Raw genomic sequence first — 121,896 nt, 5'->3', positions numbered from 1 at the left:
AGCAGAGAGAAATAAAACAGGGGGGAAAGGAGAGAACCGCTTCCTCAGTCCACACGGGAGAAACTCCCCGGGATCCGCACTTCGGCAGCTTCTCAGGGCCAAGGACTGAACCGGCCATCCCCCAGCGCAGCGCCGGGAGAGCAGAAGGGACAGGCCGGCCCAGCGGCTCCTCCTCACCCCCAGCTCAGACACGCTCGTGGCGAACGGCGCTCTACGCACGGCCGCTATTTCCTCCCCCTCGCAGCAGGGGAGGAGGAGGAGAAGGCGCAGAGCGGTGACGGGCGGCGGGGACACCTGTGAGGGCCCGGCGGGGCGGCCGAAGGGCGCGGCGGGCGGACTCGGTTTCCCGGCATGCTCCTGGCGGCCTCGGGGCGGGGCGGGCGCCGCTGTGGCAGACACCATGGGCGCCTGAAGCCGGAGCGAAGGTGGGGGTGGGCTGCCGGCTGGGCGGGGGTGTTGCGGGCTGCGCTCGGCCTGTGGAGCGAGGCCGGTCCGAGGTGCCGGGTGGGCTGTGCTGGAGGGCAGGGCTGGGGGATCGAGGCGGCGGCCGCCGGGCGCGGCGGGGGCTGGGCACGGCGGGGCACCCCGCCCTGCTGCCGCCGAGGGTGGCTGCGGCTGGCCCGGCGCGCCTCAGCCCCTCTCCCGTGCAGTCGGCTGCAGGCGCCGCGACGAGGGAGGCTGAATTGAACCCGCCCCGCCGGACGCGGCCCGGTGGCCGAGCAGGAGGCGGCGGGCGGTGAGGGGACGGGACAGGGACATGGCGGAGACCGGCTCCGTGCACGCCACCAGGTTCGAGGCGGCCGTGAAGGTGATCCAGAGCCTGCCCAAAAATGGTGAGTGCGGCCTGGGGCTCGGCGAGGGGCAGGCCGGGGGCATCGGCCGGGGCCTGGCTGTCCGGCTGGCACCTGCGGGGCGGGCAGGGCCCGGGGGCAGGGAAGGCGAGGCCCCTCTCCTGCCGCTGCCTCCGGGGCGAGCGGGCACGGGCGGCGGCGCAGCGGGCTGGGGCAGCAGGGCCGCCCCGGGCTGGGTGCCCGTCAGCAGGCGAAGGCTGGAGAACCGCTTGGAAACCGCGGTCTTGGTGCTGCCGCAGCCTCGCCTGGAGAAACGGCGGTTCGGGGGCTTCAGGGCCACGACGGAAGTTCCTGGCTCAGGCGGCTGAAGGAGGGGCCGGTCAGCAGCAGCGGCCGCGCTGTGGGGAGCGCCGGGGAAGGGCCTCGGCCTCCCCGAAGCCCTGGAAGCGCTAGACGGCTTCGGAGCTGCTGTCGTGAGTTCCCGCTGCTGAGAGAGTTAACAGAAGGAAAAAAAAAAAAAAAATCAGACGTGTCTTTTTTATAAGAGTAAGAAAAAAAAGTTGGTTATTGCATACATAATTCATTCCAGTGTAGTAAAACTGGGTTTGTTGAGATACTAAGATAAAGGTCACAGTAAACTTTTCCTAACGACTAGAACTGAACCTCAAATTGTTTGATTTAATGGATTGGCTATGAACCTTCCCTGCCAGCTGTTACAGTTTTGTATTTACATTTCTTACCTCTACAAAACCGTGTTCCACAAGATAGAAGAGAAAAACAGGAGGAAAAGTGAAACGGTTATTGAAAGTGCTGTCAAATACCCAAAGTAAACAAAATCAGTGTGGAAAGCAGTGTTTTGGGTGAAGTGACTTGCAAGATACTTTGTTTACTGGCAACTGAAACTATCCCTTTAAACGGAGTGAAAAGATGCTTGCTTTCACAAAATCACAGAATGTTAGGGATTGGAAAGGACCTTTATGTTACTTTTTTAAATTAGAATTGTGGAGTCTGACCTTTGAAGTACTAAAGCTAAAGGTTATAGTCCCTTACACTCAATCTGAAACTTGCTGTTTGTAAAGTAAATGTTGTCAGTGATGCTGGTTCATAGTAGGTAAAGTGAAGATGTTCTCCACTGACTTAAATTGTACTGCTGTGAATCAGGCTGTAACAAACTACAGGCTGTTTTCTCATAGAAATACCAAACTTGTAAAATACTTCTTAATGTTAATGATTACAATTTAATTGTATTTTAAAATACTTTCAATAGGTTCATTCCAGCCAACGAATGAAATGATGCTCAAGTTCTATAGCTTTTATAAGCAAGCAACTCAAGGACCCTGTAACATTCCACGACCTGGATTTTGGGATCCAATTGGTAGATATAAATGGTAACTTTTAATGAGTTGTTGCTTTGTTTTATTTTGGTTTTGTATGCTTGGAGTGAAGATCTTTAGAAGAGTGGCACTTGAAGAAAGAGTTTCATGAGTTTGTTTCTCTTCTAAAAAAAGGAACATTCATAACCTTTGATGCTTGAATTTGTTTTCTGTCTTCTGTTCCAGCTTTCTAGATCAGATAATTTGTAATTTCTCAGAATTGCAGGTGAAAACTTTCTCTCAGGTTCTGCAGGTGGGCAGATTTTTCTTGGGCAAGCACCATCATGGCACCTCTGCAGTGTTTATCCTATGTTGTAGAATGGAATTGTAGGTGCTCTGCAGAATGAGTGATGTGGATGAGTGTCTGGAATTCTTCCTTCTCAAGTCCTCATGGATGATGTGAGCCTGAAGTAAATAAGTGCTTATTGACAGCCATTGATATAGTTTCCAGCTCTTGGGGAGAGATGTGGTTTACGTGTCTTTCTGGTTTGTCTGCTCAGTGACAGGACTTCCCACTGTCTGTATTTTCCTTGTGTTGGGAAGACCTGTGATTCACCACATTACTAAGATCTATTTGAAAATCCATATGAGTGCTTTGCTTATTTTAATAATGATTTGTCCTGAAGAACAAGTATTATTGCCATCCTTATGGTCATGGTCTTCTTGGGATCTGTGAAATTATTCCTTTGACTTTTTGTTTGTTTGTTTCTTTTTCCTCCCTTTCCAGTCTCCCCAAGTCAGGGTGGAGATGGAGGGATTATCCCTACAGAGGACTAGGGCAGTAGGCTTCCACTCACCTGGTTGGTTGTAGCTGAATGTGAGCCACCAGCCTTGGGGTTTTGCTCTAAGCGGGACAAATACTCTGTCAAGGGGAAGGGACAGTGTCAAATCAAGTGCAAGTCTGAGTAAGGAAATGTTTTATTCCAGTCTGTGTTGTGTCAGAGTCCTTGTGCAATATGTATACATTTGATTGGAGTTTTCTGAGTAGGAGAGGGGGAGATTTTTTTTTTTTTTAAGGTCATAAGTAGCTGCTGTGGTAACTGGGGCTGATGATTAAACTATTTGCCTACTGGACTGATCTGTCCTTCCCCAATTGCTAAACTCTAAAAGGACAGATTTTTCTTGTAGCCAGTTCTATCTTGCTGACAACTGTTTGCAGGTGCTGGCTGAAGTGTCTGTGCCTGTTCTTTTTCTGCAGCAGAGGGTCTTAAAAAAAACACCCTAATCAAAGGAGAAATGTGTCTCTCGTATTTGGGCTTGTTAACAACAGGTGCAAGATCGTAGCTGGTCAGTGAGGAGCTCTTCAGCCCCCAGCCTGTTCAGTTTGTTGCTTCTTTGTTGGTGTACCACTGTGTGATTATCCTAGCAAATTATATATTTGGACTTCAAATGGGAAAATAGTTGTGAATTGTTGTTGCGTTTTATTTGTATCACAGAAACTTCAGGCATTATGTAACTGACCTACTTAAGGCCAGGCTGAAAAAATGCAGTAGGCCTTGGAGATACTGAAAATGTATGTGGCTTGCTTTCTTAGGGATGCTTGGAGTGCGTTGGGAGACATGTCCAAAGAAGAAGCCATGATAGCCTATGTTGAAGAAATGAAGAAGGTAAGTTTACTAATGAGTGGAAGGGATCCTCTAGAACAAATGTTCCAGAAATAAATTAGGGAACATGAGGAGGTTCTTGCTGACTACTGCTGTCAAAGCTCTGAATGAGTTATTCCTTATGTGAACTGTCACTACTATGTTGTTTGGCCTGTGGGGAGAATAAAATTATGTAGTTCCTTCCAAAGCTATAGGATTTGGGTGGTTTTCAGAGAAACATGAGAGCTCTAGCTGATATGAAGCTTAAATGGCAGAGCTAAAGAAGGTGAATTATTGAAATAATGGTAAAGGGGGAAGTGGGGAAAACAGTGGAACAGAGAAAGGCAGATTTACTGCAAACTGCCTCAGTTCTCAGAGTTGAGAGAAGTGATCCTTATATTGGAAAGGAAAAAAACAACCCTCCGGGAGGACTTCAGGAGCGACTGGAAACATGAGTGTAATCAAATAGGTAAACTTAATCATTGATTTTTCGAGAAGAACTCAGCAACCTGAATTTTCTGTACTTGTCATGAAAATATTTCTTGTATGTTACAGTTGCAGTCAGTCAGAATTGAGTAATTAGGTCTGTCTTTTGTGGAATAGATGTGTAACTTGTAAACCACTGTAGTTACTATATTAAGCAAGAATTGCTGCATTAACTAAAGTAAACATTCAGAATTAAAGTTGCTTGTGTTTTATTAACTAACCCTTTTCACTGGAGCTCTTCTAGGTGGCCTTTCCAGTTTAAAGATTATTTACTGTCAATCTGGATTAAAGTATAATTGTACTATAATGAGATTAGCATCAAGGAGGGAAAACATAAGTTCTACTCAGAATATACTTGCTTTTCTCCTAGGCCGCTATCTTGACATTGAACTTTTTACATGTTTAGTGATGAATACAACAAAAGCTCTTACTAGCCAAGGAGCTTGAGTCCGACTACTGTTCTTTTTCCTATCTGTAATTTTGGTAATTTAGATCCTGCTGGTATTACTATAGCTGCTTTAAAATGAAAAATAACTTCAGAAAACACAGGAAGCCAAATATTATTAATTTGGTCAAAAATCCCACTACATTTTAATAATTCCTTTGAAATGTGTACTGCAAGATTTAGTGCTTCATTTCAAATCTTGGATTCAAAATGTGCTAATACTTCAGCAGAGTACCTTTTTTTTTTTTTAAGCTTGTTCAGGACACTAAAAGTAAATGAAACTGCAATGTTTGTTCAAAAAAAAAACCCTAGTAAGCCTCCTCTGAGGAAGTCTACTTGACTCGAATGAAGCACAAATGTTCTGCCTCTGTCCAGATTACACATAGGGATTGGAGAGCAAATGCCTTCTTGCCTTGCTCAGCTTTGGAACTGGGGAATCTGTTTACCATGCTGTGGTGCTGTTTCAGCTCTTGCATTTGAAATACCAGCTTCAGCTTTTCCAACCCGATTGATTCTGCTTGAAATGGCAATGGAAGTGCATTTCAAATGGATCCACGGGGTTGTTCTATCAGCACATACTGCACTAATCCTTGTGGTGTTACTGTGGGCATTCCACTGTTGCACAGGTAACCATGTCTAAGGGGGGCAAAAAACCACCTGTATACTGGTGTCACAGGGCTGTGTTTAAGACTCTGTAAGATTGCGGTATTCCCGCCCTGTCCCCTGGGGCGTGTCCCTGGCATTTACACACTGTGTTTATCACCCTGACACAAGATACTTTCATTGTAAACTTGTTTGGTTTTTTTCCCCCTTCATGTGGTAGCCTTGAAAATCACGGCTGTTGAGGAGTATATCTGGATGAGGTTTTGAGGTGCTTGTGGGAAATGACCAAACACGTCTTAACTAAGATGAATCCTAGCTCAGGTGCATTTTGTTTAAGGTTAATTTATCTTCCAGGTAGCATTTCTGAAATTTTTATTGCAATTCTGTTTAAACTAGTTTACACTTCAGATATATTGTTTTGTTATATCAGAAATAAGTGATATCTTAGAATAAATAAGTGTTAACACTATATGATGTTTCTAATTTAAAACAAATCTTCCTATATTAATTGTCCGGCATACAAAGAAAACAGTGATTCAGGGTACATAATAACTTATTTTCCACTTTCAAATTTGAAGATTGCATATTATGCTTAGTGGCTGTATAAGTAAGCAATATATTTTGTTTGTGGAAGTATTTTCTCTTGCTGGCAATTAAAAACTCTAACCAACTGTGTGGTAGGATTCTAAGAATTGCTCCAAGTTGCAGACAGTATACTGAGGTCTGTTTAGAATAGATGAAGAACAGTTATGTGCAGACATCATAGACATGCACATATGAAAGTTTACAGTGCAGACTATAGAAGTAAATACATAGCAAATACAAGTGTTATTCTAGAATAGGTTTATTGTTTCTCTCAATGCTATCGAAGCTAAAAATAATGAAATAAAAAATATCACAAAACTGTCCTGTCTTTGCTTCGTACCCAGGTCTGTTTTCTGAGCACTGAGCATTTCTCTCTAACAAATACAGAATGAATTATATACACTGAATAGATTAGAAGTGGCAGTGAAACTGCAGTTTGACAGGATTGTTGTCTCTTGGTATCCTTGATTGGTTTGCAAGTGTTGACTTGTTACCTGCTGGCCTGCCTGGAGCTTCTGCTTTGTGCAGTAATGCTGTAGCTTTTGCCTCTGCTGCTTAGCGATGTGCTTGGTGCCTTTGAGCAGCATGTTCTGTGGCGACTCGTACCTCCATCTGTTGCTTTCTTGCTGCGCTTCTCGGGGAGGAGGTAAAGTGTAGCTGTTAGCTTGCTTCTACCTGAGTCTTCCTATATCTATTACCTCTTTTAAAAAATAATAAAAAAGGAGAGGATGAAGGAGGAACAAAGCTGTCAGCATAAATCTTGGCTGAAATGACTTAAACTAGAATGGGAAAATAATGTTGCATGCTTTTAAAATAATATCCAATCATTAAATCTCTTCTGTTTAATCTATTTTAGACTTAAGATTTTGTGTTCTTATCAGATGGCCAAAGGTATTTGGTTTGTAATTTAAAATCAATAAACTTTTTTCAAAGGAAGAGCTCCAAATGACTTCAAGAGCAGAACTTGGTTCTAGTTTGCTGCTCTTCTGGCTTTGTACTGTCCCAGTTTTGCTGTATTCTGTCCATTTTGTTGTTTGGTTTAGATGGACCCAGTAGGGCACTTCTGATCTGCTCCTTACATTCCATTGGAGATGGCAGAGTTTGACAAATATGAAGAATCCTCTAAGAAAAAAAAGTCTTTCTGTTTCATTTTCTCGGCGGGGAGACTTGTCTATAAAATAAATGGCATCAGATAACAGCAGCCTGTTGAACTCTGAGTTGGTTTAGTTTGAAATTGCTGAAATAATAGATTCCAAGGTCTACTAATGCTGTGCTGAGCCTGTCCTTCAGTGGTGGCAAATGCATGAGCTCTCCCTTCTCTTCACGTAAAAAAAAGTTAATATAGCCAATTAAGATTCTTGTTTGGTAAATCAGTTTTATGTTGTTTACCTTTAATTAAAAAAAGTAAAATATGAGAATAACGTGTTAAGTGATGTGTTGGAATGTTACTGAGTTTTACAATGACCAGCAGTTTCTAAAATGAGTTGAATGTATCGTTGAAATGCTGTTTCATAAGATGCTCCGTATTTTGGACTTGTACAGATTCTTGAGAGTATGCCAATGACGGACAAAGTTGAAGAATTACTACAAGTAATAGGCCCGTTCTATGAAATAGTAGAAGATAAAAAGAACAGAGGATCTGACCTAACCTCAGGTTCGGACAAGTAACTTCCTTTATACTACTAATAACCACAAATCCAGATTTTTTTGGGCTTGATTTCTGTAAATGATTTTAAAGCTAAATGTTGCATCTTTCTGTTCATTCTCTTTACCATATGGCAGTTCAAATGGAGAAAGTCTCTAAGTATTTGGAAGGTAGGAATAATAAATTATCTGTAAGTCCATCCCTTCCATTGTTTTGTTGCTATAGTAATGTCCTGCTAACCCTTATGAGTTCTGGGCTTGCCACTTTGTTAGGCTGGATTTTGTTTTATTTTGCTTCTGAGGTACAAAACAAAGTCTGACCCAGGAAGTTGTGTATTTAGTCAGTGTCTACAGGCTTTTTGAGCTGCTGAAGCAAGCCTCTTCCTCAAAAAAGGAGAGTATTTAAAACAAACACTCTCTCCAACTAAAGCTAGTTTCTGCTTTTCCATTAATAAAAGGAACAACTCTTCGAAATGTGTACTGCTACATCCTGATGTAGCTGTGGATATCAAACTGCACACAGAGCTGGTAATCCAGCTCTGTCATCTGATTTAAAAAAAATCCACAATCAAACCCTATAACCCCATCTTTTTTTAATCATAGTTTCTCTAATACATAGAGAATATAAGATGGGTTCATGAAACTTGCAAGTTATGTTTTCTGAGGCTCAGCTTCATGAAGGGCATATCTATTTAAACACCGTAAATCTCTGACAAGTGGCAAACCTAGTGGTGTCATAGCTGCATAAAAATCAGTGTGGTGATTTTTATTTAGCAATACCATTGTGAGAACATTTTTATAGTAAGTTATTATGTTACAGGTAATGTGTTCATAATGTAATATAAGGCTTACAGTTATTTAAATCTGGCTTAAAATTATAGTTAAAAATCAAAATGCAACAGGGCAAAACTTGAAACGGTTTTTAAAAACCAAACCATTTCACAAATTAGTTGTTTTAATGTGTTTAAGAAGTAGGAGTCAGTTGGTTAAGTTGCCTTTTGTATGTGCAGTTTTTCCCCCCACCTTAAAGGAACATAGTTTTGATTGTGCTTTTGGTATCAAGTCTCAAAGAAACAGAAATAGCTTTTCATTGTTTTTGAGAAAAGGAAATAGTAGAAGTTTTTAAATGGCCATTTTGAAAGCTATGTGACTTTTTTTTCTCAACTAAAATTCATATGCTTCATGTCTGGGACTTAATGAGCTTGCGTGACAGCTGGATTGACAGGCAAGATTGTAAAAGTATCAGTAGATTCAGGTCAGTGATCTGTGTAACAAGGATTTACTTGGACATGGTGTCTGGCATAGTGCTAAAAGCCACCACTTAAAAAAGCGATTTATCTAGGCAAACAGAATCACAGAAGTTAAACCATACCTGTTTCAATAACAAATTTCACATACTCTCTTTTTTTTTAAAAAGAGGCAGCTTAAACATAAGGCAGTGTAAGTAAAACAGAATAGCAAATTTCAGCTTTATCTTGTTCTGTCAGTGTTGCAATAAATCTGTCTGTGTCATCATTCATACAGTTTAAAGCTGCAACACCTAATTATGCCACGGTGAATTAAGAGAGAATTTTCAGAAAGTCCATTGTATATTCTAACTTTATCATTGTATTTAAGACTTTGAAACCCTTTCTTCAGCGCTCTAGGCACTTCCCTAATTAAAAGTGAAGCTGAAAATAATTATTATTGTTTACAGTACAGGTCTCAAAAGTTTTCACACAAGTATGCAAGCATGAAGTACCTTCAGTCTTCCAGATACATGCTAAAGAATAAAACCAATCTGCCCAAGTCTGTGTTTGAGACGGTATAGCCAGTCTTTGTGGCTTCTGTTGTGGAAGGTGGTTTTTCATGGGTGGGCAATTGGTATGTTCTGGAAACTGAGGCCCGTCTCTTGCTTCATACTGTACTCCTCCCATCTTCTGGCCCATTCTGCTCTGTGTTCACCTTTCTTTCTTCTTCATCAGATTTTAGTCTGTATGAATGTAATTGTCTAATTGTTTAAGAATTGCATGCCACTTCCTCAAAATCAAGAGTATTCTTGAATTAGTTGAAGAGATTGTTTGGAAACTTTGTGTAACTCAGCTATGGCTGGTGTATTGTCTCTAGCAGATACACTTCCAACAGAAAAGTATAGCCTTTTAAAATTTAATTTCTACTTCTTGTGGTTTCTTTGAAAATGTTAAATATAAACCATTGAAATACTGTCTACCTGAATCAGTAGAGCTTGTGGCTCTCCTTAATGAATAACACCAAAACCTGACATGCCAGCATTAAAATGACTTGTAACATCTACTAGACGACTAGGACAAACTCGCTAGATCTGTGGGTTACAAATATCCAGACTTGGATGACTTTGTAATGGAAGGAAAATAGAGAATTCCCTCCAGTAGGCTGAGCAAATCTGAGAGGTATTTCAAAAGCCTGTAACCCAGGTAGTTTTTTGAAAGCTCGTCCTGCAGCTGTGTGCGAAGCTTAGGTTCTCCGCAAACTTCAGTCAGTAGTCTCTTTCTGACAGGTATGAAGTACCTTTTTACGGAAAAAATCATTGATGAATTATTTTCAGGTACATAAAATACTAGACATCAAAGAAGAAAGTGGGCTCTTAGGCATCATAGTGCTGCAGAAGAGAATAGGGAACTGTTACAGAAGGATCCTTTTGTTTGCAGCTGCTGGAAGAGTAGAGGGAGGACTGTCAGGTAAGGTGAGGGGGGGCGCTTTAGAAGGGCAACCTTTTAATGTTTTGAACTTGCTAAGAAACACACAAGAATTCAATGTCCAAGCCAATGCTAAAAAGGCAGAGAATTTTCAAAATACTGTTGCTCAGTGAATTAGAAACTTTCAGAATGGACATTCAAGCTTTCTTGTTATGTTATATCTGAAGAAGCCAAAGGTGGGCTAGAATTGGCACCTTACTGATCTGATACTTGGTGAAATATTGAGTTTCAGAACCCACTCATCCCTCTGAATGTTTCCTTGAGAATGTTTATGGATGTTTTCTTAATTCTGAATGCAAGTAAATCCAAAGGGGGGCAAGAAAATCCCTGCCTGACAGGCCCACACTAAGTTATTTCAACAACTAAGCAAAGTATCTGGAAATTGTTCACAAGTTCTTCAGTAGAGTTTTCCTGTGTATTCTCTCTGCTTTGTGACAAGGCATTTCATCTGTTTTAAAATCCTACTAAATAAAGATGACCCTTTGCTTTTATGCTGAGTAATAGTACTCTTTGTAAGCCTTTGTGAAGACTGAATGTTGCCTCTGGTAATGACAGGTTATGCACTGTGGAGACTGTGAAAAGATTCAGCATTTTAATATTCCTAACCTTTGTCATCCTGCTGAGTGTTTCTCTCCTGAAAAGTGTGCTTCCAGCTGTGTTGCAGTTGTACCAAATGAGGCCCTATTGAAGGAAGGTGACTCGTCTTCCTCAATGTGCTGCTTTGGGCAGTGCTGGTTGCACTGGAGCATCTTTGTGCCAGGAGCCCATACGGGGCACTGCTTCAGCAGCAGCTGGAATGAATGGCACAAGTTGTCCTGGCTCACAGGCAGATACAGCTACTTAACAATTTCCTCAGTTTCTTCCTGCATTGGATCTGGGAGCCAGGTTTAAAAGATGACGTTCACAGAGGTCTGTGTGCTTTTGGAACAAGCAAATACATGTAACACTCCTATTTCAAATGCAGTAGTTAGTACAGGACATAAGTAAGCTTCGAGAGGAGGATTGCACTTGAAGAAACTGAGCCTGCTCTTAATTATTACTTTCCGGTTAGAAACACTCTTCCTCTTAAAATGCAGTATATTTTCCAACTGTGTTTCTGTAGAACATATATGATGAGTTTCTCTTTTCAAATAGTTTTATTTTCTCAAAGAGCTTCTAATTTTCAACATCTTTGCTTTGTAATGGAGTATTTGGTGGAGACTCTTCCTGCTTGTGTGTGGGTCTCTTCTGTGAAACACCTTCTGTTTGCTTCATAAGCTCACTTTTTCATTTCTTTTTGACTTCAAAGATATTTGCTAAACTGATTTCCTTCCTTCTCCTTCCTCTCTTCTTCACTATTATTTTTAAGGAATTCAGTGGCTGAGAATCTTCTTAATGCTTTGTAAGAAAAGAGCCAAAATCTCTGTTACTCTGAAGTTGCTGTGCTTTAGTAGGGTATGTTGAATGGGTGGCAGCACCACAGCTAAGAGGTGCATAAAGGCAGGGCAAGCGTGGGGCAAGAGGAGCTGGTGGGTGGGTGGGTGGGTGAGAGCAGTTTTTAAAATTCCCTGCTTTAAACTTTTTTTTTCCTCTTTTAGTTTCCAGTGATAAGCTAACAGCTATAATCAAGGTTACAGACTATATTCAGGGAGGCCAGTGTGAAATTTACTATACAAATACTTTGTTAATATCTCAGTAGTTTAATAGTTAACCTTCAGAGCATCTAGAACATTCTCTGCAGTGTTTACTGCAGGATGGGATTACTATAGGATTAAGGGCTGGGCCAGCAAGTGCCAAAGTCAGTGGAGAGTCTCAGTGAGATGTGAATCAGTGTCAACAAGCTCTGGCTTGTCCTGTTGCCACATACACCTGCTCCAGGCTTTCCAGTTCAAATCTGAGCCTACTTGGTGATTTGACTTCAAACTGATGGGTTTATGCCAGTGCTATCTCACAATGTTGGAAATTAGGGCAGAGCATCAGTTTAGCTCAAGCCTGAGGATATCAACAGCTCCTCTCTCATACAGAGTAGAAGAGAATTTATCACCGCAGGGTGAGCGGCAGAGTATCCAAATGTGAAAATGTAAGAATAAAAGTTGTTTCTTTCTAAGTGGAGGGAGCTAAGAGAAGCTTTCTTCCATGAAAAGAAAAGCCTGACTGTAATCTGCTTTGTGCTGGATTGAGTGAACAGTAACCGTTTGTGTTCATAATTGGTCATTGGACCTGGATTTTTTTTTTTTTCTTCCAGCCAAACAACAGTTCCCTGCAAAAGCGAAAAGAAGTTGTCAAAAGCTGTTCAGGTTTTGACAATCTAGCAGATGTACCTATTTTCTAGAAAATGTTGATGTCTTACTTTTTAGAGGTCTCACTTGTAGTTAAGATCTTGTGATGAGAGAACCAAAAATCCAGATTTCTCACAGCTCTGTTCTACAAAGAAGTAGTAGACAGAAGTATGGGAGGCTGGGGGAGAACAGATGTAGGCAGTCAAACCATGATTGCTCTCAGAAAACTGCCCAGTGGGCATGGGCTGGTATTATATGCATAACTTTACTATAGCAAAAATAATTACTTACTCATAGCCTCTAAGGTCTATGGAAAAACTATCTGTATTATTTGCGAGGCTGTGTTTAATATGGGCATCATAAAAGGCTGTTCAACAGCTAGGCTTGGAATAGATGCAGGAGAATATAATCTTAATGTTATTTCCTGTGTGTCTTTTTTTTTTTTTGTACAGGGCAAAACAATTTTCGATTCAGGCTACAATGTTATAGACCAGAGTTTCTGAAATCTAGGTGACTCAGCAATATGTTTTTCTGTTGCTTTCAAGCATAATTCAGTTTTCTTTATGGGGTTCTGAGTTCACAATGTTCATGTTTTTTGTTTTCTGGGACAAAACTCAAGAGCATAATACTCCTCTCTACTTGCCACACAAAATAAAAGTTCCAAATGTTGACTGTATCTCTTCCATACAGAAGAGAGCTTTGCAAGTCCTGCTCATTGTCCCAGAGGGAAGTAGTACCAGATGTGGGGACATCTTGGATCCTGGAATGATCTTGCTATTCTTCCAAGTTACTATAAATATCTAAGCAGCAGCTATTTTTAGTGTTCGTTCTCACACGTGATTGCTGGCTATGGTGTTGGCAGTAAGTTGGCGAAGCCTGGCTCCGCTGGTCTCACTCACATGCACTGTGTAACTGAGCTGCGTGTGCTTGGTGGCCCCGTACTCTGGGTGTCTGGTGGCCTTGGTGGAACTACCTTCCGGTGCTGGCAGTGACTGCGGGGCAGCTGCCCTCGGTCAGGAAATCCCAGACGGGTCATCTCTGCTGGCAGAAGGCTCAGGGGTCACAGGGAGGAGGAAATATATCAAAGTCAACACCAAAACTTGGTAACCTTATTGATACAGAAAGTATTCTGAAAATTTAAGGGAACAGATACTGGTAATATGGACGGAGATGAAAAACTCCATAGATATTGAAAAGTGAAGTGTGAAGGTACAGGATGCATTGTCAGCAATCCTAAATACCATGCTTGCAAGTTAATATAAATGTCTAATAAGCTGCTATTGTCTGTGTTTGTTCTTATCCACAAACAATTGGTTTGATGTTTACAAATTGTAAATAAAGACATTAATATTTTTTTATTAAATTGGGTTTTTTTTAAAATACAGTGGCATCTCTTTGAGTGTAACAGCTTGAAAAGCACATAAGTAGAGAGAGGAATGCTGACAAAACAAGACTGTAGTCTCTTGGAGTATATTGAAAGAAAAATAAAAAGGAGGAGAGGTTCTTTTTCTGTTACAGTCTTTTTGGAAGACTAAACAACAAAAAAGGAAAACTGTACAGAGGAAGATTGGGCTCCTATGATCTGTGTGCTCAGGGAATACATTTTTCAGAGCACTTACACTTAATCCACTTAATTTTAAGTGATAAACCAGTGGTAGTTAAAGTAAGGAATTTTTTTTTTCTGTTTCTATTTTTGACAGACCTCTCTAAAAATCTCTTTTTATTTGTGACGGCAGCTTGTTTGTAGAGCAGATGTTACAGAGAAGACTGGGCCCTTGGAAACTTTCTTTGTAGTATGCTATATTGAAAAGAATGGAAGGAAATGAGGGTATAGAAATTCTTCTTCTAGCTAAAGAGCTTATTGCTCCCAGATGCTCGCATAGAATCATAGAATAGTTTGGTTTGGAAGGGACCTTCAGAGGTCATCTAGTCCAACCCCCTGCAATGGGCAGGGGCATCTTCAACTAGATCAGGTTGCTCAGAGCTCAATCCAGCCTGGCCTTGAATGTTTCCAGGGATGGCGCATCTACCACCTCTCTGGGCAACCTGGGCCAGTGTTTCACCACCCTTGTTGTAAAAAAATTTCTTCTTCATGTCTAGCCTGAATCTCCCCTCATTTAGTTTTAAACCATCACCCCTTATTCTATTGCTACAGGCCCTGCTAAAAAGTCCATCCCCATCTTTCTTATAGGCCAAATTTAAGTATGGAAAGGCCACAATAAGGTCTTCCTGGAGCCTTTTCCAGGCTGAACAACCCCAACTCTCAGCCTGTCCTCACAGGAGAGTTGTTCCAGCCCTCGGATCATTTTTGTGGCCTCCTCTGGTTCCTCTCCAACAGGTCCATGTCTTTCCTGCACTGAGGGCTCCAGAGCTGGACACAGGGCTCCAGGTGGGGTCTCACCAGAGCGGAGCAGAGGGGCAGAATCGCCTCCCTCGACCTGCTGGCCACGCTCCTTTTGATGCAGCCCAGGATACGACTGGCTTTCTGGGCTGCAAGTGCACATTGCCGGCTCATGTCCAATCTTTCATCCACCAGTACCCCCAAGTCCTTCTCTGCAGGGCTGCTCTCAGTCCCTTCATCCCCCAGCCTGGATTGATATCAGGGTTTGCCCCAGCCCAGGTCTAGGATCTTGCACTTGGCCTTGAGCCTCATGAGGTTCACATGGGCCCACTTCTTGAGCTTGTTGAGCATGTACCCCTCCTTCTCACTGTGCTCACTTCTTGCAGTATGGGAATGCATCAGTTTCAAAAAACAGGTGGAGATTTGTGCCACAAAGTGTGTTGGAAAGGGTGGAACATGGTTGTGTCATCTTGGGATTGAAGGAGGGAGCTTACTTGGATCAGTAACAAGCACGAAACATCCAGCTGTCATGGCAAGCAAAGAATTCTGGTTACCTGATTGTCAAAACAATTTTGTACAGCCTATAATTCTCTCTGAGACTTTAAAATTTTGACAGAGCTTGAGTCTACTTAAACTTAGGAGTGCAAATAGATGGCCATAGAAGGTTATAGTAACTGTAGGTCCTGGAAGCCTTAGTGGCTAAGATTTTGCTGCTATTGCACAGATAGTAAAACTATAGCATTTTGCAAAAGCACATCATTTTTTATTGAATGGTGAGGGCGTACACAGCTAGTTAAATGTTTTCTGATGTTTCATCTGCAGTTGTAGACTGTTTCCTGATCACTGCTATTTGCAGAGAATGAAAGAGGCTGTAGGACCTGTGTGAGGCTACTGTGTCGTGCTAAGCCAAACATCAGTACAGCTCCAGCAGTGCATGTTAATTTTATATAGGAATTATGTGCCTGTTCAGAAAACCAAAAATACAAAGCATTTGAGAAAAACCTGCTAGGCTAGATTTTGTTTTTAAAATTACCCTCGAGCTGGGGCAGATCCACAGAGGCATTTAAGCTCCTAACTCCCATCCAAGTAACAAAAATTGCCTGGAGATATATGTGGGGAGTTAGAAATTGAATACATACTTTTGAGAAACTTGTCCCTGTTATACAGGTCATTGAGAAGAATTGTAGTACTGCCTTGAAAGAAATATATTTAGAATCTCTCTCAGGAAATCTCTTAATAGAGCTGACACAATAAAATAAACATCTACTGAAAGCTTGTAGAGAGGCTGTGGGTCTGTTCTTCACATCCTTTCCACCTCACTGTTTTCTTTTGTTAAATCCTTCCTTCTGTTTGTATGTTGCTACTGTTACACAGCTCTTACTATATAGCATTTAAAAAAATCAGTCCAGGCTTTTATGGTATAATATAATTCCTTGTATAGCTGCAGAACAGTACAGCTTTGATTTAGAAAATTCTGTCACAAACATCACAGTTTGGTGTTGCAGGCAGTGAGATGAAAATAAGCCAAGAGGGATTCTGTAGTATCTAAAGGAGGGCAACAGAAAAAGCTACCGACGTTTTGCCTGCAGTTGGAGTGGATGCATGGGAAGAACACAGGGGTGGGTGGGATTAGCACAGAGCAAATAAGGTTGTAAAAGCTTGCTCGGCTCTTACCATCATATTAAAAGATACATTCCTGGGGAAGTAGTTGTTAACCAGTTGGGGATGGACCTGGTGAGCAGGGCAGTGTAAGGGTTCTGAGGCAAAGTACATGATTAAGCATGATATTTCAAGTGGCCCAAACTCTGTACAATGCTGTGTGCTTCAGAGTCTGCATTAGAGCAATGCCTCTGTATGGTCTTGAGGAGCACTGGTGCTAAGAATGACTTTGTGGAAGAAATACGGTCTTGATGGATTTCAGTTATTCAGGTGTCCTGTGGCACAATAACATAAATCTGTTACTGTCGCTACTTTATCTGAGTTGCACCTCTTTATTTAAATATATGAGATGTATCACTTGGAAGTTTCTCCAAATGAATAATCTCCTTACTGAAATTAAGAGAGAACATGCTTGAATGTTCAAAGACCTTCCCGTCAAAAAGAAAAAAAAGCAAATCTTAAGAAAAAAGTTTATGGTATAGCTGGGGCATTTTACACTATCTTTGGCAGGGTGAGGAGGTTTACAGATTTGGTTCGCCGCCTTTCACAGCTCCTGGTCTTGTCATTCCTATTTGTTCCCACGACTGGGTAGGACACATGGATGATTGTGTCCCAACGCCCTTTTATTTCAGAGGGAAGGTGGTGCCAAGGGAGATATGTCTGTGCTTAATGCTTGTGCTTAGAGGACTTAACTGATATCTTATCTTCCTTGCACTACTGCTGCTCAGAAAACATCTCCAGAATTGGGTTTCACAATAAATGAGACATGCTTATGCAAAATAAACTGGAAATGTGTTGGGATTTTTATTTTGTGAAACAAATTTCTTTGCAAATACAAAGTGTTCTTCAGTGAGGAGAGAATGAGCATGTGCTTGCTGATTGTCTTGTAGTCTACAAGACAGACAATAGCTTTTCCAGTTCTCTTTTTACAATAAGGAAGCACTTTTAAAAATCTTCAAATAAAAGTTGGATTAAATCAAAATCGTGATGCAGGGTGTCCATAGAAAACTTTCTTGCCCTAAAACTAAGGTGAACAGTATATTTAACGTAGTCATTATTTCTATACAAAAAGTTATTTTGCTTTTTTTTTTTTTTTAAAGCGTTATGGATAAGCTTTGAACTTGGAGGAATGTGGGAAGGCTCTTCATTGCAAGATTAAAGCAGAAACCCTCTAGCTCTAAATCAGCATGCAGCAAAGAAAGTAGCAGAGCTGGTTTGGCAACTCCAGTATAATTGGATCTTATTTTGCTGCTTAATGTTAAGCCTAAACGTAAGAATTAATCTTTCAAGGTTCTGACAAGGCAATGTAGAAGTTATGCAAATGTAACGCTGTCGTGACAATTAAAACAGACAGAATTCAGCCTTGGAGTCAACATGTAAACTGTGCGAGTGTCTCGCAGAAACTGTCCTCTCTTTGTACCGTAATCGCTCTGCCCTAACAGAGGAGGCTTAAACGATCATCAGGATGTATTTAACCATATAGTTTTTACCAGAGGTGGTAGAATTATCCCTTAAATTCTCCATATTTTTAAAGAATCTTTACCTTGCAATTCTTTGTACAGAGTAAATTGTGATCCTTGGAGTGATCAAAGATGTGGAGAACAAGGATTTAGCAGTTCCTTTGTCTATTTCAAGATTTAAAAAAATATTTATTTAATTGGACATGCAAACAAATGCTCAATGTATTTATTTCATCATCTTTTTCACTGAAATCAGAGAATTTATTTCCATATGCCCTTTGCTAGCTAAAGATCTGTATGAACCTGAGTCTTCTTACCACATTTTGCATCTGCTTAAATTGCTGCAGGAGAAGATGCATGGGATATTGTATTTACCATCTTCAGAATCCTGTTGCTCACATGAACAGAATGTTTCAAAATTTGCCTTTGAATTGAGAGCCATTTTGAAGCATTTCAGCTTAAAAGGGAAATTCTATAAAAATGCTGACATCTGGGTTTAGCAGAACATGGCCACATGGGTCCTTGATAAAAGACTACTGCAGCTATACCATAAATATGGGTAATAAGTAGACTTGGTCTGAGACTTGGTAGTGGAAGTGGCCTGCTGTCCCCTGCCAGCAGCCTTCCTCAGAATCACTGAGAATCTCTTCACCAGCGGTCAAGTGCTCTGTGTTGAGCCATGAAAGAGAAACATTAAACCGATTAAGGAGGAGCTTACAGAAATAAAGCTGTCATTATTCGGTACATCTAATATGGGAATACTGTTGTAGAACTATTACTAGTAGTTTGAGGTGGGGGGGGTTATGTTTGCTTCTTTTAAAATATATCTTTTTTTCCCTCCTTGGATTTTTTCTCAGACCTTAGTAATGTCATGAATTCCACTCCAAATATAAAGGCTGTGAATGGAAAAGCTGAAAGTAGCGATAGTGGAGCAGAATCAGAAGAAGAAGGGCTGCGTGAAGAGGAGGAAAAAGAACTGCAGCTAAATGGAAGGGGTATGTTTTCTGCACTTGGACAGTTATTTCTCTCAAAGTTATTCTTAGCCACCTGGCAGAAAATCCCAAAGGATCGGGAATGCTGTACTTCTTCAGGAGAATGGGATGCAAATACACATCGATGTGTGTGTGAAGAATGGCATTGTCTCTACCTGGGTTATAAGATTTAGAACTAGTACAGATTTTGAGCTGTGCCATACAATTTTTGACTCGGCTAGGAAGTTCTGTCAGTAGGCTAGCTAAAAGTCCATATGCTGTATTGTTTTGGTTTTTGTTGCCAGTGCTGTTTGTAAGAGCTGTGAATGGCTACATGACCTGCAACAGTAGAACTGAAAATAACTTTTTTTTCTTCAGAGAAAATAAAACAGAACTTTCAGTGATATTCGTTTAGGGGATCCACAAAGAGTTTTGAGAAAACCAGCATCAAGTGAAAATCAAATGAAATTACATATTTAGAATTCTGTACAGGTTTTTTCCTCCAAGGACATTAAGATAATTATTTAATTTATCAGAGAGACCTACTTGGATTTGCTTATGTTTTAAATATCACCTGCTCTTTATGAAAATTAAATTTTATATTTACACTTTTTACAAGAACAAAACAATCCCTGCAAATGTGAATCTAAGAGCATTTATACATTTTGTTCTGCAGATACATTATACTTGCAGTCCATTAGAAAGTTAGCTACTTGAAGAAATATGTTTTTTAGGTACGTAGTTTTCTATTTGCAAGGTTTCCTTGTTCTTTTACAGACTATAAGAGTGTGAAACCAGAATCTGCAGCTGCTAAGGATTTGGAAAGTATTGTTACCAATGGCTGTTACAAGGACAGCTTTATCCTAGATCTGCAGAATGACATCCAGACCAAATCTGCCCTGAATGGCTTGAACCCGGAAGAAGAAATAAAGAAAACAGAGCCAAGCCCAGAAGTAGCTAATAACAGTGCTCCCCAAGGTATTGTCCTTGCAAGACCATGCTTTCATTTGCACATGTTTTTCATGGGAAATACTTATTTTCTAGAAAGCTTAATGCTGGGATTCAGAGATGAGAAATGGTGTCTTTCATTTGTAGAAACCTGAAGAAAGAATACTCAAAAAAATCCCAAATTTAATACCAGCTTAAAATACGGCTTTCTTTTAGGATCTTCTATAGAAAGAGACATGAATTCAGAGACAGGGAGGCCCAAAACCACAGAAATGCAATTGTTTTCTTTCAAATCATTATACTACCTATGCAAATACTATTTGCCTTTGAAAGCTAATTCATAGTGAAATGAAAATCACTAATACCTTATTTGTCATTGTGAAAGGCTGAATATGTTATAAGTACCAGTTTGTTGAAACTAATATTTCTAAATTTGTAATTTTAAAACTAACAGATAACTTTAGGCAAAACTGCTTTATACTGAGTTTAGGAAGGAGACTGTAATGAACAAGGTAAAATTAAAATTATCAACTTACGATGCAGAAATGCCAATATGAGGTGTATATATATGTGTATATATATATATATATAATTTTCCCGTTAGTAAAAGTTTTATATAATTCCTATATTAGTATAACCTCTTTATTCAGAATCTAACTTTAAGATGACAACCGCAGATAAAAGGGGCAGGAGTCAAAGCTCACCTAGACATTTTCACTCATTGCTTTACTCTTTGCCAGGGTTGACTCACATTTCCAAAGCACATGTGCGTGTCTCCTTTCCATACAGGTGCAAATGAAGAGAATACTGAAGAGGCCTCAGCAACTCAGCACTTAACCAGTGATTCAGACAGTGAAGTTTATTGTGACTCTATGGAGCAACTTGGCCTAGAAGAGGTAGGGGCTCTTCTAAGCCTTAGCAGGTGGCATGGAGGCTGGTGCCTCAAAGTGGCCTTGGTTTAAAGAAGAGGGAGATGACAGTGATTTCTGAGTTCTCTTGCACTTCTTCAGCCCTAATGTACATCTCTGGCTTTCATATAAAAGGTGGGCAACAAATGTGTTGGCTCAGCTTTGACTGAATTTTGCTCCTGTTCATGGTATTAACTGTAGTCTTAGTTGATTTACGGGCTTGGACCTCCTTCAGGGGACTTTGTACTCAAGCACCTGGTTTCCTGATTCTGGGGAGGAATATATGAATGATGCATGGGATCAGAAAGACCAGTAAGCACTCTAATATCGCATCATTCTCTTGTCTAGCGATTTCCTGAGGGTCTAGAGAATTCCTTTTAGCAAATCAAAATTGTACCCAGTAATGAAGCATATTGGGAAAGGTGATTTGGCTGAAGTGCTGCAAGCTCTCTTATCTGTGTGATTGCCAAATCATCTTGTGTATTGTTTGAGCTTGTTTGAGACTCTTTAATTGAAGTGTGTGGATAATTTGTCAGTATTTCCCAACCTGCATGAGCAAAGTTTTAGTTTTGAACAAAATAACAAATGTTCAGGGATATGTAAATAAATACACAAATAGAACTATAGATGGATCAAGTCAAACTAAAAGAGGTTAATTTCAAGAAATAAATACAGCTTTCTATTGGAAAATATGTATTATAGCAAACACTCTGTCCTTCAGTTCTGATGATACAAGTTTATGAACCGCTATTTGACGAATGGGATTTTAGCAGCAGTTTTCATTTCTTTGCCCCTCCTTTTGGTTATATTTTGGCTTTTTCATGGAGTGATTTTTCAGCTAGCTGGGGTCCCCAGTCTGCTTCAGCAGATGGTTGTGCAAGTGCTTGTCCTTGCCCTGAACACAGGACTGCTTGAGCCACCTTACAGCAGTCCTGTCGCAGAACGTGTAATTATGACCTGATCAACACACATGTCATCCATTTTTAACAAATTCCTATAGTACCACTGATTTTGAGTGAAAAGTTGACAGGATACTGTGCTGTTTGTTTGGTGAGAGGTACAGGGTGCAGCCCAGCTGTTTTGAACAGGCTGATAATAAACAATATGATCTTTGCCCTGAGTGTAAATGTTGCCTACTCAGAGTTGCTGGCAGCACGGGACTTTTGACAGGGTGGCTCATGAATCCGAGTTAGGATGCCACGTCACTGACTAGGGAGCAAAGCCAGTTTTACAAGGGGAAACTGAAGATTTTCAGATCTCAGTGTTCTGTTTTAGTGATTACTGAGTATTACTGTATGTTGGAAATGTCTAAAGTAATTCCAAGTGGTATCACTATTTTGAGGATGTTTGCCCCAAATGAATGTCAAACCTTTTCAATCTGAAAAGGATATGTAGACAATAGTAAGCACATTCTACGGGAAAATACCAACTCCTGTTAAAAGAAAAGTCTTAATTATGGACAAATTATTTTCTTAAAGTGAAAGTAGAGATGATGCTTCTTCCTTTTTATTGGTTAACCGTCACATTTTACAGAATTTAATTACTTGCTAATGTTAATTTGTAGCCCTTGGAGATCATCACATCACCTAAAGGATCTTTAAAGCACTCATCCCATTTCTTGGATGTAGATCACAGTCTTCTGTTAGAAAATACGGATTTTCCAAGGCATGCTTGCATGACTTATGGAAATACTGTAGAGGGAGCAGCTCAAGAACAAGGTGAAGTCAAGTGCGGAGGAGAAGATGGCAAAGCCAGTAACGGGGGACCTCACAAGGAGAAGAAAGGTGGAGAAAAAGTGGATTTCTACAACGTCAGAAGAGGGAGAGGTACTGTGCAGCCTGCTTTTGTTTTCTGCACTCTCCTGACTGCCATAAGTTACCGGTGCCTGAGAAGCACTTGTCAACATTGTCCAGTAAGACAGTCATGCTTTATAGTGCTTCTCTCCTTCACAATAAAAATAGATAACAAAACCCTAATTACAATGGGTAGCGCTCAGTTTTGCATTCAGAGTACTTATTTCATTCATAGTAAGTACTGCAAAACGATTTTCTTGTACTATGAAAATCTTGAATAAGCATATTGGCTTCTTCTGGTTTTGCTTACCTTAAATTCCAGCTGCTGTTTATAGCACCTGTCCTTTTAGAAATGTAATCTTCAAAACCTCTCTATCCATGGTAAGAGTTTCTTTACAAGTTACATATTTATTTTTCGATGCATATGCATTTATACCTCTATGGTGTCTTATTTGAACATCTTGGAAAGGTATCAGTGACACATTGTTTTCTATATAATTGGAGCGTTAGCCACACCTTTGAGTGATTTTGGTACTGTCTGTTATGATTCTTGAAATTTAATGATTCTTAATCACATAGCAGTCCAGATGTTCAATTTGTGTTGAACCTCTGCTCTTTTTAATCCCATAATACTTCTAATGCTGTCACCTAGGAGCAACACCATATTCTGGTGGTATGATCGGTAAAGTCAAGGATAAAGTGGGTTTTTTTGTACGAAAAAAACCAAAGGCCAGAAAGCATAATATTTATAAATAACATGCCTTTTTCTATGGCACCTATAGGTCATCTAACGCAAAAATTAAAAAGAAAATCCAAATCACAGAATCATAGAAAATATATATATGTTGAAAACTATTATGAAGAATATATTAGAGGACTACAGGAGTTTAACCATCTCTCCTCTCTTTTGTTGTTTTACTTACATTTGCTACTTGCAGGAGCAAGGTGTTAGTTTAAAAGAGTATTGTAGGTTTCAAAAAATTGTGTTCTCTATTCCAGTGTTCTTTGATTTCCAGCTGGAGACCGTGCCAAATGTAAAACACACCTTGTACAACACAACTGTAAACCACACAAATGTAAAACACATCCTTCTTTTTGCTAGGGCAGAATTTGCTCCTGAACTTGACTGGATGTGAATTAATCATTTTTTGCTCAATGTTTATGCAATTGTAGGACCTTGAATGATAGTGTCACACTGAGGCTGTAGGGAAATATCTCAAGTGATGTTGCGATAACCTCCCAGTGCTTTTGAACTGTCTGAAAATAGCCTTTGATGAGGAGTACCACACTCTGTTCGGGAGGGAGAAAATTGAGCTGTTAAAATCAAACATTTTTAATAGAGTTGGTAGCCCATTCTGTGTTTTATTTGTCTTTTTTTTTTCTCCCTCAACATAGGGCATAGACTTCAGCCTGTAGGAGATGGTTCTCAAGGCGGACAGATGGGTGGTGGAGGGGATGGAGAGCGCTGGGGGTCAGACCGAGGACCCAGGGGCAGCCTCAATGAACAGATCGCAGTGGTGCTGATGCGGTTGCAAGAAGACATGCAGAATGTCCTTCAGAGGTTGCATATGCTGGAGACGGTTACAGCATCACAGGTATTATTCACTGAAGTGATCTGATTACTTATTGTTAATTTTCCTTGGATATTTTAGAGCTTTTTCAGATTAAAATTTCAGGCAATGTTTTCTTAAACTGTAAAGACATGTCAGTTATAGTCTGTAGTTTATTCCAACTTAAAATTTTTTACTGGTACCTACTCTCAGGAACACAATTCAGGACTCTTGTGAGCAAAAACATACATTTTGGTGTAGAAATTAACCATATATTATTTTACTGATTTCTGATAAGACTAATTTTAGCTGTAGTTATTGATACACATTACACAGTCGCTATATGGAGTCTCCATAGTTAATGTTAGTAATACATGATCCCAGATAATTTCTTCATCAGTAGATCTCAAAGCATTTTCAAAGGAAGAGAGGATTTATGTTAAATCTTCCAGACTGGTAAATGTTTGCAGGCAGAACTTTTGATTCCATTTTTCAGTTAGCAGAAGACTGATTCTTCATAGCATTCTTTCACTGCAAAGTAGTCCAGGTTTTTTGACATTTCACATCATATATATAAGATAGGTAAAAGAAGTCTTAAGCAAGTGTAGATATTTATTGATACAGTTTCTTTTTTTCCTTCTATTTCAATGGAAATACTGTACATTCAGGAGAACAGAATATGCTGTGAATATAGTTGAACCAGCAACCTAAAAATGTTTGGTTTTGTTTGGCTGCTAATATATTTTGATCTACCTGAGAATGAGGGAGCTGTACAAGCAGTATCCTATGGGACACATATCCTCCAAATCTGAGGCAGCCAGTGAAAAGGGTTTAATGAATGCTATGGTTTTGCTCCATCACAGCTATTGAAGAATCTGATGTTTGGATACAGATTGATTTTTCTTTTTTTGCCTGAGCAATATATGAAGAAATAGTAAAAGATTCTTCCCCAGCAGTTCATGCTGTGCTTGCTACCCTCACCTAAAAAGAAACAGAAGCTTCGGTTTCACATTTACGTAAATTAAGAAGGACCTAGAGAACTGACTGCTTTGGTTTTGTGAAAGCACCACAATAGTGTATGGGAGAAGTCTTGAAAAGTTTCTGGTACTTTTCATTTTCTAGATTGCCTGGAAGATTTGGAACACAGTATTCTCTTTTCTTCATGCCTGTAGCTATAGCTCAGGGCACACTAAACCAGTGCTTTGTGCCTTTGGATAGACTAGTGTGGATAAACGCTTTTTCTTTCAAATTAAGCTTCTGGGATTTCTACTCTGGGTTGTAACTGCTGGGACTGGTCAGGAGTTGAGGAAGCTGCAATGACACGTTGAGCAGGGAGAGCCTTGAAAATCTGTAATTAGAGGTCCAGTAAGTGACCCTCATTCATTTTTTAACACAAATATGTGATAAAAATACTCTAGAGTAATGGAAACATGAGAGGTAAGTTGGAAACTAAGTGGTGAAAGGCGAGTTGCATGGGGGTGGTCTGTTCCTTAAACTGTCATATACACAGATTGCAAAGCCTTCACAGGATGAAAAACATTCTCCTTTTGTGAAGCAGAAAAAATTGCAGTTTCCTTTTTATACTTACCAGCCTTTGTTTGTATTTAAAGGCAAAATCTGCGACACTACAGTCAAATGATCAGCCTGCCTCCTCCTCTGTCAAGGTAAAATAATGTTTCTTCTACTTGTAAAAAGCAGTGTGAATGGTGAAAAACATTGAGATGAATATTTTATACCTAGCTCTTAGTTTGTGCTTTCTGTTTTTTTATCTCGACTAGGAGATAAAAAATAACCTCTGTCTGAAGAAGTTATTGATAGTAAGACCAGGAAAAAAAAAATTAGTATTTTCTACCTTGATACTGTAACATTTCAGAAGTATACATGTGGTATTCAATATGTGCACACAGATTGCTGACTAAATTTTTTTGTGTGTTTTCCTTAGAAACCATCGTGGTGGCCCTTTGAAATTTCCCCTGGTATTTTGGCTTTTGCTGTTGTATGGCCGTTTATTGCCCAGTGGTTGGTACATGTGTATCTTCAAAGAAAGCGAAGGTAAAGATGTGCATTTGGTAGGGCACATATACTACATTTCATCTGTTTAAATCAATATCTAGTATATTGCTTTATCTAGAGAAGACATAAACTACTGCCTTCATGGATAAGAAGAATGCAGGGGTACACGCAGTAAGGATTTACAGTGTATGTATATGAAACGTCAGGTCAGTTCAAAATGGGGAGCTTGATAATCATTGCTTTGATAAATCCTGTTTCCTTGAGTTCCTTGTTTCAAGACATCTCTTGCTTAATGTTCCATTTTATTATCAGTGACTCACAGTTCTGAAGATACGAAGCTAAAGCAGATTGTGCAGTAGAGTCCTTGGTATGGTTCTGATAGGAAGGTTTTTTTTCAGTTCCAAAAACTGAAGCCAAATGTGCATCAAGAAATTCTGGAAGCTGGTAGCAGTGCCTTCCATTAGCTGGGAATTCTGGGAAAAGACTTGTATAGTTTTCTTTGCCTTGAAAGTTTCTCAGCATAAGAAAGTATTGGTTAATTTGACTTTATATTTGGTATTGCTTTATATGTGGCAATTTAAGTTAAATCCATTAATTATGATGCAGAATAAATAATTTCAGTGAGCATACACAAGTGGTTGAGGCTGGATAGTTTGGAGGTGTCTCCATGACATTCTTTGACCCTGCCAGTATCTTCCTGAGCCATTTTCACTGCTTCCAGACTTCCTAGTCACCTGGTGTCATGAGAATTTTTTTCCTATCTAATCTTCTGCAGAGTCCCATGTGTCACCTATTTCTTATTTAACACTTACTAGCACCTTCCTACAATATTTGTCTATTTGTTTTGACTTCCTTCAGCTGAAGGACAGTTGTACTCTTATCTTACCTTGTCTCAACTGTCTAAATAAACATCAGAAGACCCAGTGAGTGTTCTCTAGTTGCTACCTACTTACTTCAGCCTCACACCTGACTTTGTTAGCTTAGTATGATCTTAAGTTTTTTCCTCTCTGTCAGTCTGCAGTCTGCACATGTGTAGATCTTACTAGAATTAGCTTAAATTGTTCTAGCTGTTTAACGTTTGAAAGTTTTCATGGTATAGTTTTTTCTCATATGGTAAATCACAAACACAGAATGGTTGTGGTTGGAAGGCACCTCTGGAGGTCATCTGGTCCAGCCTCCCTGCACAAGCAGGAAAACCTACAGCCAGTTGCCCTGAACTGTGTCCAGGTGGCTTTTGAATAGCTCCAAGGAGGGAGACTCCACAGCCTGCTGCACATCCTGTGCCAGTGCTCATCTCTCCTCACAGAGATGAGATGGAGAGATGCTCCAGTCCCTTAACCATCTTCATGGCCCTTTATTGGACTTCCTTCAGTACATTCGTGTCTCTCTTGTACCCAGAACTGGCCGCAGCACTCCAGGTGTGGCCTCTCCAGTGCTGAGGAGAGGGTAAGGGTCACCTCCCTCAACCTGCTGGGAGGGACGAGGCAGCCTGTGATACTGTTGGCTTTCTTTGCTGCAAGGGCACGTCGCTGGCTTATGGTCAACTTGGTGTCCACCAGGACCCCAGGTCCTTTTCTGCCAAGCTGCTTCCCAGCTGGGCAGGCCCCAGCACGTGCCGATTGTGGCTGGGGTTGTTCCTCCCCAGGCGCTGGACTTTGCGCTTCCCCTTGTACTTCAGGAGGCTCCTGTCAGCACATTTTTCCATCCTGTCGAGGTCCCTCTGGATGGCAGCACCACCCTCTGGCGTATTAGCCACTCCTCCCCGTTTTGTGTCATCTGCAAACTTGCTGAGGGTGCACTCTGCCCCATCATCCAGCTGATTATTAATAAACATGTTAAACAGAACTGGACGCAGTACTGACCCCTGGCGTACACCGCTAATAGTGGCCTCCAGCCAGATCTGTCATGGATCAGCCCCCTCTGGGCCTGGCTCCCGGTGTTGTAGACAGTACAGCGTCCACAGAGGCCTCCGGTCTGGCCGGGAGTTGCCTTGTCTCAGCTGCCATCAGCTGCATTGATGTTACTCGCACTGTCTGGTGAAACCAGAGATTTCACTGCTACAGCTTTTAGGCAGTTATACACATTTTCCTCATTTTCTGCCCTGGTAAATGGAGATTTCATCAGCAAGGACAAAGGTTTTTTAAAAGCAATACAGTTTTTTTTTTTTAGTATCTTATGTGAAGCTGTTATGACCTTTAGCGTTGTTTAGCTAAGAGCTCTCGAATGGCCATGTTCTTGCTGTCTCTCTGAACAGCATGCTGTTCTTGTAAATCTTGTTTTGATCACCCATTCTGACCTCTGTAGCACCCTCAATCAATTCACAGGTTCAGTCAGAAATCAGCTTTTAGAAAAGTGCCCTTTCCAGCAATTTTTCTAATATATTATTCTAATGATTCAGAGCTTAAATGAGCAGTCAAACGGTACATTATTTTTACTCTGGATTTGTCTAGCTTCAGCTTTCATCTGTTGGATTTTTCCTAGATCTTTATCTATTTGACAAAGAGCACGTGATGTGTTTTCCAGGGGTACTTTATTGCTATCCCCGGGTCATCTCTTAATCTCTTGCTCAAGCAAAACAGATGAAGCAACTGGAATCTCATTTTAAAGTTGTTTTCCAATCTTAGGATGGTTCTGGTGGCTCTTTCCTGAATGCTTCACAGTTTATTAACATATTTTTTGAGCCCTGGACACCAGATTTGTACCACAGTCTACCAACAGTACCTTAGAGACACAGAGATAGCATAGCCCCAGATCGTCCTTGTTTGGTTTACTCATTCATGGACTGTATTAAGATGAGATGAACTTTAAGAACAGAAGCAACTAAAGAAATTTCCGTGTTCTTCAGCTTTCCTCTTTGTTTCTGAAGAAATCTACAGATAGACAGAATTTAAGGACTATCTGCTCCTGTATCACCTCTCCTTCAGTAATGGGTAGGAGGCTGATCAAGCACACGCAGAGAGAAAGTGGAGTTGCAAACCAGGAGTCCTTCTCTGTTGTGCCATTGCCAGCTTCAGCTTGTGCTCTCTGAAGGCGTGGAAGCTTTCAGGCAACAGCTGCGCACAGTGCGGGTATTGACCACATCTATGTCCTTTTGTGTTTAAAATACACAAACTGTCCTGGAGCAGAAACCAGGAGTCTGTGCGACCGCGTCAGGTTTTCTCATCATGGAGCTGTGGCTCCTGGACTCTTTTGCCCAGTGGAGCAAATGCCATGGCACTGGTGGTGAGACGCCTTCTGCAGCCACAGCTCTGTCCTGAGCTCCTGTCCCCGGAAAGGGGCTGCTCAGCTCCCTCTTAGCGCCTTGCTGGGCGCTGTTCTGGCTGGCTTGGGTCTTCTGAGCCTCTTAACCTGTCTCATCCCTTTATAGGGAACCTAATGCTGAAAATGTGGGTACTCGTATTAGAACCTTCACTGAAGAAAGCTTGAAAACCTGAATCCTAAGGGCTCTAAAACACATAGAAATATATTTTTATTAATAACCAAGAGTTGTTTAGTTTCAGCTCATGATTTGAGAACATTCTGATTGCACGTTTTCTGGAGCAGCTGGAAAAGCAGCTCCTAAGTGTTGTTCTGCTGTGAGCCAGCAAACCACTGACTGATGTGGTCAGGGACTGTTCTAAGGAATTTCATCTGTAGTTCAGAATTCTCAGTGAGATTTTGTACTCCTCAGTGTAAGTTGTGCCAGCTCTGTAAACTTAAAGATTGTTTTGTAACTTAAGAGGGCGAATTTTCAGGTATCTTGAAGCAGTGTTGTATTTCAATGACTGGAAATCATTCACATGTAACCTTAACTGATTTGTTTATTTAGACAAAAGAAAAATCATCTCGTGAAGGGTCATTAAGCTAATTTATTTGGTTCCTCTTTTAGAAAACTGAACTGAGAATTTGTGACTTTGCTTAAAGACTACTGGAAGATGGCCCTGGACAGGAATTCTGAATTCTCACAGAAACTCAGGATCTGGGATTATGTTCCTTCTGTTATAGTAATATTTTGTACTACCTTTGAGCTAAACATTTAAGGACTAACGTTATTGAAGCTTGAATGATTCACAGCTCCTAGGTTACAAGCAAAAGAAATTTAATAATTCCATCCTCAAAACCACATGAACATTAATTATTTTGGAATGTGCTTGTGGGTGGGCCTTCGATAATTACTGGTCTTGCTGATATCAGATGATGAAGAGAAGATGATCTTTGTAAAAGAATAAGTGAAAAATATGTAAAGCTGTCACTTTAATATAGAAATAATTTTACAATCGCAACATCCCTGTTTTTCCACAGAGTTACATATAACTAAATGAATGCACTAATAAAGTTTGAATTCAATACATTGTAAGCTGTTGGAAAAACACAATATAGCTCTGAGGAATTCAACTGGTTATTTTTGCTGCTAAGCCAATGTGGGGCAAACATCCCTGTAAATTGGTCAGAAGTGAAGCTGGATGCTTCACGTCCTTTACAATTGTAAAGGAGAGATTTGGGAATTCATATAGTCTTGCATGTTAGAGCCCTTAGTAACAGAGGGACTGTCAAATACAAGTTTGAAACAGTGTGTGGTACAAGGGATCCACCTAAAGAGGCTGCACCTTATTATTTTTAACTTTGATAATTGTATATTTGTTGACAAGAACTTGTTTTAATGGAAGGACAGTTTAAGCACAAGGTGCTTTAAAATTAGGTGAAAGCTAGCTCTGTAAGTATATCTCTAAGATTTTTGAAGAGCTCAGTGCTCTGGGAGTTTTCTGTTATTGCCTTATGTCAAATTAAATTAAGATTTAATCTAGCCCTAAACTGTTGTGGACTTTTTCCAACACATATTAGGAAAAGTATCAGTTGTGGTATTTCCTTCTCCCTTATCTTTCTACTTCCTTTCACAAAAAAACTTTTAAGTTAATTTTGGTGCTGATTTTTTTTTTCCACTGAGTATTTGTTAATCAATCTACAGAGAGAGTTACAACTTTGTGAGGTTTGCTTGATTAAAGCATACTTTACACTTTATTTTAAAATAAATTAATATATAAGTTGTCCAAGTCTCTGGAAAAGGGAAATGCACTAAAATTAGATTTGACAGAAAACTAAGACATTCATTTGCTATAAGGAATTGCATCATAACATAACCCATGCTTAAGATCTGAATCTTCAGAAATGTCACTATATTACAGATGTGATTTCATTCTCTGTCTGGACTACATATTACAAATAATTCTTCAGGAAAGTTTATTTTCTGTCCTTCCTGAAAATCTTTTATACTTTAGTAAACATTTTTCATACAAGCTCTACTGTATAAAAATGTAATCACAGAATTTAATGTTTGTTTCACCAGAGCAATTTCAATCTTGTTTTTAGTTCAGTTTTGGGGTTTTTTGTTTGTTTGGTTTGTGTTTGGTTTTTTTTAAGAGTTATTTTCCCCTCTTCTGATTTTCTTATTGTAAAGCTGAATTAAAAAAAGGAAATAATCAGAACCTCTTTGAAGACTGCTGTTTCATGTGCCAGAGACAAGCTTTGGCATGAGATATACTGAAAACTCAGGTTTGAACAAAGCTTACGGTGGAAGGGAAGTTCTGCTGTGACCTGAAGCCATGGTGCCTGCAGCTTGAAGTCCCTGGAGTGATTGACTTCTTATCACAGAATGATAGAAACTATTATACAGGAAGACTACTCCAGCTTGAAGGTCACTTTGACAAAAAGCCCCCTGCAGCAGCACATCTCCTGAGAGGATGCAGCACCCCAGAGTTCCCCCCTCACCCGTAACCACCTCACCTCTAGGTGTCTGGCTTCTAGAGATGGTACAGACCTTCCCAAAGGTACTTAACTTCCCCCAAAATATATGTAGGCATCTGCCACCCTTGTTATTTATTCATGTTTCAATAAATCAATCCCTTAATATTTTGCATTTTATCTTGACCTTTCCTAATGTTTAGTAAGTGCTGTACAGTGGATGTCTTGGCTGGTCAGAAGAGCCTGCTGGCTACATTATAAAGAAGCAGTTTCAGCCTTGAAGTTGTCATACACAACATCATTTTAGAACCATTTACCTGTAACTCATAACTGGGCCTCAGCTCCCAGCTGTGTCTCAAACTCACTGTAACTTGAACAGATTTCTAGTCAGCTGGTATTTCATCTTAAAGGTAAGGAAACATTATAATTTGCCCAGGTACAAAGAGATGCAGCATTAACTTAGAGGAAGTGGCATAAGCAGGTCATATAATTCTAGCAGGAGGGCTGGCAGCCAAAACAGTTCTGGATAGCACTGGGAATATCCAGGCCTGGCTCAAAATTGCACTTTGAAGCAAATGTCCAGCTCATTTCCTGCAGTGATTCAAACTTCATCTAAAAAACAGATGTTTGCTCTGGATGAAACCAGATGAAAGACATTCCACCTACTAGTAGGTGTTCAGTTGAGGGAACCAGAACAGAGCCAGGTGCTCTGTTGTCTTCTCTCCTGCTCTGGTCCTACAGCACCACAGCAAGTGCTGGTGGGTGGAGATGGTACAGGCAGCACAGAGGAGCAGGCTCGCAGCAGGGCTCCCAGACCACCTGAGGACTTCTTGTTCTCCTGCCATTAAATACACAAATGTAACCTGTGATAAGGATTGCAGGAGGGTGTTGGCAAGTGATGAGCTGAAGGGCACACAGGCCTGGATTACAAAGTATTAGGGATTTCCGTGCTTTTGCTGGGGTAGGGGAAACAGTCAAGGTTTCTTTCTGTAAAAATCCACCCCTGCCCCCAGTAGAGTCAAAAGCATAAGACACATTAAAGACAAAAAAGTTCAGAAGCAAGCAACGGCAAGACTGCAGGGTTGTTGGGTTTTTTTAATATATATTTACACAAAAGTGTGCAAAGTAAATAGTAAATTTTTTGAGAACATTAAGTAGAGAGGAAAATAATACATTTTACTATGGGAGTAACCCACAGGTGAAAGCTGATCATGCTGAAACTGGAACCTACAAGCTCAAGAACATATGGCAGCATTTCAGTATCTCAGCCCTCAAATATTGCACAGTGTATAGGTGAACCTAACAGTAAGTTAGTAGTAGTAGTTGTCTGCTACTGCTATTTCTGTGTAAGAAAGTGTGACAGCTACTGATCTCCAGCTGGAGGGAAGTGTGCTAAGAGCTGTAAAGCAGATAAACTGTCTCCCAAGGTAACCTGGAGGCTACAGAGTTTATATGTAAGTTATGCACACAAAGTTTAGGCCTTCACAAAACACCATGTAACAGCAGAAGTACTTGCCAGGTGGTATTCTAATTCCACAGCTTCCAAGGACCAAAAACTTTTGCCAGCTTACATTAATATTTGTAGTTGATTACTAATGAGAAGGAACTTTTAATCTCTTCCAGCTACTGCGTTATAGCTTTTTGTACTCTTCCCTGTAGTATTTTCAAGTCAAGCAATAAGTGGGGCAAAACCAACAGGTTTAAGAGTTGACAAGGAATTGCATATTGAAGAATAAAGCTAGGACTCACCTTTTCAACAAAACACACAAAACACCCCACCAAAGAAACCCAAACCAAACAAAACCACACTACAAATCCCAACACTCAACATGTGAAATTCAACTCCATGTTTGCTATGATCAGGATAAATACAAGATACTGATGCAAATGGGGTCTGGGAAGCCTTCAGTGCTAATTGTGCAGAATTTAACAGTTCCAGACAGCAGTGTAGTGGCAACTGTTTGCATTAAACACTGATTTGTCAGTTGGCCTATTTACTGTTCTACAGAATTTATGGTTTTTATTGCATTATGACACTGTAGTAGACAAATCATAGTTTTCTTTTAGAATAAGGTTTTTATAAGAAGGTTTAAGTTTCTTCTAAGAACAAAACAGTAAGTTAACAAGATTCTTTATGCCTAATGGTTGGATGTACTAACATGTCTAGCTCTAGATACACTAACAATAGATCACCTAAAAAACTTCTATGCAGTTCTGTCGTTCATTGTAATTGGTTAAGAAAAAGTTGAGCTACAAGCTTACTTGATCCTTGCAGCTGATTAAGAATTATTTCAAGGGGTTAGAGGTTATCTTTAAAATGTCATACCACTGTCACTAACTTTTTTCCACCTTGAGGAGAATGTATTCTACTGCAAAATGGAAACAGGTTGTGACCATTTGTAAAGCACTGAAAAAAAAAGAGCTGTTGGGGTGTTCAGTTTACATTATTTCTTAACACGTTTTTGAATGTTTTCTTCAGCCTGAAACTGAGATTCATTCTTTTAAGACTAATTTTCTTAAGCCAGCTTACTAGAAATAAAAGAATGAATTGCATAAAATATTAGTGATTACTTAGAATAAGGTATTCCTTCTCCCCCAGTTTATATATTCTAACTATACACAGGAAAACACTAAAGAACTTATCATATTCATAGAACATTGTCTGTGGATGCTGCTTCAGTAATGTATTACATTTGACACTTTGCACCTTTTTCATATAACATTAATTTCAGCAAGATTCAACAATTTAGGAGTTTTCTGAAACTGAAGTCTTTAGCAAAGGGAGTGAGAGTCAGTGTGTTTTGCAACTTGCCAAGATTCTGTTTCACTATGTTTGAGTTATCATACCTAGAACTGGGATTTGCCATTCGGAGCTGTTAAGAATTCACTCTCAGTCCTTCTAAGAAGCTTCCTTTTTCTCCAACCATTCCCATTCCTTTCCCAGCTACCCAAGGGCCAGCAGGAAGCCCAGCAGACACTGCTCAGAATTCCATCAATAAATCTCATCTTCCAGGAAGCAGGCAATGAAGGGACAACTCACTCCCTCTGCAAGAATGGCCAGTTCATAGACTTGAAAGCCACTTGGCAAAAAATCACTAGCAAAATGCCTGGCTTCTGGCAGATGGCCATTGGCTAGCACCACCACCCAGCACCAGTGATCTTTATCTAACAAGTACAAACCTGGAAAATAAAAATCTGCAGTAAGTCAGCTGAGAAACATACCTATGCAAGAAAAATATTGAAAATAATTACCTACAAGTAAACCTCTGAAATCTAGCAGATGCAAGTTCCATTTTGCATTTAAAAATAGATTTAAATATAGTTCCCCCTAATTAGGGTTTATAATACTGAATATACACTTATTCTAATTAAAAAAAAAAATCTAAGGTCTGGTTGTGAGTTTACAGAACAGCAGCCTATTAATTTGTAATGCATTATAGTCTTTAATATATAGCAGCTTCAGTATGAGTAATACTTTACTTGATAGCTAAAACTCCAGTAATTTTTCTGTTTTCTACCATCTGACATGAGTAAGAACAAACGCATGGTCAGTATTTTCTATTTAAAACAAGTAATTACTAAAACGTATGCTGTTCAATCCATCTTTCTACAGCATAAGTGGTTACAATGCAACAACTTCTACAGAGCATTTAACAGACTGACCCCAACTATCCCCTCCCAACCCCATTTGTCTAGGAAAGGAAAACAACCAGGGAACTACTGTCAATCTCACACATCACATCTAGCCAGGTCCACTTTGAACACCAGTGATGCCTTCAACCCTCCTGGGGTCAGACAAACAAAAGATATTTCAATTTTCCAGCTTGAACAGGAGCATCAGTTTTACAGAGGATACATATTCAGAGCAGACAGCCATTGCACAAACCACCAACAGCCAAGTTACCATGAGATACAAGTAGCATGTTTATGTCCTTTCCCCATTATGTTTAACCAGGAAATAACTTCACACCTCTTAACTGGAGTTACTCATTGCCATTTAAAAAAAGCCCCATCATTGCCAAGTGGTATTAGCTCCAAGAAGTACAACGCTCTAGCCTCTTACTAAGGTGCAGTGAGAGAAAGTAGCATGAAGGCACTTGATACCAGCTAAGTTTCATACAGTAGTTTCACTTTAGAATGAAGGATACAATAATAAAAACAGACAAAGTTAAAACACATTCTAAATTTGGCAAGGAAACTTAAGACCAAGCTAGTGTTATAGGACAACCTGTAAGAGTACAAAACCATGGAGAAAGTTCACTTATCTTGATGCTACAAACTAAATCCAGACACAGTCAGGTGCTGAGCATTATTCCTAGCTTCAAAGTAAGAGGTATCAGTTTCATCATCCGGCTGAGGTATAAATGGCATAGTTTGATTCTGTAAATTATCCCAGTCCACACCATGAAAGAGGGGGTGATGTTTCAGTTCTGAAACAGAAGTTCATAGAAGTGTTAGAAACTTCCTTCTGTCCAAGCCCCATTGACACTTTGTTCTCTTGAAACATAACTATCAGTAGATTTGCTCTATTTTGCTTTTTTTGGAAATTCACGAAAGTGCAAATTGTAATTGGGTTTTGATTACCCCCAACCTCAGTAGCAATCAAGCTATTGTCATGGCAACTGATTATCTCTCCATAGCTGGAGAGCCTATTTTACACAGTGAGGTGCCTTAGGGACATTCCACAGAAAATTTCAACACCACTTCAAAGTCTCTTTCTAATTTTGCTGAAGTTCTGTACTGACTAGACACATGGAAGTCGCTGCCTCCCTTCTCCACTCCAGGCCACCTGCCTGTTGCTTGCTCAGGGAACATCCTCCTCCGCTTTGTGCGGACCCCTTCAGCTTACTCACTTACTTACACAGCAGTCTGGACATCATTATGGTGACAGTACCACAAACCACCGGATTCCTCCTTCCCAGCCAGAAGGTGGGATAACTGACCAAGCCACAAGAGCTGGACTCAAGGAGAGCTCCTCTGCCCTGTCCGTTCGTGACCAGGTGACCTCATGGCACACAGGCTCCCATCTGGCTTTTGCATAACCTGGAAACAACACTCCCTGATCCAAGTGGCTTTGCTGCTTTGATTCAGTCCAAGAAAGCAGCTTTACTGCTGTGTAGGATACAAACCTATGCTTTTATCATGTGTACCACAAAATCGAAGAAGTAGAAAAAAAATAATAGGACAGAAGAGACATTTAGAAGGAGGTGGAAGGCAAACACTCACTACAAATTTTACTCTAAGCACTTACCATTGGGTTTTAGCTGATAGACAGTAAGACATGAACATTTGTTTATTCTATTATTTGATCAGGAAATGTAGAAATAACACAATATTAAAACTTATTTTAGACAAAAGGCAATAAATCAGAGGTTTAGTCTTCTAACTCCTAATAGCTTCAGCAACCACACATGCAGCAGGACACTGCACAGATCCACCATCTCAGACCTGTATGTGGCCCTGCACTTAAGAAAGTTCTCACATACTGAAAGCTGTCTCCAGCTGAGAATGTGAGCAGACTTCCTTGTCTTTTCCAAGGAAATATTAGCGTGTACCAAAGCTGACAGCCAGCTCCTGCCCATGTCTTTGAAGGGGGGAAAAAAACCAAACCCAAACTATGGATATCAGGCAAATGCTGCTTTAAAGCTTCTCTTATCTCTGAGCTCATAAAAGCACAGAATAAGGACATAACAGAAGTGGGATTTCTCAGTAAGCTGGGCTTCATGCTGGAGAAACAGAGGAAGAGTGTGTGTGTTGGGGAGGGGGGAAAAGATGACAGTGATGGGAATTCAATTACAATGAAGAAAGTGTAATTGTTGTCCTAAAAGCTATTCAAACTTTACTTCAGTAGCCTATAAATTGGATAAAGAGATCAGATACAATTAAAAGTCCTGACAAATAATGAATTTCTAAGAATTTCAGATTGGAAGAAACCATTACGTCATCTAGTTTAAATTTCTGCCCATAACAGGAAATTAGATTTAACTCTATTATCCAGGAAAAGACAAAAACTTGAGTTTAAATAAACCACCTTCAAATTAAGACATTTGATGATTTTTGGGACACAGTAAAGATCTACGGAATTGCCTTTTGACATCATGATCTTCATTTATAATCATGCACCTTCTCTAGTTTGAATTGGCCCAGTTTCAGCTTCTACACTTCAGTCTCTTTATGAGTAAGCACGTCTGTAATAATTTCCTTCTCTAGTGATTTCTCAGGCAGTTCTCTCATAAGATTTCGTCCTATTTTTCCAAAACATCTCACTCTAAGCTTCCTTCATGTATCAATTTGTTGTTGTTGTTTTGTTTGTTTGGTTTTTAAAATAATATATAGTCACTGTTACAACAGCAAGTGTTCAAGTCCTTCTACAAGGGAAAAAAAATTGTAGATTTTGTAAAGTATTGTCTAAATCTGTGTTCCCCTATGCACTCCGTAAAGACAGGCTGATTCCCAAGAAAAAGCTCATTTGAATTAATTTTTGTAGGGGGCTTTTCTCCCAAGCTATAGGCTTTTAATCAAGGTTCCTAAAAATCAGTTAGGTCAAAACCCCCAAATACCTGTCACTGAGTTAGATAAGAGTACTTTGGTACATCAGATGTCAAACAGTAAACATCCATAGCAAAACAGCATTAAAGCAAAACAAAAGTTAAATTTAAAAAAAAAAAAAAAAACCACGAACAAAACCACCACCCCCTCACCCCCAAATTTCCTCATTCAAAAGGGCAAAATCCCACAAGAAATACAGAAATTACCACAACTGGCACTATACACAGAAGCTAAATAGGCATTTAAGTTTATTAGTCTAAGTTTCAGGAGAAGGACATCACCACTTTGAAATTTTTAATTAGTTGCAAACAACACAAGAGATTTTAATACTAACCCTTCAGTCCAGCTCTCTTAGTACTGTCAATTGTTAGAAGAATATCTATTGCATTTTGGGCGTTATCAGACAGCTTTTCTTCACCCTCAGGCCAGGGAATATCTACAGACAAAGATGCAGATGAACTGGTAACTCAAACCATAAAACGAGTGTTGGAAATACATACTTTCCCCAAATAACAAAACAGATTACCTCTTTTCAAAATATTTTGGAAGACTTGTGTTGGTGTTTCATCATTAAAAGGTGGAATTCCAGTTAGGAACTCAAACAGACAAACTCCAAGGGCCCACCAGTCTACAGCAGAACCTGACAAGGGAAATCCAGGTCATTACCCTAATACAAAGGCTTAATAATATTTGCAAAGATTTGAAGATTGGCCATGGCAGAAACTGAAGTACTTAATAATCATGCAGAAGATTAAAAATATATTAAAGGGCTTTTTAAAGCCAGTCTGCTCCTTAATTCATATATTCACAATTAATAATCCACAATACTGGAGTTTACTAATAAAAGTAAGGGAGTTATCAAGAACAATCTAATCAACAACCCCCATCATGAATCCAGGAGCTGATTTTCCAACAGATTGTTTTGTGATAAGAAACAGTTCCCTTTAATAACTAACTGCTCTAGAGCTTGGATGTTGTAACCCATATTGTTCTCTCAGTTCTTGGAGTCTTCTCAAAGAACTGAAACTATTGAACTTCATTTTTGTTTGTCTAAATTTATGTCAAAACAAAGACAGCTTGCAGAGATGAGCCACCACACAAGAAGCTGGAATTAGTTTACATTACAGTAAAGTTGATTAGGGCAAAGTACAGTTACTAGACCTCTGTCATAAAATAATTTTGGTTTTCCACATTCCAGGTTTTGTGGGTTGGTTTGTTTGTCTTTTTTTGCCAAACTCATTAACCCACTTAGAAACAAGCAGGCAAAGCAATCCCAGACTCCACTGCATGCATTCTAAATTTTCCTTAAGCCATGCCCACTCTACCATATAAAGAACACATGCCACACTTGCTGAAAGAAATATAAAATATTTGAAAGAACAAGTGTGATTTTTCTCTGCTTTTTTGGCATATAAAGGAAGACACCTCCAAGTTAAAAAAGTAGCATTCTGAGCTGTTTCAAAAGGACTATTGACTAAGTTTAGAAATGCTGAAAACTGAAGCACATAACTAGTGATCTAATGCACTTATAGCAACTTTTAACAGCAGTAACAGTGCCCCACCAAGCTCAGCATCTCAAAGCAGTGAGATCACATCCACTGTTGTTAGAGGCACTTGGATATTCAGATAAAGTTTTCCCAGCTTCAGACAAAGTCTAATAAGATCACAACTCTGAACAATGTAGTAACACAGCAATTTTTCCCACCCAAAGTTTAACTGAAGATTAGATTAAGTCCTACCACATCCCTGCTAAATCACACCTACCAATATTTGAAGCAACAGAAATACCAGGTCTTGAGCATCTGAGCCTTCCTCCCCCATACACAAAGTAAATCAGACTGATCACGAAGTGAAAGGAAGCAATGAGAAAGTGTCTCTGGTTTTGCTGTTAAACTATGTCTCTAAGAATGCTGACTTTACTCCTCGAGTATAGCCTTACGTGTGTGATTTCTGATAGTGTAGTCACAATGATATTGATGTTTCCTGAATCTTTTGTGAAGCAACGCACATTCTTATGTGGACTGCATATTGAGCATATCTTTCTATATAGAAAGATTGTTCATCCAAACAATTTTATTTGAAATTGTGATCTAGTTATACTTTGACTGTTCGCAGTTATGCTGAACACTATTTCTGCACAGCATATAGCAAACTCACCAGAGATCAGACTTCCTGCATATGGAAAGATAATGAAGCAAGAACATTACAATTATTGCAAAAAACCCTAACAAATACAAACATCAAATATCAAGTATGATTCTCTGAAGGCACAGGAATGCAGATTTTTTTTTCTTAAGGTAGTAACTCAACAATAAAGAAAGATGGCAATGTTAAATCTAAGTTAGAAACAGAAGAAAGATAGTTTTGTAACATGATTATAGTTTAAGATTACAACTACATTTACAAGTAAGATAATGGCATTTAGTGAGGGAAAGTTTTGAGTTCCAAAGCAAGAAAACCCTGGCTTCATTGAAGGCAATGAGAGATTTGTCATTTCCTGACAAACTCCAGGGTCTTTGCAAGTTATCACTAAAGTCCTGAAAACACTCAATAATTGCATGGATGTCACCTCACAACCAAGTTTCACATTATTTAAGTAGAATTGATGACATTTCCAAACTATTATCCAGTTTTGATGTCTGCCAAATAACCAGGATTCTTAGTTGGAAGTGCAAAACCACAACTACATATGTTTAATAATTTTAGTCATTATAGTTAAGTTATTAAATCTTTTCATGCAGTTTTAGTTAATATGTATTGCCTGCATACAGCAGAATTTTACTGTTCCACAGATCAGTAATCTCTGTATCTCAGTGATGATCTCCTATTTCATATACTTAAGATTATTAGCTTTACAAAATAATACTTTTGAGATGCAAATAAATTTCTTGTGTTTATATTTACATTTTATCAGAGATATATTGCATTTATTTTTTGTCAACGGTTCTTGCAAGTCAGCAGGAAAACATTTTAGACTTTTTGTTGTTATCAGTGGAGCTCAGGATCTGAGCCAAAGAAATTTATGCACTTCCAAGTTGTGCTATTTTATTTTCCTATAGTATTTTGCAAAAGAGTATTTGATAGCTACTACTGTCCAGAAATCTCAACTATTTCATTAGGTCACTCAGCTCCACAGCTGTACTGTTTTTAATGAAACTTTATAACCTGTCTGGATGCACATAACACTTTAATATCAATAAACATGGAATACATTCTAAGAATAATTGGAAGGTTAATCCTTTCATATAAATTTCACTAATTTAGTAATTTTTCTCCTCCCCCAAGAATTTTTAAGTACACTCAGGATGACCAACTTGTGATTCCTAAGCCACACACAAGTCTAAGGCTGCCCAAGCACAGCCTCCAAAGGATTAGATTAGCAGCAGGCAAGACTAAGCCAGACAATCAAAAACTCCAGTCATGTGAAAAAAAAGTAAGTGGAAGGAGCAGCTAAAACAAATACAGCCACCCGTGTTTGCAAAAGCTAAGATCTGGCTATTTTTTAAAAAATTCCCTGTTATTACTTGAAGTGTTTAGAGCTCTAGAGACATTTAGAAATGTAAATACATCATCTTTCAACTATTTATAGGCTCCATGGTTTGTCTGTCTTACCATGAGGCTTTGTCAGAAGCAGCTCAGGTGCCAGGTAGTCTGGGGTCCCAAGGATACGTTCACCTTCTACGGGGGCAGCTCCTCTTCTGACACTCTTTGGAGTCCTATATGGTGTGCCAGCATCTCCCTGATAAGGCGTCTTAAAAGATACAAAGATTTCAGATGTCAAACAAAACCAGGAGAGAAACTCTTATCTCCAGGTTCAGTAACGTGTATAATAGTTGCTACTTAAGTTCAAGTCAAGAACACATCACAAAATGTACATTCCCCAAAAAACTATGAGTAAAATGTGCTTCCATTTCTTTATCTCAACCATCTTGAAACATTAAAAGTTAATTGATGCCTACTCTTTAAGCGACATTTCCCTAAGGTCTTCCTCCAGTGTCATATCCACAAGTAATGCCTCCAAAAACCAAACCAAACAACAAAAAACCACCAAAACAAACCCAAACCCCTCAACCAAACTTTCAAATTCAAATCTGAAGATAAACTACTAAATAGAATGTCAAAATAGCTTTCAATTTTAGCACTGAGTTCTTAACATTAGGCAATGAAAAGAAAGCATATATGTAAGATACCTGTAAAATAAAAAGGAGACTTGTGAATTATCTCACATATTGCATACCAGATGTAATCAAAATACATTAAGTGAGCCCTTTATTGTTCAACCTATATCCTACAGGTTACATAACACCTGCAGATGAAGTTCTGCTCAAGTTAGACTTAGTGACTGTTTACAGCTACACAAACCTTCTGAAAGTAACTTGGGACATTTATTTGAAGATAAAAGATGCATGCTTACAAAGAGACCAATAAATTCTCACAGCCAATAGGCTGACTGCAATGAAAGGTTTCTTATTATAGCCTGGAGATACTACCAAATTATCTTACAGAGGCTCTCATTATTTATTTTACACTTAGTTCCCATATATCTTGTATAATTTTGTTTCCAACTTCTTCAGTGCAGCAGAGATCAACTCATTATCACTATGCCATAAAGGCTACAAAGTCCACTATTAAAATAGAAAACAAGTAATCAGGTCACAATGTCACAATGTGATTTAAAACAAAACAAAACCACACAAGTATTCGAGAAAGGTATCCTGCTGTTCAAATCTAAGTTATAGAAAACATATAAGTGAGTGATGGCATTGTTTCTCAGATGATGTGCATACTACTCTGGCTCCATTTCAGCTGAATGCAGGCTAAGTTTCACAGCCAATCAAAATTTTATGCAAGTGAAACAGAAAAAAACCAATTCAGACAAAGACATCAGAAAAAAAAAAAGGCTTTCCCAAAAATAACATTTTGAATGGCCCTTTTTGGTACACTAGATCATACGCCGCACTGGCAGTTCTATCAGAAGTTTAAATCCTACAACTAGAACTTAAGTAACTGGGTGAAGGTCTTGTACAGCTGTGCCAAAACGAAACAGGAAACACCAATTGAAAAGTTTACTTTTATTTTTCCCACATCAGGGCTCCAATTTACTTTAGGACTTACTATCAGAACAATTAAAAAGGTGAAAGCAAAAACGTCATAACCTGCAAGCAGCTACCGCTGCTTACATCAACCTTTGTAAGAGGCTTGTAACTGGTATCTGACAGTACGCACTACACCATCACTTTTACCAGGATTAAAAAAGAAAAATAGCAGGCACAACAGCAGTTACTAGCAGCTGGACAGTATTTGCAGACCATCTTGGGAGGGATGCAGCATTAAAAAAAAAAAAACCACAAGAAAAAACCAAACACAAACAAAACCAACAAACCACTTCTCATTACATCAGGAAACCTGAAATTACTCACAGGAAGTGCCACACTGCACTAAAAATAAGACAAGGCAAAATAGTCCAGGTTTTCTTTACCAGTTCAGCGTAAGAGCAAAGGATTTCTCAGAGAGGTGGACAGACAAGGCATGCTGAGCCAGAAGTGAGCCAGGGGACATACAGTTATTGCCGATTATGATTCTGGTCACACAAGCACAGTGAGTGAAAGTTTGTCAGCAAAGGTCATTTTGCTAGACTACCTCAAACCACTTCAGTTTTCCCTAAATTAACAACTGAAATAATTTCAGATCACTAACATCTAATACACACACAAAGTTTTCATGTGCCTCCTTACATACCTGATAGACCCTGTATGGTCTTCCTTTCTGTAATGGAGTAATAGCTGTTGGGTAAGAGCCACTACAAGCAGGTGAAAGATCCATTATATCTAAGGAAACCATGCTACATGGCTCAGATATGTTGGATACATTAATTGGACTATTATAACTTCGAAAAACAACAGCATTCTTTTTGAAGACATTCAGTGCTTCCATCATCTTTTCTGAAGGAGAAGATGCTGTGTCAAGGTAAGTTTCTTTCATGTGTTGCTGGTCATTATCCTTTTCATGCTGTAATGCCTTGCAGTCCTGTACAGTATGTGCTTCCTCTCCATTTTGTGAGGCATCTCGGGACTCTGGTGCTGTTATTGGCACGTCTTCTGGTTTGGGTTCCTCAAAGGAGAGGTCTTTAACACTTTTGTCCAAATCTAAAAGCTGCTTTTCTAAATGGCTTTCTGTAACAGACATTTCAGGAAATGACAAGTCAGAATCTGCACTGAGGATTCCTAAAGGTCTTTCATCATCAGTGCCTAAAAAACTTGAGTTTGTATACTCCTTTTTATCATCCTTTTCATAGTGTGCATCCAGATCACACATAAGATTTTTGGCTATAATTGGACTAAGTGATTTTTCTACTGTTTGCTGGTTACCAATAAAACTCTTGTCATCTTCCTTGCTTTTGCAGGTGTCATGTAGGCATCCATCATCACAAAGCATTAAGGACTGAATGTCTGTTGTCAAACCTGTCCTTTTGTTTGCAGGAAATTCTAAAATCTGACAGCCACGTTTATATTCTGCATTGCTTTTTTTAACATAGTTAAGTTCCTGACAAGGACTAGTGTCAACTAATTCAAAGCTTCTTTTTACACCTGGCTTTTCAAAAATTTCTTCCTCTTTGAAAGGCTTGACAGGCTCACTCTGCCTCAAAGGTGACTGTTGTTCATTGGAAGTTTCTGCTGTTTCATTAGCCATCTCTCTTTTCTTTATGAAGAGTTTTTCTTCCCAAATCTTATTTTCAGAAAGACATTTTCTCACTATGCCTTTTACATCCAGTGTTGTCACAGGAGTATCTCTTATATCAGAATGTTCACTTCCCACCTTTTGCCTACTGCCAGAATCATTGCTGCTGATGGGAGAAATGGCAGACTCCAGTTCTTTTTTCTTTAAACCTTTAATACCTTTGCTGTTCAGGAATTCTACATTTGAGAGGAGAGCTGACCCACTGTTACTTGTTTTGCCTGTTGTAGAACATGGTTCATCTTCACTTTGCTGCAAATGAGCACATTAAGTTTTGAGTATCAAAAAAAAAAAAGACATTATAGAAGTGTGTCCTTTAAAATGCCCCTTTTCCACTCCCATAAATAACTGCAAATTGGCAAGCATTACTTATTCCTTTGTAACCACTAGTAGTGACAAACAAGACATTAAAAAAATATATATTAGAGATAATTTGACTTTAAGAACATAAAGTAAGCTTGCTAGAATAGAAAATGCCTAAGAACTATAGCAATTGAAGTTGCATTTGTGATTTTATGTTAAGAAATTTAGGTATGTAAGATCTCAGTTTACAAGAAACCCCAAACCAAAGAAGCCCATCATACTACCCTGTAGCATATTATACTTGAGAGATGACAAAAGGGAAATCTGATATTACTGCTCTGTAGGTAACACTATACTACAAATAAGGCCTTAGGAAATGGACCAATAAAATAAATAATTATAAATTGTTTTAAACATAAGTTTTTTGTGTGATCTAAATAGGAACTGTGGCAATGGACTAAATAGCACAGCAGTATTTTCTTTTAGGTCTGTATCTGTACAGAATTTCATTAACATTTTAAAATAGGGAAAAGTATTTTGTTTCAGTTATAATTACATTACTGGTGTCAGGTTAGTTAGTACAAAACCTTTCAGTAATATAAAACTTAAACTTTTTCAGTTTTTAATAGCCAGTAGAAATTTGAAGTGTATTTTGTTTACCATTTTTCACAAGTTCTGCCTTTTAAAGAAATTATTTTGTCTGCAACCTGAGTTAATAGAACTCCAGGGTCAGCTTCCAAAGAGCCAATGCTCCCAGCAGTGCCCACCTCATGAAGAACAGGGCCAAACCAGTGCTGTCCAGCAGAAGCCTTGTCTTTTACTCCTTTCCTGCAGGCTAAATGGCATTTGCTTTTCCTGTTGTGTTGCACAGGACTACTGTTTGTTTGAAGAAAACATAATACTAGTTGGATCTAAAACTCCTACTCAACAAGGATTACAACCCCTGCTCCTTCTCCTGTGGGAAGGCTTCGCTACACTTGAAATAACTGGGGGAAGTAAATAGAGGATATCTACAACAGTGCATATACAAGAACAAGCCGATTGTAATTTATAGTGGGAAGATGAAACAGTCCTGACCTCTACATCTTTCTCCCACCTGGGGCTGCTGCAGCACTCTGATTCCACACTGGACATGTATGTATGTGACTGACTACTGGCACTGGAGGTACCAAACCTTTTTCTTGACTGAAGTAGAGTAGGAGTTAAACTTCTCACCGGCATCACAGGAGTTAATTGAGAAGTATCAAGATCTTGAGGGGGGGAAAAAAAGAATCAAATGCTGATAAAAATAGGCAACATATATTAACAAGAATCACACTATGTCAGGCTTTCACATTGAAGGAAGTTATAGAAAGCTATGCATGACTTCATAATTTTTCATCTTTCCTACATAGTCATTTTTGAAGTAGGGACTTGCCAAAAATTTAAAAGCAATATGAAAATCAGCACCATGATAGCCTTCTTTCTCATTTCAGGTTAGAAATGAGAAAGTAGCAAGACAAGACAATTTAAAGCACACATTGCTATCTTGAATCAATGAAAGTATGTGAAGAACTGGAACTATTTCTGCAAAATCATAAAGGGTCATTTTGAATTCTCACCCTCCTAGAAGCTATGCTACGGCACATTGAGGACCAGAAGGTGATTTGGGATAGCCAGCATGGCTTCACTAAAGGCAAGTCCTGCCTGACCAACCTAGTGGCCTTCTATGATGGAATGACTACATCAGTGGACAAGGGAAGAGCTACAGATGTCATTATCTGGATTTCTGTAAGGCCTTTGACATGGTCCCCCACAACATTCTTCCCTCTAAATTGGAGAGATATGGATTTGATGGGTGGACTGTTTGGTGGATGAGGAATTAGCTGGATTGTCGTATCAAGAAGGTAGCAGTCAACAGTTCAATGCCTGAATGGAGATGGGTGATGAGTGGTGTCTGTCAAGGTTCCACACTGGGACCAGTACTGTTTAATACTCCAGTATCAATCCAGGTTGGGGATGAAGGGATTGAGAGCAGCCCTGCAGAGAAGGACTTGGGCGTACTGGTGGGTGAAAAGCTGGACATGAGCTGGCAATGTACACTTGCAGCCCAGAAAGACAGCTGTATCCTGGGCTGCATCAAAAGGAACATGGCCAGCAAGTTGAGGGAGATTATTTTCCCCCACTGTCATGAGACCACACCTGCAGTACTGCATCCAACTCTGGAGCCCTCAGCACAGGAAAGACATGGACTTGTTGGAGAGGGGCCAGAGGAAGCCACAAAAAATGAAAGTGATTGAACATGTCTCCTGTCAGGACAGGCTGAGAAAGTTGGGGTTGTTCAGCCTGGAGAAGAGAAGGTTCTGGGGAGACCTTATTGTTACCTTTCAGTACTTAAAGAGGGCTTGTAAGAAAGGTGGGGATAAGCCTTTTAGCAGGGCCTGTAGCAATAGGACAAGCAGTAATGGAAGATACACAAGGCTTGTTTGTTTGTTTGTTTTGTGGTGGGGTTTTTTTGTTTTGGTTGGTTTTTTTCCTTGTTTTTGTTGTGTGGTTTTGTTTGTTTGTTTGTTCCCCCCCAATGAGGGTGGTGAAACACTGGCCCAGATTGCCCAGAGAGGTGGTAGATGTGCCATCCCTGGAAACATTCAAGGCCTGAGCAACCTGATCTAGTTGAAGATGCCCCTGCTCATTGCAGGAGGGTTGGACTGAATGACCTTGGAAGGTCCCTTCCAACCCAAACTGGCACATGATTCTAAGAATTCAGTGGTTGTGCATTCAAAGAATAAATTAAAAAAAATTCAGAAGATGACATAAGTAGTGCAGGTGAAAAAAAAATGTCCAGCCTTAAGTACTAGAGGAATGGTAAACAGCAAGGCACTAATGGAAGCATACCATTTATCAAGTGGGTCAAAGCTGCTCACATAAAATTAAAAGACTACAACCTTACAGTCAGAGTATTACTCAGTACAAGGCTTGGTATACTCACATGATTTGAATAATTTAGTTGAAAGAGGGGTATTTTCCTTTTGGACCATAGGTAAAGGAGAAACCAATCCCTGCAGACTGTCAGATGATTGACTTGAATTGTGCCCGGGCATTTTCATTCCAACAGGCGTATACTATCAAGCAGGAAGAAGTATGGTTAAAAGTTAATGGAGCCTGAACAAAATGTCCAGGATTGAGAGTGTAGCTTCACACTTTTTATTATGTTTGCTCTGGAGCTTAGCTGTGCACATTCACCAAATTTTTTGAAGAACTGCTGATAGCCAGCAATTTGAAATACAGTCCCAGGTAACCACTTCACAACATCAAGGTACTGGAAACATGTAAGTCATGCTACCAGCTGCCAGAAGACATGCAAGAATAGCCATATCACTCCTATTATTACATTTAAGATAGTAAGTAAACCAAAACAATGAAGTACTCCAAAGACAATGAAAATTACTTACAAAACCCAGAGAACTGATGAGAGACAACAATTGTCCTGGAGTACGTGAGTAGTCTTGCTTTGGCTTTGCCATTGATGGTGTAGTAAGGATATCTATCATATTTATCTCTGCAAACAGACAAAAAAAATGTGAAGCAGGTCAGGTTTTCCTGTTGCTATTAAATAAGAAAAATTACAAGCATTTAAGTTTTATGAAGAGGGAAAAAATGTAGTCACATACTGAACAAATATACAAAAGGCAGCACCAAACCCAAGTGTAGACATAACCATACATTCTTATTTGACACAAGCTGTTTCTTCCTGTACATCCATCATAAAATTACAGTTTATAAATACAGAATCTGTAAGAGTCCAATTTATCTTCCAACATATCAGCTTTCTTTTTAAGGTAGTAACTCCAGCCTGTGGGCTAAGATGGTAAATTTGATTCAAAGCCTGCCTTCTCTCTCCAAGACATCAAGAAAGCTATAGAAAAATGTTTCTTATGTGAAAATTTAACCTTAGGTGCCATCTTTTGCTCACTAGAGGTAAGCAGGCTTATAATTTACATATTGTGTTCAACTAGACACAATAATCTGTGCTATTAGAACTTATAAATTAAAGCAGTATATTATAGAAAATACAGTACACTTCCGATTTTCCTCCATGCTGTTAAAACCATGAATCAGAAACTCCATAGACAACTCTGAATTTTTACATTCCTTTAATATATGAAAAAGGATGTACTGTCCAGCAGCAGTCTCAAAAAACTAAACTGTTGCTGTGCAGCATTAATTTGACTAACACAGCTAAGGGGTTGGAGGTACAAACTAGCTCAGGAGCTGGCTGTTCACCTTAAGGCCTATTGTCTGTGCCAGACAGCCATTTGACTGTTGAGCTATATTTTCTGCTACTTGAAAACAGTACATTCATATGCTAAAGCACTGATTTATAACCGTCTGTAAGGCACTTGCCACCTCCCCCGTCCCTCACATTAACATCTGGAAGGTCCCAGTTCAGGTTGGAAATTGATGTATATAAGGACAGAGAAACATGAACTGAAGGACAGAAGTAGCCAGAGGTACACCAAGAAAAAGCCAGAATTATTCATTGACCCTTTGAATTCTTAGTGGACTTCATAGGAAACCTTGAAATCCCTGCCCCTCAAGAGAAATGGCTCTAGATCATATTTCAAACCTCCTTGTCCCAAAGAATAAATATTTTAGCTTCTAAAGTGCAGTGCATAGAGCAGACCCTTTGCTAGCATGTACCTTATCAGTACTTGCCTACTAGAAATCAGATATTAGTGCAATATTTCAGATTATTCAATTGAAAGCTGTCCTCTACAGAGATGTAAAGCATTCAAGAATATGGGAAGGTAACACAAAAATACACTCTAATATAACCAAAAGGATACAGACAAACCTTACCTCTGTTCAGAGTAACTCTGGAAAGCCCGAAGTCTGTCAACTTTATATGGCCCTGATTAGAAATTAGCATATTGTCTGGCTTCAGATCCCTGAAGATATGAAGATAGATGAAGTTAGCAAAAAAATAACTGAGCAATATTAGCAAAGTTACCAGAACAACAACAAAAAAACACCCACCACCAACACACCAAACAAACAAAAAAAAATCAATACAAAACATTGATTATAGCTGTTCCTCAGTAACATCTCTTAGCCAGCAGAAGATTCCAACTGGAGGAATACACAAAACAATTAAACATATCTAGCACTAAATATTGTACAAATGTCTCAGGCCTTGTAATACCACCATGTATGTCACAAGAGTTGCACATTGTGTGTTCCACATGTTTAACAACTGTTCTTGATGAGTACTACCATCACAACATTTATCAGTGTGTAGCTCCTACACATGACAGTACACACAGCAATGAAACCTCTAGTAGAAGTTTTAACGTGTATTTTCTCTAACACTGCTGAACACAGCAATGAACTCTCACTACAGGGGGAGCATTAAAGAAGTCAATGTCCCCTTGTTGTACAGTTACATGCTTGCAGTATCCAGAGGGTTCCTGAACTAAGAGTCATTTAAAAGCCACAGTGAGAGGGGACCTAGAAGGCAGCAGAGCTGCTAATGCAGCACTGTACTGGAGGAGAGCATGCAGACAGGGGAAGGCAGTGTATATTTGGCTGCTTAACATATGGACAGATTTTATTTTAGGTGTCGTTTTCATGACATTGCTGCAGTGTAACACACACAAAAATAGCTTCTAGACAGTCTAGCAAATGAGATAAAGTTACTATGAAATGGTGATTCGTTATATGGTTGAGTAAAAAAATTAAAAACCTAAACTACAAAATACTCATTTGTAAGAAAAAAGAAGTAGGTTTTACCTGTGGATTATCCCATGCCTGTGAAGATAGTCAAGAGCCAATGCTGCTTCAGAAACATACTTAACAGCCATTTCTTCATCAAAATATCCATAAATATGGAGAAGAGATTTGACATCTCCACCAATAAGGTACTCCATCACCTGCCATTCAAGTGTTTTAAATTTAACATTTAAAAATACATTTCAAATTTACAAGAAAAATATAAAACAGCTTTCACCCCTAGGAAAATATAATTTCAAAGAGCAGAAGCTGATAGAAACTTCCTTGTTCAAACTTCATTTCCCACGTAATACTTTTCACTTCGATAAAATAATTAAAGCTCCAGAAGACAACGGACATGAAACATTCTCTTTTAATAGACCATGTACTTATATTATTTGCCTAGCCTACTTTCTGTAGTCAGCTCTCAAATAGCTGCTGTAGTCAGTTTTTTATTAGCTTCTGAAAGACTTCTGTCAAACTCAAGGCCTGAAGCCAAAGACCACTGATATTTTTATTTGTATAGAACATGCGTATTAATGATTTTATTTTGCAAGTGTTTATACACAATATTAAATTCAGACCTGAGTTTTGGCCAAGAAATCTCACCAGTACTTAAATTCTAATACACAATACTATTCCATATATACAACTCCAGCATCTCCTTCATAAATCTTTCGCCCTGAACTCCTCTGCCCCCGCTCCAGCAGTTAGCAGAGATTCCACGAAAACAAGCCTTTGTTTACCCTCAAAATGCATTGCAGGAGTGCATAGCAATCTCGCCTCAGAATTTAATCAAGATGTTCACTGTGTGTGCTTACGGCAAACAAGACAAACTACGCTAGACCCTTTGTTAACAGTCTTAATCCATTCTACCTTTATGTGGAAGCAGAATATAAAACCATATTCAAGTCTTCCCGTACTCCACAGTGCTCCATGTAGACTGCCACTTAGTTTCTCTTGTCACCTAGGCTGACCACCACAATGAATTTTGACCACAGGCAACAAGTAAAAGAGATTTTATTTAAGTGAGCCACAGGCTAAGCTTTCAGTCACTTGGATTCTGCTTGAACAGAAGGATTTCTTGTTTTGTTTTCCCTAAATTTTCCATTAATACATAATCCTGAAACAGGTTCTGTTAGAAAAGACTCTCTAAAAAAAAAAAAAGGAACATAGAAAGATCTTGAAGGTACCAGAGGAAAAGAAATATTTCACTTCAACTATTCTGAGAAAGAAGAAAGTAAAAGTGACTAAGTAATACCCACTCACTATCATAAAAATGTTTTCAGACATGAATATAGTTCTGCATTGCATTTTCAACACTATCATAAAATGCCACCGCCATTTATTTACTCACTAAATATATATTATTAGCCGACTGAAGTGAGTAGTATAAGTGCACAATGAAAGGACTTTTGCTGAGAGCCAATGCATCCCTCTCTGCCTGGACCTGGTGAACCATGTTTTTGTTGATCATGTCTGCTTTTTTCATCACCTGAAAAACAAACCAAAATCAAGTAGATAACATTATTTTCGTCGCTCAACCCACAGTTCTTTAGTCAATTCATTTATCTCTAGAATTCAAACTTGCATACATGTAAAACAGAGTTATAACTTTATATACAGACAAAATTTTAAACCACAGGTTATTAGTGAACTTTTGTAATTGCTTTCCTAATTCCATCCTGAATGGAAATCACACTACCAATATTTAATACAATTGCACACACTAGAAAACTTTTAGGCTGTATGTGAAATGAAGCTGCTCTGAGTTAATCCTCTTATCCACAGAACGCAACTCAGAACCAGGAAAAAGTGTTCAGTGCTTAGATGTTTACTTGCTGACCAAGTCTTTTCATCCCTTCAGAGGTTGAGGTATATGGCCTGAGGACTGAAAATAGAGTGCAGCAGTAGGCCATTCCATCCTGCTATACTCAAGCACAAGACTGCAACTATTACAGCCTCCCATTCTTAACTTTGCAGAGAAAGCAATGGAATTTACACTCAAGTCGCCCAATAAATATTTGTTTCCTTAGGAAGAAACCTCAAAGGCGTGCAACTCACAATAAAGAATAATAAGCTTAACTGTGAATTTTAATTTCTATATTGAATTACTCCACTATATGTTGACACCCACTCATTACTAATCTTGAACACAAGATCAATAATAGCACAGCGGATAGGTTATTTAGGCAAGCATTACATATGCATTGCAAGTTTGCCCACCTTTGACATCTTTGGTCCAGGTGCATTATGATATTAAAGCAAGTTTAATTTATCCATTCTTTATGCAACACAACAGTAAAAAGTTGAGTCTACAGCTACCACTACCATTCAATAACGGTATTCGATAACATATAAAAATAGCAAGGCATAAGAAGTGTAATTTGATACCTTCCACGTAAGCATTGGCCTTAACTGTAAAAATATTTAGCACGTTAAATTCACTAGCTTGAATAACCCATAAGTCTCACTGCAATAGGGATCAGGATCTACACAACAGCTTTTAGGTTACAAATGTTCAATAAACTTGCATAGGATAGTAAAATAATGCAATTGGAACACTCCATATGCAGCACTTAAATTGTAAAAAAAAATAGCTTCCAGAGCTACTATCATTGTTACTAAAGCTGATGCAAAAAAAACTTCCAAGGCATGCACAAAATGCATAGAACTACACTTTTAATAAGCGTTGACCTTAACTGTGCAGATATTTAGCATGTGTTAAATGTTGTCACTGCAAACAATCCATAAATTTCACTCCAATGGTAATAAAGGATTTACACAAAAGCTTTCACCTCGAAATGCTTATAATAAAAATCACATAAATAGACATTGCTCTTCAGCAGTATGTACATCTATTTTGCATGACTGTTTTTACGTTTCCTTTTCTTTGTGAACTATGCAGCCGGTTATGATCCTTTTACCTGCAAAGTCAAGCTTGCACAAGCCATCAGCAAGCTTTTTACTACTGACAACCTAGTTTTTACTCCTTTAAGTATCAATATAGAAAATACAAGGTTTGTTTGTTGTTTTTTTTCTAATGTGTACTCTGCAAAAATGCTTTCCATGATTGGCTCTCTTTATGTATCTCAGAGGCACGGTTTTTGTTCATGAACAAGCGTTGAGAACGCCCTCCCAGGGGCACCAGAACTGAACATATTCAATTATAACAATTATCTACAGGAAGGAAGCAAACAGCGCAGTGACACTTTGGAAAGCTTTTCATGTAGTTTCCTCGACACTTAAGATACTTCTAAAGGCAACTGTCATTATCAGGCGCCTCCTAACTAAAGCCTAGAGTCGAACAGGAACGTGAGGAGAAAGATGGCACGGCCGTGCAGACAACACGTCTCCAGGCACCCGCCCGGGGAGCGGCAGCTCCCGAAAGCCCAGGTGCTGGCGGGGGCTCATGGCGAGCCAACCCACAGGGCTGCGGGCCGCGGGGCCTCCCTCTCCCCTCGGGACAGCCCTTCCTCACACGGGGTTAAGCGACACCGAGCAGCAAGGCGGCCCCGGGGCGGCGGCGCTGCCTCCGGACCCCGCGCAGCCCCTCACAGCCCCTCACCTTCACGGCGTAGAGCCGGCCCGCCTTACGGCCCAGGTACACCTTCCCGAAGGCGCCGCGGCTGATGGGCTTCACGATGGTGAACTCCTCGATAGACGGGGGCCGGGGAACCTCGATACGCCGGGGGCCGGCAGTTACGGGGGCAGCGTTGCCCCGCTCCTGCTCCTCCGGCCGCGGCTCAGCCACCGGCTCCACCGTCCCCATGTCGCACCCGGCCCCGCCGCCCGCGCCGATTCAAAGTGGCGCCCGCCCCGCCCCGCGGCGTCACCGGCCAACGGCCGCGCGCGGGGGAGGTGCGCGGTGCTCTCGCGAGATCCCGCGCGCGCCGGCCGTTGAGGCCTGTCATGGCGGCCGGACGCAGGGCCTCGCGGTCTCGTTCCGTCTCACCGTCTTCCCGTGGGCCCGGCAGCGGGCAGCCCGCCCTCTCGCTCTTCCGGGCGACGCTGAGGCGCTTCATCCGGAGCGCGCCCGCCGCCTTTGGCGGCGCCATCGCTGCCGCTGGGCTCTGCGTGGTGGCGGCTGCCGTGCTGCCCGCCCTCAGGTCTCAGCCGTGTGGTATCTGCTGAGCGGTGTGTTCAGTTCTGCTCACAACCAGCTGGAGTGAAATGATCTTTATTGACACAGAGAAGCGCAATAAAGTGGTTGCAATGTTATCGGCAAGGTCTATGAGTGTTGCTGTAGTGCAAGTATTTCTGGGAGGCTCTTGTCACTATTGCTAAGCCATGTTGCTTCATTACAGCCTTCCCAGCCTCATCAGGATTCCTTAAAAATTTTCTCGTTTTTATTGTATACAGCAATTTAAAAAATGCACAGCATAGAGTTCGGAGAAGCACAACGAAGCTGGTGAGGGGTCTGGAGCACAAGTCTTACGAGAAGCGGCTGAGGGAACTGGGGCTGTTCAGCCTGGAGAAAAGGAGGCTGAGGGGAGACCTGATCGCTGTCTGCAACTACCTGAAAGGAGGTTGTACCATGGAGGGGGTTGGTCTCTCCTCCCAAGTAGCAAGTGATAGGATGAGAGGAAATGGCCTCAAGTTGTGCCAGGGGAGGTTCAGGTTGGATATTAGGAAAAAGTTCTTCATGGAAAGGGTTGTCAGGCACTGGAACAAGCTGCGCAGGGAAGTGGTGGAGTTCCCATCCCTGGAGGTGTTTTAAAAGGCGTTAGATGAGGTTCTTAGGGACATGGTTTAGTGCTACAGTTAGGTTATGGTTGGACTCAATGATCCTGAGGGTCTCATCCAACTGAAATGATTCTGTGATTCATTCTGTGGTGTTTTTTAGAATATTCATTATGACAAATGGTCAAAGCTGTTGATCTGACTAATAACTACTCAATTTGCCATCTAGGTTTCTAATTTGGCAGATTGTTACTTGCTGTGAGCAGGTAGACTGTCATTTCCATGGGATGCTGGAAGGTGTAGGAATTCAACAGAACTTGGTGTGAGACATCAAGGAACTAGAAAGTAACATTTAGAAAGAAACAACTGATTTTGGTGTCGCGTACTCATGTTCTCATAGACTTCACCCACATTTTCTCAGACTTGCATACTCTGAAGCTCTGAGAGTTGTGCATCCAAATGGCATAGCCAGGATGGTTGGTGTGCAAGAGTACACTGCCTGTCCATCGTCACTATCACCATTCAGCCCTTCCTGTCTCTTGGTATCCTCTGGACTGGTGATGACAAACGGCTTTCTGGGGAGGTCTTTTATGATCAGGAGTTAGAATAATGTGATCTCTTGCTTCCCTCCAATTCTTGATTACTTCAGCCGCCATTAATCTCAGGCAGGGTTGCTCCCCATTTTGTTTCCTTATTTTGGATATCTTCATGGTTACATTCTGCCTTCCTGTGGTGACAGCAGGGCCAGGGATGGCATCTATGATGTGCTCTGACCTTGTTGCCACCCTTCTGTTCCCAGAACACAGCCCTTCTGACAAATCACCAGTGATAGTGCCTTAACAGAGCACAGGCCTTCTGCTCTCCATTTACACAGCACCACCCTCAGTGTTTACCAGTTTTACTGCTCCTAGTTGTGCTCTTGGTCATCTTTTAACCCTTGCCCTACTGCTTTTCAGTTGCTTTCACATATATGTTGCTGTTCATAATCAATTCACACCAATCTTGTTCTATTGCAGTCTCTACATCAGCCAAGAGCTAACTGTAGAGGTTAGTGCAGAATGATGGATCTCTATTAACACAGATTAGGCTCATCAGGCCCTTGTTTTGTTTTAAAATACATCACTTATAATCTGATACTGCACAGGGAGGCCTTGCTTGTACCTGTGAAGGAGTGCTGCTATCCCACAGATCCCAGCAACAGATGCAGTTTAATGTCCAAAAGTAGAAAACAAAGTGTTTTAAATTAGCTTTCTATAATAGTATTAAATACAATTTATCCTTGGCTGTATTTGTCATTTATTCTTCAGCATTAGTTTAGCTGTGTCTTGCCAGCAGCAATTTCAGCAGAGAAGCCCAGCTGAGAGCAGGAGGGATTGATCACTCCTTTTGGTGGCATCACACACTAACATCAGGTTGCGCCGGTTGTGAAACTCCACTGTCAGCCGGTGTGTGTTCCACTACAGCCTGAGCTTCAGCCTGAGCGCATCTACAAGATGTTCTCTCCCTTCCCCTGAGGCAACAATGAGCCATGGTACAGCTGCGTGGAGAACCGCTTGGTGGGATGTTAAGCACCTTTTAGGGCTTTTTTGTCGTTGTTGGGTGAGGTTTCTGCCACATCAGCTAGCTGAGCCAACTGTGATCATGAGAGTGCCAGTGAAAAGCAGAAGAGATACACGTGAAGGTGTGGGGGCAGCACTGTGGCTGCGCTGAAACAAATCAGTGTGAGTTGCTGTGGGATGGCACTCCCAGGGGACAGCGGAGAACGGTGGTCAGCTGGGAGAGAGAAAATGATAATAAAACCCCCAAATAATTGGAGAGCACATGGAAAAATAGCACAAGGCACAGAAAGAGGATTAATATGAAAGACAAAATTCTGCCATATGTAGATAAGTGTGCCCATGTTTTCATTTGGGTTACATTTTAACTGAATGCGAGTAACAGTACTTATGTTATTGATGCATATTTTAATTTGTAAAAATTTCCTTCTATGTGCAGTATACTCTTAATTCCTGCAAAATATTTCCAGTAGTTCAGGAAGGCATCTTGCGTAGTGATTGTAAGGGCTGTGAACTCGGTGGCACATACTGCAAATTTGTTCCATGGGCAGTGGCTCTGCTGAGGCTGATCCTCCTGCCCATACCCTGCCAAGCCGGCGGCTACGCCGCACCGCACTTGTTCGCCCCGGGCATCCGGGGCCTGGCTGCGCCCGCACCCCCTCATCCTCCTCATCTTCATCCTCCTTCTCCTCCTCTCTCCGGCCTTGCCCCCGGCCGGCTCCCCCTGCGGACGGGCCTGCCCGGGAGGATGGTTTGTCCCTCCCCCCTGCTCCTCCCCCGGTAACCGATGGTTCGATCCTGCACGCGGCGTAGCCGGGGAACGCGGGGAGCCGGGGTTGCTGAGCGACCCGGCTGTGCGGCGGCGGCTGCGCGGGCCGGCGAAGGGAGCACCGACCCGGAAGCTCTACCATGTCCAGCCGCTTCCGGGACGGCTCGGGGCCCGGTCACTGCCGGCCGTAGGGGGCGGCCATTTTCCCCGAGAGTGGAGCCGCGGGGCCCTCCTGCTGGCGGCGGCGGCCACAGCGACTGAGCGGCGGAGCCTCGCGGGCGGGCACGGCTTCTGCGTCGGGGCTGGGAAGCGGGAGAAGCGCCTGTGGTCGCCGCCGCCGTCCCCGCCGGGAGGATGTTTTCCTTCTCCACCGTGCAGCCGCAGGTGAGGGGCCCGCGGCGGTGCGCGGTCGGGGGTCACTCGGTGTCCGGGTAGAGGCAGCGGGGCGGGCGGAGGCGCTCGGGCGGGTTGCGGGCCCGGCTGAGGAGCCGAGGTCCCCAGGTCCCGGCTGCCCCGTTTTGGGGAGCGGGGGGGGTGCGGGGGCGGGCGGGGGGCGGCTCGGCCGCAGCGGGGAGGCAGCGGGCGGGGGCTGCCCCGGCCCGGGCTGCTTGTCCGGGAACCGAGTGCGCAGATGGAGGGCGGGGAAGGGACGGGAAGAGCTTGTGAAATCTGAAACGAAGCTACCTGGAGATTGCGCTCTTTTGTTTCTGTTTTCATAGTGGGAGCAAGGGGGGTGCTGTTAATTGTCACGGGTTGTTGTGGAAACGAGAAAGAAATGACTTAAAACTTACGAGAGTTAGTGGAGGGGAAGTGCCTGAATTATTTGTTCCTTAGAATAGCCTGGGTGCAATCGGGAAGTTGTCTTTTATTAGATGGTGAGTTGGCTGGGACTAGTGCGTTTTATGAACTTTGACGGGAACCAGTGTTTTTAATTTTATGTTTTGTGCAAAGGGCATTAGTATGTGATAGTCCTGGTCCCCAGTGGGGTTTGATTGTTCTTTCCAGATGCGGAGAATGTTTTAATTGCTTTAGTTAGTGTAGTGAGATGACAGAACCTGTAGTTATATTTTTAGGAGTGTGTTATTCCATCTTTTCATAGTGCGAAACGGAGGAGGAAGGTTTGGTTAGTGGTTGGGATGCTGGCTGTGACCACTAGATGCTTTATGGTTTTACCACAAACTCTCAGAGTTTAATTATAACTTTAGATAATTAATTCTGAGGCAGTTTTCATGTCTCACAGCATTATCTCTCTTGATCTTCTGTCTAGTCAACACAGAAATGGAAGTTCTTGGGGAAGGACATTCACAGGCAGAGGCTTAATCAAGTATTGTAATCAGCTGTGGTTCCAGCAGCAAGAGTTGCACCCCAACTCTCATCCCTACTGATACATAATGAGGCGTTTTGGAAGCGTTAGAATTATTTGTACCATATATTTACAGTAGACATAGTCATGTGCTAGAGGAGGATCATGATATGTGGTGCACCTGGGCTTCTGTGCTGATTTCATGAGGTGGTGTCACCGAGTTGGCTGAATGCTGTTGAGCTGTGGAACTTAGAGTGATATGTGTATGTGCTTTGTGTAGGTTAGTGTGATACTTAGGTATGGTGCTGAAGTGGGATCCATAGGAAAGAAACATAAAGGAAACGTTTGGAAATAATTTGTATAATGCAGGAAAAAATATAGATATTTCAAGGTATAAAGGTATGAATTTATAGATGAAAGTAGGCATTGTTTGGAAAATAATGCACAAGTCAGTAGTACTCTAAGAACAGTGATCTCTGAATTGGTAAGATGTTGAGAAATCCTCATGATTCAATGCTATTCAAAAGCAGCCACTGACTGAGCTTCTTGTTCTGATTGGTTCAAGGGGAAGCAGTTTAATGAGATCTGTTGCTTCGTATCTGTCTAGGGTTAATCTAGAATTTACTATATTATAATATCTCATATTAAAGTCTGAAATTATGGCCTACCACTAAGTAGATGGAATACCTCGCTTACCAGTATTTTTCTGTTCATGTTGTTCAAAGAGCTTTAGTTCTATTCCATGGTTGTGCTGTGAAGTCTTAACCCGAATGGTGATCTTAGTTTTGGCTTGGCAGGCACCAAGACAGGCTCAGGATTATTTCAAGTGAACATTTCTTCCAAAGAATTTCCTGAATGACATATAAACAGGTTTTAAACATTTCAAGAGATGTTGTCAACTTGCAGACTTGTCAGCATAGAAGTCGTTGGCTATTGTTTTTCCTCTCTTTTTCTCCTAGTGTTGATTGTGTTTCCTTTTTTGTGTCTTTTATTGCTGTATGGGGAAAAAAAACCCCACACCTATTTGGAATGTAAGTTAACTGACTGTGATGGGGGTGTGGTGACTACAAAGGAAAAAACATTCAGTTTCACAAAGTTTTGTATTCTATTTGCCATGAAATTATTGTTAAATTTGTAATATTTGTCAGAAGACAGCAACAATCCTTATTGTTCTGTCATCTGGTTGCAACAGCACATATCTAATACAGCAAACAAGTGATACATTAAAAAAAATATTCTGAAGGAAGTAGTAATTTTATTTCCCTGCTGTTTCAGCTAAGAACAATAAATAAGAAGTTGTCTATTATTTTTCTATAACTAAACATTGTCTTAAGTGCGAATTGAGGGCAGTCTTTGCATCTCCTAAGTGTTGATGATCTGTACCTATTTCTGTATTTGAAATATCTAGTGATTATTTTCTTTAAACCATGCCTATATTTGAAAACCAGGAGATGTTGCCTCTCTTTTTTCTCTCTTTTTTTCTCTTTTTTTTTCCTTTTTTTTCCTCTTCCAAGCTGTGTGAGCTTCTAATTTGTCATGTGTACTTGAACTTTCTTTTTCCTTTAAATAGAGGTATCAGCTAACACTGTGGTGTTGAAGTTGAGTTCATGTGGTTTATTATGAATTCCTCGGTTAAAAGTGAAGGTTTGGAATGGAGATATGTTTAAATAGTTTAAACAAGTTATCAGATAAACAAGTTTATCTGATTTTTTTTTTTTCCCCTCCCCTCAGGCTACTGTTCCCCTGAGTCACCTTATCAATGCCTTTCATTCACCAAAAAGCTCCACTACTGCTGCCAGCACAGCATCCCTGCAGCCTGTACAGAGGGACACCTCCCCAGAGCATGATCCTCTCAAGAGTGAGGTACTAAACCCTTGGAAAAAGTGGTGGTTTGCTTTTAACTGCATTAAATCTGAATAATATCAGTTTAAGCTAATTTAATATTTGACTCATTTTATAAAATAATATAATGCGACTAAATGGAACAACTAACAACAACTAACTATGTGCTAACACATAGAATGTAACTTTTTGACAGAAATTCAGTTGGTGCTTTGGCAGTAAGGATGCTATAAAAATACAGCATTTCATTAATAAGAAAAAAAGCTAATAGTCTCAATAGTAATTTGCAAATGAGGAGGGGATTTGTTTTCAGTGTCAACATTGCTTGCTCTAAAGTAACAATAACGTTTCAGTTAATAAAACCCTTATTGTCTTTTCACTCTCTGAGTTCTAGCATTTGTTTCATTACTGCTTGTGAGAAAATGGACTGTAACTTAAAATATGTTGAGGGATTTTGAGGGATTAAATAGCATATTTGCATGCTTTCTTATTTTTCTATTAAAATGTCTTTCAGTATCATTAGGTATTTTTGGTTCTTCACATTGAAAATCAAAATACAGGAAGTGCAAAGTAGTATCAGATCTTGCCACTTCTCTTTCAACTCATTTCTTACAACAAGTATTAAAACTAAGGATGTTTGAGAGGAAAAACGTGAAGTCTCACTAACTGCAGAACTTTGGAAATCCGCATAGATTGTACTAATAATTACTGTGTTCCGATTCCATTCTTGAGGGGTTTTGTTTGTTTGTTCTTTTTTTTGTGATTCTGTATTTCCTTCTGGTGATAAAAATTGATTTCAGCGTGAGACCCGGATTATTGAACGAAACTAAAAGTATGTTTCTTTTATTCAGTTCTGTATTTGTCTTTCTACTCAGCAAGAGAATCTGGTCTCTTAAATACAAAGGATTTTTCACATTTAATATTCTCTCTCTAATTTGTCACGCACCTGTTTGCTTCCTCCTAGCATGATAAAAGTATAAAAATAATAAATTAGAAGGTCTTTCTTAAAGTATTTTTAAAGCAAGTCGATTAGACTGTAATAAACCTAAGCTTAAATAAAGATTATCCTCAAATTTAAAATCAGCAAATACTGACATAATACATGCAGTTCTAATATTGAATAAAGTTGAACTATTAGAATGGCAAGAATTTTTATTTGATAATGTGAAGCCTCTGCTGCGAAGTTAAATCTGTATTTGGAAGTAGTAAGAGTAGTAAACCCTTCTGAAGAGTCACAGAATTTTTTTTTTTTTTAATCTGTCCCTCTTAGCATTTCAGTAATTTTCCAAGCAGTTATTTAGCTGAAGTAGGAAGGCTTGATAGGCTTGATCTACTCCTCTAGACCACGTGCAAAAGTCAAGTTATGTTTAAAAATGTGTTCTTACTTAAGTAAAAGTGGACCAGAAGCAATCTACCTTAGCCTTTAAAACAGAATACTTTTTGCCTAAGAAATCCATTTTAAGCTATAAACTTTGAATACCATGGTGTTCTGGATGCATCTAGGAATCTCTTCTAGAAAGGCTTCTTTTGACATTTTATTCAAATATTTTTTCATGTATTTCCTTTAATTGGATCTAGTTTCACCTTGAAAGTAGATCAACATAAAGCTTACATAAAAACAATTTAGGAAAAACAAAAATATAATCCATAATGTTCTAATAATAAAAAAGTAAATATCTGTGCAAATATATTTAGAATAGAATATTTACTTCTTAGTTAAGAAGTTACTGCAGAAGCAATATCGAAAGGCTGATAGATATTTTAAAGGGTTCAAACCAATACATGTTTTTAAAACATAGTCTCCCGTAAAAAGATTTTTTTCCTATGTGTAAAATACAAGATTAAAATTACTTTTATCAAGGTTACTTCTTTAGTAACTCCAGTATATGTACTTTACCTCCTTGGTTTTTTTTCATAGTTTTTTTGCTTTGTAGGAAATCCCACATCCCAATGCTTAACCCTTTCCCCACAGAAACTTCTGCCTTTCATTGTGTGTCTACCCAGCTCGTAGCTTTTTACGGTTTTAATGCTCGGTGTAGCTTCTAAATATCCAGTCTTTGTGCTGCTGCTAAATCTGCACTATCTTCAAAAAGGCTGGCCAAAAAAAAAAAAGTTGGAGGGATTTTGCTGTTTGCTCACTTGGATTAAATATAATGGGTGGCTATCACTCTCCATCTTTCCCCCTTGTGCTCTCCATTTGCTCTGCCATTTTTCTGTTGCCTGCTTCAATCAGGGAGCAGGAAGGTGATAGAAATACTGAATTGGGAAGAAAATATACTTGTCATAAATGTACTGTAACAACAAAAGTATCAGTGTATGCAAATGGAAAAGTTATTCTGCATTGACAGAAAACATTCTTTAATCATATCCTTTCATTCATCTTCATTTAGAAAAAAATTATTTCAGTCTGAACTGTAAAATATAGATGCTGTATCAAGCCAAAAAGTTAACTCGGTTATTTTTTTTTCCTAAGGTAATCTTAAATTGATTTTAAACATTTATTTTGCAGTCTGTACTTAAATTAAGAGATCTGGGATTGAAAGCTAACCAGTTCGAAGAGTTGGTGAACAGGTTGCTTCCTGGCTTTGGTGCAGAAAACAAAGTCTCTTCGCAGTGGCACACATCGTACATCTCTGCCGAGTCCTTCTTTGAAAATAAGCATGGTATGTTTCAGAGTAAAGTGCTTAAGAGAATTGGTAAGCATTAGATTAGAAAGGTGAGCATAGTTATTCTTTAATCTCTGGCGCTGTAGATAACTTGTAGTTTAAAAATCTTTAATAAAAAGAGTATTAATATATATTTTATTGTATACAGGTTGTCACTAGAGTGGTGCTTTTGAACCCTGGGAATTTTAGAAAATTTAACCCAGATTTTGGAGTTGTTTCTTCAAATTCAGAGTTGAAGTTGGCTGCTGTTAAACTTGTCTGAACTCAGCTGTAGTACAAGTGCATCGTCTCTTAATGGTGAACCTGAGATATGATTTTTTTTTTTCAACGGTTTGTTTCACCAAATAGAAGAAATTAGCTTTTGCTAATCTACTAATGTAACACAGTCATGAACATGTCCAGTTTACATTATTTCTTTTTTTTGCTTGAAGCAACGTTACACAAGGACATTAATTAGAAAGGAATTTGGGATGGCAAACTTTTAATGGTCCATGTAGAGTATTTCATTTCTGAAATAAACCAAGAGTGGTTCCTTACAGTTAAAAGACATTTTATTGGGATTAGTCTAAAATTCAGGAAGCAAGGCCATTGTAAATGCTCAAGAATGTGTTAGAAGAAGCAAATAGCTGACATTCAAGATAGTGCCTATATAGTGTTGCAGTTGGGAGAAAGAGCATAAGAAGAATTTCTCAGGGCTACTATGGAGAAAAAGTATTAAATCATATTGTGCTGTGAGACAAAAAATTAGCCCAGAGGCAGTTTGCTGAATGTGAAGAACAAAGTTGCAAATCCTTCAGAGCTTCCACAGATTAAGATGGCAGCTCACCAAACTGGTTGTTTCATTCACAGTTGAAAAACAAGGTTATAGGTGGAAAACTGCCACAGGCAAGGGAGGGGCTAAATCTTCAAGAATGTGCTTTTGGTGTAGGTGACACTGCTTGCTATGGAGGAGTATTACTATTGATATGTGTATGTTGTGCATATACTTGAGCTTTAAGTGAGGAGAGTATTTATATTTTTTTAAACTAACGTGTTCATAATTGTGTAGTATTAATTAGCCAATATGCAGTGTTGTAGAAGAGTGCAAAATACACAGCATTGTAGAATTAATAGCTAATCTTTTTTGTCTTTCATGTAGTTCCTTAGTATTTCTTTCATTAGTTTGTAAGCTGTTATTACAAACATATAACTTCAAAAAATTTAGCAGGAACACTAGGTTCTTTTTTTGCTGTTCTAAGTGTATTTAACTGATTTAACAACTTTTTTCTTTATTTTACATATTCTGATAAAAAACACCCTTTTTGTGATTACATTAGATTCTGAATTACTATGGAAGAGAGCATATATAAGCTTGGCCTCCTTTTTTTTTTTTTTTTTTCCCTTCACCCCCCAGGTCTCTTTTTCTTAAATAATACTTACCTGCTAAATGAGGATTTCTTTGATCTTTTGGTAACTAAACAGCAGATAAATCACAGTCTTCTTTCCTTGCAGTCTATGATGTGCTTGGAATAGTATCTCCTAATAACTTTTTTGCTGTGTTCCTCTTTTATTTATTTATTTCTTGTTTCTGTGTTGCATGAGGACTGTACAGTTAAGTAGACTTAGTACAGTTTAAAATGTTTTCCTACATTATACATAGTCTCTTTAAAAATGCCTGTGAGCAATCTTTCTTTAAAGCCTTTGAAACGGAATGATTGGTTGAATGCTGGTCCTTCAGCTTCCTGAATGTCTTTGAATTCCAGTCCAGTTTAGATAACTTGATTGAGCTCTGTACAGGCAGGCAGAGTTTTCGCTCCCAGATACAGCTTCAGCATTCTGGGTACCAATTTTTTTTGGAAGTTCTAATTAGAAAAAAATTCTGGTATACTGCAAAGTGTCTAACATAGACTAATACAAATCAGTTAACTATCTGTGTACTGGTAATGGTCAATTTGTTTAATTACAGATGCCTGAAGGACCATAGTAAAATAGAATTAACATTTAAGAAAGAAAAATCAACCTATGCGAGAAGTAATGTTTAACTGCCATTTAATATAGGGTGTTATTTACACTTTGCTTTCTATTTTTACAGGTTTCGTGGATGTTTTCAGTGCTTTACGCTCATCTTGTTTGTACAGACAGCATCTTAATCCTCTCCAAAATTTCTGTTCAGATGTTCGGTGTTGGCCAGGTATAAAACAATAAACTACACCATTTTTAATCTCTATAGTATCGGTTTAATCTGGGAGAGTATCTTTACTTATGTCTTAGAGGCATCATTCAGGAAATACTGGTGGACTTCCAGGAGGAACTTTATATTGATATTAACACTTCAAATCATGACGTTATTTTTGCATTTGTGTAGTCTGTTTCCAGAATTAAGTTAGTAAACATGATGTAACTATAGAATCTTTTTCAAATATGTCAGTATTTGAGGATCGTATTATTTTTAAAAGGTGATAGATGAACTGTCTGCTTATGGAATCAATAAATATTTCGAGTCTGGTATTAATCCAGGCAAAATTTCTAAGATGCTTGGTGACTGGTTTAAACACTTCTGGATGTATGATGAATAATAATAGGGCTGTGTTAGCAAGAACGTAATCAGGAGCTCAGGGAGTTCAGATATTGTCCTCTGTTCCATTGTTCCGATGCTACATCTGGATGTTGTGTCCGGTTTTGTGTCCCATGGTTAAGAGAGAGAGGCTGACAAAATGGAGATAGCTCAGTGATGGGCCACAAGGCAGGGTGCAGATCGAGCATTTAATATACAGGGAAGCTGAAGGATCTGAGGTTTTAAAGTTAGCAGAAGAGAAGGCAAGGAGTGATCTAGTTGCTGTTGGAGCCATATTAGTTACGCTTCTCTTGCATACCTCAAAGAAGAGGCAAATATTATGAGTAAAAGCAAAGGAAGTTCCTGTTGGAAAATTTTTGCAATGAGAATGGCTAAGTTCTGAAACAGGTTGCCTGGAGAGGTTATGTTATCTTAATGCTTGGAGATATTAAAAACTGAGTTGGATGAGGTCCAGAGCTACCTGACCTGGTGTTGAAGTTAGACCTTTTTTGAGCAGGGCTTTGACCAGATCACTTCCAGAAGTTACTTTTCTCTGGTGCTATTATATGATAACAGAAGGCTTAGTTAAAACTATATAATTGACTGGTATTGGTGATTATTTTAAAACATAGTAGAGAAAGAAGATAAATATTCTTGGCTTTTGTGATTTATGTGATAAAATCTTCTGCAAGATTTCTGATGTGATAGAAGATGACACATAGTGCTATAAGTTCACTGTGACATATAGTGCTATAAGGTCACTGTGTTTAAGTGGTCTCATTTCTTCTGTCAGTTCTGAAGTTAACAGCACACCTCAGCCATTCCAGATCTCCTTGGGGCACCTTGTAAAAGCTGAGCTTTTAGCCAAAGCTTATTTTAGAACAGGAACCTTCGTTCCCATCCTTCTGGATTAGCTTCAGAGTGTTTCATGTTTGTCAGCCTGCCTGGATTTAATTTGGCTGTATGTCTCTTCTGTTCCCTGTGACAGTGGTAGGGTTGGCCAATTATCGTGACCAATTCACAACGTGAAGTCCTGATTATTTTAACACAAAAAATTTATGGGAAAATATTGCAAAACAGTAAGGAGTTTGCTTGTAAATTCAGATTACAAACATGATGCATGATCATGTAACTATCTGTTTCCAGTACTAAAATTGATCGGTTCATTTATGCAGTAATAAACTATTAGATCCAGAGGTGTCTGTCATACAGTTTTCTGTTTTTTACTGTTTTGATCAGGCATCTTAAACAGATTGCTCTTTGCAATTCTCTTCACTTTCTACTGTGGATATTTTGGGAAGATTATATTCAGTTCAATCATGATAGTCTTTTTCATATAATAGTTTCTGAAATCTCTTTGGCCTTTTTTCTTTTGTAGTGGTAGTAATGGATAGTTTTTAGCTTTTTTAATTTATTATTACTGTTTTAAGTTTACATACAATCGCGGACCTTTAAGACTTTGAGATCAAGAGCAAGACGTCTGCAGTCAACATCTGAACAACTCACAGAAACAAGAACCTCACTTTCTTCGCTTTTGAAGGTAAATACAAGCAGCATTATGAAGTTGGTTTGGGCTTATTCAGACCATCTCTTTCTCTTGCATGAACCATCACAATTTACCAAGAGTGTTTTGTTTCACTAGTGTGAAAAATTTTCTTAGTTCTAAAACTCGAGCTATTGACAGCATTCTGTTTTTTCTTATTAATATGCAGATTTGCTTCATATATCATCAATATAAAGGTTATTTCTATTTTTTATGATAGTAGTATCGGTGTTTTACATTCTAGAAATAAAATTCTTTGTATTCTGTTTTTGTGGCTTTGTTAAAAAGAGCTCGGAGTCAAATGAAGTATTAGTTTAAACAAATACAGCTAGTTTAACATACGAGAATGTGTATTTTTTTTAAGCAGTTCAGCATCTGATTGTTGCTTTAAGAATTGACTTACTTGTGGCTAGTATATTTTTAAGATACAAAAATTCTAAACTCCATGTTTTTATGGGTTACAAACACACTTATGTACTTCGAATTCAGTAGATAACTAGCCAGGCTTGGGGCAGCCAAGTGCTTAACAAAACTGAGTTACCCTAGATATTCTTTGCTTCTAATCAGTTGTACAGAAGTCAGGCTAATTAAAATGTTTGATCTTATTGTGTGTGTAAATTAGCTTTGATCAAGCTCTATCAAAACTGTGCTTATGAAGATGTTTCACGTTTGGAAATACAGGGTGTTTCAAAAAGGTGGAACCATCTCTTGGGTCCACCTTTTTGAAACACCCTGTAGTTTAAGTTAATTTCACAAAGCGAAAAGCTTAAGCTAACAACTCCCCCTGAATCTGGTGTACAAAGAAGCCTGTGTGCAAATCTGCCGTAGGCTGCGTTTGCTGTGTGGAACTGGGGTCCAGGAGGGCTCGGAACTGGACCTGTTCAGCAAGAATCAGGGTGCCCCTGTGCGGAGCCATTGTGATTCCACACTTTGAGCTACTGCCTGGTGTTGTCTAACTGACCCCATAGTACCTGAATTATATGCTGGGTTTTTTTTATTTTTTCCCCTCACCTATGCTAGCCAGGTAGTAAGTTAACTCTGTATTTGAACTTTAAGTGGTATACTAACACTGCTGTGGAAAATATTTTAGGGCTTTTTCCTGAGAAAGCGAAGAATTGATGTTGAAAACTTGGACGCGCTAATGAAAACAAAAAACATCCCAGAGGCACACCAGGATGCTTTTAAAACTGGTTTTGCAGAAGGCTTTTTGAAAGCACAAGTATTCCTGCAAAAAACACTTGGTAAGTTACCCTAGTTTCTGTATCTTGTCTTTACATTCAGAAGGTAGTTTATTTCAGCCCATTTAAAAACTTTTCTTTGTTTTCTTTTACAGATTCCTTAAGAAGATCACGTTTGCTTTCTTTCTTTCTCTTCGTTCTTTGTTTTTATCTTGCTGTATATTCATCATTTTTACCTGGGAAAGGCTCCTTTTCTGATGCTGGTTAGTTAACTCTTTTCCCTCACTCTTTCACTTGAGTTGTTTCTTCCACTACGTTTAGCACAAATTTAATGTGTTATGATGTTATGACTGTTTGAGGGTAACATTTCAATGTACTAATGAGAGAGAAGAGTTATTTACTGCTTTTGAGTACAGCCTTTCAGACAATAGTGTGATAACAAAAAAGTTGTCTGTTAGTATAATTATTTTAATTCTTTTGGTGGAACAATTACATGGAACCAAGCAGAGAAGTCAGACTGTTCACCAATTATGTATTTGTCTTTGAATTTAGATGATGTGTTACCTAGTTCAGCAGTAGGCAAAATAGTTTGATTTTATTTGTAATCACAGCCTCGTTTATAGCAACTAGGTACTTGCATGGCCAAATTATCATCTTGAGAAATCCATTGGAAATAGTGGAATGATCAATGGCTGAGCTAATGTAAATGCAGAATTTCGGCTTCATGCTGTCACCTGGGTCTCAAGGAAGTTAGAGTGTGTGCAGAAACACTGAGGAAGAACTTGTGGCTTTGTGTACCTGCTTTTGGATGCAGGACTTTCAGCACTACAAATGACTAAAAAGCACTTAGATTACTGAATTAACTGCAAATATTTTAAAGGTTTTTTGTGGTGGTTGTTTTTGTTTTATTTAGTTTTTGGTTTTTATTTCCTTTTTAAGTAAATCTTATTCTTGCTGGACACTTGTAAATGGAAACATGCCCTTTTAAAAGAGCAGGTGTAAACTTAGTAGCTTAATGGTATGCATTCAAGTGCAAAGTTCAGTCTTGGAACGAAATGACTTAATGTGTACATTTGTTGTTCATCATCTGCTGTTTGCTGTTAGTACGCTTTCGAACATCGAGTATCTTTGATGCAGCAGTTGATCCAATCCAGTTGAAAAATGTCACCTTTGAACATGTAAAAGGGGTAAGTTCAAAAGTGAAGTGTGTGTGAGTTCTTGCTTAATTAATCATTGTGAGCCTGAAGAATGTCTTGCTCTGTTCAAGAAATTTCTTTGTATGAACTGAAACCTTATATATATATTGACCACTCCAAGGTCAAGATCAGGGAAGATTTTAAGCACTCTCATTCAATTGTATATTTTAGTGGCATTTAATACCTTAAGAAAGGTGCACTCTCGACTTGTTGAATCACATTTTTAAAGGCTAGAATGGAAAAAGGTGGGCCATAAATATCCATGTTAATCTATTTTTTGCAGAAATTGACCAATACAAGAAGATGATAATGTCATTTGATTATTTCTCACTTAGTACCGTCTCTTTCAGATATGTGATATTAGGACAGGAGATATGGAGATTCCCGGAAAGACATGTGCATGTCACCGCTGATGGGATAGCTTTATTTTTTTATTCAACTTGTTCTTTGGCTGTTGGTGGCAAAATGAGGACCTCGCCCTCTCCTTCCCCTTGGACAAATAGAATTAATCTCTTTTTAGCTAATTAGACTATTATCTTGATGTAGAGTTTTTGATTCTTTTTTTATTTTGTTGGTCAGATCAGATCTTGAGCTGGTTATTCCTTTAGTACTATTAACTTTAGTGTGTACTTATTATTCCTGTGAACAGTTCTAGGAAATAGGTTGAGTTAAACTGATGGACACTTGGTATCCACACAAATTCTGTAGTACACTTTTATCTCTTCTTTCTGCTGTGTATTTTTGATCAATACACAGAGACTTAGGCTTATCTAAGTCTCTAATATAAAACTCACAAAGATGATGCAGCATTTTATAAATGCTTAGTTATATTTTGCGGCATGTTTTTAATGTGTAGGTTGAAGAAGCTAAACAAGAATTGCAAGAAGTTGTGGAATTCCTGAAAAACCCACATAAATTCACTGTCCTAGGAGGTAAACTTCCAAAAGGTAAGAATCGTTGCTCAGAAGTAGTTAAAATCACATATAGCTGTGGCTGTCTTCATAACGTTGTTCTATACTGAGTGACAAATTTACAGCCTAGCTTCTGAATGTTTTTTACTTTAGTTAGGGAATCAAAAAATACGTAACCAAAATGGGCCTGAGTACTACTGTTGTTTTAGTTTGAATTTGGGAACAGTAGTGAAATAATGTTAAACATAGATACTAGATTTCCTTGTTTGCCTAAAATATTTGAAGAACAAATGGATCTTTGAAGAGAGTTGCACAAACTTCTTTATTAAAGGATAGCCTTAAATGAGGTACTTGGGGCTGGGGAAGCGGGGGGTGAGGTGGTTGTGTTGCGTGCTTCCTTTCTTACCTTTGGTTCCCCGAGTGTAAAAATCGGCTGTTACTGCCTACCCCCACAGAGCATTTGAGGTATCTGAGATATTCAGATAGAAGAAGCAAAGATGCCTGCGTACATCTTGCATTTGGTAGAAATTCAATAATAACATGAGGGGTAACCAGCTGTGACAGTGCGAAGCAGCAGAGTGTAGATTCCAGGCCAAAAAAAAAAAAAATCAAACCTGTGTTTATCATTGTTAGCAGCCACCTTCACAGGGTTAAGAATCGATATTTCTGTGAAGTGCCAAGTAAACCTTTTAGGGATGATGTACCAAAATACCAATTTTTTTTCTAGTTTGTAACTGAACATAACATAGTATTAAAAAAATATTTACTGATCAAGTTACATGTAATTTGTGCTAATGCCTTTTTGAGTACAGCTTCATGTAGCCCAGAGGTCTTGAGGTCTGTATTATTTTTCCCCTCCTTTAACTGTCTCTATAAGAGTATCTTTTTTTAAAGTTAATAGCTTCCTGTCACCAGAATTTTTAATTCTGTTTTACCTTTTCTCAGAAAGATACATAAGTTTAGTCTTGAAAACTTAAGATAATGCAAAAATGGCCTTTATTTCTTCTGTACTGTGTTCAGCACCTTACGTGCTTGCTAACTTCTTTAGTTTAGAAACAAATGCTTTCGTTTAAAAGGATGATTAAACTTGATTGTGGTAGAAGGCCAAGTGAATCTGAAATATGTAAGCCTGATAAGTCTGTTTACTGGTGGTGCTCTACACTGTTTAAAGTAAATTACTTGGAATTATTTAATTTAAAAAAAATTCCACTTTCAGAAACGGCTAGAAAAATGTTTGTTTGAAGAACACACTATTAGGGATTCAGCTGCTAAACTGAGCAGTAACTTTGTAGAATACTTCAGGCTTCTATTTTAATTTGATAGTCTTACAAGTCATTTCCGTATGGATCAGAGTGTATCTAGATCTGTTGTAGGAAACTTCTTCAGACTGCAGGTAATGAGCAGTATCTGAAGTGGGATGTAATGGCCTTTTGAAGCCAAGTGTAAATGATTTCTTCTAATGTATGGAAGAAACAGTACTACATGTATAAGATGACACTGCGGGTTTGGTGGTTTTGTTGTTCGGGGTTTTTTTGTTTGTCTCTTTAGGTATTCTGTTAGTTGGACCACCTGGTACTGGTAAAACTCTTCTTGCAAGGGCTGTAGCTGGTGAAGCTGATGTTCCATTTTATTATGCGTCTGGATCTGAGTTTGATGAGATGTTTGTTGGTGTCGGAGCTAGTCGCATCCGGAGCCTATTCAGTAAGTTAAATATTTGTGTGTTTTAAATCTTTTAACATATAAGATTAAGTATTCAGTGTTTACAAGGTTTGATTAGGTACAGTTCAGGTTAATAAATAAAATTTTAATAGATCCATGTTCTCCACCCAAGTCTATGAAATAAACTATTGTAAGGAATTGATACAAAATATAACTGATTTCTTAATCTCTTTTACTTGTAATTTGTTGTAGCATGGTAAGAATAAGGTGATGTGGAGATGAAAAATCTTGCTTCTCTCTGTGTCGCTTCATTTCAAAAATATATTTCGTTTTTTTGGGGGGGGGTAAAATCAAGACAATTCTGGTGATGCTAGTAGAACACTTAATAATCCAAGAGTAATAGAAATAGTAGAATCCTAAATTACATTATACATTTTTCTTTTGTGTGCTTCAAGTGTCCTTCTGCTATTTTTCTTTTGTCAGGGGAAGCAAAAGCAAATGCACCATGTGTTATATTTATTGATGAGTTGGACTCTGTTGGTGGGAAGAGAATTGAATCTCCAATGCATCCCTATTCAAGACAGACCATTAATCAACTTCTTGCTGAAATGGATGGGTAAATATATGGATTCTGAGGGCATAGAAGGTGCTTGACTCACTGGTATTTGGAATATTTGTGTGCATTTTTCTTCCCTTGAAAGCTTTCATTTTTTTTTTAATGCTTTTAAGGATATGCATTTAAGATGCTCTTATGACCACTTTCTAGTACTGCCAACAGTAGCATTAATGGCCTTACTGTAAAGAAAATAGAAGCTTCTGAGTTGTAGTAGTACAATAGCTGCAATTATTTTAAATAATTTCTCAATTTTTTTAGGCTGCCTAAAGCTCTGCTTTTAACCAGTTGCTGGGTTAAATGCCGACATTCTTGGATCACATGTTATGTTTTGATAGTGTGTTTTTTACTGACCAGTTGAGGTCATCTGAAATAAGAAATAGAAATAGTTATTGACCAAAAAATGGTGTAAATTCTGTCTCAAAAAAACCCTCCAACATTCTCACCCTTTTGTATTTTTCCCGTACAGGTTTAAACCTAATGAAGGTGTTGTTATTATTGGTGCAACAAACTTCCCTGAAGCGTTAGATAAGTGAGTATAATGTATTGATAATTTCTACAGAGCATGTATTAAAAACCCAATGAACAACCCCCCCCCCCAAAAAAAAAAAAACAACCACAAAGTTGCTTGTGATAATCTTGTATGACAGCAATATATTAATAGCTGGGTTTTTCCCCTCTTAAAAGGGATGTGTATTGACGAGTTTTTGACATTTAAAAGGTTTTTGAGTTAAATATGGAGAAATAAGTAACATGCTTCTAAGCATCTAAAATTTCTGTAAATTTTTGTACTTAAATTGACTACCTGCAGTCCTTGTTTGCAATACAAAATTTTCAAATGCAAAATAACTTCTTAAATGGGTTGGTAATAAACATCTTTCACCTGTCTTTTTACCAATAAGAAAATCATATTCTTTGCACCTGCTCATCAGACACAGTCTGGATCATAGATGTCTTTAGAAATATTACGTGGTTTTTTTGTTCCTTATATATATTAGTAACAGTTTACTGCAATATTTCTAAGTCATTTTATTAAATTGTCTTTTCCCCTAGTGCTTTAATACGTCCTGGTCGTTTTGATATGCAAGTTACTGTTCCCAAGCCTGATGTGAGAGGTCGTACAGAAATTCTGAAGTGGTACCTTAATAAAATAAAGTACGATCCATGTGAGTAAATACTTTAATATTTTTTGATGTAACAGTTTTTATACTGGATCAGCCCACTCCTATATTAGTCCTTTATTCCATCAGCAATTGTGGCTTTACCATATGTCTCGGTAAAGAACACAAAATTTGCTTAGTACATTCCATTATGACAGTTTTCTGAGACACTGTTTATTTCTAGTCCCAAACAGTTCATGGTGTCCTAAGAATTAAGCTTCATTTCTTCTAAAGCTGAATTTTTTTTTAACGCGTTAGTTTAATAGACCATAATTCTTGCTTATAATTCTATCATTTCTTGATATTTCTTCATGGTACAAGTTTTTTGGGAGCAATATGGACCCTAATGACAAGTTTGTTTTTCCCCGCAGCTGTTGATCCAGAAATAATTGCTCGTGGCACAGTGGGATTTTCTGGAGCAGAGCTTGAGAATCTTGTAAATCAAGCTGCCTTAAAGGCAGCTGTTGATGGAAAAGATATGGTAACCATGAAAGAACTAGAATTCTCCAAGGATAAAATTCTAATGGGTAGGATTTTATACAAAAGACATACATATATGTTACAGTATACAGGGGTTTTCTTGTGTGATTAAGACTTTTTGGGAAAAAATTTTTTTAAAAAGTCTTCTGGTAGTTTATTCTGAATAGAACCCTTTGAGACTGAGGAGTAGTATGTAAAATCTGGTATGGAATACATTATTTAAGACTTGATACCTTTCTTATAAAAAATGCTGCATGTTTTACTTGAGCTTAGAAGACGACACAGGCTTGATTTCTTACCCTTCCCCTACTCATTCCTAAAGGAAAGGAGAGAGTAAATGATTAGAAACCTGGAACTTCTGTTCAACTAACTTGTCATGTGGTAACAAAAAACTTAAAACATCTGAGACATACACACTAAAAATCTGGTCTTTTCATATTTGAGAGAAGGAATGGAATTTTCTTAGACTGCATTTAAAATCTATTCCTTTAAAAGCAACTTGTCTGTAGAATATGTTGAGGTGCATTTTAAGCATTAAAATCCTACACGTAAACATTTTGCACTTAATGAGTGTTAGTTAATTTTGCTTGCGTGATGTTCATCAACTACTTTGTGCTCTGTATATGTAATATATGGATTGTGGTGATCCGCTGTACAAAAAAGTTCATTTAATGTTTGTCTGTTTAAGGACCTGAACGTAGAAGTGTGGAAATTGATGAGAAAAACAAAACCATCACCGCTTACCATGAATCTGGACATGCTATCATCGCGTATTATACTAAGGATGCAATGCCCATCAACAAGGCTACAATCATGACACGAGGAACAACGCTTGGACATGTGAGTGTTTGTGGAATTTGATGTTGGTTTAGTGTTGTTGAGGGATTTGCAAACAGTGTTTTTTGTTGTAATTATATTAATTCATGTTGCAGTATGTGGAAATAGTTATGAGCAATCTCTTGGAAAACTCACTGGTCATCTTTTCTATGTGATAGCTTTCTTCATTTTGAAATAAAATAGCATATGCTGGTATAATAGTTCACATAAACACACATTTATTTCCTTGTGTGATTCTGTCGCAGTTAAAATAGCACCCAGCAGTTAAACTTTGAAGAATGTCTCAAGGACTTGAAAGTAGAAGCACTGCTCAACTGTACTTTTAGCACAAACATCCTTTATCAAGTTGTTCTTTGTCCAGAGTGACTTTTTGTAAACCTGGTCGCACACAGATATATCCCTAAGTTTTTCTATTGTGCCTTTAGCTGCCAAGCATTTGAACAGAAAAATATTTATTATGCCTATTTCTGTTGAACTTTATCCAAGTTAATGTGTTCAGTTAAAGAAGATCGTTGGCCTGAATCCTCCAGGCAAGTTGATTTGTGCTTGGTGCAAGTGTAGGGAACAAGGAGAAGTGGATTGTGTAGATTGTTCTGTTTATTCTGGTGGTAGGTTTAATTTGCTTAATTTTATGTGGTGCTCGTGGCCTGTAGGCGACTATTGCAGCTGGTAGACTTACCACCTCCAGGCAAACTTGATGAGTGTGTAGACTAGGAGGGGGTCCAGAGCATTCGGATTCTTGCATAAAAGCCTTTATATCTGCTTTGGATATAAACAAGAATATTTTTCAAATTATTTCAGTATTTCTTCTGTTATTGTTCCTTGACCATACTTCTGTATCTTACAGGTGTCTTTGCTCCCAGAAAATGACAGATGGAGTGAAACTAGATCACAGTTGCTTGCGCAGATGGATGTCTGTATGGGAGGAAGAGTAGCAGAAGAGCTCATATTTGGAAGTGATCACATCACAACAGGTCCCCTGTTTTGTAGTTAAAAGAAGTTTTGATCAAAGCTTTTGGACTGGCATGTTTAACTTGGCTTCAATAACATAATTTACATCTGTTCGCTCTCTAGGTGCTTCCAGTGATTTTGACAATGCTACTAAAATTGCAAAACTGATGGTGACTAGATTTGGAATGAGCGAGAAGGTAGTATCATCAATCCTTAAATATTTATCTAGTACAAAGAAATGTTCTGTTCTGTAACTAAATGTCTATTTGGCTGTCAGTGGTCAGAGACTAAGTTGTTCTGGTAAAAAAGTAAGTGAACTTTATGACTGGCCCTGCTATAGAGAGCTCAACTAGAAAACCTGTATATTTGACAGTTTAAAAATGAACTTGCACGATCTTCACCTCAAAATTATCTTGAAAATTACTAATGTCTGCATAAAATGTTTGTAATAAAACCAAACATTTTGGAATTGAGGATAATCTTGGGGGCGAGGTGGGACAACAGCACTGTCTAGACTTCTAAAGAAACTTCTTTAGTCATCTGTATTACCCATCAAGTGTTAGTAGTCTGGGGATTTTGTTTTGCTTTTTAAATAAGAAAACGCTTTATCAGGATCTGTACTGTGACATGTTGAAATAGAACTCTGCAGTGACTACACAGTTGATGAACAGAGTTCTTGTTTGGCTCCTGTTGCATTTGATTAATGGTTTTATTTGTTTGCACATAGAAGCTATAGGTGCTGACACTCTTCCAGTGTTCTTTGTGTATTACTGCAACAGCGGCAAAAGATAAAGATTTTTGTTGTTGTTGTTTTTTAGCTTGGTGTTATGACCTATACTGATTCGGGCAAACTCAGCCCTGAAACTCAGTCTGCAATTGAACAGGAAGTAAGAACACTTCTACGGGTAAGATTCTCTTCTCCTCTGCTCTGATACAGTTATTTTCAGATGAGTTGAGCATCAGCTTACTTGATTATTCAGTTTGGTAGTGTATATTGGTGAAAATACATGGATGGAAGTATTTTCAGGTATTAAATGTAGCTGCAACTTTGAATCTCTGTATATCAAAGTGTTTTGGTAGTTGTCATGCACAAGTAGTGAGAAGCAAGATGGTGCTGTTAGGTTCTTCAGTACATGCTTTAACACTTCTTCTTATGTTTGGTCAGGATTTGTATTTTGCCTGTTTGATTCATAGGAGAAAAAAGTATGGCTATACATTGTTTTAGAACAGATGTGAACGTTTTTGAACTTGCAGCTAAATGATTTTGTATAGAATCACAAGAATGGCCCTATCAGATGAGTATCCCACTCCTCACAGTGATCACTATCATGTGCTTTAGGGAAATTTGTAACATTTTGTAATCACACAACTTCCAGATCACTGTTCTGGTAATCTGAATTAGCTTGGTACAGGCAGGAGAATTATTTGTTCAAAGCATTTAAACGATTAACACTTTTGCTGTAGCTGGTTTTGAACTGACTCAGTCATGTCAGAACTACTTCTGTATAGTTAGAAGTTAAAGTTGAAGCTGGTAACGCTGGCAATGTGTGTCTGCTTGCAGCAATTGGTAACTTGTTGGGTAGCATTCAGCTTTCTGAAAGTACATAATACTTTGAGAGTTTTATTAGCTTTTAAAAACTTCAGTCTTTGAGGAACGTCCCTTGAATGCTGTAGCACTGCTCATAATGTAAAATCAAATATATTTAATTTAATCAGCAACTTTTCAAATCTAGTAAGAAGTCATATATAAAAAACCTAAGGTCTGTCTCAGGATTTTATTTTTAGTCCTACTTCTGCAAAATGCAAAGGTGGCATAATTTTTTAAAAAAATATCAATAATTATGCCAGCTGAATTTTAAATCTTCATGACACAGGAGCTGTGCTGGCTATGAAATGTAAGGCACAACTTTAAATGTTTGTTTCAAGCTGTATTTGCCAGGAAGCAATTTATAAAGTGGAATCTTGCTGTTGTTTTTGTTTAAAGTCTTAAAATCTCCTTTTACTTTTTTTTAATATTAGGACTCATACGAGCGAGCAAAGAACATCCTGAAGACTCATGCAAAAGAACACAAGAATTTAGCAGAAGCTTTATTGAAATACGAGACTTTGGATGCCAAAGAAATCCAAATTGTTCTAGAGGGGAAAAAACTAGAAGTAAGATGATAACTTCTGTGATACAGCAACTGATAATTTGAAGAATGTACATCTAGCAATGCAGTAGTCTTACGCAGCATAGCATTTTTTTTCCCTTTCTGATGTGTGTATGGCATTAGTGACACTTTAATATTATTCTGTCTCTTGCGAGCTTCTGTTACTCATCTATTTGTTGTGTCTCATTAGAACAAGACACAAAATAAAACAAGTTCCTCATCCTCTGCTCCCTATATTCTTTCCACAAGAACTTATCCAGAAGGATGAATCCCAGGGTTGAATTCAGCATTTTGGTTCAGTCAAATGTGTTGAAGCTGAGAAGAGCAACATGCAGCTCTAGTGGTGTGTTTTGGCACAGCTTCCTGGGCCATGCGGCTACATGCGCATTTGACACGATACCCCACAATATGTGCTATGGCATGTTTCATGGGTAGTGACAGATTGGGTTGTAAAACAGCAGTATGTTGTCTAACTAATGCTCATACTCTGTTTGAGACCAGAGATCACTTCTAAAGAAGACTCACTTAGAAACGTAACAAAACATCTCTAAGAATGAGGCAGCTACACAGCGCATTTCTGTTAAAGGGAGTTGTGGAAGCTCGATGTTAGACAAAAACATTAGGTTGTGTTTCCAGTGCTTTTGGGGCTAAATACACACATGTATGACTGAGAGTGAAATTTTAATGCTAAACCAACAGGTTAAACATGTCTGAGCCTCTTTGGACCATGTTTTGGGCAGAACCATGGCAGGGATAAGAGAAAAATACCTGTGACCTCTGTGCTGCTGACAAGATTCTACATATTTTTTTATGACTGCAGTAGATGGATACCAGTGCTTTGACAGTGCTTTTGCACTGCTGGAGATTCTACAGAAATAGTTTCTACTAATACTACGTATAGACGTTAGACAATCCAGCAGATAATTTCTTCAAAGAGGGCAATATTGCTCACTAAAGAGTAGTTCAGAAAATGTTTGAAGCATGTGTTGTTTCAAATAACATTCCCAGTTCTGTTCTACCGTAGAGGTAGGGAAATAAAACCTTTTCTTTCAAACATTACAGAAACCTCTGGAAATTTTAAGATAATAAGAAAAAGTTTTTGAAAACAAAAGCAGTTTCCAATCAAGTGGAAGTGATTGCTAGCAATTATATGCCAGTATTCTTCTGATCTCATGGAACTGGTTTTTAGGGATGACAGACACATCTTGATATAATCTTTTCTGCACAATTAATTGTAGACTCCTGGGACTATAAACTTCTGTTGCAGAGAGGGCCTTTATTAGTGTGTTAATGTGGAAGGTTACCATACTGGGACATTAAAATAGTTGGGCTGGTGCCAATAAACGTGAGTGGAAATTAGTAGCTACACTTAAAACTAGAAGTAACATAGTATTTTAGAATTTTCTGAGTGTAAAGCTTGATTATAACCTAGAGTTTTTAAGTAAGATCACATGCATTTCTTTTTTTCTTTCAAAACCAGATTAACTTTCTGTTTGCCTATTTTTGTGAGCTTACTATAGTGGCATCCCAGTGCAGTGTGGGAGAACTTCCACATGTTATAAACAAGTATACCAAATGGCTAGGCTGACCAGTTACAGTTGTACATGTATTTTAGAAATATGCCAACAGAAACAGAAATATACTGCATACTTGGCATCTCTTTTGGAGTAATAAAGGTTAATTATGCATATTGGTTTTCCTTTTATTCACTGTAAATTGTTACAAATTGTAATACCAAGTTCCCTACTATGTAAATTGAAGTGTATAAAACATTTAAACTTGTAAATAAATTTAAGAATGATGGCAAAAATGCATTCTCTCTACTTTGATTTCTAGGGCATGTTCTCCCTAGAAATTCAGACCTTTTTTCAATTGCTGTTTCAGTAGTGGGACTTGGATGGGAACTTTTCCAGCTAAATAATATGAATCTGCATTTAGAAACAAAGGCAAAAAACTTTTTTGAAGTCAGTGAAATCTATATTGAATTATTTGGTTTTGAGGGCAAGTCCTTGAGGTCTAATTCATTTTTCTCATTCAAAAGCTCTATGCAAAGAAGTAGTCAGTCCTGCTCCTTTTGTCTATTTTTTATTAAGATACCTTCCTTTTTTTGAGTCATTTTGGATTTTGATTTTAGTTGCATTTTCTGTGGTAACTTAGTCAATAACAGCTTTTGGACAGAAAGTTGTCAGTGTTCTTTGATAAATGCTTTTGTTGCAATCCAGATTCAGCCAATACTGAGGAACTGGTCACACAATTTCTTCTTGGCTGTCAGTGATGTATCTGGGGCTTTGTTATGTAGCTTCTGTAGTGACTCTAAATGGAAATTAATTTAATGCCTGTAGACTAGGATTCACTGCTCGGAAAATTAGTATCAGTACTTTGTTTGTCCTGGGAGTTAATATCTCAGTGACTTGTTTTCCAGTCTACTGTCCCCATAAAGAGAGACAGCAGGAAGGACAGAAGGATTCTGCCCTGGCTACTTGGCCTCATGCAACTGGTCAGAAACCCCCACAGAACAGAGGCAGACCCGGCTTTGTCACATTTGCTGCATCTCTCAGAAGAAACACTCCACAGCTGCAGATGTAGACTGAATGGTTTAATAACTCCTAGACCAACTTTTCCAAAATGGCAAACAACAGTTACCACCATTTGTTTATTTCCAACAGCTAGCTCGTTACACTGGGAACAAATAATGTATTGACTTCTCATCCAGTGTCTTGTCCCTACAGGTTCAAAGACCACCCGATACACTATTAGCTGTTATTTCAGTGAAAGCTCCTCTGCTCTATCAATGCTTCACAGGATGCATTGTCACTGATGAACACAATAGAATTTATAGGCTTATAGTTTTAGGACTAATGGCTTAGACCTGAGTTGCTTTTTCACTTTGTCCTAAATCAGGGTGTGATTCTCTCTAGTGAATCCTTGCCCTGTCATGCCCTGGCACAGTGCCTTCCGCAATGGTGACCCAGGAGGTTCCACGCAAGTTCCATCACCTACAGCATATTCCTTTGCAAACTGCAGCCAACACAAGCTACTCAGAGTCTTCTTCCAGCTACATGATGTTTAATCTTAGCGAGGAAACAGGACACCAAGAAAAAGATCTGAAGAGAAAATCTGAGTCTGTTTGTCATCCTGAGGGTTTTTTGTGCTGCACTGGGAGCATAAGCAGACTTCGCCTCCTAAAGGCTTACGCATCATTGCAGTCCAAGGCGGTTCTGAGCTCTTGTAATCCTGCTGTAAAACCTCCAGGTTTGAGCCTCTTGGGGAGAAATTGTCTTCAGGCTCAGCGTGGGCTGAGTTACAGCATCAAGGTCACCAGGCGAGAAATGCAAACCCCTGGGAGTTGTCCTTCCCTCCTGTGTACATTGCCTGACAAACCTGTACCGTAATCCGTTAAACTGGTGCAGTGGTCAGTGCTTATAATAATTTTAATACATTCAGTAAACAAGTCACAAAAAAAGGCTTTAACAATTAAGTGTTAGTCAAGCACACAAAAATGAGAAATGCAAATCCATTCTGAGCATTTTCATTTCTTTTGGGTTTTGTTTGTTTGGTTGTTTTTTTGTTTGTTTTTTGCCTGGCTATTCTGAAGCCTTTGTTTCCCTGTTGTGTTTATTTTTCTGTCCTTCATTTTCTTCATTACTTACATTCCCTGAAAATCACTGAATTTTAGCCTACATGTAATAAATACATACTAAAAATAACTTTGTCTTGCACAGACTTTAACATTAGTCAACCCAAGCTCTGGCGGTTTAGGTTTGGTATCTTGGGGTGATCTGCCAAAGTTTCCAAAGAAGGTTAAAAACACTGGAATAAAAATAAGACCATGAAGAGCCCCAAATAAAATAACAAGGAACATGATCTTGAAAAATGTCCTAAAGATGTAGGTTTTTGCTGCAGCCAGGACAACTACTCCTAATATAGTAGAAACGGCCCCTTGTAATACTGGGTAACCTAGCAAGGACAGAGCTTCGATTGCTCTTTTATTGGCTGAGGACTCTCCACTCGTCACAAAGGCATAGGAAATATGAGCAGAAAAATCTACTGAAAACCCTATGCAAATGACCAGGTTGATCATGGATATGGAATCTAGATTGACGTTCCAAAATGTCATGAAACCAGCAACACCAACTATAACAGAAGCTACGGCAAAAGTCACCCACAAGCAACACAAGGGGTTGGGGACAAGCAAAAGGGAGACGACGAGCATTGCCCCGGTGGCCACGATGATATTCTGAATGGTGTTCCGCACTATGACCAGGTACTGATCATAGTAGATGAACGCTGGGTGATACACCATTAATGGAACACTGCACTGCTTGGCTGTCTCTCTCAACTGACTGAGAAGATTCTTCTCATCAATGGCCGAGGTCACGTTCACCGTCTGGATAAAGAAACGTGAAGCTTCTATCTTATCCTGAGTCTTGTTAATGTCCCACTCAAAACTAGGAACCATTTTGAACAGTATAGGTAAGTTATTAATGAAGAGAGTCTGACTGTCTATATTTATCAAACCACTGTTTGCAAGTCCTGTGTAAACTCTCAGCCATGACTCTGAGAGGTTCTTATCTACATAGGAAATGCCCTCTAAATTCTGCATGCAGTTCTCAATGCCAAGACGAACAGTCTCATTCCAGTAATCTACACTTTCTTTAATGACAACCATGACCCTGGGTCCATATGCTGAGAAGTATTTGTCGGTGTCATCATAGTATGGAATAACGTAAGAGTCATCACTCGCCAGATTTCGAAGATCGATGCCTTCCCTGATCTGAGTACATCCATAAATACTGCCACCCAAGTATGCTCCGTACAGCAACACCACAAGTAGCTTGATCCATTTATTTGTAAAAAAAGGACCATAATACTTTTTAAAGAATATGCTCATTGGATGTTCACTTTCTGGCTGAGGTGATTCCCCAGAACGCTTGCCTATACAGCAAGCATTGTACGAGCAGGACGTCTCAGCCCGATCTGTATCTCCCACAGGCAAACAAGTTAGCCAGTGTCGGTTTCCTTGCTCCCTTTTATGATTTAATACAATAATTGCCCCAAAGAAGGTCATGGTATATATATAGCAGAAGACAAAGGCAGTGCCTGTGTAGAGGCAAAATGATCTCACGGATGGAAAGGCAGTCCAGGTGCCAATGAAGAAGGCCAAAACATCTGTGAGAGTGGTGATGGTCACAGAAAGTGCTGCTTCGGCGTAGGTCTCAGCCAGACGAGATTTAACACTTGATTTACCTTCTTTTCTTGAGCTTTGTTCCCAGCAAGCAATCATGATGAACATGTCATCAACACCAACTCCTGCAGGAGGACAAAAAGTTAATGCTGCACTGTGAATGGCAGCTTCCACTAACACCCAACAAAAGTGCAAAATGAATTGCATGTAAGTCTGCACAAAATTTTGAAAAAGAAAGGCTATTAACATTGCTTTAGTGCTGATACAAGTTAAACAGATACAGGAAAATAGTTCCTTTGTGGGTTGCTGAATTTATTACATTTTGGAAACTCCTGGTGAGCTGATGGGTGTTGATCCATCACCCTACTGTGCTGAAGGACTGAGCACAGCAAGTGCATCTCTGACACATGCGTTGTCTCTGGTGTCCAGTGATTAAACAGGTTTAAATCATAGAATGTCCTGAGTTGGAAGGGACCCACAAGGGTCATCAAGTCCAGCTCCTCTCCCTGCATGTGACAACCCACAGATCACACCATGTGTCTGAGGGTGTTGTCCAGTCTCTTCTTGAACACTGTCAGGCTTGGGGCCGTGACACCTCCCTGGGGAGCCTGTTCCAGTGCTCCAGCACCCTCTGGGTGAAGAACCTTTTCCTAATGCCCAACCTAAACCTCCCCTGGCACATTTTCCTGCCATTCCCTTGGGTTCTGTCATTGCTCACCAGACAGAAGAGTTCAGTGCCTGCCCCTCCTCCTCCCCTTGTGAGGAAGCTGCAGACCCCCATGAGGTCTCCTCTTAGTCTCCTCAGGCTGACCCATCCAACTGACTTTAGCTGTTCCTCATGTGGCTTCCCCTCCAAACCTTTCACCAACTTTGTAGCCCTCTTCTGGACACTCTCCAGTAGCTTTGTATCCATCAATGATACCAGTCACAGAGCCACGTGTTGATTAGTTGGGCCTGCCTGTTCCATTCTGTATTCCTGCCTGCTACTGAAAGGATGGAGGAGAAAACCACCTGAGCCATCGATCAACCACCCTATAGCTCTGAAATCCCTTCTGATTGCCTTAATACTTCTTTTTCCTGCCTTTTCCCTGCCAACATTAAAAACTAATAGTGGGTAATAGTGAGAGGACCTTACCAGCATGGGGAGTTGTCAATCCACATCTCTTACCCAAGCCCCAAGGTAATAACATTGCTTATTCTGATGCTCAACTATCCTTAGCAGTGGAAGTGTCCCCCATTATCTCTGGAATCTCTTCTTCATCACTGCAACAAATTAGATCAATAATTTTTTGCTCTGCTCTGCATTCAGCAGACACAGAGAACAGCTGCTATCACGTGGGAAAAAAGAGTGATGCCACTTTTCCAGTGGTTCACTTTTTTATGCTTTCTGCTCTCCACTTATCTTTTCTCCAGCTTATCTTTGAGCATTTATTCATGATTTATTATTCATTTATCTTCAAATTTGTATTCATGTGCCTGCATTTATTACCCCCCAGAGTCCTGGGAAACCCTGCCAGGAAGACTGGGTCCTGGACTAAAGGGGGAAGCAAGACTTTGCGAATAGCAGAACAAGCACAGATGATATAGCTGAGCATAAAAGAAGAGATTAAATCACTACCTGCTGCCTCAACAGGCAATTGCCAGTAGATGTGCAAAGATGAATTAAGCAGCACGTCAAAAGGTGCTGCTGGATGGCAGCGAGCTGGGCTGCTGCTGGAAACCAAGCAGGCTTCAAAGCAATTCATCTAATGTACTGGTAATTTGTCGGCTTTAATGCAAGGGAGACAGAAATCTGCATGTTATTTAATAAGATCTGAAGAGAGTGGCTTAAGCCTTTTCCCGGGTGTACAAAAGGGTCTTTCTGAAATTTAGAGCCCCTGCAATTGATGAGCAAACAAAAGCAAATATAAAATGCATTTGAATTATGCAGGAAACAATGAAACGAGTGCCCTAAGGAGCATTTGCATTAGATATCTGGTATGACACAAAGCTTCTGTCAACCCAGGAGCTCCATGTACTTTCCTAAGCATAAGACCAAGGCCAAGAAAAGATCACATGAATTTCTCATATAGGAGACCAGATAAGGATTTTTAAAGCAGTAATTCATTTGCAGCAACATTATCTAACGGTATTTGGAAAGTTCAGCACTGGCTTTCAAGCAGTCTGTGCAACTGTGATGCAGTGATACTAACTTCCCAGCGTTTTGGCGGGGAGCTGGTTACACAAATGGTGCATCACTTCAGTTGTATAGCTAAATGAGACTGTTTCATACCTAGTCATGATATTTCTGAGGAGATTTCACATAGTAACAAAATGAGATGGATTTTTAATTTGAAATTACAGACAGTCCTGCTGATTGCTTGAGCTGTATTGAGGCCCAATTTCATCTGATGAAAGACTACACTCTGAGAATGGGATACAAAACCTTACAGTAACTTACTTCCCACAGGTAGTGGGTTAAGTCAGTGCTCATGTAACACAAGCTGCACATGGGACACATGTTCCATGGTGCTGCTGTTGAGCAACCTGAGGCTGACTAACAGCAGAGAAGTAGGGAGAAAAAGAAGAGGTCAAGAGGTGTATGGTTTGGGGAAGACCTCTGCACCTGCTTAAATTGCTGACAAATTCAGCAGTCCCATAGAACAGTATTAACAGCAAACTATTTTGGGGTAGACAAACTTACCCAAAGCTAATGAGATATGTAAATGCTTATAGTATGCCTATAGAAAATGGCAGGCAATGATACCGGGGAATGCAGTGACAGAACCTGGTTGAGCTCACCTCAAGTATTAGCACTAGTTAAATAAATGGTTAATCATAATGGCTAAATTACCAGGGATGCTGGAAAAATGCCACAAGCGCTAACCTTACCACTCTCTCATTTATAGTTCTCATACCTCAGCAATGGAAGTGGAGCAAGCACCATGTTTTGGGAGGAGCTGCCCCTGGGCCAGAACCCGGCTGCAGCACCAGCGTGGGTGCGCTGAGCTGAGCTGAGCGGCTCACCCGCCTTGGGGAGCTCAGAGGAGGCTGCATCTCCAAGCGTCTCCTCTCCTCACTGCAGGACGGAAGGAACTGCGTAGGATCTGATGCTCACATCATGAAAGACTAACAGTGCCACGCTGTTTTAACTCCACTTCAGTCTTGGTATCTGAATCCGACTCGCTTTTTCTACTTACCTAGGATAAGAAATGGCGCGCTTGCTACGGTGACCACAAATGGGACGCCACAGAAGAGCAGCAATCCAAAGCTGCTTAATACAGCTAAACCGGCAGAGACCACTCCACAGCACGCAAGCCAGACATTATTTCTTATACAGCTCAGTCTGAAAATATTTTAAGGAACATCTTAGTTACATGTCAAATATTTCAGCAAGGTGTTTGGCATGAGAAGTGCACAGATACCAACGATACCCTGTCTGTGAAGAGAACTGTTGAGGAAAGCTGCTATTTGCGAGGAGACCTCCCAGCTGTCAGCATTAGACAAGATTAATTTATATAGGAGGCGCTAAATACATTATTACTGCTGGCCAGTTATATCCATAAGTGTAAAGATGTGTACTGATCTTGGCATCTATAACAGGAGAGCTGGCAAGATGAAGATAGATCAGCTCTACCCCTGAGAGGCCAGATTTAGGGTGACCCAAAAAATGATGAATTTGTAGAAGCTCTTGACTTTTACACAGGTTCTTGGTGTAGCGTATCAGTGTAGTACGGAAGCATCTCCCAGGCAGTGAGTGCTGTGTAGAGCAGCTTTCTCAGCAGACAGATTGGCTGCCAGCCATTTGCCAAGACACCCCTGAGGGCCGGCTCAAGGATTCCCCATGAAACATTCCCAGTGCGAGACTTCACACCACACAGATGGGCTTAAGAGTTGATTCTTGCCTGATCAGCAATATTTTCCAGGCTGTAGACAGTTTCTGAATTTTAAGAGAACCTCTAGCTTCCAAGGCAAGAAGTGTGGGTTATGGAACTACCCTTGCTATGACTGTGCTCACGAATGGCTGTACGTGAGACAGCCGATATCCAGAAATCATGTGGCCTGATGGGCATGATGCCTGATGCAAACACTAAACCAACAAGCCCACCATGGGAGTACAACTTTCCTTTTCTAGCACAGCGCACAAACGCTGCCATATGGTTGTCAAATGTACAATGGTTCCCCTTCCACCAGCACAAAGAAAGGGGTAGGCTAAGTTCTTTGTGGACAGCAGATAGGGCTCAGACTCTACTAGCAAGAAGAACACCAAAAGCTGTACCCAGACATGCAGTGATCCATGAAGCCAGTGATCATTCATGTGAACCTTAACTGAGCAGTGGTAGAAACGAGCAAACAGATCTTAAAGGTACACTTCTTCCTCCCCCCCCTGCTTCCTTCCCCTTTAAAACTGATATTTGCAAAGAAATACATTCGTTTGCCTATTACTAAATGTCCCCTGAAGTCTGTAGCTTCAAGAATGACTTCACTTGACAAAAGCAGAAAACAATTTAGGCACGGTAAAGAAGAGCAGAGGTCACTTCTTACTGTTCCACAGCTTAGAAGACATTTTACCTTAGACAAGAGACGACTGAAAAGGTTATTGTCAAGAAATAAGTTATGGAAAAGAGTGGGATCACCCTCTTGGTATTTCCTTCAAACTCTTGTTGTCTGGACAGCGAGGTAAAGTAAGTCACCTGTTGTTAAAACAACAACGAAAGATGAAGCACTTCTACTTTTTTTCCTACTCTTTATCCACACACACAGGCAATGCTAAACATCACGTTGGCACTAGCGCATTCCCGTGGCCCTCGCAGCCCGCGCATCTCGGTGCCCGGCGGCCCCGGCACGGCTGTACCCGCCCCTGCTCACCTGAACAGCGGTGATGCCCAGCGCCGCCAGCTCCGACGGCACGTCCCGCAAGAAGCTCTCCAGCCAGCGCCGGCTCTCCGCCGCCGCGGGGCCGTCCTCCCGCAGGTAATACAGCAGCCTCAGCGCCCGCGCCGACAGCACCCGCCCGCAGGGGTCCGTCTGCACGTCGCCCAGCACGGCCCCCACGAAGAAGCCGCCGCTGAAGGGGAAGGTGAGGTTCTCCAGGGCCGCCTCATCGTACTGTGTCAGGTTGGGGATGGCGCAAGTGCCGCCGCTGACAGCGCAGAGCTGCTCGTAGCCGCGGGCGCGCATCGCCGAGTCCAGCCGCAGCACGTCGCGCCGCGCCGCCGGGGCCAGGACCGAGCCGTTCCCCGCCGCCACGGCGATGAAGGCGGCGTAGGTGCCCTCGGTGGGCAGGCGCGCGGCGGAGAAGCGCTCCGAGTCGTTGGTGGGGAAGAACCGCCGCACGAAGTCGCGGTCGGCCTTGGCGGGCCCCCACGTCGGCGTGAACTGCTCCTCGATGTCGTTCGCCTGCCGCTGCGGCAGGAATAGGAAGCCGGCGCCCAGCCCGCCCGACAGCAGCAGCGGCAGCAGCACGAAGGGCCAGGGCCAGGCGGCCACGGCGCCCCCCAGCCCTCGGAAGAGCCGCCTCAGCGGCCGCTCCAGGCAGTTGGTGTTGCGGCAGGAGCAGCGCTCCGCGGGGCGCGGCCGCTCCGCCATGGGCGAGTGGGGGCAGCTCCTGCGCCGGGGCAGAGCCGCCTTGTGCCCGCGGGGGCCGCGGAGCGAATGAGCGCTGCTCGGTGGGGACGTGGCCGCGCCCTCCCCGCTCTGACTCTCCGGGGCCGCCACCGCCTCCCCGCACAGGCGGGCGGGGGCACGCGGCTGCCCCGCCGCGCCCCGGGCTCGAGTCTCCAGCGGGTGCGCGCTCCCGCCCCGCCTCTCGCGCCGGCCGTGGCCGCGTGACCCGCCCCGGGGAGCCCGGTCCTGGCGGGGCCGCGCTGCCGTCCCAGCGCGCGGCGTGTAGCGCGGGCCCGTGCCCCGCAGGACGCGTCCCGCCCGCGGGGTGCAGCCCCGGCCGTGCCAGGCGCGGCCCTGCTCCTGCGCTTCGTCCGCTGGACTTCGTAGTCTTTACTGTTTTCCCCCAAATCTTCTGTGGTCATTATGTCATCACTTAGGATTGTGCTTCTGCCCGGGAGAAGAACACAGGAAGTGGTGATGTACGTCTCACTGTGTTTGCTCTCGCGGCAAGCAGTTTTACAAAATGGGGGAGTGAGAGCTGAAGAAACATAAGACTTTGAAATAAGGTTTAGTGATTGCAATGGGCAAGCCACAAAAATCTCGGTGCTGTGGTATGCTATAGTTTTGCGCTGTGGCAATGATAGAAAACATCTTTCCAGGTCCAAAAAATACCCTGCAGCCTGGTGTTCTTGACACCGGTGACAGTGATCTGAGTGTCCTCTGGCTGTGGAGAACATTAAGCTCAGGTGTGACACTTCTGGCTGGAGAAGTGTCTAGCCAACTAGCTAATTCGTCACAGGCCCTTCTTGCCCTTCTCTGAAAGAAGCAACTCTCTACTCTCCTGCCAGTACCTGCAAAGAAAAGTTGTATTTCTTCTCTCTCATCCTAAGGAGACAGGGCTGCCACCCATGGGCATGAGCCAGCCAGCCAGGCTCTGAGCAGCGTTACACATCTCCCGCTGTGCCCAGCATTTAGCACAGGTTGGATCCTGGTGATTCCCATTTCTGTGTGCAGGTGTTCTGAGGAAGGTACGTCAGTTCTGCAGTTCTCTGTGGGAGACAGGCACTTAGAAGCTATTTCCAGTAGCTCCTAACTTGTCAAAATTAAAGCTTTTAAATGAATTTGACTCCAAACTCGTAGCATCTCCCACATTCTGTTATCTGTTTCCTTCAATGGATTTATATCATGTTAGAATAAGAGCTCTTCACGTAGGAGAGTCTGTCTTCAGAAAAAGTGGTAAGCTATTGATGTCGTGTAGACACTTGATGAATTCTTGTCAAGGAGTCACCCAGCTGGAAAAGATGGCCTCTCCTACATGGAGAAAACTCCAGAGAAAAATAGACCTGTGCCTGGGAATAAACTACAGAGACACATCTATCCTGATGGCCAGACACCAAGAAGGCTTCTAGGATAACCTGGCAGTGGATCGGGTTGTGGATGATCCACTGACATTACAGCAGACATGAAGAGATGCTGTGCAGCTAAATGCTTTCACTGTGAAAAAAACAAACAAACAACAGGAACACAAGAAACAAACAGCTAAAAGGAATTACTGCCTTTTTTAAGCTCAACAAGGGAGAAAATAAAAATGGGCCATTTGTCATGGCCAGTTTCTTTCTGGCTCCTTGGGAGCTGGAGACAAGCTGTGGTAATGATCAGGAGGTAGGAAATGAGCTGGCGGCAGGAGCTCCCCAGTCAGGGTACCCAGTACACTGGGCACAGGTAGGTGCCTTTAGCTTAACTCCTTCTGAGGCTTGGGGGTCTGACTTAATGGCATGAGAAGATGGCTCCACCAACTCTCAGAGTCATCTTCAAGCAGAAGGTATGTGCCAGACTTCTCTCCAAGAACGTGGGTTCTTGTCCATGCGTTTTATATTGACTTGCAATAAGATAAAATCTGAAATACTCCTTGGGGCAGAACCAGGAACAGGACTACAGGACTTCCAGCAAGTCAAGCTTTCTTGTATTTGTGGATGAAGCCACAACCTTTCTCCTGATGGGTATGTTCTGTTTGTTGGGGGTTCCAGTGAATTACCGTTTGCAAATATTGCCGCATAGGTAAATATTGATAATACCACGCTGCTTTGTGTTTCCTGATGCTAATGAAATGGTGAGAAGCAAAGTAGAGATACGGCTGACATGCTGTGCTGGTTTGACTGAAAGTCAGTTTTCTTCATGCAGTTAGAAACCTTTATGTTTTGTAGCTAGCACAGTTGTGGTTTGTATTAGTTTGAGAACAAGAAGATAACACTCTGAGACAGAGTTAAAGGTTTTAGTTGTTGTTATCTGAGACCCAAGGTCTCTGAGTGATCTGCCCACAGGTGTGAGGCAGCTGGCCCTGGTGGACCCACTGCAGGGCATGGCTGAGCCCTTCCCCAGGGGAGTCTGTGCCACCTCTGTGGAAACATCTTAGAGTAAGGGTGGTAAACACCGAGCAAAAGGAGAAATGAGACTAGAGCAGAAGAAGTGGGAAAAAAAAGCCAGATTGAAGCAGGAAGGAGGAAAGAGAGAAAACCATGTCTTGGTTGGGGCCGGAGCCAAGGGGCCACTTGAGCTGAGAGGTGTAACCCAAAGAAGCTGCTGCCAGTGAAGGAACCACCATGCACGTGGTGGCCCCATTCTCCTGTGCTGCCCGCCACCTCACCAAAGGGGCTGAGGAGCAAAAATGGTGGGGGAAGAGGTGTCTGGAGGGAAGCAGCTTAGTTCCTAAGGGTTGGTTGGTTGGTTTTAGTCTTCTTTGATACCAGAATCAGTAATTAATAGATTGTTCATTGGCAAATAACTTACATTCACGGAAATTCCCTGAATCAGTAAACAGTTTTTGCCTGTGTCAATATCTTACTGGAATTTCTTTTGATACAACTTGTGACAATTGTTCCTTGTCCCTTCCCAGCACATCTCTGAGAACAGTCTGGCTCTGTCTTCTCTGCACCTTCCCATCACATAGCTGAAGGCATCAGGAAGATCCTCCCCACCCGTGGTCTTCTCCAGACTGAATCTAGCTCTCTTGGCCTGGTACATTGTGTGCTCCAGGCCTCAGACATCATGGTGGCCCTTGACTGATCTCACTCCAGTAGGCTGGTATCTGTCTGTGGTTTTTTAATTTCAAAATGTAGAGCTTTGTGGTTACACCATGGATGGTTGTTTGTAGTTTCAAATTCTCAGTCAAGGCAGAGATGGCTTATTTCTGCCCCTTTCATTGGAACACCAGGACAGAGGGGCATTTCTGTATCCAGGCTGCCCATGGAAAGTGCTTTGCCAATTGTGTGAGATGCACTGTGTGCCAGTGTGCAAGAAAGAACCCTGGAATAAAAAAGTGAGTTCAAGAAAACTTTTGTCCCATTCCTTCCACCATAATGCAGCATCAGGTATGCCTGTGCCATTTCTGAAGGAAATTTGACTAACCTGTTCTTTACCATTGCTGCCATTGTACCTGACGATGACAGGAAAGTCTTGTGGGAACAGCAGGATGTGCAGTTCCAGCTAAAGGACCTTGGACAGATTATACAGAAGTATGTTTTTTATGAGTGTAAGAAGTGATAGCCCAGGCCAGTGAGAATGACATCTCGGGTTGGAAAACCGCCCCCTTATGTATGATGCGTCAATGTCCTTGGGCCTGGTCTGTGAACGAGTGGGAATGTAACTGTGCGTCGTTCCTCATCGCCACAAAGTCCTATCCTATCCTGTCCCTCCATCTGGATGAGGCAGGAGTGCTCTGTGGGTGCCTGGCTACCGCCTTTGTTTGCCTGCACGCCTGGGTGAAACAATTGGACTTTGCTACCTGTGCCAGGCAGTGACAGTCCATGGCCCTGAGGTGACAGGTCTGCAGATGGTGTGGAGAATGCAGCACTTCAAACTCCTGTATCCAAAGTGAACAATCTAATTGTCAGCTGGGAAGTTTGTGCCCTCTGTGTCCTCACTAGCCAGTGTGCAAGAAAGAATTGCATGTCCTGGGGCCTTCAGAAAAATGCACACAAAGGAACAATGATGGTGGCCTGGTGATGAGGGCAACCAGATGGGAGGTGAGTTCCTGGTTTCCTCCAGGCCTGCTTAGCTGTTTATAGCATACAGTTCCAAAGAAAACCCCAAAGATATCCTGGCACAAGGACCCGGAACTAACAGATGTTTATTCGTGTGGAAGGTCTGCTCTTCCTTGCTTTGGGAGCACACAGTGACTCTGTGAAACAGGCATCTGCTGAGTGCTGCCAGGATGGGTGGCTGCAGCTCCTCTGCTTGATGAGGAGACTGGTATTTGCTGTGAACCATTAGCATCCTGCTTCATATGTAATTAGAGGTTTTCTGGTTTGTTAGACCCATGCTGATTCAGCTCTCTTCTGGCTGAGTTCCATTCAGGAGTGCCTTTAGTGCAGCTTTTTGCCATTTTGCAGTCAGCTTCTGAGCCTTTCTGCCTTTTTGGCCTTTTCTCTCTCTCTCTCTCTCCCTGGGATCGGCTGTTCAGGACCAGGGTCCTATCTTCCTGAGAATGGCTGCTCAGCGTGGACAGAGTTTGTCAGGAATTGCATTGAGTATCACTTTGTATACCTTTTTAAAAATTTGTATCTACATTTAAAAATATTATTATATTAGTATATATATCTCCCAATGAAATCTGGAGCTTTCAATAGGGCAGTTGATGGCTCTTTAGCACCTTTTGTGCTCCGCTGTGCCTATCCTGACGTACACACCTTGGTCGGTGCTGACAGTCACGTCTCCCCACCCCGGGCACGGTGACTCCTCACGTTCACCTTCCCCCTCCACACCCCACCGCCACCCCCGCTTGGGGAGCAGGAGGAGCGGGACCCTCGGTCATTAGTCAGGGTCCTCAGCCAAGGAGCTGCTGAGGCCCAGAGAAGCCGAGAAGCTTCTGGACTATGCTTGTAATGCCCAAAGCCAAATCTGACCAGGCTATAAAACGAGGCCCCCGCTGAAGACCCCCTTTGAGTGGTGTTCTCAGAGAAGCGAGGCTGTGAACAGAGCCCTCCCCTGAGATCAGGGATGCCGTCTAAGGAGCCTTCCTGGGACTGAGTGCCCTCACCTGCTTCTTGGTGAGTGATTTTCTTCTGGATATATCCTTGAGTGAATCTTTGCCCACCCTGGGCCAGTGGTTATTTCTTCTGGGTATCCTTAAGTGAAAGAGGCCTCTTGTTTTTGTGAGTGTGTGCACACCGTGGATCATCATTATTCTTATGTGGTCGTACAGTAATATTATCCTCAGCTGGTATCCAAACCTGTTTTATAATGTTGTCGGAGTGCCAAATATTTTTGGATAAACCCTGTTTCTAGTTGGTTTTCTTTGCTAAACAGTTCTGGCTAGAATAAAGGCTGTGTGGAGCTTATCACCTGACTAAATTGATTTCTGGGACATTTTATTAAGCTGGTTTTATCTCAGTCCATGGGTTTCTCCCTTCCCTTTCAATTCTCTCCCCTACTTGGGAGAGAGTGAGTGAACAGCTATCGTAGTTTTCATTGTTGGCTGGACTTAAACCATGACACCCAGAGAGGTGGTAGATGCCTCATCCTTGAAAACATTCAAGGCCAGGCTGGATGGGGCTCTGAGCAACCTGGTCTAGTTGAAGATGTCCCTGCTCATTGTGAGGGACGGTGGTGCCCAAACCATTCTATGATTCTATTATTCTATTTCAAATCGCTTTGAGGTCTCATGCATTAGTGTGAAGGGGATGAGTTAAAAAAATAAATAAACTAAACACTAATAAACCAACCTATTCTTCCTTTTTGGGAACGACTGTATTTTGATATGGAACAGAACCACAACAGGCGGGCAGACCAAAGGAGTGATTAGTTTTGGCACAGCAATATGTTACTGTTCCTCTCCCAGAGCCTTCTTGAACATATGTAGTTATCTGTCTTCCTTTCTCAGCTTTGTGATTGCTCTTCTCAGAAAGTTCTTGTCACACAAAATACACAAGATAACATAACCTGGTGGGAAGTGCCCTGCTGAGGGATAAGCAAGATAATCCTTCCTTAGGGGGATGGATATTGGGTCAAGTGTGCAGCATCTTCCTCTCTTTTTTTTTTCATTCAGGAAAATATGTGGGTACTGAAGGTCATGATTGGTTTTAGGCTAATTTTCTGTGACGTAAATTGTCAAGAAACACCCTTTCTCTTGCCGCTTTGAACTTTTTCTATGTCTTTCAGAAGGAATCATAAATAATTTGGACTTTGCTCAATATACTTTGAATTTTTTGTACAGCTTTCTGAAGAAATCATAAATCGTTTGAACTTTGCTCAATATTTCAGTATAATACGGGAAAATAATCAACTACCTTGATTGGCCAAGAAGACCAGTGGTATCCTGGGGTGCATTAGGAAGAGTGTGGCCAGCAGGTTGAGGGAGGTTGTTCCTCCCCCTCTACTCTGACCCGGTGAGGCCACATCTGGAGTCCTGTGTCCAGTTCTGGGCTCCCCAGTTTAAGAAGGACAAGGAGTTACTGGAGGGAATCCAGCAGAGAGCTACAAAGATGATCAGGGGTCTGGTGCATCTTTCTCATGAGGAGAGACTGAGAGAACTGGGTCTGTTCAGCCTGGAGAAGAGAACGCTGAGAGGGGATCTAATTTATGCTTATAAATATCTCAAGGGTGGGTGTCAAGAGAATGGGACCAGACTCTTTTCAGTGATGCCCAATGATAGGATGAGGGGCAATGGGCACAGACTGAAGCACAGGACGTTCCAGCTGAATACAAGGAGAAACTTCTTTAGTTTGAGGATGCCAGAGCACTGGAACAGGCTGGCCAGAGAGGTTGTGGAGTCTCCTTCTCCAGAGACATTCAAAACCCACCTGGACGCCTTCCTGTGTGATCTGCTCTGGGTGAACCTGTTTTAGCAGGTGGGTTGGACTAGATGAACTTCAGAGGTCGCTTCAACCCCAGGCATTCTGTGATTCTGTGATCACATTTCTAACTTGTTGGGAAGCTCTTTTATTGTGTGTGACTTGGGTATAAAGTCTGTAGTTATGATCAGGGGCAATTGTTAGTTTACAAGACTTTGCACTTTATCTGTATCAACACTAAATGTTATGAATGTTTTGGAAGGGTATGCCCCATAAAATTGTAAACCAAAGTGTGGTACAACTTTATCTTCAAGAGAAACCTTTTTATGTAGGGCAGACCTGTGTCTTCAAGACAGGACAATGTGATTTCTTTGTGTTTTCCAAATGCAGCAGAGAGAGTGCTTGTCTTCAGTCCACCCTCTGTCACACTCATAACCATGGCCCAGAAAAAGCCCCACCACAGACTGGGACAGAGAATTGCCCATGAATTTTTGACATTGTGGGGAAGTTGTAAGCTCTTTTTTTGTGGTAAAACGTTGGTATCAGCTGAGGTTTGAGCCATAAGAGGATTCATTTTTACAAGTAAAGCTGTTACTGTATAAATTTAATCAAACTAACTTTTGAATCTTATTATATTATTTTAAATATGTTAGTTTGTTTGAACAACATACTTGGCATGAGTAACCAAACTTAGCATGAGTAGCCAGGCTTGCTGGAATTCCAGACTGAATATTGCAAATTTATCTTAGTCTGGCTGTTTGGTTACAGAGGTCCTTGACGACCTGTATCAGGAGATAAACAGGAAGCTCTGTCAGCAGACACTGGAAATCTAGATAATATAACCATTTATTGCAGGGCTGCAATAAACCATGTCAGATGCTCTCTATTAATTCCCTGCCCTCCCCACTAAGGAAAGGTAATAGGACTTACATGGTGGAAAGTTTAAAATGCTTTACTAGTAATACTCCTAATAAAATAGAAAATAATGCAAAATATACAAACCCAGTATTGAATTTCCCGGCGTAGCGCAGCTGTGGTCTGCAGCAGAGCTGGTGTTGCTCCAGTGTCTGTAGGGCAGGTACCCAGAAGTCCTGGGCTGGATTCAGCAGTAAATCGGATTTGGATTCAGGGATGCAGGGCCTGGAACCAGGCCTAGGATCTCAGGCAGAACAGGCAGGGTCCTCTTTGGATGCCAGCCATGGACGAAGAGGGTGAAACCCTCATGATCTCCCACTTTTATACGGTGTACTATGTGGATGGGCATGGAACACTTAATCAGCCAATATTGGTCACCTGTTCTGTCTGCCTCTCCTTGCAAGTACACCCCTCTCACTTATGGGACATACAAAATTTATCAGCAATCTTGGCTGCCATAGCAATAAGTATAAACCTGGGCCTCTTCTGCATACCATTACTACCACTATCAGCTCCAGAGTGAACAGTGTCTTAAAAACACGCAGCCAACTTCAGAAAAGTGCAGTTACTTAGACGAACTTAGCTGAAAGGAAAATTCACTAAAAGAAAATTGGTCTTATTTTAACCAAAACCAGGACAGATAAGATGAGCAAAAAGCCCCCTGGAAGATGGAAAAAGAGAACCAAGAAGAATAAAGAAGCCCCAAGGCCCAGAATTTCACAGGTCCAACAGACAGCATGTGAAGAGCAGGTGCATAGATTGTGAGGGTTTATAAGCACGAACCTCTTTTGTCTGGGCGTCCATCCTCCAGAGGCACTCAGCTCAAGCTGATTTTCTGCTGTGCCATCCAAATACATTAAATGTTTTTTTAAGCACAGGCATCTGAGTCTGTGCTACTGGAGACCTGGGATCAAGAACATTAATTTAATGAGCCAAAAGCAGAACTTGCAGAACTGCTGCATCTTTTGCCTGAGATCCCTTTACCACCCACTGCAGGGTGACTGCCAGGCTACATGTATGGACAGGGAGGCACCCAGATCTTCCCTCTTACTACCTATCTAAACGCTGCATGCAGGATTTTGTTTACCCGTCTTTCTTCTATCCAAAAGTCTTTATGCTCTGTGCAGAGCTCTGTGCTGGTGCATATCCACTTTTCATTGCACGTTACAATCCAATCAAAAATGGTTTGTTGTTGCACAGAAAAGAGAAAACGACACTTCAAAATGACGATATTTTTGGTCAGCTCCTGAGGCACCCACTTATCGAGCTTTTTCACCTTTCCAATTTGCTTCAAATGCTGAACAGCTGTAGAATGGCCGAGGTTGAGTTCTTGCAACTTCTCATGTAGTTGTAAGAGGATCAGCTTCGATGATTGCTCTCAGTTGGTCGTAATCTTCCGATGGCCAGACACTATGTTCCTCATCTTCAAGGCTCTTGTCTCCTTTGTGAAACTTCTTGAACCACCACTGCACTGTATGTTTGTTAGGAGTTCCTGGGCCAAATCTGTTGTTGATGTTGTGAGTTGTATCCGCTGGTTTATGACCCATTTTGAACTCGAATAAGAAAATCGCTTGAATTTGCTTTTTGTCTAACATAATTTCCATAGTCTAAAATAAACAGCAAGTAATAAGTCAGTAGCAAAAAAAATAAAGCAAGAGAAGTGCATTAAAATTATGTATAACATAACTGCATTTATTTAAGAATGTATTCAAATATCAAATGGCAAATTTCAACAATGCAAAAACTGCAATTACTTGTGCACCAACCTAATACACCATGGAATGCCTTTCTTAGGTAAGTCACATTTGTTCTACACCCATTACTGATGTGTTTTGGAGCCTCATTTCAATTTTCCTGTTTTCACAGCACTCTGCTGACTAGCTTTGACTTTAGGTGTCCCTACCTGAGTAGGGGAGTTGAACCAGATGATCTCCAGAGGTCCCTTCCAAACTGAACCATTCTGTGATCCTATGAAAACTTGCATTTTCTACATCTTTTGTTGACATTCCACTTAGTCATGTTTGCAGGGAAGCCAGAAATCAGGGAGGCAAGCCCACAGGTGAGAGTCATGAATAGTTTTTCCCCTGGGCTGTTGTTCACCTGTTTGTTCCTGGTTTTGGAGACAGTGCTGTTAAGGATTATAAAGAAATCCTGGAAGTGTACTCTGAACTGCAGAAGTCTGACATGAATCTTAGTTTACTTTGCAAGGAGAGTATAATAAATAATACACCTTAGGCATTCTTTTATTAGCAAGAAGCTCTGTCTCTTTCTTAGTCTGCCTGCTGCTGAGTCCCAGAGGTATGTACAGTGGAGTGTTTATCTACCTGCCTTGTTATATGTTCACTCACTTTTTTTTTTTAACTGTGAATATGAATGTGTGTACTTGGTGGATCTGAGATCCTGCAAGTGAATTTTTAAATTCATTTGATATTGGTTATCTCTCTGTTGGCTAACATATGGCTCAGTTCATGAGCTGGTGTATGTTTGGGATGTGTGTGCTTGTCTCGTGTGTGAATGTATGTGAAGTTTCTTAAAATAGTGAAATATTATATTGTTGTCTACAAGTCTGGCAAAGCTTCTTTTACATTTGGCCAGTTAGAAAACCCCTTTGGTAATACTTATGTATATTTAAACAGAGTTATATGGTTGTCTCTCTACTAAGACCCTTATGAATTGCCAGAAGATGCAATTTCTGTGAAAGCTTCTTTGTTATCTGTAATCCTGTAACAGCCTGTCAATCTGCCAAGGCTGACGCATGTTCTTGAGCCAAAGGCTGTTAACAAGTCTACAGGAACCAGGAAGAAAACCAGATTTTCTTAAATAAACACTTTTATCCTAGTTTTGGCTGGGATAGAGCTGATTCTTCCTAGTGGCTGGTGTGGTGCCCTGTTTTGGATTTAGAATGAGAATAATGTTGATAACACACTGATGTTTTAGTGGTTGTGAAGCAGTCAAGGACTTTTCAGCTTCTCACACTGTGCCAGGTGCACAAGAACCTGGGAGGGGGCACAGCCAGGACAACTGACCCAAACTGGCCAAGGGTATATTCGATACCTTATGATGTCATGATCAGGACATATTTTGGGGTAAGAAGAAGGAAGGGAGGGGCGTTTGGAGTTATAGCATTTGTCTTCCCAAGCAACCGTTACACATGATGGAGCTTGGCTTTCCTGGAGATGGCTGAACGCCTGCCTGCCCATGGGCTGTAGTGAATGGATTCCTTGTTTTGCTTTGCTGGTGTGCATGAATTTTGCTTTACCTGTTATAGACCCACAGAATCAGAGAATGGTCAGAGTTGGAAGGGACCTCTGGAGATCATCTAGTCCAACCCACCTGCTAAAACAGGTTCACCCAGAGCAGATCACACAGGAAGGCGTCCAGGCGGGTTTTGAATGTCTCTGGAGAAGGAGACTCCACAACCTCTCTGGCCAGCCTGTTCCAGTGCTCTGGCATCCTCAAAGTAAAGAAGTTTCTCCTCATATTCAGCTGGAATGTCCTGTGCTTCAGTCTGTGCCCATTGCCCGTCATCCTATCATTGGGCACCACTGAAAAGAGTCTGGTCCCATCCTCTAGACACCCACACTTAAGATATTTATTAAGGATTGATAAGATCCTGTCTCAGCCTTCTCTTCTCCAGGCTGAACAGACCCAGCTCTCTCAGTCTCTCCTCATGAGAAAGATGCTCCAGATGCCTAATCGTCTTCATAGCTTTCTGCTGGACTCTTCAGTAATTCCATATCCTTCTTAAACTGGGGAGCCCAGAACTCGATGCAGTACTCTAGATGTGGCCTCACCAGGGCAGAGTAGAGGGGGAGGAGAACCTCCCTTGACCTGCTGGCCGCACTTTTCTTAATGCACCCCAGGATACCGTTGGCCTTCTTGGCCACAAGGGAACATTTCTGGCTCATGCTGGCCATCCCACAAGGACTCATGCTGACTCCCAGGTCCTTGTCTGCAATGCTGCTTTCCAGCAGGTCCATCCCAGACCTGTTCTGGTGCTTGGGGTTATTCCTCACTTGCCCTTGTTGAATTTCGTCAGGTTCTTCTCTGCCCAGTCCTCCAGCCTGTCCAGGTCTGGCTGAATGGCAGCACAGCTTTCTGGTGTATCAGCCACTCCTCCCAGTTTGGTATCATCAGCAAACTTGCTGAGAGTGCACTCAGTCTCTTCATCCAGGTCATTGATGAACAGGTTGAATAAGACTGCACCCAGTACTGACTCCTGGGGAGCACCACTAACTACAGGCTTCCAACCAGACTCTGCACCATTGATCACAACCCTCTGAGCTCTGCCATCCAGCCAGTTTTCAATGGATCTCACTGTCCACTCATCCAACTCACACTTCCTCAGCTTACCTATGAGGATGTTGTGGGACACAGTGTCAAAAGCCCTGCTGAAGTCAAGGTAGACAACATCCCTGCTCCTCCCTTGTCTACCCAGCCAGCCATGCCATCACAGAAGGTTATCAAGTTGGTCAAACATGATTTCCCCTTGGTGAATCCATGTTGACTACTCCTGATAATCTTTTCTTCCACATGCTTGGAGATGATGGCAAGAATGAGTTGTTCCATCACTTTTCCAAGGATGGAGGTGAGACTGACTGGTCTGTAGTTTCCTAGGTCATCCTTCTTGCCCTTTTTGAAGACTGGAGTGACACTGGCTTTCTTCCTGTTCTCAGGCACCTCTCGCGTTCTCCAAGACCTTTCAAAGATGATGGAGAGTGGCTTAGCAATAACATCTGCCAACTCTCTCAGCGCTCGTGGGTGCATCCCATCAGGGCCCATGAATTTGTGGGCGTCCAGTTTGCCGAAACGATCTCTAACCTGATCCTCCTCAACCAAAGGAAAGTTTTCCTTTTGCCAGACTTTTTCTTCCATCTCTAGGGTCTGGGATACCTGAGGGCCAGTCCTAGCAGTAAACACAGAAGCAAAGAAGGCATTCAGTATCTCTGCCTTCTCTGTGTCCTCTGTCACTGCTTTCAGCAGTGGATCTGTGTTTTCCCTAATCTTACTTTTAGCTGCTGATGTACTTGAAGAAGCCCTTCTTGTTGTCCTTGACATCCCTGGCCAGACATGATCTCTTCTGGCTCATCCAACACTGTTTCCATTGCAGAGTCAGCAGAGGAGAAAGATGAGTTTGGGTTGTTGGGGTGAAATCAGATGAGGAAGAGCTAAAAAGGCATCTAGGAGAGACTGCTGGTCTTGATCCCTTCAGAGGTTACTTCTGGATATTCTGCTGTTTGTTTTGCTTTTAAGAAGGTGTCAGTCTTTAGAAAGAAATCTCAATATTGCTTTTAATGTCCTGGTGGACTTAGAAATATTTTGGGGACTATTTGTCTTTTGACAGGGTTTTTTATGCTTATATATTTAAACACTCCCGCTTGGTAAAAGAAGGCAGCTGTGGAATCAAACATGAAACTCAAGTTTTAAGTTTATAGGGAGTTTGTGCTTAGTTTTCACACATGGTGCCTCCAACAAATAGATGGGGCATTACACGTTAGTTAAGATTTGTTGAGATTAAGAGCAAATGAAGTTGAGTTGTTTAAAGACAGAGTATATTAAATCATAATCTTAAGGTCATAAAATTTATATGAGCTATTTCATATTAAGATATCTCAAACTGTAAGTTAGATAAGATGGAGACTTTACTATTGGCCTGGTGTAAAACCTGATTTCATCACAAATTTACTGCTTCTGGGAACTAGTTTTGAACTTTAGTCAGGGCCACTGACTCATCCCTTTTAGCATGCATATTTGGTTAAGAAACCTCACGGTATCCTATATAAACTACTTCAAAAGACTCATCCTGTTAGTACATCCTACTGGGATGACATAAGGTAAGAGTTATAGCTCACTGGATAACTCTATAGCTGCCAAAGGTATATTTTATATTGTAATTGGAAGGCCCTTATTTTTCTGTTATATGCTATTTAAGTGCTAACTTAGGAACAATGCTTAGAAGTACCTTTGTGATAAGAATATCTATGTTGGGCTTTGCAGCTTTAGGTCAGCCATGAAATTAAAATATGAAATAGAAAAAACATAGGAATCGTAGACAATTTTTACAGAACTAAAAGAAAACTATTTTATAGCATTTTAGAATTTATATTGTTGGTAAAATAGAATTTACTCCTGGAAAACCAGATTGTGGTCTCCTTATTTTTGCTAAGTGGCCTTTTAACTTTATCTGTCTTGGTTAATGAAACCATAGAGTATATTTTTCAAAGTGTGAATCTGAGCAGTCATTTTAAATTTCATATTTCAAAGCAAACCTCCAAGAAATTGTAACTATGAATGTTGGAATGATGTGTGGGGCTGTAAAACAGCCTCATCGCTTTGACTGCTTCACTGCCGTCAGTCAATAACTGAGAAGGGATCTTTGGGACCTACTATGGTATCACTGAGATGAGAATCTATCACCACTGTGAAGAATCCCCCCAAATCTTCTCCTTTTTGTGGGCTGAAGCAAGTCCAGGAGGACTGAAGGGTTCTGAGGTGGGCATCCTAGTGAGTCCTAATTAATTCAACTGATTTTTATCTCACAAGTTCTTTTCCCAGAATTAAGGAAAAAAATCAGCTTTAAATTCTATGCTGAGGTATTTAGCATCATCTCAAACGATTTTTTTCTTTGCCACATAATTTGTTGAAAAAATTCTGGTTTTGAGTTGCTTCACAACACAAAGCTTTCCCTGCGAAGCTGCAAATGAGCTGAAAGGCCAGTTATTTGAATGGCTGTTGAAGATGTCCCTGCTCATTGCAGGGGGCTGGACTAGATGACCTTGAAGGTCATTCAGGAAAATATGTGGCTGCTGAAGATTAGGTCATAATTGGTTTTAGGCTAATTTTCTGTGTTTCTTTTGAACTTTGCTCAATATACTTTGAGCTTTTTCTACAGCTTTTATAAGAAATAAGAAATTATTTGAACAATGCTCACCATGCTTTGAATTTTTTATACAGCTTTCAGAAGAAATCATAAATCATTTGAACTTTGCTCAATATTTCAGTATAATACAGGAAAATAATCAACTACCTTGATTGGCCAAGAAGACCAGTGGTATCCTGGGGTGCATTAGGAAGAGTGTGGCCAGCAGGTTGAGGGAGGTTGTTCCTCCCCCTCTACTCTGACCCGGTGAGGCCACATCTGGAGTCCTGTGTCCAGTTCTGGGCTCCCCAGTTTAAGAAGGACAAGGAGTTACTGGAGGGGATCCAGCAGAGAGCTACAAAGATGATCAGGGGTCTGGTGCATCTTTCTCATGAGGAGAGACTGAGAGAGCTGGGTCTGTTCAGCCTGGAGAAGAGAACGCTGAGAGGGGATCTAATTTATGCTTATAAATATCTCAAGGGTGGGTGTCAAGAGAATGGGACCAGACTCTTTTCAGTGATGCCCAATGATAGGATGAGGGGCAATGGGCACAGACTGAAGCACAGGACATTCCAGCTGAATACAAGGAGAAACTTCTTTAGTTTGAGGATGCCAGAGCACTGGAACAGGCTGGCCAGAGAGGTTGTGGAGTCTCCTTCTCCAGAGACATTCAAAACCCACCTGGACGCCTTCCTGTGTGATCTGCTCTGGGTGAACCTGTTTTAGCAGGTGGGTTGGACTAGATGAACTTCAGAGGTCGCTTCAACCCCAGGCATTCTGTGATTCTGTGATCACATTTCTAACTTGTTGGGAAGCTCTTTTATTGTATGTGACTTGGGTATAAAGTCTGTAGTTATGATCAGGGGCAATTGTTAGTTTACAAGACTTTGCACTTTATCTGTATCAACACTAAATGTTATGAATGTTTTGGAAGGGTATGCCCCATAAAATTGTAAACCAAAGTGTGGTACAACTTTATCTTCAAGAGAAACCTTTTTATGTAGGGCAGACCTGTGTCTTCAAGACAGGACAATGTGATTTCTTTGTGTTTTCCAAATGCAGCAGAGAGAGTGCTTGTCTTCAGTCCACCCTCTGTCACACTCATAACCATGGCCCAGAAAAAGCCCCACCACAGACTGGGACAGAGAATTGCCCATGAATTTTTGACATTGTGGGGAAGCTGTAAGCTATAAGCAAAGCTGTTGCTGAATAAATATAATAAAACTAACTTTAAATCGTATTCTATTGTTTTAAATATATTGCTTTGTTTGAATAATATAGATTGTGCATAGATTGTGAGGGCTTATAAGCACAAACCTTTTTCGTCTGGGTGTCCCTCCCCCAGAGGCACTCAGCTCAAGCTGTTTTCCTGCTATGCCATCCAAACAAATTAATTATTTCTTTAAGCACAGGCATCTGAGTCTGTGCTACTGGAAACCTGGAGTTAAGAACATTCATTTAACAAGCCAAAAGCCAAACTTGCTGAACTGCTGCATCTTTTGCCTGAGACCCCTTGACCACCCACTGCAGGGAGACTGCCAAGCCACAAACAAACAGGGAGGCACCCAGATCTTCCCCTTTACTGCATATCTAAAGGCCGCATGCAGGATTTTGCTTACCCGTCTTTCTTCTGTCCGAAAGTCTTTATGCTCTGTGCAGAGCGCTGTGCTGGTGCATGTCACTGTCAGGCTGTATTGTGAATCTTACCAGTCGTAAAGAAAAAGGACTGCCTAGCTTTGTCATGGCAGCAGGAATGGAGCTCTGCAATTTTAGACTATGATGGGCACAGCTGGGCCAATTCCATCCTATTTGCCCACTCTGGAAATCTGGCACAGAGAGATATTTCTTTATTGTGGTCAATTCCTCAAAAGTGTTGAGTGTTGTCAGACCATCGTAACGTCAGAAGGGATGTTGGTGAGTAGTCTAAAACATCAGTGTGTTTTCAACACTATTTTCAGCACAAATCCAGAACATGTCCCCCTACAAGGCACTGTGAAGAAATTTAACTCCATCCCAGCCAAATCCAGCCCAGTGAACTGGGAATTTTCAGAGGAATTGCTCCCTAGCTGTACCTGATCAGAACCCTCTACCATGAGCATACAGCTTCTCTGTATACGGGGCAGGAGAACATAATCATGTCTTGCACTTTGAGCCCCAGAACAGCAGAAGTTTTTTTCTCCCGGCACAGCAGAAATTTCCAGATACTCCCAGCACTGTCTGATTTCAAAAGCTAAGCAACTTGGGGCTCCAGCAAAGCAGAGCTCAGAATAAGGACTTTCTTCCAGGAACTTTTCCAGTGGGTGGAAGACGCATCTTTTCTTCCTTCAGGTATTGTCTGTTGCCTGTTTACATGGTCTGATTTTAACTGGTAATTTGCAGAGTCTGTTTGGGAGATCTGCTTTATGAATAGGATAAACGTGAAAGAGCTGAATGTGTGCCTTGGTCAATGCACAATTCAGTTCTGTAGGCAAGAAGAGAAGGAGGATTGATCTAGGGAGAGGCTCAAGAGCAGATCAGCTGGTGGCAGGAGTAGCAGAGCTTGACAGTAAAAAGGGGTGTTTGTGAATGAGGGAGTCTGAGGAATTAGTCAGGGATTTTCCTCTAAAAGTCAAGACAACAAGAAAAATACTGCACAGCTCCTGTGACCTGTGGGAGTGTCATTTCTCATCACAACCAGCAATAGATCATTCAAGATCAATCAAGCTTTGAACAACTATGTGTGTTTGTCGGAAGTTCACCTTTTAACCTAATATTTATTTAACGATAAATGCATAGCTGTTTCAACTGGCTGACACTTATATCTGTATTGTGCAGCCCAGGAGATGAAGATGGAGACTGGAGATGAAATTGCTATTGTGGGAATAGGATGCAACTTCCCCGGAGGTAAGTTTTGGGTAAAAGCAAAGCAGGCTGCTGAGTGAATGTTGAAAAGCACAGTCGATCATTCGTGGTGAGGTGGAAGAAAACCACACGTTCCTCTCTTACTTTTGTAGAACTCATTGATTTGCTACCTGTAGGATCTTTTTCAAAGGTCATGCTATGGTGGTAACTAACCTGTGGTGCTGGCTGTGGGCAGGGTGTTGAGCTGCACACGTGGAACGCATACAAATGAACTGGATGGGTCTGGGATGGTTTGAGCTTTCTGCCCACGCACTAGCTGGACAGTGGCGCGTTATTGCAGGACTATGCATCTATAGGGACAGGACAGATCACCAGCTCTGCTTGTAGGATAAATAGGTTGGGTCTTACTAAAAGAAGCCTTCCTGCTTTATTACAGTAATCACTTTGAAAGCTCCCGGAAGAGAGCAGAGCTAGATAAATACAGCTCTGATATACACACCTAAATACTGCCTTTTGTAGAAGATGAGAAGCCGACTTCAGTAAAGAACAGATATTGCTTGCCATAAGAAAAGACAGCAGCCTCATATTTACAATCTTAGTTACAATTAGGCCCTGTGAAAGTGATAGTTAACTTTATATTTTGAGATTAGATGGGTGAAGATGCTTAGACAGCTGTGAGAGCTTTCTAGGTTCTGGCTGCTGCTGTTAAACTGTCCATACCCTTTACATTAGGTAGAAACAGATTTAAAAAAATGCAGAAGTAATCCAGGGAGTGGAATACAGTTCTGTCCTTGGAAGTTGGTGTTCAGCCCTAAAGGTGACCATGTTGGTCTCTCCCTTTCCTTGTTTTCTTTCTTGCCCTCACCACATTTCAGTTCCTGGCTTCATTTTGTCCAAGATTCAGTAGGTGTATGTGGCACAGCAATACCTGTGTGGCCCACAGCTATCTGAGCAAACACGAATGGTTCTGAATCTAGTGAAGTGCTAGTAAGTATGTAGCAGCAGGCTCTTGCCTGAGCATTGAACACTGATTTGGTGCAAGCCATGTGTTGGAGGAATGTGGGCCACTTGTGGATGCCACGTTAGTTGGTTTCAGGGCTAAGAAGAGGGCGTAAACATGCCGTCACTTCTTGGAGCTGGAGCTCTGCATCTCAACCAGCAAGGACAAAGACCCTGACATTCCAGTAGTGAGGTTTTGGGCTGTGTCGGCATTGAATATACAAACACTTTTATGTTTCATTTAGATGTCCTTTTAGTGTTAGGGGCAAAGGATAATGCCTCTGGCATTTTCCTGGTATTTGTAAGCTCAGTCTGTGTTCAAGAGCGAATATCCAGAGCTGACCTTTTGCAGCCGGTGGAGCTGCCTGAGGAGTGGTTGCTGTACAGGTACAGAAAGACCTCATCATATCCATGTGGTCATTAAGGACATGGTGCACATGTATAGTAGATGCAGCGACACGGTAGGGAAACAGGGGCAGCAGAAGATTAAGGATTTTGTTGAGTTCCTTTGCTTTTAGGCAAGCAGTGAGGGGATCAATCATGCCTTTCCATTTTCCTCTTACCAAAGAATGATCTTTTCTTTCTCTGGTGATTCTGCTTGTACAACGTAGACTTGTATGTGGGAGTTCCTTGTAACTGTGTATTTCTGAGTCTGCATGGGGAGGGAGAGCATATAATTTAATCTACTTTAAAACCTTTGTACAACAGGTGATGGAATTGACAATTTCTGGAAAGTCCTGGAGGAAGGCAAAAACTGCACAGTAGAAATTCCCCCCGAGAGATTTAATGCCAAAGAGTGGTGTGATCCAGATGATAACAAGCCAGGAAAAATATGTACAACACGAGCTGCTCTTCTCGATGAGTGAGTCCGATACTCTGCCCTGCCGCTGATTCTTTTTGTGCTTAGACCAGTGTGTCCCGTCTTTAGGAGGGTGCACGCCAAAGGGAGAGCTTATAAATGGGACCGAGGAACCAGCTTTTGTTATGTCGCATGATGAACATGCAGTTGTCAAACTGCAGGAATTTCTGGTGTGTGACATCGATGAGCAAATTTAGTCGCAGGCCATGTTAAGCACATATGTACATGGCTGAGAACACATATGACCTTTGATTACATAATCAAACAAGTATGTACATACCCACCATGCGTTGAGATGACACATAGCTCTAATTCACATGCAGGTGTGACAATTTAGAGACAAAGTAAGGAGGTGTGGCTTTGCTAGATAGTCAAGAAGGGGACCTTATGCATAATTTGAGTGTTACGCGTGCTTGTAAAACTTAACTATTCATAATTTCACAGTAATTTTGCTTTTCTCTGGGCTTATACTGTCATGTCTTTAAAGAATAAAGTTTTTCTTTATTCTGAGTCACTCCTCTATAATATGAGGGATCATGTATGCACAAGTATCAGGTAAAGATACCGGTGTAAAGAAAAATCTGGAGGAGCAAACTTCAGTATGCATCCTTTCACTTGTATCCTCATGTCAAATTATCCCAGAGATATGGGTATAGCTGTATGGGGCTATGACTAATGCAAATTACAATTATAAGACTAGCAAATTACAGTAAGATCAACATAGGTGTCTTTTATTTTAAGTCCACATTCACCATAAATCCTCAGGCTGTATACCTTTATTCAGATGAGAAGTTCACATGCACAGAAGCAATCGTATTGTCCCCTGAGATTAATACTTAGCAGGTCTGAATCGTAGGACCCAGAATTCAGTGATTAGTCCCATGTTAGATATTGAATTCTCCACTGAAATCAAGAAATGATAGAAGGGACTATAAATCTGATCTTGGGATACAAGATTAAGCCTGGACTGGGTCGTTTGTAACCGTGGACATACTTCAAAGACAGACTTTTTTAAAGACAAACACACACATTAAATATTTTAAATTTATTATTTGAGAAGTATGGGCATCTCTGGGAAGTATCTGAGCTTATGCTCTATTTAACGGTTTTAAATTGTAGAGCCATTGGCCCATACTGCCTTAAAATAATTTAGAAGACAATGTTTTTAAAAAACTTGTTGGCTAAGACCACATTTCAGCAGAGGAAGTCTCATCTGCAAATTTTTGTAATCTGAGGAGTCCTGTTGGTACTAGTGGAATAACCACGTGAATAAAAGATTCTCAGAGAGGGCTTATAACTCTGAAATGCAGAATAATTGTAAACAAAGATACTTTGTGGTGGAACATAAACCATCTTTGGCCTATAACTCTTTGATTCTGAATTTCATAAATGGCAACTGAGGCCTAAGCATCAGTTTCTGCTCTGCTTTTAACGAAATTGCAAAACAATGGTGTACTTTGAGTCTAGGCGTAAATGCATGTTGTATACATATTGTACCATTTTCTGGTCTGTGTATTTTAGGTTTAATTCATTTGACAACCACCTGTTTGGGATTAGTAATACAGAAGCTGAACGTATGGATCCGCAACAGAAGTTACTGATAGAATGCACATACAAAGCCCTGGAGGATGCAGGAGTCCCTGTAGAAGCTGTCAGTGGCACCAAAACAGGTGTTTTTATTGGTAAGATGAAGATTTCATGGTGAAGAAAGGATGCTTCAACCACACAAAAGCTGGAGCACTCCCTCATAAACTTTACATACCTATCTAGCACTGGAGATCTAAGGCTGCTGTGCTATGACACTGCAGGTTATTTTTTTGCTACTCTAGGAGTTCATCAAATGATTCTCGTGTCTATTTTAGGTGCTCCTCTTAGTGTCTTCAGGCACTGAAGTTGAAGCAGGAAACAGTTAAACTGTCTACCCTATCCAACCCTTCCTAGGAATGATACTTCAAGCCAGGCTTACACTTTTGTCCAGTGTACTGTTTTCTGATATGACGTTGGTTAAGGTGTTGTGGGGGTTCAGGTCCGTTTAAACTGGCAGAAATCCTCATGCAGGTATTAGTATGCTGCCAAGGTACTGTGTGCAGTTCTGGGCCCCACAGTTTAAAAAGGAGGCATCCAGAGGAGGGCAACAAAGCTGGTGACAGGGCTGGAAGGAATGTCTTGTGAGGAGCGGCTGAGGTCTCTCGGTCTGCCTAGTTTGGAGAGAGGGAGGCTGAGGGGTGACCTTTGCTCTCTACAGCTTCCTGAGGAGGGGAGGAGGGGAGGGAGGGAGGTGCCGAGCTCTTCTCCCTGGGATCCAGTGACAGGACATGTGGGAATGGTTCAAAGCTGCGCCAGGGGAGGTTCAGACTTGATGCCAAGAAGTATTTATTAATATTTACAGAGAGAGTGGCCAAACACTGCAACAGGCTCCCTAGAGATGTGGTTGATGCGCCACGCCTGTCATTGTTTAAGAGACCCTTGGACAATGTCCTCAATAACGTGCTTCAACTTTTGGTGAGCCCTGAATTAGTCAGGCAGTTGGACTAGATGATCATTGTAGGTCCCTTCCAACTATTCAGTTCTAGTCTAGTCTAGTCCAGTTCACTCTATTTTGCCAAAGAACTAAAATAACAGCACATTTTTGATGGTGTAATTGTCTCTTTTAAGAGGAGTTGGCTGATGTAACTATAGGGGTAAACTCTGTAGATTAACTTTTAGTCTGAGACATGCTCCTCTTTCACAGATCAGGCTATTCCTTGCTTTCCAAATAGATGTACTGCGTTTCTCACACATGCTCATGGACTTGGCGATCCTCCGTATTTCAAGCATGTGTTCTCAGAAAGAGGACACAACTCTCACAGGCCCTGTTCTTCTTTTCTATTTCTGTCTTACTGGATCACAGTGACCAAACCAAAGATAAATAAAAAGCATTGGATGTGGCTTGTCCTGTGGCCTTTAACTTAGAACAGCTGAGGAATTTAAGGTAATGTCCTATACATTTATACCCCTGCTACTCTCATTGTAACTTCTTAATATATATTCCCATAGCGAAACCGAAACAACCACTCTCAAACTGAGATACAGGGGTCTAAGCAGGCTACACAGACCTTAACTGCATGATACAGTGAGCTCAGCCATCGGGAAAGGTCTGTCATTTACTGTACAGGTAGAAATTTCAAGGGTTAGGTATATATGTATAAGTTGGGTCTGGGGTAATTACTGGGAGTTTTGCCTTTGAGTTGCGTTGGAGCAAAGTTTCACCATAGGAGCACTGATGCCATGTAGTTTACTATCAAAACAGAAAACCAAAGCATGCTGTCACGTTCAGAATTGTACATCCCTTTTCTTTGCTCGGCTTCATGTGACACATATTTGATATTTTTACAGGTCTTATGAATCGAGACTATGAAATCGTAACAAGCAGAGCAGTAAGTGAAATAAATCATTATGATGGTACCGGAACAGCAATGAGCATTGCTGCTAACAGGGTCTCATTCACATTTAATCTGACTGGACCATCACTGGCTATTGACACGGCATGTTCTTCTTTCCTTTTTGCCCTGCACTACGCCTGGCGAGCAATTAAATCAGGTAATGGGACTGAAGAGGTGCTGCAGGAAGAAATAAGGATTGGTACTGTTTCTGTTTATCATCTGAGACATCTCAACGTGAGCATGTGTCTATTTCACTCCAGGGGACTGTGAGGCAGCAATCTGTGGTGGAGTGAACTGCATAATAGATCCCCGCACCTTTGTGTCTCTCAGTAAAGCAAAAATGATCTCTCCAGAGGGAATAAGCAAACCCTTCTCCAAAAAGGCAGATGGCTATGGAAGGGGGGAAGGCTGTGGTGTTGTTTTCCTCAAACCACTGAAAAAGGTAAGATTGCTTGTGAAGCAGCCTGAAAAAAGACTGGTTGCTGACCTGAATTTTGTGTCTCCAGTTCTAATAATTACTCCAGAAACAATTTTCCAGTTCAAGTTTGACATTAACAAAGCATTTATTAAGCATTAAGCATTGATGCACTTCCCCTAGCATGAGAAAGGGATCACGTATATAGAAGTTAGCATTATAGTCAGTCTTGTTCTGCGTATTGTTGTTTTGTTTTCCCCTATACATAGAAAGCATCAGGTTATTAAAGGTAATTTTACCTTTTTATGAAACAGGCAAAGGAAGACTACTGCAAAATCTGGGGTGTTATACACATCAGTGCAGTAAATCAGAATGGTAGATCCATTACACCAATCACAAGACCGTCTCGAATAGAGCAAGAGAAGTTACTGCGCAGTATTTATGAAACTCATGTTGATCCCTCAGTTGTGCAGTACGTTGAAGCACACGGTACAGGAACCACAGCTGGAGACGGTACCGAAGCTGAAAGCCTAGGTAGTGTCATTTGTAAGAACAGGTCTTCACAAGTTTCCATTCTGAAAATGGGCTCAGTGAAAGGAAATATTGGCCACACGGAGTCAGCTGCTGGAGCAGCAGGGTTAATCAAAGTGCTTCTGATGATGCATCATGGAAAGATTGTGCCATCCTTGCATTACTCGAAGGAGATGAGCAGCATCGATACAGAGAAATTAAATCTCGCAATTCCCACAACTGTAGAGCCCTGGGAAGAATCCAGTGAGTATGGAAGAGTAGCTGGCATCAACTGCTTTGGGTTTGGAGGAACCAATGCGCATATCGTAGTCAGGCAGGTTAAGCAGCCAGAGCCTCTTCCTGCCTTTATTAGGCCCCTTGAATTAGTTCTGCTGTCAGCAGCATCAAGTAAGTCCCTTCAGATGACAATGGCCGATACAGCTGACCAGCTGAGCACAAGTAACTCTATAACTCTCCCCAGCCTGGCCTATACGTCTGCCTGCAGAAGAAGCCATGCCAACTACAAGTACCGAAAAGCATTTGTCACAAACTCTCTGCAACACTTGCAGCAAGAGATTAGGTCAGCATCGAGCACTGAATTTGCCACGTTAAAGGTGGAACCACAGCTGGTGTTTGTGTTCTGTGGCAACGGCGTAACGCTGAAGGACTTCAGTGGGGTACTGCTGAGCTCAGAGCCAGTGTTCAGAGACAAGTGTAAGGAAATAGAAGCGCTTTTTCAGAAACACGCTCCCATCAGCCTCCTGCCCGCAAGAGGTCACAGCCCAAAGGATGTGTTGAATCCAGAGCTTTCCCAGCCCTTGCTTTTTACCCTGCAGGTTGCCTTAGCTGCCCTTCTGAAATACTGGGGCATTAAACCGGTCGCTGTCGTTGGCCACTCGGTAGGGGAGGTTGCTGCTGCACATTTTGCTGGGTACCTGTCCCTGGCAGATGCAGTCAAAGTGATTTATCACCGGAGCAGGCTGCAGGCAAAGACTGCAAGCGGGAGAATGTTGGTGGTTGGAAACATCCCCGTTCAAGAGATCGCGGAACATTTGCATCGCTACTCGGGAAAGGTGTGCATTGCAGCTTTCAACAGCCCAGTTTCCTGCACCTTGTCTGGAAATTCAGACTCTGTGGATGCTGTCCAGAGAGATTTAGCTCAGGTTTTCAGCCAGAGAAACATCTTTCTTCATGTTTTAAATGTCCCAGCTGCATACCACAGCCCCAGCATGGATATGATACTTGGGGAGTTGGAAGACGACATACAGCCTTTAGAAAAACAGAAAGGGGAAATTGAAGTTATTTCAACACTGACTGGGGTGGCTGCTTCTGAAAATGACTTTTCTCAGGGCAAATTCTGGGCTCGGCATACTCGTGAGCCTGTTGCTTTCTCTCAAGCCATCAAAACGGCAGCTAGAGGCAGGGAAAATGTGGTTTTTGTGGAAATAAGTCCTCACCAAGCATTGCAACGAAGCATAAAGGAAACTCTAGGAAAAGGCACCAAAGTGTTCTCCTCTTTGCAAACAGATGCAGAGTATCAGACACTCTTCACCTTGGTAGGAAATCTGTTTGAACTGGGTTATAATCTCAACTGGCAGCAGTTTTACAATGGGTATCAAAGTGTTCCAGTGGCCATTCCACGGTATCAATTTGATCGCAAAAAACTCATGGGCTGTCTAAATATCCATCAACAAGCAAAGCAAAGAGGTGTCAGCTGCACTCATCCTTTGATTTATGACATAAACAGTGACAACACGGAGTTTGGCTGCCTGCTGTCTCTGGACACGATGTCGTACTTATATGAGCACAAGAACAATGGTGTGGCTTTAGTCCCTGGTGCTTTTTATGTGGAGCTTGCTCTGGCCTCTGTGATGAGCAGCTCAACACCTAAAGTGCCTCTGAGCGCTTGCCGGATGAGTATCAGTTTTTCCGCACCGTGTGTTCTCACAGAGAGTTCCCAAGTCCTGAGGATCAAGCTGAGTCCGCAAAAAGCAGTGACAGCCTTTGAGATACTCTCTTCCTCCAACGCAGTTTATGCTGCAGGCCAAGTTACAAAGGGGCCTGAAGCTGTGGTGGAAGAAAGCAGCATTTCCTGCCAAGACATCTATCGAAGATGCGGGTCAGTGGTTAGCAGAGAGGCGGTTTATGAAGCACTGTCTCGCGTTGGCTTTCAGTACGGCTCCATATTCAGGCAGCTCAGTGATGTGCATTATTGCCAGGAACTAAAGGAAGCTATAACGAGCATAAAGGTGAACACGGAGACCATCAGAGAGATGTACAATTACCACATCCATCCGGTGCTGCTCGACTGTTTTCTGCAAATGACCACTGTCATGACCTCAAGGACGTTCCAGTCCAGAGCAGGGTTTCCTTCAGGGATAGGCAGCCTGGTGGTGCTCCGTCCGCTGGAGGAAGAAATGATGATATATATGAGAACAAGCAAATCCATTGGGAACTACCTAGAGGTCTGTGGATGCTTTATGGACAAACGTGGCTCCGTTTTGGCTGAACTCAAGCACGTTGCCATCATTTTCATGAAGCAAGAATCTTCCAGGGACAACGAGTTCATGTTTGAAAACAAGTGGAAAGAAGTGTCTCTCTCACAGATGACTGGACATCTGGGGGCTATGCCCAGAGTCCTAGTGTTTGCTGACAAATTTGGGATAGCTGAACAGCTCAAGAAATATTTGCATCCTGATTCAAGGTATGTCATGTATGAAGACTGGGAAGCCCTATTGGAGGGCCATGCACAGAATAAGATGAGAGCAGAGGTTGAGGATTATGATGAAATTCTGTTTTTGTGGGGAATTCAAAAGTTAAATGAAGATTTCCCAAGCAAAGTGGTAGACCAATTGGCAAAGTGTTGTGAAGCCTATCGCCAAGTTATTGTGGCATTAAGAGAGAAAGCGTCCCGCTCTTTAGTCAGAGTTATCACCTACAGAACAACAGAAAGACACGTAGACCACATTAACTGTGGGTTTGCATTGTATGGCATGACCAGAACTTGTGTTGTTGAAGTTCCAGACATCACATTTCAGATGATCGACCTCAGCTCTTCCAGTTCCCTGGACATCTCAGTGCTAGCAGATGTTCTTGTCAAGTACAAAGTTGTGGACTATCCAGAAGTTTGCATCAGCCAAGGAAGAACTTATGTGGCTGAAATCAGACGCACACCTTTCATAGATGCAGACTACAGCCAACCTGTAAGATCTCTCCAGAAGTCAGAAACATTCGCTTTGTACACTTCCGATCCGTACACAGCAAAAGATTTGTCTGCTGAATTATCCACCAGCCCTGCCACTCAGCTTGACAAACGGAGTGTTGAAATTCAAGTGGATAAAATATGTCTCCACTCAGAAGATTATTTTCCCATCAGTGTTTCTAGTCATAATTTTGGCAATACGCTGTATTGGAATTCACAGGCAGTAGACAAACACAGACTTTTAGCTCTTGATTTCAGTGGCACAGTAACAGCAATGGGCATTGATGTGAAGAAAGTTAAAGTGGGAGATCACGTGGTTTCATGTTATCCAGCCGCTGCATCATCCAGAGTTCGGATTCCAGGAACAGCTTGTTTCAATGTAAAGAAATTCCCATGCTTTCAGAATGTCCCTTGTATGTCATACTTTATCATTGCATGGGAAATCTTAAATCAGAGGTTACCCAAGGGCAGGCATGGCAGAACACTGGGTATTATTTCCACAGAGCCATCATCGGTTTTGTGCCATGTTCTTTCTGCGGCAGCAGAAGAGATGGGCTGGAGAACAGCACTTGCGAGGCCCACTCCTGATAAGTTCCAGTGTATAAAATCATGCAATGCCCTTGTTGTTCTTCCTCCAGTAAGCAGACTGTCTCAGGAGGACTTTGCCCACATGTACTTTCTTAAAGATGTGGTGATAGTGTGTGGCAGTCGCCAGTCTGAATGTATCCAGAATGTCAGTGACATTGATCATGAAAATATCAGCTTTCATATCCTTACACTTACCAGCATTTTCCAGAAAGCATCTCTAAAGAGATTGCAAAAGACTGTGCATGCGTGGATCAGTTCTATGGATGTGAAACGGTTTAGACATCTATCAGGTTCTGTTTTTCAGCAGATGGAGAACTTTGAAAGAATGAACTCTGTGATGTCCTATTTTACCTGCAAATCTATCCCACTTGCTGTACTGAGAAGGCAGAAGGACATCACTGTGCTTTCAGATATACCGTTGTATGAATCCCAGAAGAAATTGTTCAAGCAGAATGCTGTTTACGTAGTAGTCGGGGGGCTCACTGGACTTGGCTTTGAAACAGTGAAATTCATAGCTGAGAATGGAGGAGGGGGTATTGCAATACTCTCCAGGAAGATTCCAAGCCATGAGAAGCAAGAAGAGATGGATGCTTTGCAGCAGCAGTATAAAGGGAGCAAAGTAGTGTTTGTGCAGTGTGATGTTACCTCAACCAGGGACGTTGAGAAAGCTTTCCGGTCCATCACGAACATCTTTGCAGGGACTCCAGTCAAAGGTGTGTTTCAAAGTGCTGTTGTTTTACACGATGGCCATCTTGAAGTTCTGAACTTGGCTGACTTTCAGAAAGTGCTGAACCCAAAAGTAGCAGGGACCCTAAATCTTCATTGGGCTACCAGAGGCCAGGAGCTTGACTACTTCGTGTGCTACTCCTCTGTTACTTCCTTTCTGGGAAATTCTACCCAGGCAAACTATGCAGCTGCAAACTCCTTCTTGGATGTCTTCTGCCTCTACAGGAGGAACTGTGGGCTTTCAGGCCAGTCCATTAACTGGGGTGCTTTGAACCTTGGCATACTGCTCGATCAAAACCATATTCAGAACATTCTGGAATCCAAGGGCATAGACATTCTGCAAGTGCATGAAATTCGTGAGTATCTGAGGAAGAGCTTACTTACAAATAACCCACAGCAAGCTGTCGTCAAATTAAACTTTGAAACTTTATTGTATCATGTTTTTGCTCGGATTATTTCGCTCAAAAGTCGCTTTGAGTCACTTGTGTCAGAAGAATTCAGGAACAAGCTTGAAACCTTTGAGGAAACTCAGGTCCAGCATACTGCCTTAGTCAAATCTGAAGACTATATCACCTCACTGGTGAGTGACCTCATTGGACTGAGCCCAGATGAACTAACCATGAATACACCACTTTCATCATTGGGCGTAGACTCTATGTCAGCTATGACAATTCAGAACCGTGTTTTTCAAGAGAGGAAGGTGGACATACCTCTTCTGAAACTGCTTGATCCTCACACAACTCTGTCAAGTTTAGTAGTCCTTCTAGAAGAAACAAGCAATGCAAATGGAATAGTTGAGGAAAAAAATGCTGCGGTTGAAAGTGCAGAAAATGGGAGCTGGCTATAAAATCACAGAATGTCCTGAGTTGGAAGGGACCCACAAGGATCACGGAGTCCAACTCCTGTCCCTGCATGTGACAACCCCACAGTTCACACCATGTGTCTGAGGGCTTTGTCCAAATGCTTCTTGAACACTGTGAGGTTTGGGGCCGTGACACCTCCCTGGGGACCCTGTTGCAGAGTACAACACCTGGTGATGCTGAAAGCATTCTTCTGTGTCAACATAGAAAAACCCACACCAGCTTCTTCTGCCATTGCTGTAGCTGTATTAATTTCAGTCAATGGTTTGACTTGTTACTTTCAATACTTTTGCCCTTATTTTTCAATATTTTAAAGCGGAAATAGGTAGGTTAATACATATACACTGTAATTTGGTAAATTTGTATGTTCAATGCACATTGCATTTTTTAAACTGTATTAAAGTCCTGAAGAAAATTATATGCTTGCATTTCTAAATTATTAATGGACATGTAAAGCAGCATAAGTTTATCACGTTTTTGTGATTTTAATATTCTAATGTATTATTCTTTTTTTGAATATTATCAAATGTGTATAAATACGTGTGTCTTTTTGAAAGACTTCTAGATACTGTGAATTCCTGGCATAATCTCCTCTTGTGGATGTCTTTCCTTTCTACTCATGTACCCATGCCTCTAGGACTGAGGTAGGTTGCCCATCCCACCTCCTCATGTCTTCTCCATGGTCACGCAGGAAAAACCACAGGGTGCTCAGTTTTGTATACCCTCTATATCCTCTCTCTTGATTGGAGAGACGCTCATTCCGAGTAACTGAGACCCTAAGCCAGACAGGTGGAGAGCGGAACCTGTCTTCAAAACACTGGAACTCTCGGGATAATTTTTCAGCTAGCACGTCTGGCAGTTTCTCCACAGCCGAGACGCAGGCCCGCAGGGAGGAAGATAAGACTTCCCTCGTATCGCCAGAGCTGGCCAGCCAATTCATCCACCGTTTGTCCCTTGCCTTCTTTCTAGGACATTACTGCCAATGAGCTGGCACAGGACAATGGTGCACTCTGCAGGAACTTCCACCACACGGGTTGTGTGCACTGGACTTCATCGGGATCTGTGGGTAAATCTTCATTATTGGTGTAATCATAAGTCACCTCCAGAACAGCTGATTCCCTCAGGTGCTGGATACCTTTCTCCATGGTGGTTCACTTGCCTGGGTGACAGGCAACATCTTCCTTGAAGGGATACCTTTCTTTCACAGCCGACAGAAGTCACCTCCAGAGGCTGAGGGTTTGTGTCTTTTTTCCAATCGCATTGTCAATGCCCCCTTCCCTAGATAGGGAACCTAGTTGTTCAGCTTCCCTCTGCTCTAATTCCACGCTACCAGCCCCGTTATCCCAGCATCGGAGCAGCCAAGCTGTGATGTGCTCACCTCTTCTGTGTATCTTGCAGCTCACCTGGGGACAGAGATCAGGTGATTATCTCTGGTTCTGCCTCCTCCTCCTGCTCTTGTGATGGGGCTAGGTTATCATCTTCCCTCACTAAGCAAACTGATTCCTTTGTGTATTTCTTCTTCTGGGGAGGGGCAACTGATACAGACACGGGTTGGTTCTCTGATTCAGCTGCAGCACCTGCTGTCTGGGTCAGAGCAGCCGCAGTGCCTGTCGCTGGGCTCTGAGCAGCTGCAGCATTTGGTGCAAGGGTGGGAGTAGCTGTAGTGCCTGATGGTTTGTTACCCCTGTCTTCGCCCTGGGAGCACTGCCTGGTGTTGAGCTGTGTTTGATAGATACTGGCCAGGGCCCAGCACAGTGCAGTAAGTTGTGTTTCTTTGGACTAGCCAGAGCATCTTCCTTTTAAATATTCTATAACCTCATCAGGGTCCTGCAGTTGTTTAGGAGTGAAACTCCAAACCACTGGAGGTGAGAAATTCTCTAGATACCTGCCCATGTTTTCCCACATGCTGTTCCATCCATGACCATCCAACCTTGGGGCAAATCTATGGGTGAATACAGTTAACACATCCTTTTGTAACCCTGTATATGACCTGACACACGTTCAGAAGACATAGCAACAAGAGCATGCTAGCTTGAATAGCCGCAGGGCGTTCAAAATCCTCAAAAACCGTTGCACTGAAGCCGGAGGAGAAGAGGGAGGTGAAGAAACGGGGGAAATTCTCCACCCTGTCTTCTCCATAGACTGAGTGCGATTACTAATCAATTCCGAGAGATGGCACCCAAGGTATGGAAATAGCAACAATAGCTTCTAAAAATACCAATAAAGATATGTAAGAAATGAAATATAGCTTATTAAAATACCAATAAAGTTACGTAAGAAATAAAATCATGCTCTCATAGGTGAATATCACACAGGACAGCAAGATGATAAACCTAATCCTCTTTCCCGATGTAACAAACAGCACCACAGGGAACACACAGGGCATGTAGGAATTCTGATGACACAGACACGAGGGCAAACAAAGAAACATGGTGACCGCTGAACTAATAGAGTAAACTTTAACACACTCTGCTCAGGTCTGTCGTTATCCCAACCCTTTTATTTCTCCTGCCTGGCTCGCCAAAGAAGGACTGTCGTAGTTTAGCTCCAGCCGGCAGCTAAAATCACGTACTGCTCGCTCACCCCTCCCCCGTGCCCTGTGGGATGGAGCAGAGAATCGGAAAACAAAGGCAAAACTCGTGGGCTGGGATAAGAACAGCTTAGCGGAACAGCGAAGAGAAAAACCCGAACAAGCAGTAACAAGAGCAATAATGACAGAACCCCCAAAAGCGACGGGCACACAGCGCCCCCGCCCCGGCAGCGCCCCCTGCCGGCAGCGCTGACAACGCTCGCGCCGCAGCTCACGCTCACACCGCACCCCCCCCCGAACCGCGACTGGACCCCGAAACACAAAAGCACCAACCGCGTGGGCAAGAAGAAGCCGAGCCGACCGACAGCAAAAGGGAGAGAACAGCCCCGGCTTCTCTCGGCTT

General features: G+C 41.1%; 5 protein-coding genes across 9 annotated transcripts; 3 read left to right on the top strand and 2 right to left on the bottom strand.

The window, feature by feature from the left end:
* The first annotated feature begins 366 nt into the window (after positions 1 to 366).
* On the top strand, positions 367 to 30,908 carry ACBD5 (acyl-CoA binding domain containing 5). 4 transcript variants are annotated; one of them, XM_065628772.1, is made up of 13 exons: positions 367 to 425; positions 651 to 833; positions 2,059 to 2,179; positions 3,699 to 3,771; positions 7,409 to 7,520; positions 18,800 to 18,937; positions 19,691 to 19,891; positions 20,651 to 20,757; positions 22,334 to 22,595; positions 23,958 to 24,157; positions 25,723 to 25,776; positions 26,055 to 26,164; positions 29,994 to 30,908. In XM_065628772.1, the coding sequence occupies exons 2-13, from the start codon at positions 758 to 760 to the stop codon at positions 30,004 to 30,006; spliced, it is 1,467 nt and encodes a 488-aa protein (XP_065484844.1). In that variant the 5' UTR covers positions 367 to 425; positions 651 to 757; the 3' UTR covers positions 30,007 to 30,908. The 4 variants fall into 4 exon arrangements, with proteins under 4 accessions (XP_065484844.1, XP_065484846.1, XP_065484848.1 ...); XM_065628774.1 differs by lacking the exon at positions 367 to 425 and having other exon boundaries at positions 468 to 833; XM_065628776.1 differs by lacking the exons at positions 367 to 425; positions 29,994 to 30,908 and adding an exon at positions 7,649 to 7,681 and having other exon boundaries at positions 468 to 833; positions 26,055 to 26,168.
* Positions 30,909 to 36,115: 5,207 nt separating this feature from the next.
* Positions 36,116 to 51,294, bottom strand: MASTL (microtubule associated serine/threonine kinase like). 2 transcript variants are annotated; one of them, XM_065629544.1, is made up of 11 exons: positions 51,200 to 51,294; positions 50,270 to 50,358; positions 48,862 to 48,968; positions 48,399 to 48,531; positions 46,508 to 46,680; positions 44,132 to 45,379; positions 42,005 to 42,143; positions 40,550 to 40,564; positions 38,919 to 39,032; positions 38,727 to 38,828; positions 36,116 to 36,273 (listed from the first exon to the last, which is right to left on the bottom strand). In XM_065629544.1, exons 1-11 carry the CDS (start codon positions 51,268 to 51,270, stop codon positions 36,116 to 36,118), a joined length of 2,349 nt encoding a protein of 782 aa, XP_065485616.1. In that variant the 5' UTR covers positions 51,271 to 51,294. The 2 variants fall into 2 exon arrangements, with proteins under 2 accessions (XP_065485616.1, XP_065485615.1); XM_065629543.1 differs by lacking the exon at positions 40,550 to 40,564.
* A 7,054-nt stretch (positions 51,295 to 58,348) lies between these two features.
* On the top strand, positions 58,349 to 81,006 carry YME1L1 (YME1 like 1 ATPase). Its single transcript, XM_065629309.1, has 19 exons — positions 58,349 to 58,570; positions 61,221 to 61,352; positions 63,841 to 63,994; positions 66,069 to 66,167; positions 67,961 to 68,070; positions 69,164 to 69,314; positions 69,407 to 69,514; positions 70,356 to 70,438; positions 71,304 to 71,394; positions 72,907 to 73,059; positions 73,501 to 73,633; positions 74,100 to 74,162; positions 74,684 to 74,796; positions 75,162 to 75,317; positions 75,959 to 76,110; positions 76,955 to 77,081; positions 77,182 to 77,255; positions 77,877 to 77,963; positions 79,078 to 81,006. Exons 1-19 carry the CDS (start codon positions 58,541 to 58,543, stop codon positions 79,219 to 79,221), a joined length of 2,160 nt encoding a protein of 719 aa, XP_065485381.1. The 5' UTR covers positions 58,349 to 58,540; the 3' UTR covers positions 79,222 to 81,006.
* An 899-nt stretch (positions 81,007 to 81,905) lies between these two features.
* Positions 81,906 to 90,004, bottom strand: LOC135985539 (patched domain-containing protein 3-like). The gene is made up of 4 exons (XM_065628971.1): positions 89,242 to 90,004; positions 88,945 to 89,066; positions 87,573 to 87,718; positions 81,906 to 84,518 (listed from the first exon to the last, which is right to left on the bottom strand). Exons 1-4 carry the CDS (start codon positions 89,959 to 89,961, stop codon positions 82,906 to 82,908), a joined length of 2,601 nt encoding a protein of 866 aa, XP_065485043.1. The 5' UTR covers positions 89,962 to 90,004; the 3' UTR covers positions 81,906 to 82,905.
* A 17,359-nt stretch (positions 90,005 to 107,363) lies between these two features.
* On the top strand, positions 107,364 to 118,950 carry LOC135986097 (uncharacterized). Its single transcript, XM_065629871.1, has 6 exons — positions 107,364 to 107,424; positions 109,090 to 109,243; positions 110,762 to 110,922; positions 112,616 to 112,819; positions 112,923 to 113,104; positions 113,392 to 118,950. Exons 1-6 carry the CDS (start codon positions 107,364 to 107,366, stop codon positions 118,948 to 118,950), a joined length of 6,321 nt encoding a protein of 2,106 aa, XP_065485943.1.
* The last annotated feature ends 2,946 nt before the right edge of the window (positions 118,951 to 121,896 follow it).

The sequence above is a fragment of the Caloenas nicobarica genome, chromosome 2 (assembly GCF_036013445.1).
Source record: "Caloenas nicobarica isolate bCalNic1 chromosome 2, bCalNic1.hap1, whole genome shotgun sequence".
NCBI classification, from domain to species: domain Eukaryota; kingdom Metazoa; phylum Chordata; class Aves; order Columbiformes; family Columbidae; genus Caloenas; species Caloenas nicobarica.
This window is presented reverse-complemented; position numbering and strand designations above follow the sequence as displayed.

Excerpts from the sequence above, each read along its gene's own strand:
- LOC135986097 (XM_065629871.1), top strand. The coding sequence starts at position 107,364 with ATGAAGATGGAGACTGGAGATGAAATTGCTATTGTGGGAATAGGATGC. Across the intron at positions 107,425-109,089 it reads AGGATGCAACTTCCCCGGAG|GTGATGGAATTGACAATTTC; the intron begins GTAAGTTTTGGG and ends TTTGTACAACAG. Across the intron at positions 113,105-113,391 it reads TCCTCAAACCACTGAAAAAG|GCAAAGGAAGACTACTGCAA; the intron begins GTAAGATTGCTT and ends TTTATGAAACAG.
- LOC135985539 (XM_065628971.1), bottom strand. The coding sequence starts at position 89,961 with ATGGCGGAGCGGCCGCGCCCCGCGGAGCGCTGCTCCTGCCGCAACACC. Across the intron at positions 89,067-89,241 it reads TGGGCATCACCGCTGTTCAG|GTGACTTACTTTACCTCGCT; the intron begins GTGAGCAGGGGC and ends TTTTAACAACAG. Across the intron at positions 87,719-88,944 it reads TCAGTCGTCTCTTGTCTAAG|ACTGAGCTGTATAAGAAATA; the intron begins GTAAAATGTCTT and ends AAATATTTTCAG.
- ACBD5 (XM_065628776.1), top strand. The coding sequence starts at position 758 with ATGGCGGAGACCGGCTCCGTGCACGCCACCAGGTTCGAGGCGGCCGTG. Across the intron at positions 22,596-23,957 it reads CAACGTCAGAAGAGGGAGAG|GGCATAGACTTCAGCCTGTA; the intron begins GTACTGTGCAGC and ends CCCTCAACATAG. Across the intron at positions 25,777-26,054 it reads CTGCCTCCTCCTCTGTCAAG|AAACCATCGTGGTGGCCCTT; the intron begins GTAAAATAATGT and ends TGTTTTCCTTAG.
- YME1L1 (XM_065629309.1), top strand. The coding sequence starts at position 58,541 with ATGTTTTCCTTCTCCACCGTGCAGCCGCAG. Across the intron at positions 69,515-70,355 it reads AGGCTCCTTTTCTGATGCTG|TACGCTTTCGAACATCGAGT; the intron begins GTTAGTTAACTC and ends GTTTGCTGTTAG. Across the intron at positions 70,439-71,303 it reads CCTTTGAACATGTAAAAGGG|GTTGAAGAAGCTAAACAAGA; the intron begins GTAAGTTCAAAA and ends TTTAATGTGTAG.
- MASTL (XM_065629544.1), bottom strand. The coding sequence starts at position 51,270 with ATGGCTGTTAAGTATGTTTCTGAAGCAGCATTGGCTCTTGACTATCTT. Across the intron at positions 46,681-48,398 it reads AACTAAATTATTCAAATCAT|ATCTTGATACTTCTCAATTA; the intron begins GTGAGTATACCA and ends CCCCCCCTCAAG. Across the intron at positions 38,829-38,918 it reads CCAAAATATTTTGAAAAGAG|ATATTCCCTGGCCTGAGGGT; the intron begins GTAATCTGTTTT and ends CTTTGTCTGTAG.